General features: G+C 35.8%; 3 protein-coding genes across 9 annotated transcripts in view; 1 reads left to right on the top strand and 2 right to left on the bottom strand.

The window, feature by feature from the left end:
• Window positions 1-8,445, bottom strand: part of LOC145686057 (HEAT repeat-containing protein 5B) — a 356,761-nt gene extending 348,316 nt beyond the window's left edge. For all 5 annotated transcript variants that reach the window (XM_081758948.1, XM_081758949.1, XM_081758950.1 and 2 more), the window contains exons 1-2: window positions 8,310-8,445; window positions 216-284 (exon numbers count right to left, since the gene is read on the bottom strand). In XM_081758948.1, the coding sequence (XP_081615074.1) occupies window positions 216-241 (26 nt within the window). In that variant the 5' untranslated portion in view covers window positions 242-284; window positions 8,310-8,445. The remainder of the gene's footprint in view (window positions 1-215; window positions 285-8,309) is intronic.
• A 51,801-nt stretch (window positions 8,446-60,246) lies between these two features.
• On the bottom strand, window positions 60,247-139,083 carry LOC145686056 (cyclin-K-like). 3 transcript variants are annotated; one of them, XM_081758946.1, is made up of 8 exons: window positions 138,903-139,083; window positions 110,351-110,578; window positions 98,162-98,293; window positions 93,369-93,474; window positions 89,599-89,656; window positions 84,073-84,245; window positions 68,735-68,875; window positions 60,247-68,124 (listed from the first exon to the last, which is right to left on the bottom strand). In XM_081758946.1, the coding sequence occupies exons 2-7, from the start codon at window positions 110,567-110,569 to the stop codon at window positions 68,772-68,774; spliced, it is 792 nt and encodes a 263-aa protein (XP_081615072.1). In that variant the 5' UTR covers window positions 110,570-110,578; window positions 138,903-139,083; the 3' UTR covers window positions 60,247-68,124; window positions 68,735-68,771. The 3 variants fall into 3 exon arrangements, with proteins under 3 accessions (XP_081615072.1, XP_081615071.1, XP_081615073.1); XM_081758945.1 differs by having other exon boundaries at window positions 60,247-67,840; XM_081758947.1 differs by lacking the exon at window positions 138,903-139,083 and adding an exon at window positions 136,737-136,856 and having other exon boundaries at window positions 60,247-67,840.
• On the top strand, window positions 125,349-125,705 carry LOC145685220 (uncharacterized). The gene has a single exon (XM_081757580.1). The coding sequence runs from the start codon at window positions 125,349-125,351 to the stop codon at window positions 125,703-125,705; it is 357 nt and encodes a 118-aa protein (XP_081613706.1).
• Window positions 139,084-144,179: the final 5,096 nt, after the last annotated feature.

Genomic DNA, 144,179 nt, shown 5'->3' with positions numbered 1-144,179 from the left:
TGAGATTTCGCTACAGAAAATCCTAAATTTTAACTAACTCCTATTTTATTTAAAATAAACGAAATATTCTCCGTCTAAGCTTGGGGTTTAGCGTTCCGTTCTGCCGCGGAGCTAACGTGGACCTACGTGAGTTCCAAACCACATGAGCTCCCACAAGAAAACGAACTTTAATCTCTCAAACGAAGAATTATATAAAGAACATAAATAATACTTACATATGTTGAGGTATACATGTGTTCATTGACTATTTCCAGGAAGCTGTCACCTCCGTCACAGCAATAATTCTGAAACAGATAACACACTAATTGAAACAAGGTTATACATTACTGTATTTAACTATTATTGATACTTGACACTATATTTGGCTAACTCCCATCTCAACTTTATACTATTTAAAGTTTTCTACAATGTAATGGACGGACGCGGTAATGGCATAGAACAAGATACATAATGTGGCGACTACAGAACCACTACCACCACATAGCATATGGCAAAATATTAGAATGAAATACTGAACAGAAAATTCTGGTAGGGAAAATGAATCCCTTGGAGGGAAAAAAATAGTATTAAAAAACTACTAGTTTACTAGTAATAGGTGAAAAATGTATTTACAAAAAAAGAACAGAAAGTAAATATGGTGTGTTTCGTCACTTACAAGTCAGAGAGATTTTAGGAAGTTTTGACTGTTACGGCATAGAGAGGGTTTAAATGAAATGAAAGGATTGAAGAATCATCTAAGAGATAGAAAATAGAAGAGATCTCATACGAAAGTACAATTACCAGGTGACGCAGACCGGAATTTCACCTTTCATGTAATCCATTTAGAACAAGAATGAAGGAGGTTTAAATTAGGATGATTCTTACATGTGATAAATGAGGGAAATGGTGGATTTTATGTAACATTAAGTTTCTCTATACGTGCTTCTTGCGAAGTCTGAATCGAAAATCAACAAAAATTGAAATAACTTTAGCAAAAACTACAAAATTTTGATAATAAATAAATAACATGGACAACAGTAAATATACTGAAGCCTATCTAAGTTGGCCACCTTCGCATTATATAAAAAGTGACCAACTTACAGAAAATCTATTTTGAAGCAAGAAATTTATAGACTTCTAATAGATACGTACATATTTCTAATACAAAAACTTATTATCAACGTATTAATTAGTGCTTTATAGAATTCTTGGTACCGACGCTTATTATCTCTTAAATCTAGCAGTTCTCCAATGCTTCAATAACGAAACATTCTGTAACCCAACCGAAAAGTTTTGCCAGTACAATGCACACCGAAATCAGATGAGCCACGGTATCTTTAGACTAGTTTTTAAAAATATTGATTCGTATCACGGAAAACTTCTCTAATTATTACTATCTCTATATATGAAAAAGAGTTCTGAGCGAGTGACTGATTAGCTGACTGATCAACGTCCAAGTCAAGCCGCTTAAGCTAGAAACTTGAAATTTTGACAGTGCATCGGATTTGTGACATAAGGTACCACTAAGGAAGGATTTTTGGAAAATAGAGAAGGAAAATGAGGTGAGAATTATCATGGTAAAAACTCCATACTGTATCTCAAAACCTCTGAAGAGTAGAAACATTAAAATTGGTATATGGACTTTCCATTTTTAAAATGATTAGACACGTGTTCCAATTTTTCTATATTTCTCTAGTAGAGAGCAAAAATAGAAAAAAGAAAGAAAGAAAGGAAGAAAAAGGGTGAGGTTATAAAAGACTGATCATATCTCGAAATCTTTTAAGGTTAGAGACATGGAAATTGATATTTAGAATTTTCATTTAAAATAATTAAAGACGTGTTTCAGCTTCTGTGATGTTTCCACTAGAAACGAAGAAAAATGCGGAATGAAAAAAGGATGGGAGTAAATGAAAATGAAATGAAATCTTTCAGTTTAACGTCCTTCGATTATGCCCTTTAGGCTAAGAGCCGGATGATTAGGGCAAGTGAATGATGATGGAAGAATTGGTAGAATGAGAAAGTGGAAGGAAACGGGAGTACTCCGACAAAATCCATGGACAGAATGCTGTCCACCACAAGCTTACTTAACCGGGAATCGACCAAGGACCTCACGTACCAAAGGTAACCGCTCTACCATTAAGCCACCGAGTTCCCTCGAAGTCCCTTAAGATTAGAGATGTGTTAGGGATATGAAACTTGATATATAAACTTATTGAAAACAAGTGAGTATGTCACAGCATTTCTGGAAATTTCACTTTTAATGAGAAAACGGGAGGAGGCAATTTATATTTTTTTCCTAGTACCGTATATAAATGTAACTTCCCCGTTGTCAGTCTCATCATCAGGGGAAATGGGTGAATCATTTCAAATGAATTTTTTAATATAGTTACAACTTGGATAAAGATGGGTTCCTTTTATCATTTCAATTTGATCAAAATGTGTATTGTAAGAGGGAAATGGATTTAAATTTTTCGCAAAGAATAATGCTGCAAACGTATTCTTGCCGTGCAAAGCACGGAAGAAAAGACTGAAACATAATGTGCAATGCCGAAATCAATATGGAGGTCTGGGGGAGAAGTTCCCAACCAGCGAAGCCTAGTAAATCCGTGGCCCTATTATTATAATGTGTGAATCCAATTTCTAGTTTATTAGGTTACACTTACTCTTTTTTATTTACTGTGTTAGAAGCTTAATATACTATTAAATCTACTATACCGCTTTGGTACTCGTTATCATCTTGTGTAGTTCTGAATAATACATACGTACACTTCTCACAAGTGCAACTTACGTAGAATTACTAAGAAATGTAACAACTACTTCCGAAACGGTACACAGTGAAACTTCTCAATAACGGACACCAAAGGAATATGATTATTTGTCTGTAAATGAGAGGTGTCTGTTATAGAGAGGCTATAAAGTTAGAATATTTACAGTTCATATGAGTTAAATCAATGACAACACTAGGGGCCGCGGTGCCTCAGTGCTAGAGCGTTCATCTCAAATATTTCATTTCATTTCAATGACAACACTGAAGAAAACTGTTACTGTTATTTACGTTAAGTAACTCTAAAACGTCGCAAGATCGCATCACAACAAACCATACGATATATATATATAGGGTGACTCAAAAAGTCCCCTGACATAGGGTAAACTCGCTAACGTGTTTGATGGCCAACCTCCATTTCAAACATGCTCCTTAGTGTAAAAGACAGTAACTTCATTCACATATGTTGCGGGTCAAGGTACATAGCAACGTTGCATTTTCATTTAACAATGGAAGCATAAAGTGTGTACAGCCCAAACGGCTCGTCCGATTTTTAAAAAAAATCTTCACTTTAGAATGAAAACATTATATTTGGAGACGGTTTCCCCTCTTACATTTTGTTGTAACTCTGATAGTAACAGAGTAACCCTGTTAGGGGACTTTTGAGACACCCTGTATATACGTATACAAAAATAACTCTGTAACCTCAAGAAACAGGTTTACCACACAAAAAATCTCCAATGCCAAACAAAGAACTGAAATTACTACGATTTTAGAATTATGAATAGCAACAAATATTCTATCAGCGGCTTGACAGTTTTACTACGTACTTATGCATCTTACTAAAGCATTTGATTCAGTTCATCACGACTTACTCTTAGCTAAAGTGAAATACTATAACTTTTTTCCCAACACGAACCTGTGGGTCAGGTCATATCTTTCAGATAGATAACAGAGAGTGGTACTAAGAGATCCTAAACTTGCAGTATCAAACCGAATCAATCTTCAAAGAGAAGTGCAGCAGGAATTAATACTAGGACCCCTGCTATTTTGTCTATATATTAATACAGCAGATGTACTAAAGCTACACTCTGGAATACATTTGTATGCTGACGATACACAACTCTGCTTAGCCACGTCTCCAGAGCACGCCTTAATTACGCAGCCCTGATTAATGAGGATTTAGAAATATTTAGTGATTGGTGTTTGTCCAATTCATTGAAAATAAACGCAAGCAAATGTATATTTACAGTCATGGGGACAAGAGAAAATCTTAGAAAATTGGAAATTGAACAGATTAATATTTCCATTTGAGACACGCCATTAGATTCTCGGCGTGTAAACCTTCAGTAAAACATCTCGGATTAATACTAGATGATGAGCTAAACTGGAAGCGACTATACTGTATTTAATAAATCAATATCACTTCTCTGATGATTGTATAAATATAATGATTTTCTAAATCAGAATACAAAACTGTATTTAATGTACACGCTTATTTTTCCACTATTCGACTATGGACCAACCATTACAAAATCCTTAGTAATATCAATTCAAAAAGTTCAAAATGTCTGCATGAGATTTATCTATAACACGCGAAAACCTGAACATATAGTGACTTTACTAAAGCAAAACAATATTCTAACAATGACAAGGAGGTGTCTGTTTCACCTATACTGCAATATACATACACCCTCCATTCCAAAAGAAACCGAACGTTTTAAAAAAACAAAAAAGCAATGTACATTTTGGAACAAATCATTTTTATTAATCAATGTATTCCCCTTCTGCATCGATACACATATTTGCACGCTCCAACAAGTTGTCAAACGACTTCTCCATGTCCTTTATTGGAATGGTCTTTAGGACGGCGGTCGTCGCCTTCTCAATGGCAGCAATCGATGCGTGCCACTTTCCTTTCATCGCCAAATGCAGTTTCGGGAACAGATAGAAATCCCACGGAGCGAGATCTGGTGAATAGGGCGGATGATGCAATCGAATAATGTGATTTTTGACCAAAAATTCAGTTACAAGTCGCGAACGATGTGATGGTGCATTATCGTCCAAAAGAGTCCAACTGCCGATTTCGCGATATTCGGGCCGAATACGAAGAATTCTTGCCAGCAAACGCTTCATGACGCCCAAGTAAAACTCTCCAGTGACTGTCTGGCCGGGCTGAACAAATTTTTTGTGGATAATTCCTTTTGAATCGTAAAAACTAATCAGCATCACCTTAACTTTTGACTTCACCAAGCGACTTTTTTGGGTGTTCCTTCATCCGGCGCTCTCCATTCAGCACTTTGCCGCTTTGTTTCGGGCTCATATTCAAAACACCACGTCTCGTCACCAGTTACAATCGATTTCAAGAAGTTTCGATCCTGCCGAGCACTTTTAACGATGTCTTTGCAATGCGCAATTCGATCAACTTTTTGGTTTTCGGTGAGTTTGTGTGGTACAAACCGCGAATTAACCCTCTTAAGGCCCAAAACTTCGGTCAAAATGTGGTATGCGGTTGTTTGAGGAATGCCTAATTCATTTTCAATAACTTTCACCGACGATTTTTTGTTATGTTTGATGAATTCACGCACTTTTTCGATGTTTTCTTCCGATAATCCGGTTCTGGGACGGCCTGATCTTTCGTCATCATCCAGCGTCTCTCTACCCGATTTGAATCGCCTGAGCCACTCGTAAACTTGCGTACGAGATAGACACTCATCACCATATGCATTTTGTAGCATTTGGTGCAATTCACTAAAAGTTTTACCCAGTTTAACACAAAACTCAATTGCAGCTCGTTGTTTGAAACTCATTTTCCGACCGATGTACACAACACACTGACAGTTGAAACGCAATAACTTTGTTGCCGTGCATCCAAATGTCATGACATTTATACCAGTTGTCAATGAGAGACTACGCCATCTACCGGTAAAATATTACAACAGGTGGCACTAGTGGTACTATTTGTTTTCAAAAGTTCGGTTTCTTTTGGAATGGAGGGTGTACGGTCATACACAATAATGATCCCCTTTAACTTAAAAATAAGCTGACGTTCCGAAATGAAATCCACCCATACCAAACAAAATGTTGCCGTACACTTGACATCCCGCGGCATACACTAACAAAAGAAGCGAAATCTTTTCCTATTTCAGCTGTGAGAGCCTGGAATTCATTACTTCCAAGTGCAAAGGATTCTTGACCTTCAAACGTAGGGTAAAGAATCATCTTTTATATCAACAAACAAACTTAGCTCGAGTACCTACAACTTGAACTGCAGCAAGTAAACCAATTTTGTATGCATATTGTAATATAGGGGACAAGTATTACTGTATCTGAACAACTATTATATTCTTACCTCATATTGGTTTTAATCATATATATATATATATATATATATATATATATATATATATATATATATATATATATTTGTAGACAACTAAACGCTATATGATTATTGTCTTTATAGATGTATGTGTAAAATTTCTTTACATACTCCTATGTGACATTTCTGTATCATTTGTACTTTGTTAGGTAACGTGATAGAGCACATTATGACTGAACCTCGCCTAGGCATTTTCAATTCAATTCAATTCAAAAAGTTCCGATAATCGCCGTCGTGTCAAACCGATGTACTAAGTGAACATCAAACCTAATCTAACCTATTCGTAAGTCGTTATTTGCCATGTTGAAAAGCTGGTAGAGTTAACGGAAGTTATAACCAAAACAATAACGAACTGGAATAGTACATGCTGCTGCAAAGTAGTAGTGATTGAACAACAGAACATTTTCAGAATATATTTACCCTTTCATAGCTACACACCTAACAGCAAAACAAATAACACTCTATTTATTTAACACTTATTTCGTTATTTAAAACCATAACTTCAAAATACAGAGGTTATGGCACTAATTTAGTTACCTTTTGCCATACCGATACCAAGTACGGAGGCACATAGGGCCTACTTCAATTTTTCTGCTAAGTACAATTCAACATTTACTCCGTTAAGCCCCAGCAGCATCTCAACATGACAATAATTACTTATGGATAGGTTAGATTTCGTTTCGTTTGCTTACATAGTATACAGGTTCGGAGCAGTGGGGCTTATCAGAACTTACCCCTCACATTACCAACGGTACTATGTGACCACTCATTTTTCTTTAAATACTCTTTTAAATGTTTCTTTAAAATTATATATATCTTATAATGGATCTGGAGTCGGTATTGTGACTTATAGTGAGCCACTGCAAACGACCACTTTAAGTGTATACCCACTATCATTGACGAGCTTGCTCACTATGGACGGACCCCCTCGCGTTAGCCCGGACCCCTGCTACGCTCCTGCCCTGACTTGGTTAGATAGCATTCGTGCTTTCTACTGGCCATCTACAAGTGGTTTTGTGTTTCATGTACTGTAGTTTACATGCCATACGTCCACATTGCTCTACATGTTTAGCCAAACCATATTCCTTACAGTGGTGCAAATTCAATGATAGTGTGTCTCATAAATTTGTATTTTGAAGTTAATGGGCACAAAGTAACACCCAGTTGGTACGAGATGTGATTGATATTTACAAGTGTTACTACTAGATGGAAAGTATAATAAATAGCTGTTAGTCCTATTCCGTGTACTGTTCACTTTAGGTCGTGTAGATTTTTGTGAGAGTTTCTAAATTGTTTCTTTTGCAAGATATATTTAATCGGGTAAACTTTACAAGACACGCTCCAGCTGTGCATCGATAGGGCCCTTTTAAATGTATAGTAGAGTAGGATAGGATAGAGTAGAGTAAGATATAAATAAGTAGGGTAGGGGTTAGGAACGGGTTAACTTAAGGTTAAGTTTTGATACATTTTTATAAATTTATTAGTGTGTAACTCCTCGTTTCTGAGTGAGTATACCTGCTGGAGCGGGCGTTGTAAACTTAACCCATTTAATCTTAACAGGTTGGTACAAAATGACTCCCCCTCACTTGATAGTCCACGTTACAAAATAATACCTAGATAATGTGAGGGTTAATCGTACGGTTCTAGTAAGTGATTTATTTCGGACACAGAGAGAGAAGTGCTGGAGCCTCATCGAGCAAAGGAAACAAATAACAGAGAATCACGTCACACCAATGAGGTAGAGGCGGAAGCTACTTAAATTCATTGATTGAAAACACCTTCGGAAAGTGCACTAATGCATTGGAATAGTACATTGTGTGCAGTGTTTCTCTTACGTAAAATACATGGTAGTAATATTTCTACTATGTAAAATCCTTCCTACAACTTTCTAAATTTATATCCCATTATTATTGATCTCCATTAACTTTCATAAATTTGTTGTTTTCAATAGAATCTACTGTCATCAATACAATAAATACACAAATTCAATATTTCAATAAATCACTATGTAATACTTCTGATGCGAGTACGAATTGACAGCTCAGTTAATTGTCGACTGGTAGTCGCATCATTACATATGGAAAAAATGTAGTTTTCGTGACAAAACCTCACATATCAGTAGAAAATAACACTATCAGATATTAACAACTACAAGTATATTTTATAAAACGAATTTAAACAAACCTTTTCCTTCCACTTTCTAATGTCTACACATAAACACAGATTCCAACACTTCCCGTTTCATTAACTCTCTGACTCACTTTCTTCTTCTTCTTCCTCGAATGCTAAAGTGTAGCTAGTATTCTGTGTAGCTGACGAATTTTCCAAAGACGTATAACAAAAATGCGTAAAAAAAACGTAGTGCGTAAAAAAAGTAAAGCAAATCCTCTAAAGTAATCGATGCCTTAATGCCATGATGCAATAACACTGATCGACAAAATTCAACTTCAATTTTATTTTTTTATTTTTTTGCATGAAAGCAGGTGTTTTTTATAGTTTTCGAGCTGTTAAAAACCAATCTGAACTTAATTTTGGTCCTGCACCCTCAGATTTTGAAATAATGTCAGTTATATTGGATTTTGGTTAAAATTTTAAGGAAATTGCAGAACAGCAAGTTTGAAGCCTCTGTTCTCCTTCCCTAAATATCCTAGAATAAGAAATGATACATCGTTGGAAAGTGTATGGAACACAAATTCCAACGATAAACATGTAGGACCCATCGCGCTCAATTTGTAGAAGAAGACAAAAATATTGAAAAAACTAAGAAAAACGGGTTTTGAAGAAATTTAGAGAAGATTGCAACACTGACAGTCAAGCTACGCAAACATAAGCTCGGTAACTTATAGCCTACCCTATACATTTAAGTGTACTAGGCCTATATTTAAAAATCAGAGAGATAGGTCAAACACAAGAGGAGTAAAAGAATGTGGAAGTAATTTTTAAAAAACGGGAAAATTTAATATTTCAAGAAATTTTAAAAAGTTTGGAACATTTACACTTGCGATACTCATGCATAAACTCAGTAATACATATCCAATACATTCATTATATTAAAGAATTCATGAAGATTGCTCTATACTAGGTAAGAGAAAGTTGTTAACTCGAGTTAGCCAATAATATATGTATAATACGAATATTCACATTACGATATACACAGTGGTGCCCCCCCCCTCATATTCATGACGCACCCCCTCAATTGTCTATCCGTAGGTGTTCTTCCATGAAAAATAATCTTTCGATTAATTTTTACACCCCTCAAACATATTTATATAGATTTTTAACCCCCCTAATATTTCAATGACGCAGTTTGCGTCATAGCCCCCCTCTGTGGGCACTCCTGATATAGAAAATATATATGTGATTAAAGAACACTGTATATGATTTATCTACTGGGGCGGACTGCTCCACCCTGCACCCTGCAAATGCAGGGTGGGCCACCCAAACAAATGGGCCCCCTCCACCAATTTTAAAAAGATGTGCTCAATTAAACCTACCAGCATCTAAAATATGGCAGAGTAACTCCTGCAAACTTGTGTTTTGCATAAAAAAAGACGTAAAGTTAAACTTTCATGAACAGACCTTATTCTTCTTCACGTTTATCGACTTGAAAAGGTTCCGTCTATAAGGCAATCAGATCCTAAAACATTGCGGCGTTTGTGATATAGCAGCTGTTAAAAACGAGCACGTTAACTAATACTTTTTTTAAATATAAGAAACACAGGAGATTTCAGGCTGTTATTGGATTTGGATGCCATTGTCAACTCCGGTCCTTTCACAAGCCGGCGAGTGGCGATGTTTTTATACAAACAATAGTTTCGTAGATATTGTTTTTGTGTGAAAGTGGCGTGCAGCCGAAACGCTTTTGAACTGCATTGTCCTCAGACCAAGCTTTGAAGAAAGAAATCGAATCAGGCTTCGTTTTTTTTTTTTTTTTTTTTTAAGTGCGGTAAAGCGAAAAGAAATTAGTCACCACTATCAACGATTGTTTTATACAAACCTCAAACAATTACTATGAAGTTGCTATCGGCTCGTGTTTTATTTGTATATTACATCGAAGAGCAAATCCGATAGCAGCAATTCAATTATTGGAACACCAGTTACTTGTCATTTGTCGTGGAAGACAGATGTGGTTGTCTCAGTATGGATGGTAGGAGTGATTGTAAGATTACTGTAAAGAAAAAATATAAAAATGGTGCTAAAAAGCGAGAACACAAACGAAGATGTGATTTACAAAAAGCTGCATCTGACCCAAAACAAAGTAGGCTATTTGAATCTGTGAAGCCCCAAGAAACAAATGAGCGTGATGTGACCACATTCGAGTACTGCAGGGCCAAGGATGTTATAAATAGAGGATCTGCCCATATGTATCTTCATCCTATTAAATCGATGAAGCCAAAAAACAACCGAGCATCAGTACGTCTGATTGGCTACTCTCGTTTCTGCCATCGTCTGATTGGCTACTTTCGTTTCCGCCATGATTGTTGGCTCAAAACATTGCGATCCTATTGGGCGGAGCGGGCAAAGTAGGGGTGGCGAAACTGTGACGTGTGGCTTCAAGATTTTGTTGTAAGGGCAGATCCTCTATTTTATAAGATCCTTGTGCAGGGCAGTTGCTTTTTTTTTTTTTTTTTTTTTTAAACTGTCTACGATGTTTATAAATTATAATGAATACACCACGTCTTTGGATGATTTCAGTCAATTGTAGCTTATCTTTTATGGCAATTTTTACTTGAAACTACACAACTTTAACAGGCGAACACGAAATTAACTGAACTGTTTGCTGCCGTGTAGTGAGTTCAAACGGGTCAGATCAGGCTTTCATGGGTCAGGGGTCGAGTCAAGCCTGCTTGAGACACGGGTCGGGTCAGGTCACCTACGCTAGGGTCAGGGCTACTCTACCCACGGGTCGGCTTGGGTCAACTTTCTTATGCGCCGTTTCTGCTAAATCCTTCTCGGGTCGAGTTGAACGTCGACCCGACCCGACTCATGACCCGAATAGGGTTTAGCCGAAACGACGCATAAGAAAGTTGACCCGAGCCGACCCGTGGCTAGAGCAGCCCTGACCCGACCTGTGACCCAAGGAGGTTCGACTCGAGCCCTGACCCGATGAAGCCTGACCTGACCCGTTTGAGAACACTAGCTGCCGGCACTGGGCTCAGTAAGCGTTGGTGTAACTTCTAAAAGTGCTGAACACTTATGCTGTCAGTCAAATCAGTGTGTATATCGTGTAAATGTTAACTTCTCTTGAGTTATTTACAGTTAATTTAAAATAAAAGTGTAGTAAAATATAAATATTATTTGTGATGTGCAAAGTAGGTATTCATATGAAAAGAGAAGTTGGGGCCAGCCGAGGAATGGACGGACTACACTAGACGATAGACGATATCTAATCTTTCTGCGACATGAAGATATGATATTATGACTTACTTATGTCAAGGAAAATCTTGCGTTTCGAAATCTATCGCAAATTTACCTCCAATCGCATTCTTTGTGTAGCATTGAGGCCACAAAGTTACAGCTTTTTCAAATTTCCAATACTGACGCCATGTCTGTTGTCTCACCTGACACGCTTGGGAGTGGAGTTGTCTGCTAAGAGCGGGGCGTACTTCCTCGAGATTATATAGCAATATTTAGACGAGTTTGTGTATGTGGGATACAACATTTTCTTCTCGCCAAAAAGACAGGTACAGAGAGAGAGATTGCGGTACATTCGCGAGCAGACTCCCGACTGAAGTAAGTGGTATTTTTTATGCATCAAGGGGGAGGGGAGCCGCAGATCAGCTATGACAAAATACGGATCTTCGTTAAGTAGGGTGGTTGCAGGTTTGGTTACTTAAAAAAAAAAAGTTTCAGATATGTTATTTTACATGAAAACGCAATAAAAATTGCCTCAAAATTAATTAACGTTTCCCAAATGTCTATATCTCCTCTACTGCTTTTTTTTAATTTGATGGCATTTTCTGAAACATCAGTCTTTATTTTGGGATTTCCAGCAGACATGGGTAAAATCATGTCAAAATTAACTAGTTTATAATTTTAAAAAATCTGTTGTTCATTCTTCGCCGGCCCTGAATACATTTTTTACATTTTTATACAGTGGGCCCTCATTTCAGTTTAGCAGGGTGGGCCCTATGGTTGCCAATCCGCCCCTGTTTAGTTCATTGCTTTGATTTGACCTTGATCCTGTTGGTGTCTTCTGCGTCTCTAACCAATCCCTAACAATAGTCAGCAAGCATATTCGGTTTCCATCCACTTTGGTAACGTCTTTCCATTGCTGCTATTGTTTGATGAAACTTTTCGCCACGCTCATCACTTACGTCGCCGAGATTCGGTGGAAAGAAGTCTAGATTACTGTGTAGAAAGTGAATTTTCAGCGATATGTTGCATCCATGCGTTTTGTATTAGTGTCTGTGCATTTGTTTTGTAGTGGCGCTGCTGTTATGTTTATGTTTTGGCACTGGGCGAAAGGGGTGGTGGGCAAGGTTGCTTGAAATCACAGGTTGCCTCACACGGGATAAACATCGCGGCGTGACGTCACTGAAGGCCCGCTTTCTCCCTGCGAAGGCAGAAGTACAGGCAAAAATCAACCACTTTTGCCTACGAACGTTGCATTTTTATTGAAGTTATTAGCATTGTTATTCTTTATTGTAAAGTATTTCACTACTGTAAAATATTTATATTAGTACACATTGCTGTGTCTGATAAAGAAATTGAAAAAAATGAAATGTCGGGTAAAGAAATTGAAAAGAAAAAATGAAGTAGGCGACGAAATTTCTTCATTTTCTTCCTCATTCAACGCGTAAATACCCCTATAACGGAGGAAAGAAATGAAAAGGTTCGTAAATAATAATAATATTCAATTAAACTCAAGTATCATCCTAACATATTTATGAAGTAAATGAAATGCTCAGAAATGCAGGTTACGACCAATCAGCACTTCAGCATATATATAAACGCTTTTTGGTACACGATAGCGGTCGTGTTTATCAACTGAATCAAATCAAACTTCACACATAATTAGTATGGAGTAAAATATTGGTCACAGTCGAAGATAGGTCAAATCGTTGTAGGGGCTAGGAGTCTAGCCTCCTCCGCCTCCCCCCCCCAAAGCAGTTGTGTTAACTTAAGCTAGCAGCTGAGTTTTTGTCCGATTTAGGATTTAGATTTCTGGGCTCTCGGCATCTTATGGCCATTTAGCCCGTCACGTTTGAGGGATGACGTCCCTCGGCGAGCACACTATCTGGGAAAGGAAAGGAAGAAAGAAAGGATTGGGGAAGGAAGGAAGCGGCCTGGGAGTTATAAGTTATGGTGGTGAATGAGGAAAACCCAGGAAAACCTCATTCAAAGTCGCTAGGCTGAAAAACCTGTTACACTTTTTCGACCGAGTGCCCCCACCGGGAATCGAACCCGAGACCGCTCGCACCGAAGGCGAGAGCGTTAGTGACTACGCACGTTTTTATCCGAATCAAACAAACTTTGTATATACATTGGAAATTAATAAGTTTCTTTAAAATCTACAATACTTCGATATCTACCTACCGCGTACAGGCCCATGCCAGAATGGATTTCTTGTTTTTATAATTATTAGTTAATATAATTTATTAAGACCTTCAGGCATCTGTTGCGCATTTTGCGATTGAAGGACGTGGTAAGTGCCTATTTTTAAAGAGTACCATTCCCGTATATCCCGGTGAGATTGAGGAGAAATGCTGAATTTTTTTCAGAATTTCCATCAGTGGTGTTCGAACCTGTGACTTCAACAACAATAATAGGTCTATTATTATTATTATTATTATTATTATTATTATTATTATTATTATTATTATTATTATTATTATTATTATTATTATTATTATTATTATTATTATTAAAGACACAGATTTCCACACCACCTTAAAGTACTGTGTATGGCGCGTGACTTTTTTTTTAATGGAAGATTCCCCTGGAGGCCTGTGAACCATTTTGAAAAGTATGCGAACCACACTTTACCTAACTTTTTATGTCTTCGTTTTCAAAGATTTCTTTTTCTCATTCGATTTTTCATTAATATGTCTTCTACGAATGAGTATACGCTGCTTAGAGAAGTTTTCATGACACTTGAATCAATGCCCTCTCCATACAGCCTACGTGCCATTCTGTTGGAGATATTTATTACTATACCTTTGCCTTTCGGAATGCTCCCTCCAACAATTTCTAAAAATACTACTTCTATTTTCTTAACTTGCTTGAAGAAAGTATCAGTTGGAACAGTTAAATATCCGTGTGATAAATGTGAGACCCAGTCTGGTATAATGTAATCATGGCATGATGGTGTTTGGTCTCGTGTTCTTAGTCCCACATTTTGATATGTTTTCTTATGCTTCGTAGCTATCCATCCAGCAAGAAATTTCAAGCTGCCTTCAGAAGTATCACCTATCTGAAACTTTTGTTGGTGATCCAATCTTGCTAGCTGTGTCAGTATCACTACTTACAGTTAGATTAGAATCCATTGTAGTTATTCGCCTTCCATTTCATCTACGTTGTCTATGTCTTCCGCAAGAGTTTTTAGAGCGGATGAAGCAACAAATTCTTCATGTGTAACGTCAGTAGTACACATATTTGTCCTAAATATCTTTGGGCTTGTCCCTAAATCTACCATTCGAAGCCTGTATAGAGCATTTAAAAAGTGACGGATGGTCATCAAAACCTCCTCGATATCTTATTTGAGAAAATACTCATAAGCTTTCAAGTGCGTCCTGGTTAACTTTGGCTATGAGAATATACTTTAGGTCATAATCTCTCAAGTCTTGCAGGAGCATTTGTATTGCGTTATAGACATTAATATGCCTTTCTGAAATAGCACTTGTTTTGTTCTTCCTGTGCATTTCATAGAGCTCATAAACATAAAAATCTTGTAGTTTCTGTTTCTGTACGTCTTAGTGTCTACCAAAAGGGGATTTATATGGATTTATCGCTTCTTTATTGGATGAAACATTCAGTACATCGAACCAGTCGTTTACTAGTTTGATAAAATGTGCCGTCTTCATGGTTACTTCGTTGTTACTTCCTGGTTTATAATGTATTAGAGCTGTATCAACCGTGTGGGACAGCAACTGTGAAGCGAATTTCACATTTTGCCTTTGAGTACCCTTACATTCCATATGGAAATTGTTAATCTTAGGGCAAACATTTATTTCACTCGATGTCAATTCTATCCAGTGGCGGATCCAGGAGGCGATCGGTTCCCCCCCCACACAAAAGGAAACTTTGCTTAATTTTTTATATAAATAAAAAACATTCCGAAGTTTGGAGCTTTTAAAAGTAGCTCCTCTAAGTATAACTATTACAACCCACCGCCCCCCAGAAGTCCGTCCTGGATTCGCCCCTGATTCTATTAGAGCTTTTAGAGGCTCTTTATTAACAACTGACCCTTCTTCTCAATTTATTTTTTACTAACCCGCTCAATTGATCTTAAAAAACATCCAAAATCGCCGGAGAAAGTACGCTTCACACAAGCAACAGAATATTCGCGCGGGTCAACCGGCCTTCAGTGACGTCACGTGTGACGTTTGTTTGCCTCGTGTGAGGCAACCTGTCATTTCAAGCAACCTTGGTGGTGGGAGGGAAGGCAGGAATTGTTTTCTGGGAGTTCTTAAGTTGACATAACCACAGCAACAGGACATGACGTCACTTAATGTCGTCAGTACCCTGGAGCACTTCATGCGCAGTGTATCCATAAGCAAGGCAGCTCTGTTGACAGCATTACGGCTGAGATAATATGCCAAGGTGGATTATCATTTAAGACATACCTGGAATTTGTTCGTATACTGGTGCACAATAAAAAAACACATTATGTTGTTACAGCGGTTGTGTGAGTTGCGTTTTACATTCAACAAACGAACAAGATTATACACAAACAATACACTGAATAATGCGTAAATAATTGCGGTTTGTCCCATCAAAGGCGGGAAGAACGCCGGGATTTTTTAAAAAAATCTCATTTCGTGCTGCGCACTGATACGTGTATCGAGATTGAAATTTCAGGTTTCTTCAGTGATGTTCTATTTTATAAGTATATTAACATTCATGATATATCAATTTATTTTAGCACCAAATGAACTCTTGTAGGTTTAGTAAGTGTTTTGGAGTGGCAGAAACGGGATTAAGAATACGTGAACATTTTTAAAATTACAATTTACAGGTGAAAGGTGTTAATTCAGAACAAAAGACAAATGTTTAGGGAATTTATTTATGAAGGCGCAGAATATGTAAGTCATGTGTGAACATAGATACAGCAATAAGATGTTGCTTTAATTTCTATGAAACTCTCCATAAGGGCGTTATTCCAGGGCTGCAAACTAATGTACAAGGGGCTTGAAATATTACTATTTCGCTGCCTGAACCTATCCTAACCTAACCCGAACTACTGCTACTCTACTACTACTAGTATACTATTATTACTACTACTACTCAACTACTACCATTACTGCCTTACTATACTACAACTACTACTGCTACTAGCCTATTATTATACTATTATTGCTACTACCAGGGCCGAAACCAGCTACAAAGGTTGGGAGGACCGTGAATATGTTACGAGGGGCCAAGTCTTTAAAATTATCTTATAAATATCTAAATTGTGTTTTTTGTATTAATAATAAAATTTTGTATTGAAGTCTGGAGGGACCACAAAAAGTTTAGAGTGACCTGGCCCCCCTCTGGTTGCGGGCCTGGCTACTACTAAACTACAACTCTACTACTACTATACTATCATTACTATTATTACTACTAGTAAGTGTGCACCCATATTTTTTTTTTTTAATGTAATTTTTGAACAACTATCTCTTGTAGCGCCCCTGAATTTTACCTGCTCCTGGTGGATCGCTGGCATGCGCCAACACATGTACAGTCTAGAAGGCGTGATGACACTATTTTCATCGAGAAATGTGGGTTTCAAACTAATATGAATTTGTCCACGTATCATTGATCTGAACTGCGGAAACTGCTCTATCCCAATTTAAGGATGCACATTAACACTGATGTAATAAAGTAATTAGCAGCCTATACCTAAGCTACACGAGGTTTACGTTTACGCATCCACCGTTTAAACTTTTGAAGTATTTCGCTTTATTAGCTTATCTACGTCGACCATACCCTAGACGCCGCATGGACAAAGTCGCACATAGTAGGAACTATTCGCAAAATCAAAGTAGGCGAATCACTTATCGACAATTTTCGCATTTATTACTGCCTTAAAATGGAAAGGTCCTTAAGTGACATAAATTCTCGCCTATATCTGTGTGCGTTGTGGATTACACGCACAACATTTAATGGGTTTATCAAGAAATACTGAACCCACAGGTTCAGCACCCACATAACTGCATTACTTATGAACAAGGGCGCCCATCAAGGGGGGTAAGGTGGGGCACTCGCCCCTAAGAGGAAATTGTACTTGGGAATACTGAAAACCCAATAGAATTTTTACATTACTTACAGCAAAATTTGAAACTATATTTGGAACATCGCTTATACTTGCCCCCCTTGGAAACCACAACATGGGCGCCCTTGCTTATGAACTGCACACTAAGGAAAATCCGTTCTCCGGACAGCGGTATATTGTACAAATATACAAAATCCTCTTGCTTACTACAGAAATCAGTATGGAGCATATGCTACATACGCACTGCCCTTAGATGTTACATCATGCCTTTGCAGGATGTCTGACATCTAACAGTTTTCCGTATATCACCTATGTTACATTCTGCAGCTATATTCTATTCTACTATGGACATTCTGTGTCGATTTGTATGTGAGATCCTGACCGCCTATATTGTTTCATACGGAAAGTACGTATAGATGGAACACTTATACGGAAAGTAAGTATTATAAAACATGCGTTTTCAGTTATACGTTTGCTGTACGTTAAGTCCAAAAACTTCAGGAATTATTCATGTAACCAACCTACCGTTTTGAGTACGCTACCTACATTTTTTTTCTCAGTATGTGCTTTGAAAACTAGCCATATGTCGGATTACTGGGAGAAAGCATTTTTTTTGTTGAAAATCATTACTGTTTTCTTAAATGTTTTTGAGGTTAATCTACCTAAAGTCAAACATACCACTAACTAAAGAGTTTCAGACAGTATTGCTGAGCATGAGTAGTCGCTAATGCTCTCGCCTTTGGTCCTGGGCTCGATTTCCGGCAGGGTCAGTCGGTCGAAAAGGTGTAACAGCTTTTTCAGGCTAGCTATCCTAAATGAAATTTTCCTGGGATTTCCTCATTCACACCAGGTAAATGCCGGGATGGTATCTAATTTACAGGCCTCAGGCCGCTTCTTTTCTTATCCGTTCCTTATATCCCTCCCCCGTACTGTGATTGTGTGCTCGCCGAGGATGTCATCCCTCCAACCTGACGTGCTTAAGGCCATAGATGCCGGTAATGGCCATGACTTGTATCAATAAATAAATAAATAAATATTGACGAGCGAGCCCTAGCAAGCGAAGTCGGGTTAGAACGCCGCAATGCACGTTATATTTGTCCATTCTAATTAATAGCAAATAGTAATTGCAAAATTTTCCATTCAGCACACGACATTTCCAATCTACTCAGTTCACAAATTACTCGCATATCAATATCAATTATCTTTCCGCAACATGAACTCATTCCACCTATAAACATTGTGTTTTTATGTAGTTTTGATCCCCCATAATCCTACAGAACCCGAGAAATATATTACATACTTCTTTCGTAAATTTTGCAAATTCAAACTCATAAAATAGGACAGCACCATCGTTTTCTACGTACAGTAAACGTTATATAATTTTTAAAAATTAGTAGTACAGTCCTTTTTCACACGCAGTCATTCATTTTAATCATAAATTACTGTTTTTATGTTTATGTATTCTACACCTGCATCCATTTATCCAGCGCCGTAACTTAGATTGTTTTCTTGGGAGGGGGTAAGCATTAATACGTGTATTTGGTGCTCCTCGAAAAAAGTTGTTTCTCTAATCTTGGGCTCCCTCTTTCCATCTTTCTCTTACTCTTTATGGGCCCGGGTCGTTAGTTACACCTTTGATCCCGTTCCATACATGACAAATGAATAAAGGGGGCAATATTGACAAATATCAAAGCCACACAAATGAACATTACTTCTAGGGCCCCTAATAGAAACTTTTTTATTGAAATGGACCCATGACTCATTTTTGTTTTATTTACCTTTTATGTGTTATTTTGTTTATGTAATATACTGGACATATTCGATGCTTCATTTATAATTTCATGTTTGTATCGTATACGGAGTAAGAAAATGTTGTCTTAAAATGGGTCCCCTCGAACGGCGGGGAGCTTCCTTGGGGAAGCATTTGCCCCATCCCTCCTCAAGTTGCGGCCCTGTCACTTATCACATACTAGGCTGGTAGCCAGCATAAAAATCTAGGGGAAGCCCGGTAAAAGTTTGGGAGGGAGTCCCGATCCAAACGTATTGTAGTTAATCATCATACTATAGCTCAGCGTACAAATTTTCGACTAGAAATTGGCGACTAGAAATTTAGAGCTGGCGACCAGTGTTCAGTAGGAATGGTTTCTGCCTGAACTCACAGGGCAGCGCATTTTCTGTTTCGTAAGAAAATCATTGTCACTGAGTGAGAGAAAACACGGAATGTGAAGTCTTTCTTTGTCAAACCAAAGGCCGTTTGAGAGGGGGGGGCATCTCAATTGGTACGTGAGAGATACTGGCGACCATTATTTTTGGATTGGCGAGTGCGTCTGACTGAAATTTTGCACCCTGTTATAGTTCATTTGCAAGCGTAATGTGAAAATTTTAGGGGACCAGTACCGTAAAAATTTAGAGTGGCCCGCCCCTCTAGACCCCATGGATAAGGGCCTGTCACATATTAATATGATGTAGACCTATCATTAATTTTTATGTCAATCATATATTGTGGATCTCCAAATTTTTGTGGCAACAAATCTTTCGCGGTGCACATCATCAAATATCGCGTGTGGAAATGCTATGTTTTCATACAAATATACAAATATCTCTTTAAGTATATTACTTAATTAACAGATAATCATTTTTAAACATTTTCTTTACCGGTCTGTTACTCTAGTATAAAATTAATAAGTTGACACCAAATCAGTTGCAAACACTGCTCAACTTACTACCACATTTAGTGACGTCATATTGTGTGGTGCTCTGGTTTTGTCAACTTAAGATCTCCCATTGTTTTCTGTTTTATTTTACAGGGTTGCCAGGACGTCTTCCTACAAAGTAACAGGCCTTGTGCCTCAGCTAGATTTTCCGCCGTCAAACACCCCGTTTCCCTCATAGAGTATAACATGCATATCATTTCCTTATTTTATTCTCTTGCCGACCAAAGAGCAAATATCGTGTGTTTCAGCTTCTCTTCCGAAGTTCATGGCGGTCATGCCAGACTTGCCTCGAAGAGACAAAATGAGCGCTTTCGTTCGCTTCAAGAGTAAAAGGAAAAAACGAAATAGTGAAAGTACTCCGTAACTAAAAACAAGCTATCGCAAACAATGTGAATATATTTATGTGTTTATTTTTACTATACAAGAACATTATCGTTCAAAAAAGGACAAAATGGAAAGTTCATAAGAGTTGCACGTTTTGTATTAGTATACTAGTACACAATTGATCAAAATCAGTGCCGTAGCCAGGGGGAGGGTACGGAGGGTCTGGATTCTCCCTCGATATTATTAAAAGTTGTTAAAATAAAGGCTAAAATTGCACCCCAGTCTACATGTTGCCAAAACTTTTGCGGGGGAGGACCTGCGAAACCTCAAATGTGTAAGAATCGTTAAAATATAGCCTAAAACTGCGTTTCCAGTTCACATTGGCAAACATTTTCCGGGAAGAGTCCGGGACCCTCTCCAAAACGAAATCCCGGCTACGCCAGTGATCAAAATGTATGTGTTTCTTAAAATTAGAGAAATTGCTCCCTGCCCTCACCAAATGACGCTCCTGATTCAGTATACTCCAATTATGATCAACAAATCTTACAATGTTTGTTATAATTTATCACAAGAAGCAGGTATTGTACAGTCATGTTTAAAGACTTATTTCCCACACGCGCAAAAAAAAAAATGCGCGTATACTGTAACTCACGATTTTTCGCATTCATTTCATTTTCCTTACGTTTATGGGTAAAATTCAGTTTTTAGTATGTGGAGATAATAGAAAGCTATCCATCTAAGGAGATATTTCCAAGAATAATAATAATAAAATAATAAAAATATAAGCAAAAACAAAATTATACTGGGTTTTGTGTATACTGGTAATCATGATTTTTAGGGATTTTTTCAGTAGCAAAGCACGATTGCGGAGGGAAATTGACAATAGGCAGTGAACGAGCTGGCAAAAGGAGCTGGAAAGTGGAGTACAGTATTGAATTTATTGGTTTAAACCTAGTGTCTAGATGGTTTGCCAAATATAAATTAGCTTTTGTAACCAAGATGTCGTACGGAAATATAGAAACAAAGAGGAAATATCCTGTCTTGACGTTGGAAGTGACATGCGCCATGGATATTAGCAATTATTTGTTAAGAAAAAGAGAACAGGCAAAAAGTAGTTTCCGTAGTTAGGTGGGTAGCGTGGTGGATTAGTAGTTTTACACTATTTTGACACTAGATCGAATCCCATCCCATCCCACCCCTTTTTTACAAAACATTATAATTTTCATGTTAATAAGAACCGAAGCAATATAATAAGGACATAACTTATTGATATTTTGCTGTAATGACGTATTTATCCAGGATTAGAGTACTATTGGTAAAGGCTATTGTCTTCAGTTCATGCTGTTGTATAGCTTCTCTCATCCTGTTTTCTTGGGAAAAGAACAATTTTGTATCCAACAAAGTGTGAAGGATATATACGGACAGAAAAAGACATCTTAGTACCAAACGTGATTTATCGTGATGAAATGCACTAGTTTGCCATTATTTTTTTTAAAAAATTAAAGTAAAATATTGAAGTTGGCTTTCTTTAGCTTTTAGCTAAAAAATATTTTTTTGTTTATAAGACTATACTTTATAAAGCAAGGTGTGTGATCATACCCACAAATTTAGCTAGGGAATGAAAGATAATTGTTTATACAAACATTTTATAGGTTTACGTGCGTGAAATACCAATACACCATGGTCTTGCTTATCCGACCTTCATTTGTTCCACATACCGTATGATCCGACATATCATTACAGATAGCAACAATCGGCAAGAAGAACTGCGGTCTTAATCTATTTTTCATGCTCTGGAGTCTATCGCCTAGCGCGCCTGTCTACACCTTGACTCATATGTCTATCATTCAGTGCAGACACGTATCCAGGTTTTCTATTCGGAGGGGCCCAACACGAATCCTCGTAAGCACGTAATTCTAACGTTTTAAAAATATCAATAATAATAATAATAATAATAATAATAATAATAATAATAATAATAATAATAATAATAATAATAATAATAATAATAATAATAATAATAATAATAAGACTAGTAATGCAACAGTTTTGTATTTCTCTCAAACTTTCTTCTACTTTTCATTTATAAAGCGGTTTTCTTTGGAAACTGCATTATAGCACAAACAAAATGAAACATATTTTCGAGAGAAATGTAACTAAAGAAAACTGTCTGCTACGTATATTACATAACAAAAATAGCAAGAAGACATTGAGTGTATCGTTCTAATATATTAAAGTTAAAAATAGAACAGAAACGAAATGTTAATCCTATTTAAAACTGTTCTTTAATTCCACCTGGTATAATGGCATTATGGTAAGTTCTTAGAATTATAACAAGAGTTTCGGAAGGGGACAGCCCTCAGGCCCTCACGTTGGATACGTTTCTGATTCAGTGCAGTGCATTTATTTGTTATAAAACATGATTATTAGATGCGTAATATGTAAAATTATACCACAAGTTTTACTTTTAATAGCTCTTTTCTTAGGACACCCATATTATCCGGCGTTCTGCCTGCCTGTTTATGTCGGATATGCAAAACTCTACTGTATTTCCAAAGCTAGCATATACATGAACTAGAATTGTATCGTCCTAGAACAGACAATAGTGTAAAATGCTTATATTAAAAGGCTAAAATAAAAATTTAAAAAAGCATAAGTACAGTTTTGGTGGCGTGAGAACAAATTAAAAACGATTCAATATATTTCCTAGGTATCAGATTATCATCTTATTGTGTCGATGTGTATTAAATTACGAGAATCTTTGAAATTTTTAAAATTGAAAGAAGTGTTGAATACTAATTTGCTTTCCTCCATTAGATAGAGTTGTTCAAGTATTACGTTATCACATTTTTATTCATTTCACTAGACCTTCTTCCAAGGGGCCGCTTTCTCTGTAAATTTGGGGGGGCCATTCAAATACAGAAGATATATATATATATATGAGGATTTTAAGACAAATTGCACTCAAATTATACCAAATATTGTATATTTATAAATACAAAGGGGGCCTACATGAGTTTGGGGAGTGCCCGGCTCCCGGCACCCTTGCCTTCTTCCTAGTTAAGCAAACGTATCCACATAGATGTCGGATATCCACATCAAATTTTTATTTATACTGATATACAATATCAATTTTCAGGTGATACAAAAGCACCATTATTACATATAGCAACAATCTCTGATATTAAATACGGAAAAGTTCAAACAATTATTTTTGAAGATATTCATTATATGCCACTTGCAAAATTTTGTTTTAACGCAATCGAAATACTATTAAAAGATCATGCAGGGCAAAATTTACCATTTCGTTCTGGGACACTGACCATAACGCTACATTTTTAAACGCTCTCCCGCATCTGCTAAATAATAATAATAATAATAGTAGTAAAGATGAGAGCAAGACGTGTTACTTACCATCGTGGACGTGGAATACCATATATTTCAGGACCTGTATATCAAAGGTGACATGGGATAGGTAGTTTCTTTAAAGGGTTATTTCGTTTTGCTTTACCATTTCTTAAACAAGGTGTGAAAAGTGCAGGACGTCAGGCATTACAAACCGGTATGCAAGTTGCGGGTGATGTATTAGAAAATCGTCCATTTAAAGAATCTGTTCGTGCGCGTATAAAAAAAGCTGGTGACAGTTTAAAGACAAAAGCCACTAATAAAAGTTGGACAGTTGCTAATGGTAACAGCAAGAGACGGTCACGCACGAGGAAGGCTCTTGCAATTGTAAAGTTTGGACAAGCAACAAAACGTAAACATATACAAGACATATTCTCATAATGGTGCTCCTAAATTCAAATAGTTTTGAGTGTTGTACCAATGAATTTATTTTCTATATCAATGAAAACAGCTATTGAAGCAACTACAAATGCTTAATATCGTCCTATTTCTACATTAACCTCACAAGGATCTATTGAATTTGTTATTCCTGGAGAAACAGGGGAATTTATTCATCTTGCATATCTATATCTTTATGTACGTTGTAAAATTATAATATTATTTTTATTATATATTTACAATTTTTTATTTTTTATCATATATACATTTTTTAATTTTTCAATATTTTTTTAAAACTTACATCCCTGCATTTTATTTCAATTCGTAAGAAAAACATTACAATCTTGATAACGCATTAGTTAATGCTGTTGATCTCTCATATTTCTACCAATAATTGAACTGTTGTGCATTACGATATGCACATCCTGATTTTTACAATATTTGTGTGAAAAGTACAATATTCATCAAATATGTTTCCACATAATTCACTTAATGAAGGACAATGTTTTGTTTCTAAATCAACGACATTATCTAATGCAAATATTCTTTTAATCGAAAGAGATTTCTCTAAACAGTTACAATAAAAAGATGAATTCTTTTAACATAATTGATATACAAGGTTTCGTATGCATGATACAGTATATCCAGTTTTGCTATTTCATTTCAAAGCGTGTAAATTTAAAGTTAACCAATCAATTTGTTTTTGACAACCTAGTGATAATAAATTATAATCTATTCGTGATTATACCAAGCAATGTAAATTTACTGTATCATCGCATGCAGTTAAACAAAACTCACGAATGATAAATTCTTTATCAGATATTTTAAAACATAGAATATCGATAATATACTGATTTACACATGGTGAAATTTCATTTGTGTGATGAATGAAAAACGGAATAATCTGTCCAACAAATGTATTTTTTAAAAGATCACAAATTTTACGCATAAACCATATAAATGAAATTTCACTATGTTCTTGTTCAAAAACTTTCTTATGAAAATGTCCAGTAATTCCGGAAGATAGTCTGTATCACTTAATTCTGCATACGTTTCACACAATTTTTCTCTTGTTAATATTCCAATAATATGCGTGTTTGCATACAGGTAAAACACATCTTCAACACTAGGACTTGCTATAATACTCCAAGCACTGGTTTCCAATGACTTTGGATGTACATTAATACAATCATGAACAAAATCATAAAGAGATCCTTCTCTACATCCGTCGCATATTAATGTATCGTTGAAAACCCATTTTTCAATAGCCTTTTAGATTCACGATCCACCTTTTGACTATTACAACAACAATCTAAACTCCAAAATCGTGATGAGCTCCTCCGTGGCTAAGCGGTTAGCGTACGCGCCTTTGGCATGGGAGTCCCGGGTTCGATTCCCGGCGGGAGCTCATGTGGTTCGGATTCCACGTTAATCAGTAGGTCCACGTCTCATATAGCCTCGCTGCTGAACGGGACGTAAAACTCAAAATCAACTCAACTCAACTCCAAAATCGTGATGTTCTTGATAATACCACTGGAGATGGCGGTGGGGTTGGTGAAACTGTTGTTAGCACTGGTGATTCTATTGCATCAAAATCATATTCTTCATCTGACGATGATTAGTATATTTCTGTATCAGCATCAGATATTGCTTAAGTGTTAACCTCGTAGGGTTCCTCTTTCTGAAAGAGATGCATGATGTCTCTCTCTATATATTTCCCGCTATAGTCCGTATTTAAAGTGTTTTCTTACCCACAAGGTAATCACGTGTTCACCATTCGCGGTGCCAAACTTTTCTATTATCAATTAGCATGGGGGCATACAGAGGCGTCATTTAGGGGGGCAGGAGGGGGCAAATGTCCTCCCCAAAAGTTTGAGAAATACGTATGCTGTAATCGATTGTCTACTAATATACTAGTACAAAACTTGAAGCCTTATGTCGAGGGTGTTCTTGCCCCCCTCAAGCGAAGTCTGAAATGACGCCCCTGGGGGCAAGCTTCAACATGTTCACCTACCGCAACCTTGATCTTCTTTGTATTCTCCACCGACAATGTCTTGTGTTCACCTACCGCGGCGCCAACTTGTTTCTATTACTCTGTTGGCACTCTGTGATGTCTACCGGACACGGCGTCGGTTTTCTTTTGTATTTGTCTTCACGTTTTAACATGCACCTCTAAGGTCATTACCCGACAACGCCATATTTCACTTTCGCCCAACCAGTTTCCAAAAATCGCGCGAAAAGTTCAGTTCATGTCTTGAGTTCACCGGCGAAAGACGTACGAGAACCACGCTCTGTATACGTATTCTGTACACGAGCTTTTACCACACTCCCACAGTGTTCGAGTAATCATTACGAGAGAATAAAAGAAACGATCAGTCAAATTAAAAAGTCCCGCATGAATAAAGTTTACTCCCTCCCATCTTTAATATGATCACAGCATAGATGTTCTACAGAGTATGCTTTAGCATACTATCCAACACATATGCTGTGTTTTCTTTAATGTAATTGTTACCCAACCAATTAGAGTAATTAATATGATCACAATCAAATTTAACAACGGACTTTCTAGTATGGTCACACAGTGTTCGAGTAATCATTACGAGGGATTAAAAGATACGATCCAGCCCATATGCTGAGTTTTCTTTAATAAAACGAAGGAATAAAAAATAATTAATATGATCACAGCATTGCTGCTCTATGGAATTTGCTATGCATACGATTCAACACATATCCCGAGTTTTCTATAGAAACAACCCCTAAACATCACGTGATACAGGTCATTCAACTTTTTCTAGAAACTACACCATCCCTCCTAACACTCAACCATTTTCCAGGAACCCGTCTGACCACCTAACGGACAGGGTAATAAGTCTTCCCCTCCTAATGACCTCTCCAACCACACCTCTCCCCATAGACAAAGAAGTAGTCAAGTAACAGCTGTAATAGACCACCTACTGTTCTATTATTGACGACAATCCTAGACTCTCCTACTACTCCTGATCCCCGGAACTCAAGTAATGTCCTTATAATACCAATTCGTCAGGGAAAATAATATAAAATAATAACCGCATGCACATGACTGGCGATAGTTCGTGTTGGTCCCTTTGCGATTCTCCGTGACAAATCAAAGGAGCGCGGGTCAAAATCCATCCCTCGCCGTTACGATGTAGTAACTTCAATACCCTCGATTCTAGATATATGCTTCGACTCAACGAATCCCTGCCACTAGTGGCACACTAGCGGCAATCCTTCGACGCGTCGCTATATCGACGATCGTCATTTACCGGCAAGTGGGCCACTAGGTGTTGGCGACGTTTACGGCATGGGGAAGCTAATAAAGAAACAAACCAATAAATAAATCTAAAGCCTTACAAAAAAGTTTTCTCAAAATTTACATCTAGCAAAATCATTTGTTGGTATTCCAGAACTGTAAATTTATTTTTATTCATAAGTTACTTCTATCGTAGTTTTGATATGAAAATGATATGTTTGAAACTGTAGCACAGGTCATTAATACCTTTTCTTTTTTTCTTATTCTTTTTCTCTTTTTTGCTTTAGCCGTTTTACTTAACAGTCAGTCAATTTGGATCCGTGATTTCAGAGTTTTAGAGATTTCCTTAAATTTTTCGTTTCTACAACAGTTTGCAACTAACACCATTAACGTATCTCTTTCGATATTTCCATAGGTAATGGCTTGGTCACTCCCAGGTTATTTCAAAGAATAAACTATTTACGGTGTCTTACTCCATTAATCCGAACTACATTTAGTGTCCAACAACTCTGTACATTTTCCCTTAAATCTGCAAACTTTCTACTAGGTTAAAACTGAGCATTTTCTATTTTCTTCCTTTCTTGCTAAAACAAGTGTTCTTTAGACAACCTAGAAATGATGACTCTATACTACATCATACTGCATAGACCATTTTATGTAACATATCATTTGACAGTTGGACACTTTCTTCGTATATTGAAAGCAACAGGGATTAAGTCCTTCTACAGTTACATGAGAAGTAAACAAATTCTTTTTAATTCGCGGAATTGTGCCAATGCACTAGGTCTAGAGAGTTTTTAAGATTATTATTACTATTATTATTATTTTATTATTGTCTTAGGTTTTCCTGAATATTAAGCAATATTTCTCAAAAGCTGGTATTTTTAAACAAATGTGTTCGATATCAAGTTTTCATAAAATAGTCACTCTTCTATAAATAATTTCAGAGGGGCCGCGGTGGCTCAGTGATAAAGCGTTCACTTTTGGTGCATGGGATCCTTGGTTTGACCCCAGTTCGCACCAAGTGAATTTTGTGGTGGACAAACACCATGTGCATGGGTTTTCTCGAAGTTCTCCCGTTTTCTCCCACTCTTCATTCCACCATTTCATTAATTTCTCATCATCACAGTCTCCTTTAGCCTAGGCGGTATAAACGTAAGTCGTAAAACTTAAAGATTTGATTTCAAATAATTCCAACCCAAACAGTTGCAGGAAGTATGTCATTTCGAATAAAACAAACTACTCTATAAAATTCTGAGTATTATATTTTTTTATATCTACAATTCTAGCAGACCATATTTCTAAATCGAGGGGTAAGGAGACTAAATTCACTCTCTTATTATTATAGATTCTTTCAATTGAAGCAGTTAAAATAGTTGGGGAAAATTACAAAGCCATACTCTATATTCCAGTGTGCCACAACCGGATAACACGGCACACTGGCGTGCGCAGCAAAATGAACAGTGTGACGCAAACTTTTACCTATTATTTACAAGAATATTTATCGAGTTTATTTTATTTATCATTATCAACGATTCTTCCGCGGATCAGCAGTCTGTATACAGTTAAACAAACAAGTATCACATTGAGGGAATGAGTGTAATTATTTACTTTAATAGTAATAGAAAAGTATATTTTCTTGTATTTTCTAGCGGGAATATCTGCATCCGGTCTAGTAAGCTAGAACTAACAACAAAGGAACCTGATGTAGCCGGGAAGGAGCAAGGTCCCCAACTGCCCCCTGCAAACGGTCAAGGCTTTTTGCCTCATTCAAACCACTTTTGAAACCGTAAAGGATCATTGCCCGAAGATGTTCCCTTTCGAGCTCCATTCTAGACAGCCGAATATCAACAAACAAGTGAAGGCGATACGGCCACGCCGATAAGCGAGGCGAGTTGAAACTTGTTTCGCTTCTTCGCTCTGGATACCACTACCGAACGCAATTGTTGGAATTCAAATACTGTGCCACAACAATGCGTATCTCAAAACTTTCGTAGTGACCCTCGTATTTATGTATCGATATGTATAGGCTAAACAAAAACAATATCAAACATCATTTATTGAATACTATACTAATGGTGACATGGTTACTGCTATATTGTAAATTGTTTTGTTATATGAATAACATCAAGAGTCATTCTATCATATATCCGATCATGTAACAATCTATTCTAATAACGTGAAATACCAATAAATATCTTTCACATACGTTGAAAGTGTTTTACGCACAGCAATATAAACAAACCCCTTTTATATAGGTCCTAGTAGTTGAAGTTCATAGCATTTATAAAACATATATCATGAATTTATACAAAAGCTGAACACTCTTACAAGACTAAAGCTTAATAACAGATTTTATCAAGTATTAGAAATCCTCTAACTTTCGTGAATTTGATAAGTAATTAAACCATATCAAAGTCAATTTGGAAACTATGAGAAGGCGTCCATATTTTTTTCTTGCATAAAAACGTACTAGAATAATTTATACAATTTGTTTTTCTAATTTCGAAACCTTTGGCCTGAGGCGTGATAATTAACAGCATAACCAAACTTAAGAAAAATAAATAAAAAGTTAAATTACACTATTACTGAAAATTAGCAACAAACTAAAAAAATTTTAAATACATTTATTTTCGGCACCTCATAACAATTACAATATAACTTTCCGAACTTTTTGTGTGTAAAATCTCTGACAGTGACATCTATGTCAATGTCTTGAAGAATGTCGAACTCAATCGACATCGTGGCGAGTCTCCCGAGGTGCTCCTGACGCATTGTAGATCTCAAATATTTTTAGTTAATTTTAAATTTTGAGAGGTTCCTTTCACTTGAAGCCACAATGACAGGAAGAGTGGGGGAAATTCTGAGTGCAATTCGTACATTAGGGAAATTTTCAGTCAGCTGATTACTCGTCAAATATTTAAATACTTCAAGAGAACTTTTAGTATTTTTATCTGGTAGTAGGGTCAGTAAAACCAATACTTCCTGTTACTATGAAACTCTCTTCTTAAATGGGGGAATGGGAAAAGATGACGTAATTGACGCTGGTTTACAAGAATATAAATTTAAAAAGTCAGTAGAAAACACATTATAAAATTTACTTTTTGAGGCTCGTTTTGGCGCCCTCCTGGCTGTGGCGCACCGGGCAGTTGCCCGGCCCTTGGTTCGCCCCTGCACAAACTCTTGAATGATATCCAACACTGCAGTTCAAGAGGGCTAAGCGCTGCATCAAAGTCATGGTCCTGCATTAGATCTCTTATCTAAGGGCCGACGAACACACCAGAATTCACTTTTCTGGCGCTGAGATTCGGAAATTTACGTGTCGAATACTGAAATCCAGCTCCGCTCTTGTCCATTGCAGCCACAAAAGATTTCATAAGGCCAAGTTTTATATGGAGTGGAGGGAAATATATGTCTTCAGATTTAACTAGAAGGGGGTTTGCATTTGCCACATTCTTAACACCTATTTGCATTGTACTGCGTCGTGGCTGTTCTTTCCTCAGATAATGAGTATCTCAAGCTCGAGAGTCCCATTCGCATAAGAAACAGCAATGTTTCGTGTGTCCACTCTGTAGATCTATAGGTATGCCTAGAACTTTGAAATCGGCAACAATGTGCCACTTATGAACGTTGTACTGAACTTTTTCTAATATAAGTTTTATGATATGATATGTTTCATTCACCTGTGTGGCATAATTGTTACAGTTGGGGGGATATTACCATCGTGTATTAAAACAGCATTAAGACTGCTCTTTGAGGAGTCGATAAAAAGTCTCCACTCCTGGGCCACATGAGTCATGTCAAGAGCAGCAAACAAACCATTGACATCAGAAAAAAACAAAGTGTATCTTCCTTTAGAAAAAAATCTGAATGGGGTATGTTGTTTCTTGTATGAACAAACGATGGCACTTACGTCAAGTAAATTCCATTGTTTAAGTCTGGAGCTACGAATTTCAGCTTTCCACTTGGTTAGTTTCAAATCTCGCACAAGGTCATTTAAGTCACTTTGCGTTACAAAATGTGACTTGTTTCTCGTTTCAAGTTCAAAATCTGATGCTGAGCTCTCCGATTCTGAAGAAACTACGTTTGTTTTTTCCTCTTCCAGAAACCATGTTGCTGGAGATACAGGAACCAGAGTGTTATCACTGTGTTTGACAGGTCTTATTGCAGACAAAATATTATCAGGATAGTTATTTTTTCTGTCCTTCCCTTTCATGCCTTGAATGTTTACAGTACAGAAGTAGCAGTCACTTACGTGGTTGACTGGCTCGTGCAGGGCCAGATTTCCCAATAGGCCCGGTAGGCCCGGGCCTATGGGCGCAAGCTCCCAGGGGGCGAACGGCCGAGAGAAAAAAAATTAAAAAATATCTAGAAATAAAAATAAATAGCCATAACCTAACATAGTTTTTGAATTGATTTAAAAAATCAGGCTAATAAAGCATTCTGATTTTGAAGTTCATTGGAACAAATAATTGTTGGTAAAGTTAAACTATTTTTCAACATTATGCATCAACTTCGTTACAACATTGATCTCAAACACGGGAGAACTGGCTGTAGGGATGTCGTTGAGCGGTACGCATCGTTGAGCGGCAATCTCGTAATCGAACGGAAAAATGTAATTTTTTTATACTAGTACAATTTAATATTTTTACATACAAAATATCTAGTTTTACTTTTAAACACAGTTTTTGTGTCACGTTATGAAAGTACTTCATGTAAGCTATGTTTCTGATATTAAAACTATTTTATAATGTATTACAGAGTTTTTTTTATTTATTTATTTTCCCAAACGGCTAAATTGAACAAAACCAAAGTTATTCACCAATCTTTTGTTAATATATTAACGGTATTTTGCTAAGCCCAAAACCAAGCGAATTCCTCAAAAAACTTGCAATGATAAAATTTCATCGTGGAGGGGTGTTTAACCAATTAACATATAGGACTGATATAATTTTTTAATAAAGGTGTTTAGGAAAGTAACTTTAACCAGATTAGGGGGCGGAAAAATTATTGGGCCTAGGGGCGCCAAAATGCTAAATCCGGCCCTGGGCTCGTGCATTATCATCGGAACACCAAATGGCATTTTATCTTGATGTTTGTTTTTCAACCACGACCGGGGACGCGAAGCACAGTTATTACATATTGTATTAGGTACCCACTCCGTGTAACGTGGGTTCCTGTCACCACGGCATGGCGCGTCCTCAGGTTGCGGATCGAGGAGAAGGCCTCTAGATATAGAGGTTGGCTGCGAATAAACTGAATAAGCAGTCGCGGACAGCCGACTAGGAGTGGTCCTCCAGCTTGGGGGTTTGGGTAGGGCTAACAGCCTCATCCTGTAAAAAAAAAAAGCACTTGTTCAGAAATATTCACAAAAGCCTCGGACAAGGACTGATAACTTGGCACGACCTCAGCAAAAGAAAATGGACATGAGATTTGGAATATGCAATATTAAAAGTCTTTATAGGGCAGGCGCGTTAAAATCCGTAACGAGGGAGTTAGAGAAATACAGGATGGACGTAGTAGGAGTTCAGGAAGTTAGGTGGGAAAGAAATGGATCTGAGAATTCCGGAAATTTTACGTTCTTTTACGGGGAAGGAAATAAAAATCACCAGTTAGGAACGGGGTTTTTCGTTCAGAAACGAATATTACCAGCAATTAAACGGGTTGAATTTGTTACTGACAGACTTTCTTTTATTACTCTTAAGGGACGGTGGTGTGATATTATTGTTTTAAATGTACTACCATGAGCAAAATAAATGACGCGTCTCTTTATTTTGAAGTTTTTTGAAAATATCTCCGTTTTCTTTATATGTTCGAAATTTCGGAAGGTTTCCCCAGCAGGACAGGTTAATAACAAACCCGTTTTTAATATTTGTGTTAGATATTAGCTTAAAATAAAGAAATTAGAAGCAAAAAACATTAAATCGACAGAAATCTCGAGAATTACCAACTCTGCTAAAGTGGGAAATTTTCAAGAACACGAGGGAATTCTGCATTTCAACACGAAGCAGCGACATCTATGTCATTGAGAGAAATGTGGATTAAATCTACAAACTAAACTTTTAACGAATATTTCTAGTATGTCTTATTATATGCATTATCTGCAAACTCCAAATATATGAATATATGCTAAGTATTAACATAAAGATAGAGCAAATAGTGGAAATTATCTATGGAAAAGGACGAATTGGTATGACGATCGTAATGAAATATCGTCTTTACCGGAACAGGCTCAGTTCACGTAAAAAAACAAATAGCTCAGTTAGTTAAAGCAATGGGTCTGTATGCTGAAGGTAGCGGGTTCGATCCCACGGAAGTGCCGTTGTCATTTTTATCTCTACACTACGGTTATTTTATTTATTTTTTTATGTGGGAAAGAATTAAATTGTAACGTATGTGTAAAACTCATGACGATACCAAAAAAAGAAAAAAATGCCGTTGTCGCACTTGCATTAGCGTCCCTAATTTTGTTTGCAAACAGTTTCGTAATTATTTCCCCTGTGCTCACTGCTCACCATATGCTCGCTGGCGCATAACGAATGTTTCCCAGTAAATGTTAATTCTAATTTGGAGAATTTTATAAAGTTTCACAATATTTCTCACTAGATACTCTTCTATCTACGTGTTTGGATATTTTGATAACAGATGTCCCTATTAAATGTTTAATTTTCCCTAGATGTTTAATTACGGAAAAGTTTTACAATGTATTTGTATTGAATTGAAATTGTTTTGAATTTACTACATAAGGTAAGTAGACCGAAGGAGGAGAACTCAAGTAATTGATATTCTACGTAAAAGCAACCTATTGTAGAATGATGATGCTTCTTACCTTCAACACATAATCTTTACGTTAGAGAGTCAGACAGAGAAAAATCCTGGTTTTTCCTCCTCTATGACCACCCATCTTAAACCTCTACATATCACTGTTCGTCTCACAAAATTTCGGTGCTCCAAAAACATTCAAATAATAATAATAATAATAATAATAATAATAATAATAATAATAATAATAATAATAATCCTGAATATGCCATCCTTACATAATGTAAGGATATCTTAGTTTCCTAGTTTAAATCTTAAATATCTTAGTTTAAAATGATTTCTTTAGTACTTATTTGAGCAACCATGTAGGAGGGGGTACGACTTTTTATTTTGCCCCTCTCATTTCAGTACCCTTCCAACAGAAAGTAATTTTTGATAAGCAGGACAGACAAAATGAATAAGAAATATATTTACAGCATCCTCTCCCCTTTCATGATTGGAATATCACGTAATATTTTTTATTCTACGAAAGATGGCCCTGTGCGGTTAGGGGTAGGTAACTAAAAAAATACCTAATATATAGCGCCCCTTGATTGTAATATTACCGCTTCTTTATTTGTACGAGGGAGCCCCTACACAATCAAGGGTGACAAAAAGAATAGGAAGAGTGTCTATTGATTCCAGTGGTGGATCCAGCACGAACTCCTGGGGGAGGGGAGTTGAAGTGAAACATTCTTTTGATGATGTGAAGCTGTCACAAATTACCACTTAACTAAACTAAACAATAGTGGGGGGAACCGGAACCCAGTCAGTTTAAATTTATGTAAAAGTTTAATTTTTGGCTTCATATTAAAAGTTATGGTTTCAAATGAGAATTTCAGTCCAAGTGGTCAATCATCAAATCTCGTGGGGCTCTTCAGTGTAGGCTAATACGGCCCCCTTATGAGAAAAGGCAAAATTATTAACATGTTTATAACTTTCGAATTTTTCGTCTATTTTAAAGAAATATTTTGCTTCGTATTAAAGTGTTGGTTTGAAATGACAAATTCAGTCCGAGTGGACAATGATCAAATCTCCGGGGGGGGGGGGGCTCTTCAGTATAGGGGGCTACGGCTCCCTTATAAGAAAAGGCAAAAATATGAAAATGCTTATAAATTCCGAATTTTCCGTCTATTTTAAAGAAATTATTGGCTTCATATTAAAGCCTTGGCTTCAAATGACAATTTCAGTCCGTGTGGACAATGATCAAATCTCGGAGGGCTCTTCGGTGTAGGGGCTTCGGCTTCTTTATGGGACAAGATTCACGTAGTTGATATTGCAAAATTGTTTTGTATATATAAGTGGAAACTTGCACCATTTGGTTAATTTTACCTCGTATGTTTTGCAGATTCATATTCCAAGCAATAGTTACTTCGCAGTGCTAAAAGAAGGCACTTACTAGTTTCATTAAAATGAAATGTCTTTTATGAGAAGTTCTCATGGAGCCGACGAACGAATAGGCACCCAAACGTTGGTTAAGTCGAACGGTTGAAACCCGTTGAGCTCGCTACAATTATTATTATTATTATTATTATTATTATTATTATTATTATTATTAATAATAATAATAATAATAATAATAATAATAATAATAATAATAATAATAATAATAATAATAATAGAGCATTCACCTTTGGTGCATGGGGTCCGTGGCTCGATTCCACTTCGCGCCAAGTGAAATTTGAGGTGGACAAATACCGTGTGCATGGGTATGTGTTTTCTTGAGATTTTCCATTTTCCTCCCACTTTCTTCATTTCACCATTTCATTCATCATCATTCTCCCTTAGCGTAGGTGCATAATCGACCAACGTTAAACTAGATATTGCAATTTCAATAATAATAATAATAAAAATTAATTCAACTGAAAGGACTGTAATTTATGTGGACAGCAATTATCATAAATATGAAACCATTATAAAAAACAATGCTTTGAGTAGAAAGATAATCCTTTCCAAGTGTTAACGAATGCGCACGAGATAAGACATGTCTCGAGAAAGAGACAAGACGCGCTTTGTGACATCCAAGATAATACGAGGCAAATGTTTTGGATACGAGATAGCTTGTAAAATGTCTCGTCTTGTCTGGAATGTCTCGAAAACAAAAGTCTAAGTTTTAATATTACCTTTCAAGATCTATTCTCTCAGAAGTAGTTCTCTGCCTTAAAATTAATAACAACATTTGTGATTTAAAAAAAGATAAACAATGCCTAAAGTTAATAGTTAACTTTTCGAAAAGAAGCTTCATTAAGGGTGAACCTGAAAGATGTCCACAAACTTCGGGAGGTGATTCGTGACATCAAAAGGAGACAAATGGTCCTCTTGCAGTTTTCGAATTCAGCTTCGTTGTCGAGATACAGGGTTGCCAACTGGTCGTGTTTGAGAAACTCACTGAGAATAAATTCAAGTCCAAGAATAAACTACTACTCATATATTTTTCAGGTCAATTGACTTATACCATGTTGTAAGGTCAAATATTTATTTATGAAGTGTGTACAAAATTCGCCAGGGTCTTTTCTGAGAAAATCGTCGAGAAAAAGTCACCTCCAAGAATAAACTACCCCTTGTAAATTTTTCTAAGAGAAATATCTGATACTGCAATATAGGGTTGTTAATTAAATATTGATTAATGAAAAATAAACAAAATTGTTAAAACCATTTTTGAGAAAATAGCGTTTTTCGATTTTCGGCTGTTTGTAAACCACACTTATTTTAGGTGGTAGGAAAAAATGGAAAAGCTCCTGTAAGAATACTAAGTAAACCCTACGTTTAAAATTTGGTGTAGATAAGTTGAACGGTATGGCCTCTAGGCGAGTGCATATAAAAGTGTGCCGAACGGACGGACCGGAAGGACGGGTGTCGAAAAGTCACATTTTCGGTATGTAGACGCCATGAAACATGTAAATCCGTTGAAATCTGAATTTGATGTTATTTTCATAATCACTATATTTTCTTCTCTCTTTTGTCGCTCGAAAAAGAAAAGCCTGAGTTTACCACAAAAAGCTAGGGAGTTTCTCAAAAAATATTCAATTACAGGGCCACCGCACTAAACTTTTTCAATTCAATTTCTTAACTGTGTTAGGCCGCAATTGTTACTGAAGTGTGTATTTGGATAATACGAATAAAATTATCGTATTATTCAAATACATCGAATGTCAGATTATCGAATAAAAAACTTCGATTGAAGAAAATCCACACTACAAAACTAACTCACACTTTGAGCACATTTTCATTAGACATATAATAGACCAATTAATGCAATCATTGTTTATGAAATATGAAAAAAATCAAATGAGTCACTTTGGGAAAGTCGTTCAAAAAGAACACGTCAAGAGTAACCTACCTCTTGTGAATTGTTTCGAACAATGAGTTAAGATATACTTTTGGTTATTAATGAAATATTTATTTGCGAAATTTGAACAAAATCGCCTGTCGTTCGAGAAAATTGTCGGGGAAATAACCTTGACCCCAAAAATAAACTATCCGTTGTAATTGTTTTTCATAGAAATGACTTATACTAAAATATAGGGTTATTAATGAAATACTTATTTATGAATCATCAATAAAATTGTCCGAGTAATTTTTGAGAAAATCGTGAGGGAAAAATAAGTCCCCGAATAAACTATCTCTTGAGGATTCTTTCAGGGTAAGCGAGTTATTCCATATTACTAGGTTTTTAATGAAATATTTATTTCTGAGTACGAACAAAATTGCTTGACTCATTTTTGAGAAAACCGTGGAGAAAAAACACCCCCAAGAGTAAACTACCCCTCGCATATTTTTTCAGGACAAACGAGTTTTGCCATATTGTTCGGTTATTAATGAAATATTTATTTTTGAAATATGAATAAACTCTTTTGAGTCGTTTTTGAGAAAATCGCCCAGACAACACTCCACCAAGAATAAACTACCCCTCGCATTTTTTTTAGGACAAACGAGTTATGCCATATTGATAAGTTATTAATGAAATCTTTATTTATGAAATATGAACGAAAACATTTGAGTCCATTTTGAGAAAATCACTGAGAAAAAACTCACCCCCTTAGTATAAACTACCCCTTGTAGATTTTTCTCAGATAAATGCCTTATACCACAAAATAGGGTTGCTAATTAAATATTGATTTATAAAAAAAGAAAGAAAACAAGATTGTTAGAGCCAGTTATGAGAAAATATCTTTTTTCTATTTTCATCGTACAGGAAACTACCCTTGTTTTGGGAGTAGGAGGGAAATAAAAAAAACTATAGGAAATACTATGAAAATCTTAAACTAAAATTTGGTGCAGATAAGTTGAACGGTATGGCCTCTAGGCGAGTGCACAGAAAAGTGTAGCGAACGGACGGACGAACAGATAGACATGTATCGAAAAATAACTTTTTCGGTGTTAGGGGCTATAATACGTATAAATTCGTTGAAATCTCAAATTTGATTTTTTTTTCGAACACCATACTTTCTTCTCTCATTTGTCACTTCAAAGTAAAAGGAACTCAGAACTACAGATAAAAGACACCTACTTTTACACATAGACATTATTTATTGATTTAAAACTGTTTTAGTTTGTGTCATTTCACTTCCAATTGAAAGGTTTTACAATGATTAACGGCATACCAATGACGAGACGGAAGTTTTCAGGAAGTAAATGCATTCAGAAGTCTAGATTGCATTACAGCTATCAGCCTGTTTTTATTTCTGCAATTGTTAACAGCTGTAATTTCGTCCAAACGCTGCATGAAATAATTTTTGGTTGACGTCATTGTGTTACTATTTTAGTATTGTTCTCTTCAGACTTGGTTGAAGTTTTGTCTTAACGGTTATACATTTTTTTCTTATTTCATCGTTACACATAAGAATAAAATGTTGTGGTGACTGGATAGATTCGAACCTACGAACATTGAGTTTTTATTCTTCAAACAATTTACCAATGGACCAAGCTTTGTCCTCACGTTAACGTACGGTTACAGGGTTTATTACGATTTAAATAAAATGGCTGGCTGTTAGTTTCCTGCCCAAATATTTCGATAAAAAATTTTCATTGCTTCGTACTTTGTTTAGATACACATTTTAGGAGAGTGAATTTTGGTGTATATAATAATTTCATGCCAGATAAAAGCTGGATAAGTTTTAATAACATGTTTCATATGTAGTTCTCAATAATAGACTTGTTGTTCGGGATGACGTTCCAAGGTTTAGCATTGACTAGCAGTTTTTGCTATTAATATCCCTTCTAGCAATATTGGCAGTAGACAAAAGTTAGCCCGTGTTAAAGCTTTTTGCTCCTAATTTAGTTATTTTACTTTATTATTTAACGAATATATTGAAAATTGTCAGAGACACGTATGCAGTAATTTATTTCGGGAGGGGTCCGACTTCAATATTAGGATAAATTATAATAAAATTTTAAAAGATAATCCCCAAAATTAGGCTAAATTTACAGAAAAGTTGGGGTTTCAGAGGGGGTCCGGACCCCCTAGACCCACCCATAAATGCGTTCTTGTTTGTCAGTAACATTTCCTCATTTTGAAACCCTCAAAAACTTCGGATAGACTATATAAAGGAAAACGAGTTATTTTCGATGAAATATCACTTCAAGGAGACGCGTCAGTTTTATTGCACAGTGTGGTATCCCACGTTCACAATGGCAAGAGTTTCTTTCCTCTGATTCTCTGTCATTGTGCTCTATCGAAAGGTTAGGTTTGTAACATATTACTCCTACGAACAAGCATGACTGGCAGATAGGAATACTGAACACAACTCCAAAGAAATGCATGCTGGAACTTACGTTTATAGCTACGCTTTGGTGATTTGTCCTCAAGGTCAATCGAGTGGTAATTCAGTTCCGTCTCTGTTCTTAAGCCATGTTCGTATTACTTCGAACAGTTTTGATAATGAAAAGCATGCCTATTAATATAACAGACTTCTCTCACGTAAGAGTTGAGTTGATTTTAGTTTAGCGTCCCGTTCAGCAGCGAGGCTATATGAGACGTGGACCTACTGATTAACGTGGAATCCGAACCACATGAGCTCCCGCCGGGAATCGAACCCGGGTCTCCCCCTCTCACGTAAGAAATCGAAACTCAGTTGGTCAGAGCAACTAATCTGTACGAATTAGGTTGTTAGTTAGTTAGGAGCCCAGTACGAGTGAGGGTTTTTATTACTATTGTTTTTATCTTTTTTATGTGAGGAAAAATCAAATTGTGACATCGCGATATCAAATGTATTTGGTTAGGTAGCTTTGTCTTAGCTAAACTTTAAACATCAGTAACCGTCGAAATTATTTCACTAACCGATCACTTACTGAACATTTCAAACACGTCAAACCAGTGGCATAACATGAAGGTTAACCTCTCCTCCGCAGTCCTTAGTTATGCGTCCGTACTTTCAAGGGCGGACTAAGGGCCGGGCGACTGCCCGGGGTGCCAGAGAAAGAGGGGCACCAAAACGAGCCTCAAAAAGTAAATTTTACAATGTGCTTTCTACTGACGTTTTTGGTTTATATTCTTGTAAAGTAGTGGCAATTATATGATCTTTTTACATTTCACTATGGAAGAAGAGAGTTTCATAGTACTAAGGGGGCTGTATCGAAAAATTGAGAGATGGCATGTAGAATAAAGAGTGCCGGGAATTAAGTATTGTTTGTTTGTTTGCTTGAGTTTAGCGTTCCACGGTTATGCCTTAATGGGCAAGGGAGATGTGGATACTAATTATAGTGGAATCCGAACCACTTTTATCGTTCAACAGTAATCCACCGGGAATTGGACCCGGTACCACAGAGGGCAGGCGTGCTACCCACTAGACCAGAGGGGGTGGAGTTGGTATTGTTTATAGCGGGCCATATTCTTTGTGAAGTTTTCTTAGGTAATGGATTTCTTTTTGAAAATGGGTTTAAAACAGGGGCGTCATTTAGGGAGGGCAGGGAGGGGCATTTGCCCCCCCGAGTTTGAGATGTATATAGATTTTATCATTAGAATAGTAGTAAATCAGTGAAAAACGCGAAATTTTACTTATATCAAGAGGTCTTGCCCCCCCCCAAAGCAAAATCTGAAATGACGCTCCTGGTTTAAACTATTAAAAACACTATGATAAAATGTAAAATATAGGCTACTACTAGGGGAAGGGCGCCAAAAAGTCACTTTGCCCGTGTGAAAATTTGGCCTGCTCCGCCCCGGCGTACTTTCTGTATATTTTTTGGCCTTGCAGCTTGTGCGGTCCCCACCCCACATTGTTGCGGGGGCGCTATTTACGCCTACCTTTCGAACGTAATTCAATAACTGTTTAAGAAATTCTACCATCAGCGTGGAAACGGGAATATATTTTTCTAATAATCCCATAGAACTTTCACTCAGAACGCCAGATGCAATTTTTCAGAGTGGGCTCTGGCTCATATTCAGGAATAATAATAATAATAATAATAATAATAATAATAATAATAATAATAATAATAATAATAATAATAATAATAATAATAATAAATATGAATGTCTTTGGAGAGCCGAAATTATGTGACACGAATCATTATAGATAGAGCTTTAAGATGAGTGGTCATAGGGGAGGAAAAACCGGATTTTTCTCTCTCTGACTCTCTAACGTTAAGATTATGTGCTGAAGGTAAGAACCATCATCATTCTACAATAGGTTGCTTTTACATAGAATATCAATTACTTGAGTTCTCCTCCTTCGGGCAAATTTCCTTATGTAGTAAATTCAAAACAATTTCAATTTAAGACAAATATTTATAGAGAAAATTAAACATTTAATAGGGAAATCTGTTATCAAAATATCCAAACTTTTTTTTTTTGGTATCGTCATGAGTTTTACACATATGTTACATTTTGATTCTTTCCCAAATAAAAAATAAATAAAATAACCTTAGTGATAAAAATGACAACAGTACTTCCACGGGATTCAAACCGTCTACCTTCGGTATACAAACTCGTTGCTTTATCTAACTGAGCTATTTGCTTTGTTACGTAAGCTGAACCTGTTCTACAGTAAAGACGATTTTTCATTACGATTGGGCTAACAATTCGTCTTTTTCCATAGGTAATTTCCACTATTTGCACTATCTATACGTTAATACTTAGCATAGATTCATATATTTGGAGTTCGCTGATAATGCATATAATAAGACATACTAGAAATATTTCGTTAAAATTTTCGTTTGTAGATCTAATTCACGCTTCTCTCAATGACATAGATGTCGCTGCTTCGTGTTGAACTGCAGAATTCCCTCGCGTTCTTGAAAATTTCCCACTTTAGCAGAGTTGGTAATTCTCGAGATTTCTGTCGATTTAATGTTTTTTGCTTCTAATTTCTTTATTTTAAGCTAATATCTAACACAAATATTAAAAACGGGTTTGTTATTAACCTGTCCTGCTGGGGAAACCTTCCGAAATTTTGAACATATAAAGAAAACGGAGATATTTTCAAAAAACTTCAAAATAAAGAGACGCGTCATTTATTTTGCTCATAGTAGTACATGCCCCAACGGAAGATAAGAATGACGATATAAATGACAGTTTTTACGAAGAAGTGGAACGGATATTTGACCTACTCCCGCGATACCTTATGAAAATTCTATTAGGGGATTTCAATGCGAAGGTAGGACGAGAGGATATTTTCAAACCGATTATAGGGAACGAAAGTCTGCATAAGGAAAGTAATGACAACGGTGTTAGACTCGTGAACTTTGCAACATCCAAAAACCTAATCGTGAAGAGTACAAAATTCCCACATCGCGACGTTCATAAATACACTTGGACATCACCAGACGGAAAACACATAATCAAATTGATCACGTTTTAGTAGATAGAAGAAGGCAATCTAGCATAATTGATGTCCGGTCGATTAGAGGGGCTGATTGTGACACTGACCACTACCTGGTAGCAGCGATAATATGAGAGAGGTTATCGTTGAATAAAGGTAATATTCATTGTTCGAAAACGGAGAGATTCAATTTAAAGAAATTAGAAGAGAGCCAGGTAAGAGAGGAATACCAGATTGAAGTTTCGAATAGATTTTCGGCTTTAGAAGATTCGGAGTGCACTAGTGTTGAGGATACCTGGATTGAAATTAGAGATAGCATTAAAATTTCAGCAAAAGAAAAATTGGGACACGCGGAAATACGTAGGAACAAACCATGGTTCGACCAGGAATGCATAAAACTAGCAGAGAAGAGAAAACAGGCAAAATTACGCTGGCTACAAAATCCGAATGAAATGACTACACAAAATTTCGCAGATATCAGGCGGGAAACTTCCAAAACTTGTAGAACAAAAAAACGCGATTTTCTGAAAGCTAAAATGAAGGAACTTGAAGATAATAGTAAAAATAAAAACATCTGGGACATGCATAAGGGAATCAACGAATTTAAGAAAGGCTATCAACCTCGTGCTTATATATGAAAGAAATCTGACGGTACAATTCTCACTGACACGGATAGCATCTTAAATAGATGGAAAGATTTCTTTGACGATTTGCTTAACACGCAACCAAAAACTAGTGTTCGTGGAGGAAAGGAGATACACACCGCAGAACCGTATATTCCAGAGCCCAACCGAATAGAAGTAGAAACCGCTATAAAGAAATTAAAGAAACACAAATCACCGGGTGTAGATGAAATTCCGGCTGAGTTAATTTTAGCTGGAGGCGAAAAATTGTGGAACAAGATACACAAACTCATTCTCCTTATCTGGAACAAGGAAGAATTGCCTCAAGAGTGGAAAGAATCAATCATTGTTCCAATCCACAAGAAAGGCGACAAAACTGACTGTAATAATTATCCAGGCATTTCTCTTCTGTCAACATCCGATAAAATCCTTTCAAATATTCTGTTAGCAAGACTGACCCCATACGCAGATGAAATTATTGGAGATTATCAGTGCGGATTTAGACAGAATCGATCAACTATCGACCAAATATTTACCATTCGCCAAATACTCGAAAAAAAGTGAGAATACAATACCCCGGTACATCAACTATTTATTGATTTTAGAAAGGCGTACGACTCGGTTAGGAGAGAAACATTATACAACGTTCTTGCAGAACTTGGAATACCGAGAAAGCTAATTAGATTAATTAAGGTATGTTTAAATGAATCCCAAAGTAAAGTCCGGGTAGGAAAATTTTTGTCCACGAGCTTTCACGTCGAAAATGGTCTGAAACAAGGAGATGCGTTGTCGCAATTATTATTTAACTTCGTTTTGGAATACGCTATAAGGAAAATCAAATATAGCAACCAGGGCTAGAGTTGAACGGTATTCACCAGGTTATGGCATATGCTGATGATGTAAATTTAATAGGAGATGATAGGAGAACAATAGAAAGAAATGCAGAGATCTTATTAAACGCTTGCAGGGACATGGGTTTAGAAGTAAATGCAGAGAAAACTAAATACATGGAAGTGCGTCGGGACCGGAATACAGCAAATTATGGATGCGTTAAAATACTAAATAATACTTTTGATAAAGTGGATACTTTCAAATATCTAGGATCAATATTAACAGAGGAAAATCATATTCACGGAGAAATTAAATGTCGACTAAAAGCAAGGAATTCGTGTTACTATTCGGTTCAAAATCTCTTGTCGTCGCGAATTCTGTCGAGGAATTTGAAACTTAAAATATACAAAACGATAATCATGCCTGTAGTTCTGTATGGCTGCGAAACATGGTCACTTACTCTGAGGGAAGAACATAGACTGAAAGTATTTGAAAACAAGATCCTGAGACGAATATTCGGACCCAAGAGGAACGGGAATGGGGAATGGCGGAAACTTCATAACGAGGAACTACATAATTTATATGGTTTACCCAACATTGTTAGGGTCGTCAAGTCTAGGATGCTTAGATGGGCGGGTCATGTAGCTAGAATAGAAGAAAGTAGAGACGCTTTCAAAGTCTTGACTGGAAGACCAATCGGAAAACGACCATTAGGAAGACCTAGGCGCAGATGGGAGGACAATATTAAGATGGATCTCGCAGAGATTGGAATACAGAGTAGAAACTGGATGCAGTTAGCTAAGAATAGAAGTCAGTGGAGAGCTTTTGTGAACGCGGCATTGAACCTCCGGGTTCCATAGGCCATAGAGTTAGTTAGTTAGTTAAATAGGTACCCACTGCCTATCGTCATCAACTTTGCTGTCGAAGTATAGTTCGTAAGCCTTCTTCACCAAAGGTGTCCATTTCTTCCTCTTAGCTTTAACAATGTATTTCCACAGACATAACAAAAAATATCTGGGTAGTTAACACAATCTTGAGGCATTGTGACAGTCATAAAAACACTTACACGACAGAAAGAAGCTCATGAACTCCCTGCGCCACCCTCAAACCTGCAGACAACTGAGCAGCAGTAGAGGGGTGACTGGGATGGAGGAAAATATACAGTGTTGCCAGACTTCAATAGGCCACTTTTTTCTCACAAATTAGAATATTGACTGTAATTCAAGAATTGCTTACCATGTTTCTTTCCGCCATAAAAAGCTGAAATTTTACAAAACAGTCGTTGATAATTTACATACTGGTAACTTCATTTAGCAAAATTTTCTGAAGTTCTGTTCAGGTAACATCTGTGAGTATTTTACCTGAATGTATCAGGTGTTTGTTACTGAGCTTATGTGTGAGTGTTGCAAGTGCAAGAGTTGTAGACTTTTTCAATTTCTCCAAATATTAAATTTCCACGTTTTTTAAAAAATTACTTCCACACTCTTTTACTCCCCTTGTGTTTGAGCTATTTCTCTGATTTTTTAAATATAGTACACCTAAATGTATAAGGGTATAGGTTACTGGGCTTATGGTTGCGTAGCGTGACTATCAGTGTTGCAAGCTTGTTCTAAATTTCTTCAAAAACCCTGTTTTTTTGTTTTTTCAATATTTTTCTTCTAGAAATTGAGGGCGGTGGGTCCTACTGTTTACCGTTATAATTTGTGTTCCATACGCTTTCCAACGAAGTACCATTTGTTATTCTGGGATAATTAGGAAAGGAGCACAGAGGCTTCAAACCTGGAGTTCTAAAATTTCCTTAAAATTTTAACCAAAATCTACTATAACTGACATTATTCCAAAATCTGAGGGTGCAGGACCAAAATTAAGTTCAGATTCGTTTTCAGCAGCTCGAAAACTATAAAGAACACATGCTTTCATGCATAAAAATTTTTCACTGTTGACCAGTGTAATGCAACCTAAAACGTGCAGATTGACAAGAGGTCAACACTTTTTTTAAAAAAATATTTTCTATCACTTTTCTGGCTTTAACATCCTGTCACCACGGCATGGTGCGTCCTCAGGTTGCGGATCGAAGAGAAAGCCTCTAGATATAGAGGTAGCTGCGAATATACTTGAATAAGCAGTCGCGGACAGACGACAAGAAGTGGTCCTCCAACTTGGGGGTTTGGGTAAAGCTAACAACCTCATCCTCTAAAAAAAAGCACTTGTTCAGAAACATTCAAAAAAGCCTCGGACAAGCACTGATAACTTGGCATGACCTCAGCAAAAGAAAATGGACATGAGATTTGGAATATGCAATATTAAAAGTCTTTATAGGGCAAGCGCGTTAAAATCTATAAAGACGCAAGAAATTTTACGTTCTTTTATGGGGAATATGCAATATGCAATATGCAATATTAGGAATATGCAATATTAAAAGTCTTTATAGGACAAGCGCGTTAAAATCCGTAACGAGTGAGTTAAAGAAATGCAGGATGGATCTAGTAGGAGTTCATGAAGTTAGGTGGGAAGGAAATGGATTTGTGAATTCCGGAAATTTTACGTTCTTTTATGGGGAATCACCAATTAGGAACAGGGTTTTTCGTTCAGAAACGAATATTACCAGCAATTAAGCAGTTTGAATATGTTACTGACAGACTTTCTTTTACTACTCTTAAGGGTCGGTGATGTGATATTATTGTTTTAAATGTACATGTCCCAACAGAAGATAAGAATGACGATATAAATGACAGTTTTTACGAAGAAATGGAACGGATATTTGACAAACTACCGCGATACCTTATGAAAATTCTATTAGGGGATTTCAATGCGAAGGTAGGACGAGAGGATATTTTCAAACCGATTATAGGGAACGAAAGTCTGCATAAGGAAAGTAATGACAACGGTGTTAGACTCGTGAACTTTGCAACATTCAAAACCCTAATTGTGAAGAGTACAAAATTCCCACATCGCGACGTTCATAAATACACTTGGACCTTACCAGACGGAAAAACACATAATCAACTTGATCACGTTTTAGTAAATAGAAGAAGGCAATCTAGCATAATTGATGTCCGGTCGATTAGAGGGGCTCATTGTGACACTGATCACTACCTGGTAGCAGCGATAATAAGAGAGAGATTATCGTTGAATAGAGGAAATATTCAATGTCCGAAAAGAGAGAGATTTAATTTAAAGAAATTAGATGAGAACCAGGTAGGAGAGGAATACCAGATTGAAGTTTCGAATAGATTCTCGGCTTTAGAAGATTCGGAGTGCACCAGTGTTGAGGATACTTGGATTGAAATTAGAGATTGCATTAAAATTTCAGCAAAAGCAAAATTGGGACACACGGAAATACGTAGGAACAAACCATGGTTCGACCAGGAATGCATTAAACTAGCAGAGAAGAGAATACAGACAAAATTATGTGGCTACAAAATCCGAATGAAATAACTACACAAAATTTCGTAGACATCAGCCGGGAAACTTCCAAAACTTTTAGAACAAAGAAACGCGATTTTTGAAAGCTAAAATGAAGGAACTTGAAGATAATAGTAAAAATAAAAACATTCGGGACATGTATAAGATCAACAAATTTAAGGAAGGCTATCAACCTCGTGCTTATATATTAAAGAAAACTGACGGAACAGTTCTCACTGACATGGATAGCATCTTAAATAGATGGAAAGATTTCTTTGACGATTGGCTGAACACGCATTCAAAAACTAATACGCGTGGAGAAAAGGAGATACACACCGCAGAACCGTATATTCCAGAACCCAACCAAATAGAAGTAGAAACCGCTATAAAGAAATTAAAGAAACACAAATCTCCGAGTGAAGACGAAATTCCGGCTGAGTTAATTTTAGCTGGAGGAACGAGATACACAAACTTATTCTCCTTATCTGGAACAAGGAAGAATTGCCACAAGAGTGGAAAGAATCAATCACTGTTCCAATTCACAAGAAAGGCGACAAAACTGACTAATAATTATCGAGGCATTTTTCCTCTGTCAACATCCTATAAAATCCTTTCAAACATTCTATTAACAAGATTGGCCCCATGCGCAGATGAAATTATTGGAGATTATCAGTGCGGATTTAGAAGAAATCGATCAACCATCGATCAAATTTACCATTCGCCAAATACTCGAAAAGAAGTGGGAATACAATACCCCGGTACATCAACTATTTATTGATTTTAGAAAGGCTTACGACTCGGTTAGAAGAGAAACATTACACAACGTTCTTACAGAACTTGGAATACCGAGAAAGCTAATTAGATTAATTAAGGTATGTTTAAACGAATCCCAAAGTAAAATCCGGGTACGAAATTTTTTGTTCACGAGCTTGCACATCGAAGATGGCCTGAAACAAGGAAATGCGTTGTCACCATTATTATTCAACTTTGTTCTGGAATACGCTATAAGGAAAATCAAATATAGCAACCAGGGCTAGAGTTGAACGGTATTCACCAGGTTATGGCATATGCTGATGATGTAAATTTAATAGGAGATGATAGGAGAACAATAGAAAGAAATGCAGAGATCTTATTAAATGCTTGCAGGGACGTGGGCTTAGAAGTGAATGCAGAGAAAACTAAATACATGGAAGTGCGTCGGGACCGTAATACGGAAAATTATGGATGGGTTAAAATATTAAATAATACTTTTGATAAAGTGAATACTTTCAAATATCTAAAATCAATATTAACAGATGAAAATCATATTCACGGGGAAATTAAATGTCGACTAAAAGCAAGGAATTCGTGTAATTATTCAATTCAAATTCTCTTGTCGTCGCGAATTCTGTCGAGGAGTTTGAAGCTTAAAATATATAAAACGATAATCATGCCTGTTGTTCTATATGGTTGCGAAACAGGGTCGCTTACCCTGAGAGAACATAGACTGAAAGTATTTGAGAACAAGATCCTGAGACGAATATTCGGACCCAAGAGGAACAGGAATGGGGAATGGCGGAAACTTCATAACGAGAAACTACATAATTTATATAATTTATATGGTTTACCAAACATTGTTGGGGTCATCAAGTCTAGGAGGCTTAAGTGGGCGGGTCATGTAGCTTGGATGGAAGAAAGTAGAAACGCTTTCAAAGTCCTGACTGGAAGACCAATTGGAAAACGACCATTAGGCAGACCTAGGCGCAGATGGAAAGAGAATATTAAGATAGATCTCGCAGAGATAGAAACACAAAGTAGAAACTGGATCCAGTTGGCTAAGGATAGAAGTCAATGGAGAACTTTTGTAAACGCGGCATTGAACCTCCGGGTTCCATAAGCCATAGAGTTAGTTTTTTTCTTTTTTTGGGGGGGGGCTTTAAATGATTTATTAAGACATTTTGCACAGTTATGTTTTTGAGCATTGTGTACATATTGATAATATGCATAAGAATTGGTGTACTGTGAAAACGATTACTGATGTTAAAAAAAAAAGACACGAATATGTGCTACGGTATAGTAGAATAGAGTAAAGCAGAGTAGAATAAGGTACGCATGACGGTATAGAAGGGTAGGGTATGGTTAGTAAAGTAATTAGGTTAGTAGAAGAAGTTTGATCAGTAGAGCATTGTGTTGATAGAATATATTAGGTATGAATGTTCTATTTACGAGTACCTTATTATCAGTGTTGGGCAAATTTCAATTGAATTAACAATTAACAATTAATCTGTAAATTTAATTGTTAATTGCAATTAACAATTGAAATAAGTAATGGTTAATTGTTAATTGCAGTTGGCCATTAAAAAAGGAGAATCAATTGCAATTGATCAATTGATTGAAAGTAATTGCAGTGGAAAGTAATTGCAATTGAATTCTGTAATTCAATTGCAATTGAAATTAATTGGCAATTGATTCAATTGCAATTGATTTCCACAGCAATTACTTTCAATTGATTGATCAATTGCAATTGATTTTTACTTATTAATTTTCAACACTGTAGTTCAGAGAGGGCGTGGGGCAATGAAAACTTTAGCCACGACTAATTGACTCACGACCCACCGTGACCCACTCTGACCCACCACCCACCATAAACCACTCTTACCCACTGTGACCCACAGACCCACGAAAACCCATTGTCATCAACTCTGACCCATGATTCACGCCCTCATCTCTACTGACTAAAGAGTTTAAACTTGTAATAAAACAAGCCTATAAAATTATCACTCATCGGAGTTTGAATTTTTACGATCAATAGCTCAAGCACCGCACTAATACAATAACGGCGGATCTGACCTTTCTAATATAAATAAAATAGAGTTTGTTCATGTGTCTATCTGTCTACCTTTGTGCGACCTGTGGACGAGACGAGTGGACCGAAACTTTTCAAAATTTGGTCACGGGTAGCTTGGTCTAGGCCCCAGACCAAGACGAAGAGTTTTTTTTTTAATTCCTTACTAGGGGTCTCCAGGGGACGTTTACCGGGACCGGCCTGGGGACCAGACAAGTCGACCGAGAGTTACCAAATTTTGGTCAAAGATACCTTGGTCCAGCTCCCACACCAAGGCAAAGCTTTTTCGAAAAAATTCGAACCAGGGGGTCTCAGGGGGGCGTTTACGGGACATGTAAAAGTAGTAGAAAATGACCGATATCAGTGTCGATTTCATAGTTTTCGCGGTCGCTGAGATCAATGGTGAAACTCCGATCGCATTAACTTCCCAATTCACCGTATTCGGCTACGGGCCGTGGGTCAACGGGGGAAGGGGGGGAATGCCGAAACGTACAAGTAATCCAAAATGCCGATATTAGTGTCAAATCCATAGTTTTCGCGGTTGGTGATATCAATGGACACTACCATTAGCGATGACTTTCAAATTCATCCACCGTTGTATGCGGGCCTTGGGTCACCAGAGGGGGAAATTCCGAGACATGTAAAAAAATAATCCACAATGACCGATGTCAAATCCGTAGTTTTCGCGGAGGCTGAGATCAATGGTGATACTTTCATTAGCGATGATTTTCAAATTTAGCCACCATTGTATGCGGGCCGGGAGTCACCGGGGGTGGGGAATTGCGAGACATGTAAAAATAATGGAAAGTTACCGATATTAGTGTCAAATCCATAGTTTTCGCTGTCGCTGAGATGAATGGTGATACTTCCACAGGCGTTGACTTCCAAATACAGCCCCCATCGGCTGCGGGCCAGAGGCATTGTTTTTTTTTTTTTTTTTTTTTCAAAATTGGAACCAGAGGATTATAGGGACTTTTACCGGCATATGTAAAAAGTAGTAGAAAATGGCAGATGTTAGTGTCACATTCATAGTTTTCGCGGTATTAGTTGGGGGTTGGTGGGGGCCAGAGGAGATTTTTTCACAATACGAACCAAGGGGGTCTGAGGGGGCGTTCACCGGGACATGTAAAAGTACTAGAATTTGTGTCGAATCCATATTTATCGGGGTTGCTCAGACCTATAGTGAAACCCCCGATAGTGTTTACGTTCAAATTCAGCCCCCATCGGCCTTCCCAATGAAAACACATATACGTTGTTGGATATATATTCACACAAAATATATCCAATGTTAGAAATGTTTCTTAATTGTTCTCCCGTTGTTCAGTTTGTTTACATTGATATTTTATCTGATCCGTTCGAATAACGGGCATAACAGCTAGTACGAAATGGTAAAGTGTTTGTTATGGACCAAATTACAATGAATTCAATTATATAGATAATTATTATAATTATAACTAATAATTATTTCGTTGTTTAATTATAGAGCTCCTCCGTGGCTAAGTGGTTAGCGTACGCGCCTTTGGCGTGGAAGACCCGGGTTCGATTCCCGGCGGGAGCTCATGTGGTTCGGATTCCACGTTAATCAGTAGGTCCATGTCTCATATAGCCTCGCTGCTGACCGGGACATTAAACCCCAAAATCAACTCAAAATCAAATCAACTTGTTGAATTATACATACTTTTCAGTGGAAAAATGAATAAAATTTAAAAGTCCCAAATCAACGTAAAAGAAAAATGTATAAAATTTTCCATATAATTAAGCTTACAAACTTAAAATTTCCATGTAATTAAGCTAAATTTCCATTTTTGTGTCGTTTTGTGCGCCTATTTCCTCGTTTTCTGCGTCACCGGAAATGGGTCAATGTTATCCTACAAATATGGCGGAACAAGTTAATGCTGTTCCGTCAGGAACGATTTCGAGGTAGTTTCCTTCACATCGTCTTGTGCGTGTTTTCTACCGTTTTGTAAGCCTATTTCCACGTTTTGGGATTCAATGGTAGTGGGTCAAAATGGGCATTCAATGTGGGAAGAAAACTGATCCACTCTCCCACCAGTATCGAATTTCAAGGTCGTTTTTTTCGCATTGTTTAGTGCATATTTATACCGTTTCTGCGCATACTTTCACGTTTTGTAGGCCAACGAAAGTGGGTCAAAGGCGACCTACAAATATGGCAGAGAAAGACATATTCATTCCACTTTCAAGGTCCATTTTGACCCTCTCCCACTGATGCACAAAGCGACACAAATCATGTAAAAAAATGTGAAGGAAACGACCTCATTTGATGGTGACGGAACAGCATTAAGTTATTCCGCTATACTTGTAGGCCATTTTGAACCATTTTTGTTGTCGCACTAAAGTGGAAATAGAAGCACTAAAGTGGAAATAGGAGCACAAAACGGTACAAAGCAGGCACTGTACGATACGAAAGAAACGACCCCCCAAATTCGATAGTGGCGGAACAATGGCTCTATTTTCTCACACATTGATGGACCATTTTGACGCATTTCTGGTGATGCTCAAAACGTGGAAGTAGGCGAACAGAACGGTACAAAATACACACTAAATGATGCGAAAGAACCAACCCCGAATAGTGGTGGCGGAATAGTGAGCCATTTAACTCCCACTTTAAAGGCCCGTTTAACTCACTTCCGGTGACGCACAAGACGAGGAAGTAGGCACAGAAAACTTTTTAAAAAATAATCACTAAACGATGCGAAAGAAACGACCTAGTAATTCGACAGTGTCGGAACAATGGGTCATTTTGGTCACACTTTGGAGGTCCATTTTCACACACTTCTGATGACGCGCAAAACGCGAAAATAAGGGCACGAAACATTCACTAGTCGACGCGAAAGGAAGGACCACGAAATTCGGTAGGTATAGTGGCGGAGCAGTGGGTCATTTTCGTCCCACCTTCGAGGCCCATTTTGACCGTCTTCCAGTGACGCACAAAACGTCGAAATACGCGCACAAAAGGGTATGCAACATGAAATTAACGACCTCGAAATTCGATAGTAGCGGAACTCTTTGTCATTTTCGTCCCATCTTGGAAGCCCATTTTGACCCACTTCAGGTGACGCATAAAACGTGAAAATAAGGGCACGAAACGGCACGAAAATCCACTAGTCGATGCAAAAGGAAGGATATCGAAATTCAGTAGTGGCGGAACTCTTGGTCATTTTCATCCCACTTTCGAGGCCCATTTTGACCGTCTTCCAGTGACGCACAAAACGTCGAAATAGGCGCACAAAAGGGTACGCGATGTGAAATTAACGACCTCGAAATTCGATAGTGGCGGAACAGTGGGTCATTTTCGTCCTATCTTGGAAGCCAATTTTGACCCACTTCTGGTGACGCACGAAACGTGGAAATGGGGGCACGAAACTTCAGTAGTCGATACAAAAGGAAGGACTTCGAAATTCGGTAGTGGCGGAGCAGTGGGTCATTTTCGTCCCACCTTCGAGGCCCATTTTGACCATCTTCCAGTGACGCACAAAACGTCGAAATAGACGTACAAAAGGGTACGCGATGTGAAATTAACGACCTCGAGATTTAATAGTGGCGGAACTCTTGATCGTTTTCGTCCCACCTTGGAGACTCATTTTAACCAACATCCCACGACGTACAAAACGGTAAAACGATGTGAAGGAAACGATCTCGAAATTCATTGGTGGCGGAAGAGCAATAATGTGTTCCGCCATATTTGTAGGCCCATTTTGACCCACTTCCGGTGATGCACAAAATGTGGGAATAGGCGCATAAAGCGACACAAAACACGCACAAAAGATGCAAAACAAAGTACCTTGAAATTCGTTGGTGGCGGAACAAGTTAATGACGCCGTGAGCACCAATATAAGTATATACTGTAGTTCTTACCAGTTGGCGCGGTGGGTCAGTGGTAGAGCGTTCACCTCCGGTGCTTGAGGTTCCTGGTTCGATCCCAGCTCGCGCAGTTTGTACTTTGTGGTGGACAAACACCGTGCTCGTGGATTTTCTCGGGGTTCTCCCGTTTCCTCCCACTTTTTTCATTTCATTCATTTCCTATCATCACCGTCTCCTTTAGCCTAACCGGCATAATCGTGGGACGTAAAACTAAAGATTTCATATCATTTTTTGTAATTCTTACCATCAAGGCTGAGAACTGCACGGTCCAATTTTTTAGCCAAAGTAGAAGCCCAACCGGAATAGTGATGTCAACCGACTCGGATCAGTTCAACTGAGCGTACAGCTTGAACTGGCTTGGTTGGGATTACCCATCGACTGGGCTCAATTGAGCCAATGGCTTGAACCGGCTCCGTTGAAACGAGTCCATAGGCTGGGTTCGAGTCAGCTTAACTGAGCCGATGGCTCGAACCGGCTCGGTTGGGGTAAGCAATCAGCTCGGTTCGTGTGAGCCATCGGCTCGAGCTGGCTCGGTTGGATGAGCTGTTGGCTCGGCTCACTTCTCGGTTCGGCTCGATAAGTGAATAAGCTGTGAGCGAGCCGCTTGAGCTGTTGACAACCCTAAACCCGGGTCGAGCAGTTTTGAACATGTTTGGCTGGAGTCCCATAACTTTTAATAATTTTTGGCTCGAGCCCGAATACTTGCTCCTCCTGAACTCAAACCAAGAACTTCGTGACCGATGTCCTTGCCTCCTGAAGATTTCTTGACGACCGAGATCGACAGTCAACTAATTTTTAGTATTCCGATACAAACCGCCTATATTCCATGTTTATACAGGTACACGGTGTTATAATGATAATTAATTATAGTAGTAGTAGTAGTATCATTGATAATTATATTGTCTATGTAGGATACTTGAAGATAGTAGTACTTGGAACTACACAAAGAATTTAGCTCGAATTGGCTCGACTCGACTGGAAACTCGATCCGAATTCGAGTCGAGTTGGGGGAAATTTTTCGAGCCGAGATCTCAAGTCGAGCTCAAAGATGTCTGCTTTGAGTCGAGTCGAGTTTCAAAGAAAACTCGCTCGAACTCGTTGGTGCCCATTCCTATTGTATGCATGACGGGCATATAGAGTTCTTTCGAGGGGGATAGAACCATAAACATAATATATTTTAAAAAAATACTTAGCTTCCCGGCTTTCTTCCCATGGGGGGGGGAAGGGATGGTAGGTATCCAGCATTTCTTATAAGTACCTTATTTGAAATATGTAAAACAGTAACAAGTGGACAACACAATACACACACATCTTCTTATCTTCAGTTTTAATTGCTGATTTCAATTGCAATTAACAATTAAAAGTTTCAATTGTCAATTGCAATTAACAATTAAATGTTTCAATTGCACCCTTTGCAATTGACAATTAACAATTAAAAGTTTCAATTGCCTGGTGACCAATTAACAATTAACAATTGACGAAAATTTAATTGCAAATTTTATGATTGAATTCAATTGCAATTGAAATTAATTGTCAATTACAAATTGAAATCAATTGCAATTGAAATCAATTGCAATTGATTTTCAGAGCAATTACTTTCAATTGATTGATCAATTGCAATTGATTTCAATTGATTTTGCCCAACACTGCTTATTGACTTTCGCAATGAAATGAGTTTCTATAGTATTTGTAATGGATTCACAGTAGTAACGTTACACTTGTAAAACAAAATACAGCTTACCTATGCTGTGCAGAATTACTCCGCGGGTGGAATATATATAGTTTTCTTTCAAATGCACCCATTCATTTTAATCGTCCTATAACTCTTGTTATAAGACTAGTAACCCTTCACTTGTAAACATAAAATACAATTTAAAAACACTGTGCAGAATACCCTACCAGCAGAAATTAATATCTGCTACTGTTATTTTTCATATGCAGTCACTCATTTTAAGGTAAAATTATCATTTTAAGATGAAACATTATTAATCTGCACTACGCAAAATTTTAGATGAAACAGTCGACATAGCAGTTATAATTATTTGTTGCATTATTTTCGTAGCGTTGAAATCCGCAAACGGTGCCGTACTCCCGTGTTTAAACGATATCACAAAATGTACAGACGAGTTTTACATAAGGTCATAAAACAAGCAAAAATGTTAGAGAATGATAGTTACATTGGGAAAGCTTCCAATAAAATGAAAGCTACATGGTAAATTATTCGGAAAGAATCTGGGGAACGAAAACCCTCCTCTAAGATAACTAGCGTTTCTTGTCAAAATAAAATTATTAAAAATCCGACTGAAATTGCAAATGCTTTTAACGATTACCTCACGAATGAAGTGGAAAAGCTTATCACTAATAAAGTGAACAATAAACTATCTAGCAAACAATACGTTAGTAGACATAACGATATTTTCGAAAAATCATTGTTCTTGCACCCAGTAACTAGTCAGGAAATCTTAAATACTACACTGAAAATGACAAATAAGAGTTCTTCAGGATATGATGAAGTTCCTGATAAAATTCTAAAGCAATGCTGTTATGAAATTGCTGATACCTTATGCTTCATAGTAAATAACTCATTTAGTAGTGGTGTTTTTCCTGAGGCATTGAAGCTAGCAGTTGTTAACCCCTTATATAAAAGTGGCAAGAAAGATCTTACATCGAACTATAGACCAATATCATGTCTGTCTACCTTCTCTAAACTTTTTGAAAAACTTATGTATATAAGACTAGTTAGCTTTCTAAATAATTTTAACTTAATATCTCCTGCTCAAAATGGCTTTAGATCAAATAAGTCTACTGAAACTGCTCTTTACTCCTTTCTCTATTCTGCTTTAAATTCAATAAACGCTAAGAAATATACAACCTTCATATTTCTTGATCTTAGCAAAGCTTTCGATACAATTGATCATCAAATTTTACTTAAAAATTGCAAGATTATGGTATTAGGGGAAATGCTTCTGAGTGGTTTAAATCGTATATATCCAACAGAAGGCAAACTGTCGAGTTGCGAGCATTTTCCGTTAAGTATTGTCAAAGATATACAGCTGATATTACGTTAAAATGATAATAATAAAGCGTGTCCAGCAGCTACACATATCTGATTTTATCCCTTCTGCCTAACAAACAATACATTCGTTTTTCTCTCTCGTATATAATTTTTAATTTTTACTTTTTTTTTTTTTTTTTTTTTAAGGCGCAGTGACGGATATCCCTCTTTGTAAAACCTTCGTACCTCAATGTAATAGGAGTGAATGACAACAAATAATAAGTTTCAAAACTATGTGATATACAGGGTGTCAATTAATATGTGACCACGTTTACATTGCAAGTTTTATGGTGGTATTATTATTATTATTATTAAGATATAGACTAAAATTTACTGGTGTAACAGGGAAAGGGGGAGTACCGAGAGCGAGTTACAATAGTGGAATTTTATTTCGCTAGCAATTACTCAGTTAGCACTGCCCAAAGAAGGTTTGTGCTAGGTTTGGTGTGTGTACAGCTCTTTCTCAGAAATGAATTCTGCGATATGTTGAACCCCATAGAAACAGAGGCAGTGTAATGGATGGAAACGTACCGTTGGAGAAACCGTTGAAAGGATGAAATAAAATTGTATTACTGTAACTGTTAATGACGATTGTTACAGACAATGCTTAGAGTTTGTATTTATTTATTTATTCCTGAGTTACAGCGTCGGAACACCAATGTTAGGGACATGCTCTTTCAGTACAACAGTGCAAGTCACACAGTTCTTGAAACAAAGCAATTGCTGGAAGGCATTTCCCAATCGTATAATTCCTCGTTTTAGTTACATTGAATGACCTCCCCGTTCCCCAGTCTTAACTGCTCCAAATTTGTTTATGGGTCTAAAAGTCTATGAATAAACCAAACAACGTAGAGGATCTGAAAGCTGCCATCATAAGAAATGAAATGAACTTGATAACAAGAAAACACATGCAAAAGTTATGAACAACGTGTTAGTTCGTTGTCAGAAATGCATATGATTCAAGGGAGGATACTTAAAAGTGTAATTTTCAAAACATAGGCAGTATTTGTTAATCATCTGTATTTTCGTATATCATACTGCTTAGTACTTCAATTTTGTAGCTGAAAGTTTCACACGAATTTAATTGTACTAAATATAAATGTGGTCATTAATTAATTGTAACCCTGTACAACAAAAATACACGCTGATATTTATAGTGTGAGCCGTCGTGTGATTATTGATTCTGCACGATCTTCAATCAGATATCAGAACTTGCCTACTATGTATAAGATGACTTCGAGGAGGATTTGTCCTGTTTCCATCATTAATTTCATTTTCTTCTTTTTCCTTCCCAACCTTAAAAGGATCTTCAACATAAGTGTGAAGATTTTCAAGCTTTTTAGAGCAGATAGATATATACACGCTTAAATTTTGCTACATGTAAACAATTACGATTTTTATCGAACTTTAACTTATTCTTTTCCATCTGGCATTCTTGTGTGACAACATCACATATTGTTTCCCAATTTGACTAGAATGAAACGAATACGGCCGCTAAAATGTTACATCATAGGAAGTCATGGACTAAACATACATTGAAGCATTAAAGTTCAGCTCATTTAAATATTGAGAAATCATTTTCATACTTCAGTTGAAGAAAAGAATATATCCAATGCATTACCTTAAACTTTAGTTTTAAATCGAAGTCCATCATTATAAGACCAAGAATATTTATAAATTGAAATATCACCATAGAGTAAGTTTGTATTGTGGTGACAAAACAAATTATACAGCCTCTGCTATATAGAATACTACAATTGAGAACATTTCTGCATCAACATCCGAAAGTGACAACGAATCACACAGTTTAAGAGTTAAATAGGAGATGTTTCATTTTACATAGCAATAGGTAAAAACAGGAGCAGATTAATATTTTGCGGCGAACAGATTTTCCTACTAGCTGAATCTTTTTACTGTCTTTCCGAGGTTCGTAGAAAAGGCTCGTTTAAGTTGATTTTATTACTTGCTGAAAATTACAAAATGTAAAGAGAAGGCTGTGCCCATTGTTCGTCTTTTGGTCGTTAGTTTATGAGGGGCAGACTCCACCTCTCATTCGAAATGTGTTAAGATGTTCCAACAGACCCAAAAGAAAAACATCAAAAACGTTTTGTTGAATTTAACGTTCCTTTTCTCACCTGGTATAGGTATAGACTGAAAGACGTTATTCTATCAGGGATTCAGAACCAAAATAACGCTTAGCAAAAGCAAAACAACAAGGAGAGTCACGAATTCTGATCTCATTTTCGTATATGAGGAGAATGGTGTAAAAGAAGAGTTGAGTTGAATGTGAGGGTAGAATTTTTGCTTTAATACAGCACAACATAATAAATTCTTTGTAGCTGCCATCATGGTTTTATCAATGAAATATTCTTGATTTTTGGAATGATATTTAAATTAAGAGAAAAATCACTGAGAAAGTAGACATTAATAGATGATTTGAAAATAATTTTATTGAATACTTTGAATACTGTACAAAGTAGTCTAGCTGACTTGTACGAATTATTATACACACAATATTTAACTTAATTTGTACCATTTGACAAATTCAATTTCAGCAGATAATACTTTCGGAACAAAAAATATTAAATAAATAAATTTAGAAAAAAAAAAAAAAACATGAACAAAACATTAAGAATAAATCTTTAGATCATTTATATATACATTACATGCCTTTCTTGTTTAGTACTAATTTGCAACACATTTTCTTGTAGTACATAATTTATTATTATGATAAGTCACATAACATCGATCTTAAATGAAGTGTTTATAGAAGTTAAAATATAGAAGAATTACCAACTCTTCACGCTAGATCAATTTAATTTATTTTTTCAATTATTATGTCTCTGCCCTTTCTCATTCAGATGCATAATAAAAGATTACTACAGCCAGAAATCAAGTAAGATTTTCACAATAGTAAATACATTTGTCGTTCGAAATAGCATCAATTTACTCACCACACTTTTAACGTCGAAAAGAAAATATTTAAATGTTATAATCCAATATTTACCCAATATTGACACATTATTGTCCAATGGTAGGTAATGGACATCATGTTAAAACTACGGAATTTGTTACGATAAATACATTATATGGAACTCAATGATGAAGATCAGTTAGTAAGCTTTGACTTTTTTTTATTTATTTGTTAAACTAACTTCTATAAACTAAAACTGCTCAATAAACTCCTTAAAGGTGAAAGGTGACGTTGTAAGACTGCTTAATGGTCCTTAAAATCTACAATTAAAATATAAGAGTGAGTTTACGACAGGAAAATGAGAAAAACAACTAGATTATCTTGTTATATATGCGAATTTCTATGGGGAGTTTGGAAGAAGTTAAATTACAACCCAACTTTTTAATCATGCATGTAAATAAAATATTAGATCATATTTTATAAATCAATAAATTAGATTTCACCTTTTCAACAGCTGATATCCAAATATTATAGTACGAAATGGAGACAAAATATAAAAAGAAAATATCCTTTCTTGCTATAGTATTAAGAAAAAAAATCATGGAATACTTAAGATACACAAATCTTTACAGGAAGCCAGCCTTTACAGGAAGATTTGTATTTAAGAGCTGGGTTGAATCATATCATAACCTAGCTTAGAGAAATACATGTACCACCGTAAACATTGTATTGTATTTGTTTTCGTTCTTTTTTCATACATTTGCACTGTATTACAGTGCATCTGAAGTGGACACATTATCACACATGGGCACTACCGTATATAGACTACCCTCAAACTAGAATATGTAATTTGTTGTCTGTTTTCCTGCGAATATTTAAAGTGGTGTAAATATATTAATAAAGCAACAACCAAAACAATGAAATGAAATAATAAAGGACACACTACAAAAGTTTTGTAACAAAAGAAGGAAAAATTAGCACATATATCACACAGATTTCTTTAGACGTGCAGTAGAATTTCAATAGTTTAAGGATACTCTAGAATTAGTTTCCTAACTAAAATCGCAAATCAAATTAAGAGGCATATTACGAAAATAACTAAACATCTGTGACAAGATTCCTTGAAAGGGAAACCATTCTTCTTAAAGATCTAATAATATAAATCAAGTCTCAATACATATCCAATTGACACTTGACAGAAAAAATAAAATAAATGTTGCTGAAAGCGATTGATAAGTACCAGTATCTTGCAATACTTTCAATTTGTCCTTACACTTTCATTTAATTATCATACAGATAAAGAATAATGTAAACTTGAAAGTTTGCGAACTGTTGTTGGTAGTTACCATATGTATTAGTAAAATTAAAGATGTTATCTTACTGTACGGACAAAAAGTTGGAATAAATGTTAAGATAAAAATGGCAATATGCCATTAGAAAATACTTAAATTTTATTCATAGAATACTGTTAGTGTTGACATTTAAATAAAATAAAATTGTTCATGAAATATAATTAAGGAAGACTGAAGAACTTAATCTTTCAAAACTACCTCACATAGGTATAGTTAGGATAAAGAACTTGGCTGAAAAAATTTCGAGAAATCATTATTTGACTAGTATTTCAGAATAATATATTTTGTAATGATGATCTATACTTTTTCCCACAGAGTACAAAACACGACTACACTGAATGAACTGCTATCTACAGAGTCAAATGGCTGATTGACAAAAGTAACTACATTCTAGAATTAACGTTACAAAAGCTGCCGGTTTATCGTCCTGGAAGATCGACATTTGGAGAAAGATTATAGAAAAATTAATGTTGTAATAGAAACAGCAACTTTAAAAATAAGGCCCACAGAAGAATATTCCTGAAATGAAGCAATGAGAGCATAAGTATAATAAAGGACAACATACAACACAATAAAAATTTGATGATAATGTGTGTACGATATAACAACGTGATTATACGTATTGTAAAAATAGGCTATCCACGAAGAAAGGAAGGAAGGAAAAAGCTGAGAACTTCAAGGTGAAAGAAATATTAAAGTAAAAAGTAGATTTTTTTCATAAAAGATGATGTATAAAATGAGTTTAGATTTGATATAATGATATTAAAATACATATATATATATATACGAGGTGTGGCAATTAAATAACGAGACTGTCCACCTCCTGTCGCGCTGGATCGTGGTGGGGAGGTAACTAATGATGTGTTGTTGATCTTGAACCTTCATGAGCAGCCACTGTTTGTTTCATGATTCTCAAAGCTTTTCTTTTCTTTGCAGGTTTGCATGAAGAGGACAGTATTCTGCAGTAGTGCCGGAATCATGGTGAACAGTAAAGTTCAGCAGTGCATTAACATCAAATTTCTGGTGAAATTAAACAAAACACCGACGGAATGTTGTGCAATGTTAAAAGAGGTGTATGGTGATAATGCTATGTCACATGCGCGAGTTTTCGAATAGCACAAACAATTTTCAGAAGGTAAGGAGGAGGTTGAAGATGATGTATGACCCGGCCACCCTTTGAGTTCAAGAACGGATGAAAATGTTCAAAAAATTAATGAACTTGTCCGGAAAGATAGACGTCTGAGCATTCGGATGATCATAGGCATGACGAACATTAACAAAGAGACAGTAAAACAAATTTTGCATGACAATTTAAACATGATAAAAGTTTGTGCAAAAATTGTCCCGAGAAACCTCTCTCAGGATAAAAAACACATTCGAAAGACCACTTGCTGTGACATCATGGAACGACTCATAGCAGAACCAGACTTGCTAACACGTGTCATCACATATGATGAAACATGGATTTTCCAGTATGACCCTGAGACTAAGCGTCAATTTATGCACTGGAAGACTCCCACATCGCCAAGAATGAAAAAAAGCACGAATGAGCAAGTCCAAAGTGAAGGCAATGCTCATAGGTTTTTCCGATATCAGGGGTATCATCATGACTGAATGGGTGCCTCAGGGTCAAACGGTGAGTCAGACCTACTACAAAGAAGTCCTAATCAAGCTGAGAGAAAGAATAAGGAAGAAGAGACTGGATTTGTGGAAGAACGATACGTGGATCCTCCACCAAGACAATGTACCTGCCCATAATGTCCTTTCTGTGAAGCAGTTTTTAGAAGCCAAGCGCATTCCTGTGCTCGACCATCCTCAGTGTTCCTCAGACCTGGCTCCCTGTGACTTTTATCTATTCCCAAAGGTGAAAAGTGCATTGAAGGAAACACATTTTCAGTCTGTGGAAGAGGTGAAACGAAAAACGGCAGAGTTGTTGAACAGGGTGACATCTGATGACCTATAACATTGCTTTGAACAATGGAAGGCACGTATGCAGTGGTGTATAGATAGGGGAGGGGAGTATATTGAAGGGGATAACAGTCAATTGTAACTTTCTTTGCAATACATCACATTTATGATACCAGTCTCGTTATTTAATTGCCACACCTCGTATATATATTTTCACTTGGAGAAAGAGGAAGTTGCAAGGCTGGAAAACAATTTTAGATTAACCGAGTACCATATTCATGAAAGAAAAATAAGTAATTGTTTCTGGACACAATTTTTAGTATTTTGCAAAGGACACACTAATTCTATATAAAAAAACGTTCACGAAATATACTTTAGAAAGATAGAATAATTCGCCTCTTCACTACTTTTTTACACTGATGAAAATATACCTAAATCAACAGAAAATTAAATTTATGTATATTTACAACTATGGCTAATAATACTGCTATACAAGTACAGTTGTACCAATTCTATAAAAAGAAAACATACACAAATTATTTGTCTTAACACTGTGAAGTGTGTTTTTTTGAACTATATTGTTTTTATGGACTCAACATGTAAATTCGTTGGCAATATTACTTCTTTCTGTATATAAAACAATCTCAAAGGTTATTACATAAGAATACAACATACAAAAAGGTTTCAAAGTCAGACTACTTAAAACTTCGTTGACAACGTTTGACAATGGCATAAGAAAACTGGCTCTGCAAGTTTCTTAACAATTACAATTACAAATTAATACAGACACAGAGTTTTATGACAATTTCTACCTAACCATATGTTAAAAAAAAACATTTCAATGCAAAATAAATCAATAGCACATGTTCATACGTGTACAAAATTGTTTATCAGTTATATTTATAACTATGTTAGACTAATTGTTTTACTGTATTATTATTGTTTATCATTTTATTATTCTAACAAGTTATTTTCTTGCAGGACTAAGCACAAATAATCAAGATTACGTTAGGAATATAATTTTTGGAGCTACAATGGAGGTGTGGCAGCCACCAGTAATAGCGCAGAGATGGTAGAAACCGGGAAAAGAGAGCGGCGAATGGATATCGAAACAACAAAGACAATTCATACAAATTTGATCACTAGTATCGGATTCAAGCAATCACCAGAAAGACGCCAAATATTTAAAGATTATTCCCACACAGAAGCTTAAACTGCCGCTACCGCATCGTTTGTGAAAATTCCCCGAAAATTCCTGCATCAATACCAGATGGAATCCGCCTTTTCGTACAATTTGGTCCAACAGATTCTGAAGACATTCAGTGATGGTCATTGAAATAACCTGTCCCACTCTGACATTGAACTGATTGTAACAGAATGGAGTTTGCTGAATATGCTACTGTAGATTAAACTGAATATTTTGAGTATATTCTGTGATCAGACGAAGCCGTGTTCTATACGTTCATGGGTCCGTTACTTGTCATAGCTGGGGCTCTACATGAAGAAATTCTGGATGTTACGATTGAACAAATACAGTCTAAACCATGCTCATCTATGGTCCGCTATTTGTGATGATACTTTCGTTAGTTCATACATTTTCCGCGATACGTGATTTATGAATTTGCATATACGCTAGAAACTTTGTCTAGCTCATTATTGTAATCCGTGACGATGTTTAATTTAGTTTCCATTGAGAAGACTCGAAGCGAGTTTGAGTTATGCAAGCTCAGAGTATCTCCCTAGGTTGACCGTAGCTTTATGATCCCACTGCTACCCATTTGAAGATAGTGGGTATTCAGAATATGTCTAATTCGCGGACGACTGACATTCTCCTATCAGTCAATTACTAGATAAATAAAAATAAAATAAAATAACGTGTTTACGCCAGAAAACTGTGTGATTTATACATTGAAAACTGTAATTAGGGACAAAAGCATGCTATTAACACTTGTGCTCACAGAGCCACTTTGAAATAAAAAGTAGCAACATAAATGATTTTTTTAAGTTTTACGTCCCACAGTTATGCCCCGTAGGCTAAATGAGACGGGTAATTCTTCAAAGTGGATGATTATGAAGGAACTAATAAAATGAGAATGGAATAACTCCGAAAAACAAATGAACACGACAGTGTCCACCAGAAACTCAACTGAGCTGGGATCAAAAACCAGGACCAACCGCATCAAAAGTGAGAATTCTTCCATTAGGTCACCGTGCCTTCTAAATAAAAAAAGTAGGGTACAATTATGGATTACTATACACTTAATCTTATTCTAAGTAGCAAAAGATTTGGTTTCATGTATTTCATTACTTGTTTCGATTATACTTGCACAAAAATTACCTTGTGACCACGAAAAATGACAAGTATATAATGTCCAATAATGCCGCTTCAAATTGCTTTGTGTGCTATTCATAAGGTATCATTAGTTTGTTCTTGTACGTTCTGCTTTGTCATATAATATGTATTTTATTGTTCTAAATGTTCCAGATAATTATGTTTCTTTTCTGAAGGAATATTCTTTACTACATAGCAGCCCCTAACATTAAAGACAGCTGAGTACTTGCATATAATCCCACAGAAACTAACAAGTGGGAAAAACAGTTTTCAGAAGTCCAGTACCTTGCCTGCGTCATTTTTATTCAGGAGTAATCACTTCGAGAAAGGCTTGTCTTGTCTTCGTTAAAATCAAAGATATAGAGGTGATGTGAATCGTACAACTGTGTCTTAGAATTTGTTATATTTTGGCATGCTAACGTTTTCCAGATGAGCCCTAGATTTTCCAGCATATCCCAGCGCTCATTCATCACACAAACGTTAATCCGTGGACCGACAGCTTCCTTTTCATTAGATTTCAGCCCTCTGGATTTGGATTTTTCATTTGAAAAACTCTGTCTCGTGCCCGTCATGCTTCTACTGAAATTTCAACACGTTTCTGATTAAATTAATGATGAAAGATTACGCTTCTGGTTGAATAGTTTTTAGGGCGTTCCAGAGTTAATGATATTTTCGTTAATTTTATATTCTCTAAATGAGTCGCTCTGACGCAATCTTTAAAAATTTATTATCATAAATACATTACCATATAACATCACCATCATAGCTCCCTTTAATCATATCTACACATTTGATGCACATACAGTAATTCATACATATATTTTACCTATTGAAATATTGTATTTTTTATAACAATGCACAAGGGTTTCTTTACAACTGGAAGAATTTCCAATCGTGAAAAGTTTTAATACTTGAAAATATGCTCATACATAAGATTTACCAACACTGACATAACTTTCTCTTCCTGTTACCTGCTGAAATCACTTATATGAAGAGATTCCGAAGATGAGAATGGAATTTAAAGATAGAAATTTGTATTATTTTTTTTTTTTCTTTTCATCTTCAGTTACTTAATATGAATATCTTGTTAAATTTCATTTGGTAGTGTTCTTCATAGTGATAAGCAGCTTTTAATTACTAGAGCACACGAAGTGTCTTGTTTATTGTCATTTTACGCGTAATCAATAAAGAACGAACAGTTATTGCTCTTCAGGGTTTCTAGACACAGAGGGAGAGAGGATTATTTTGTTTACGATGATAGCACTAATATATTGGCTCTGGCAGCTAACGTATATATAATTAAGAAGTTATTTACATAAAACTCCCTCATCGACACGAAGTTCGTACTATATTTTCGAGTTCGGTTTCTTTAAGGTGCATCTTCCGATTTTTTTTTCTATGGTCTTCAAATTCTTGTGAGAGGTATAGAAACTTAATTCACGTTATTGTATTATATCGTTGATGTTAAACTTGTCTTCCTGTGTAAGCATCTTACATTCATAGTAGTTCATAGCAGTACTGACAAAAGAAATACATAAATTAGTTATCAGAAAATAGTACTAACATTATTGTTTAACACTAACAAAGGTGTACATATTTATTAGGGGGAAGTTTATTGAGAGAGTAAACTACAAATCTATTTTAGAATTATACTGTCCTCACAAAACTTTCTTTAGGAAACTAATGCCCACCGAATAATTCCCAACCCAACCTGAGGGAGAACTCACTTATTTGAAATGCTGATTACAATCTTCTTGGAAGTTTGTTGTCTTGTTGAAAGTTGAGAGATTGGAAAGAACTCACTGTAACAAAGCAGAGAAAGATGATGTTGGATATTCCTTAAAACAATGACAATGAAATAATGTATAAAAGTACAGTTTTCTCTTCTTCCTTTCTTGGTCATTAAAATAAAATACAGATGTTAAGAGAAGCTTGACTACCAGGTAGCAAATTTTGACCTAAAATCGGGTTTCAGGTTCAGAGAGAATTGCTAGCAAACTGTCACAGATAACTCATGGATGCCTATAGTGTTACTTTTGCATGCTTCTAGTGTAGGCTTTCAAAAAAGAAACTAATTAGCGTATTCTATAATACAAACAATAAAAAAATGTATATGTTACTATAAAAAAAACGAACAAAGAAAATAGAAAAAGAAAAAGGAACTATATAAAACATTCACGAACATGACGATAAAATTATATATACAATTCTTTTAGTCCTGATCTTATGACTATATTATTAATAAAAGTCACTTTTTTCGAAAATTTACCATGTAATCTCTTCATCCATACATTTGTGTTCTCTACACTGTAATGCTATTTATTAACACCACAGAATTATTTAAGAAATACTTCCGTTAACTACAAAAAGCTTTCCTGACACTAATTACTTGCAAGTTAATGCACATCTAACCTGCTATTCCTATTCCCATCTCCTTCTTTTTATCGCTTCAACAGGTAGGAGCTGGGATAATCTTTCGCGTTACTGGTGGTGAATCCGGACAGGAAGAGCTCACTGGTTGAGAATACAGATCCAACACTTGATGACAAATATCTGAAAAAAATAAACAAACAAAGGCATAAATAAATTGTTTCTTAGCACAAAAGATTAAAAAAAATCATCTTTGTAGTTTAGTTTGGTTTGCAATTACATGCCAACGTGTGTTCTTTCTCCTTTCCAAGTTGACATGTTGAAATCTGCTGTAACAGAAGCACAAACACACAAAGCAATCGCAAGAAGACAAAAATTACAAATATAAAATCAAACCTATATAACGTTTTACAATAAAAGAGAATCTTCAAATACATTTAGAGGTTGTATAGAGACGTTCCTACAGAACAGAGGTAAATAACTGACAAAAACATACAAAAAATTCGAATGATGTACATTCAAATTACTAGCATGGGATAATAGTTTCTCTTACATCAATATTTAAATAAGAGTTGTATACCTGTATACTATCAATCAATAAATGCTAAACCACCAGGGCCGGCGCTAGAAGTTTTGCCGCCCTGGGCGGTTCTTTCACATGCTGCCCCTTTATTGTTTTCTTTCTCAAATTTTGCCGCCCCTGTATTCTTTTCTTTTTTCAAATTTTGCCGCCCATCAGACTTGCCGCCCTGGGCGGTGGCACGGCTCGACCCCCCCTCGCGCCGGCCCTAAAACCACATACGTATTCCAGCAGTCTCAATCGTTCATACTATGAAATGTTTCGAATCAGAAGTTCATTTTCAAAAATATCAAAGCGAAATTTAGTGAGAGATACTTTACACACTATTACCTACTTACATTGAAGGTTGTCTACTGTTGTCTACATTAACGGCGTCTAAAAGATCTACTGTATTACTGAAAAAAATAAACACAAATGATATGAAACCATACTCAAACGAATAAATAAATAAATAAATAAAAACGAGTAAGGTCACGGGAATACTCTGAAAACCACAGATACAATGTTATAATTGACAGTACTGAATTCCAATGAACATAGAACAAGCACACAGATAATTTCAGGTTACTCGTGAGTTATGTAAGAATACATCTGGAAACTTTAATATATCATAAAACCGTTTACCAAATAGATTTAATCCCAAATTTGTAAAAATAACATAAATTGTAATTTTTCAAATTTTACAGAAAAGAAAATGAAACTGATCGAAAAAATAAAAACGGGAACAACTATCTTGTACCATACGTACACAATATTGAATCATGTCTATTTTTCTAATCAATTTTTGCACTCGACATTAACTTTTCTATATATAAAAGACAAGGGTTAAAGTCAATTTGCTTAACAGCTTCTAAACGCGTTATACATTTTATTTCTCTCTTGGAAACAAACCCAAACTGAATAGGCAAAAATGAGGCCAAGAATGTGGTTGCTTTCCAATTCATCGTCCTGAGTACCATCCCAAGAGATCATTATCAAGCTCAGAAGCGTCTATTGATTAACAAAACCATCTAATAGAGGAAAAGCAAGAACAGAATCGCGTCTTCGATATTCAGAGTAACATCAAAAGGATCAAACTGTTGTTCTGTCTATTCAAGTGATCGTGTACTTAACTTTGGTACTAGACACAAACTATTTTCAGGATGAAGACTGAATCACGCTTTCAGCTCTGATATTTATATCGAGAAGATCGCTCCGTTCTCTTAATCATTCAAGTAAATTTGTGTTTCATTTTATGAATTCTGTTCCAATCGCAAACTAGTTCCAAGATGTATTTTGTGTAACGTTATTCTGGAAAACTGACGACGAACGGTCTTGCTTTGGTGCATTAAGATGGAATTACAGTATTAGAGAGAAGGGAACTTCAGGTTCGACGCCCGACTCATTTGGTCCACCGTTCTCTCTCTTTCGGCTCTCCGTAGTGCTTTCTGCATAGACTATCGTTGCTAGGTTTTGGACCAACGGAACGTCGCAGACTGCCTTCATACTCCAAGGGATGCGGAACTCGTTCACGCACATTAGAACTAAAGCAGAGGATTCTCTTCTCTATAGGTACAAATGGACATCATTATATCCTTCATTCAATTGGAAATTTAAACTAAGTAAAGAGTGTGCGTATCTGTTCTCATTGCTAAGCTTGGAATGTTTTCTAAGAAGAAATTTTGATAAATTGTGTAAATAGACACATTTTTATGTCTCTTTTCCAAAGCTAATTGTTGTGACACAACTTGTCACTGAAGATCTTCACGTAAGTCTCAGTTTGATTTTTCTGAAAGAAATAAAATTTTCCGTTTATTTGGTCCGATTTTAACAAAAACCAATTTATATCGTATCACACAATTAATTTTGTTATCATGGATATTTTTTTCTCATTTTTATTCAAAATTATGTATGAATTTTATTTAGATCTAAGTAGAAGTTCAAATGGTTACCAAATCTCTCTCAAAACCATCCCATACTTAAAGAGAGGATTTTTAGACAACCCTTCACCTGCAGCGAAAAATTGTGAGGCTGCTCAGGATCAAATTTGACAGAGGACATTTTTACCAATTTCGAAAAGATAAGGTAGGTTGACGATATTTTATACGAAGAATTTGCAGAAAAGTAATGTTTTAAATAACTGACGAGGAGAACATAAATCCCATATTATTATTCCGTTCATATTGTCAAGACCATAGATAATTATTAATTATTGGTTTAATTTGTTTAGTTTAATTGTAGTACGGTCTTGAGTTTCAGGAGACCTAATTTACTCTTGTTTATCTCTAAAGAGATATGTGCAAAGAATACAGTATGTGTATACTTCAAATTGTATGAATTCTAGTCTATCAACAAGAGCTTGTAATGTTATGTAATAAATTTGTTAACATCCACACTTTTCTTCGGACAATGAGGACATCAAGAAAGTGACATTGTTTCGTGTCATCATGATTGAATTGAGGTTATGAGAATTTGGTTGAATAAGATCTTTTTAGATCTGGGACGCACGTGGACGAAAATCGGCCCGAGTGCTGAAACCGTATTACTGGATCGTCAGCAGTTTGAGTTGTATAAAAACCTTTTATTTTATTCAATGACATGATTATCAGAGTAGCATTATCAGAGGATCAATATTAGAGAAGTAGCATTTAAAGTTCTACAATTCGTCAAGTTAAAACATTATTAACTTCAAATACTAAGAGAACAGTTTAAGAAGTTCAACGTTGAAATACAACCGACTGCTGTTACTGGTATACGATCATTCAGTGCTTGGTTCGACAAATCATCAATAACAGGTATGTGTCACAACCAAATTCTGTGCTAACCCAATTCGTTATACATGAGTTACACATTAAATTACACTTTCTTAAGTCTTCATTACACAAACAACACTTCACACATAAATGATTACTAGTTCTGTTAAAATACACATGTTTAAGTAGACATTGTTGTTATCATTTTAATAGGGCTCTGGTTGGCCCTCAATCAATGCAACCAGTGGTGGAGTATCCCCAAACTTACCTCTCATATAAATGCGAGTAGATATAGATTTGCTTCATGCAAATTAGATCAATCTGGGGGAGCTCAGAGTGCTCTACATATTCAAGTTTTACTAAATTTTATCAAGAGCAACCCAGGTTGGCATGGTGGAGATGCTGTGAGGTCAGTTTGACTATTGTAACGATTCCAGTAGTAATTTAGGCATAGTGGAGATGCTGTGAGGTCAGTTTGACTATTGTAACGATTCCAGTAGTAATTTAAGGCATGGTTGTTTACATCCCGCATTCTTGCTTGATAGTTGCTAAACCCTCCCGCCCACCCTCGCGAAATGTGTAAAACAGTGATGAAGTTAAATAATAATAATAATAATGACTAATTTTTCCATTTGGTAACAATAATTATGTGTGTAGTTAATAAGTTAGAAGTAAACATAAGAATACCTTATGAATTATTAAGAAATGGTTGTGTTATAAAGGTATATTTGCCTTATTACATGATTAATACAAAAGGTGTTTGTGTACAAGCTTATACGAAGGGTTTAGAACTATATAATGTGTGTATACATATTTTAGAATAAGTATAGTTTAATGACGGAAAGACGAATTATAACTAGAGCACAGAAAGCATTAGAAGGTGTAGACGTAGGAGTCGATAAGTTAGTACGTTTATTAACACCACCGCGGGGACGCAAGAAGTTAAACGAGGACTGTGTAGTAGATCAGACAATAGGAACACCAAGTTTTAGACCGGGTCCAGTTTCAAATTTTCCAGGTAGTCCTGTATCGGTAAAAACGTTTGATTTCCCACGTGAATTTGAAGAAATAAATCCAGATATAAAAGAAGAAAGACAAGTAAAAATAAATAAGGAACAGGAAGAACCTAAAATAGGATTAGAAAATAAAGATATGGCGACATCAGATAGAAGAGTAGCAATATTTACGGATATGAGTAGATTACCAAAGTTTGACTTAATAAAGGATCAAGACATAGTTGCGTTCTTTGATGAGTTCGATGACGCTTGCGAAATAGCAGGGTACGATGAAGATAAAAGGAAAACACTGCTAACCACAGTTTTCAAAGGTGTAGGTAGACAATGGGTAAAGCTATTTTTGAAAAGAAAAAATGTAGCTGACATTTCCTATAAAGATCTACAAAAAGATTTGATAGAAGAATTTACAAATTCTAATTTTAACCTAGATTTAGAAGACAGGATTAGAGACAGGTTACAGAGAGAAGATGAACCTGTGATAAATTTCGCGTATGATATTCTTACATTAGCAGATAGAATAGACGAGAAAATGAACGATACAAAGAAAATAGGATTAATAGCAGCAGGACTTTTGCCATATTTTATGGAAAAAGTAGGAACAAAAACTTTTGTATCATTAGAAGAATTCTTAGAGGAATTACAAAAAGTAGAGAAAAATAAGTGTAAAATAGAAAGGAGACAGAAGAGAGATAATAAAGATAGGAAAGTAACGGTGAAAGATTTATTAAAGAAAATGAAAGAACAAGTAGAAAGTGATGATAGTGATATAGAAATAGATAAGCTATTAATCAGAAAGAAAGAAGACAAAGAAATTAAGAAAGAGCCAGTTAGTGTTGCGCAAATTTCAAAATTAGAAAAGAAAATTGAGGATTTACAAGTAGCATTAACGAATGCATCACAGTTCAATCATAATAAGGATCAAGGTCAGGAGTCAAACGGTAGTCAGGATCAAGGCCAAAATAGAGAACATAGGTCAGATCGAGGAAAAGGATTTAGAGGAAGAAATTTTAGAAATCAGAAATTTCGGGGAAACAATAGAAACTATGACAATAATCAGTCGTATAATGGCAAATATAATAATGGAAATAATAGAGGTCGTGGAAACAATTACAGATCCGGTAACGGAATAGGACAAAGAAATTTCAGGAGAAATTGGCGCGGAAGAGGTTTTCAAAATAATTTCCCGAATAATTATCAATATAATCCGCAATTTCAGCCTAATTTTCCGCCGCAATATTATCAACAGATACCAATGGTATCTCAACAACCTCCACAGTCTCAGTCTGCGGTACCAACAATGGTTCCACAACAATTAAATGGAGTGACATATTATAATCCAACTACTCAGTCTTTAAACTGAAACAAACTGTAAATGAACGAGGCACATTTACAGGAAATAGAGTTAGGAAGATTAGAGAAATAGTAGCCTCAATAGATTGTGACAATGAAATGGTATTTTTCACCAGTTTACATAGCAAACCGAAGAATAAGATCGACAATTGATACGGGATCACAATTGTCAATAATAAGTGATAAATTATTACCGACAAACGCAATAGTCATTCCGGAGAAAACCCAAATTAGAGGCATCACGCAAAATTCATTGACAATTGATAAAGTAGCAATTGTTCAATTTACAATAAATGGTAGCAATTTTCACCATAGATTTAGAGTTATTAAGGATTTCCCTAATCAAATTTTAATTGGTAATGACTTTTTACACCCGCACAATTGTCAAATTCATTACGGCAAGAGACAGATTATTTTACAAAGATTTGGTCGACCTCCAAACAAAAATAGGAATAATAATAATCCACTAAATGTTTCTGAAAGAATATCGCATATTCTAAGGGTATGCATGGTTCCGAAATTTGTTGTAGCAAAGAAAACATTTTTAGCTCCCAGAAGTAGAGTAATTGTTCCATTAAAATTAGTAAATTCGTGGACAAATCAAGAATATTTATTGGAACCTAATAGAGAAACGGAACAGAGGAAAAATATTTTTATTCCTAGGGCACTATTAGCACCAAATCAAACGTTGTTGGAAATAGTAAATCCTACTCAGAAACGGGTATGGTTAACTCGTAATACAGAGATCGGAAAAGCAGAAGATTATGTTGAAGATCAGGAGTTGATAGATCAGGGTTTGACACAGCAAGAGATTGACGAAGTGATACAATCTAGAAAAGAGTTTGATAAAACAAAGTTAAACATAGGTGAAAAAACGGAAGATAGGATAAGACAAAAATTGGAAACTTTATGTCGAGCATATTCAGATGTATTTGCCTGGAGAAAAGAGAGTATAGGGAAAATTAAAAACTACAGCCATCACATAGAGTTAAAGACAAAAGTTCCGTTTAGGCGCGCACAATATCCAGTACCAGTAGCTTTAAAAGACAAAGTTAGAGAGCACATAAATGTTCTTCTAAAACAGGATATTATAGAAGAGGCTGCAAGCCCTTATAACAGCCCTATGCTATTCATTAAGAAGCCAGACGGGAGTCTCAGAAGTGTATTAGATGCGAGACAATTAAATAAACACGCAGAATTTTTCACGGTGTCTTTACCGCCTATACATTCGATTTTATCATGTATGGGAGGTCATAAATGGTACTCTGTGTTGGATATAAAATCTGCTTATTTTCAAGTGCCAATCACAGAAGAATCACGTGATTGCACTGGATTCAATATTCCGGGTCTAGGAAGTTATAGATTCACTAGACTAATTCAAGGTTACTTGAGCGCACCGGCGGTATACTCTAGAATAATGGCTATGGCGTTGGCGAACATATCGGTTGAGTCTGTATCCTATTATATGGATGATATTTTCCTATTTACTAATGAGCAGGAGAAAATGTTAGAAGTTTTAGAGAATGTCTTCAAAAGATTAAGAAAATTTGGAATGAAACTGTCAGTAGAGAAATGTCAATTTATGAAGGAAAAGGTTTTAGCGTTAGGCCATCTAGTAAGCGAGAGTGGATACGAGATAAGTGAGAAAATAATGAAGGCAATTAAGGTGTTTAAACCACCAAAATCACCAAAGGAATTAAAATCATTCCTAGGACTGACAAATTATGTAAGAAGATTTTGTAAGGATTATGCGAATCTAACATCAGACTTACAGAAAATTTTGAAAAAGGGACAAAAGTTCGTGTGGAATGAAAACCACCAAAAAGCATTCGAGGAATTAAAAGCTGCTCTATTATCTGCTCCATTGTTATGTCCATATGTTCAGGGAAGACCTTTACGGTTATGCACGGATGCATGTTCAAAATCCGTAGGCGCAGTGTTGCTACAGCAACAAGAAAATGGTGACTGGACACCATTAGGATACTATAGTAGGCTATTAAGACCAAATGAACAATCAAGACATATTGTGGAACAGGAATTACTTAGTATCTTAGCAGCATGCAAAGCATTCAATTTTTATTTATATGCGAATGAATTTGAATTGTACACGGATTGTCGTGCCCTTACGTATTTAAAAACATGTCCTAAACTATCACCAAAACTTTTACGTTGGTCTTTAGAACTCGAAGAATACAGGTACATCCCGGTTCATTGTGAAGGAAGTAAAAATCCATCTGACGTATTGAGCAGAAACACAACAATAACTCCCGATAAAAATGATTTCGATTTAGATACACTCGATACATTTCTAACGTTTGAAGAGAATATAGATGTAGCCGAATTACAGAGAAAAGACAAAATATTCGGACCGTTGATTAATGCAATAGAACATCCAGATGAATGTACACCGGAACTCGAAAAACAAGCTCGAATATATGAAATACGAGAAGGAAGACTGTATAGGATACATAGGTTTGCGAATGCAAAGAAATATCTACTGTGTATTCCATTTTCGTTGCGTGAATACGTATTTAGACAATTACATGTAGAACAATACGGAGGAGGACATTTCTCCTATAGCAAGTGTTATGCACGAGCAGTTAGGAAAATTTATTTTCCTAATATGAAGAAATTTTTTCACGATAAGTGCGCATCCTGTATAAGTTGTCAAGTGAACAAGAGGAAGACTGGACGTATTCCGTTACATCCACAGACGTACCCACAGTACCAACCGTGGGATAGCGTAGTGATAGATGAGGCTGGACCATTTCCGATATCAAGCACTCATAGGCATAAATATATCTTAGTTATAGTAGACCAAGCTACTAGATATTTGATAGCGAAATCCATTCCAAATGTGTCTGCAGAAACGATATGTCAAACTATATATGAAGAACTAATATTATAGTATGGCATCCCAAAGCAGATTCTGCTAGATCGGTTGTCCTCACATCGGGGGAAACTAATGGAAGAAATGGCCGAGCGGTTTGGAATTCATCTAAACTTTGCTAACACAGGAGCCCACTATAAAATCGGTCAAGCGGAAAGAATGAATTTAACTCTACAAACAGTAATGAGACACTACTGTGATAAGAAACTTAATTCATGGGACGTTGTATTACCAAGTATTGTATTTACTTTAAATACACAAATACATGACGGAATGAAATATAGTCCATATTATTTGTTATTCGGTAAAGAGGCTAGAACCCCTCTTGAAAATTCTTTAGACATTCCATGCGAACACGAAGATAACGAGTTACGTATTGCCGCATTAAAAGAAGCTAGAAATTTAGCATATAAGAACTTGCAAAAACGGTTCAAATCTCAAAAGAAATATATGGAAAAGAAATTTGATCAACCAACTTTTGAAATTGGCCAAAAGGTTCTAGTGCGTCAGATGCCAACACCAGGGACACCAGCATGTTTCGCAGAAAAATATAATATTAGAGCGGAAATAATTGAAAAGTTAAATAATAATTCCTATAAGGTGAAATATTATAATAATAAAGGACAGGTGAAATATGACTCTGTCGAAATTCGTAGATTAAAGCCATATATTGAGGATGAATTAGAAGAAGAAACGCTAGGTGACTGAAAAAAAAAAAACATGAACTTTATTTTGCTTATAAGTATGAGCACTGACCTAGGTCGAGTCAGCCCGACCTAGTTGGGTAGTGAACTTAGTGTTCACATAATATCCCAAAGAACCAAAGGCTAACGCATTGACGGACAGGAAATGGTCTCGTCTCTTACAGTGTCATATGCTTATAAGGAAAATAAAGAGAAATAAATAAGTAAAGTAAAATAATATTTAATATTGAAGCTAATTGTAAATGTCTGAAATAATCATAAACACGGCAAAATAATAAATAAATAAATAAATAAGAGGTAAATTTTCCATAAATTACAGATTGTGGAAGAAAAAAAAATCCGTCACATCATGTTTGGAATATTAATATTAATCGGCATCGCAGTTGTAACAGCAGCAGAACATCAGCAATACACTTTGGAGAAATTAGGAATTGCAGTTTCCGAAGATTCGTTCGCAGTACATACGGTAAATGAGGTATATACCACCGTTAAATTACACCTAAACTTTCATGAATCAGTTCCAATTCATGAAGTTTGTTCGGAAGTGCCAGATATTTCCGAAGAATTTCGAAAACAAGAATTAGAATTTCGCACAAATATTTTAAATTCCATCCCATGTACATTTTTATACAAGGATGGTATAGCACAATGCATGAATAACAATAGGAGAAGGAGATCTATTTTCTCATGGATTCTAGGATTTTCTTCCATTGGACTATCAGCTTATAACTTAGTGCATGGACAACAAATGTCAGCGTCAATAAATAAATTAACCGAACACGAAAATATATTAACAAATGAGGTCAGAAGATTAAAACAATCTGTGAATGGTCAAATTAGTATAGTTCATGGTGTAATTGTTAAGGTCAAGCACATATTGGATGATTTTCGGTCAAAATTACAAGAACTTTACTGTTATATGCACCAAGCTCATCGGAAAATTTTAACAAATTTATTTTTGCATATGGCGAAACAACGTGTTTCCGAAATTTTGAAAAATATTTTATCTAACGAATTAACATATCATATTTTGAGTAATCAAGAAGTTTTGGATTTCATAAATTCTCATGATGTATTAAAACACACAGTATATTCTCAAGACATTGGATTATTTTATAGAATATCGAGTGTTCATTTGTTAAAATTTTATTATAATGAAAATAATGTTGATTTATTATTACGCACACCAGTTGTCTATGAAACTAGCATATCGAAAATGTATGAGGTAATATCAATGGGATTTCTCATTGACAATCGACGATATTATTATAAATTACCGGAAATGGTATATTTTACTGGAGGAAAATTCTATAGCCTAGAAAAAGATGAATGTACTTTTAAAAGTTTTTTGTATTTCTGTAACAATGTAAATTTAAATACGGAGTCCAAATGTTTGAATAATTTAATATTCAAAAATTCGGTAGAACACTGTCAATTAAAATCAGAGAAATATCAGTCAAACATATCATATTCTTACACTCATGCTGGAGTGTTATATTCAGCGTTAGAACCAGGCTATATAACGAAATTAGGTGAGCAACAAGAAGTACATTCGGAAAAAATTCAATTTGGAAGTAATAGATCATATTTCATTTCATATGAAAAATTTGATAATCTCATTTTTGGAGACATTGTAATTCCGACGAAGAAAATTTTACAAGTCTCAAACGAAATGATAAATTTAGTAGGGAACTGCTCAGACGAACACTTAAATGTTACAGCTAATACGCAAGAACTAGATGTCTTGGCTGAAAAATTGTTAAAATTAAAATTAAATTCTGTAGTTCCAAATCTTCAACTAAAAAATGACTATATGATGTATGCAATTATTGGACTTTTAGGAGTATTATCTATTATTATTATATTATCAATTTTTATTTATGTTAAAGTATCTAAACTCATTTCAAAATATGAAATAAAGCATGATAAACCGTAAAAGGGAAACATGTATCCAAAATTTTGAACATAGATTTCAAATAATTAATGATAAGTATAAATAAAGCTTGAACAACATTTTAATAGAGTGCTAAGGTTATTTAAAATTGAACTTAAACTGCATAGGCAAAATCTATTTTCACTAATGAGTACAAGTGTATTTTGCTTGTATTGAATCTACATAATGTTTTAGCACTAAGTGGGAAATTCAGTTTAAATTGAAATATTTCAATTATGAAATTTTGAAATGAGTAGAGAAAAATAAAATAAATAAATAAAAGTTGAAAATTTGGAAATATAGAAGTGTTCTGCAAATGTAATAAATAAGGAAAACAAACATTAAATTAACAATTAAAAAAAAAAAAAAAAAAAATGGCAAACAAGAAAACATGCATGGTACGTTACCGAACGGCTATATAAAACTGAAAGAAATCGCGAACCGCGGAAAACGGGAAAGGAAAAGAAGTAGATATAGGTTAGGTTAAGTTATACATTAATAAGCTACAATGAATAGAGTACAAATATGTTTTTCGTCAAGCTAAAATAAGTATTAAAGTAAGAATGTTATTTGGTAATGGATTGTAAAAAAAAAAAAAAAAAAAAAAGTAATCAATAAATCAATAAGTAATCAATAAATCAATAAGTAATCAATAAATACCTAATCAATCAATCAATCAATCAATAATTATTGATAATTAGTATCACCTATCAATCAATTGATGATTTATTATTTATTAGTATAGGCCTGATATTTATGAATGTAATTTTATAGGTGATAGAAAAGAATTTATATGTATTAGATGTTTAAGGTATCTTATTTGTACTAATAACGGCAATTACTATTTATTTTACCGTTATATTATATTAGTATTTAATGATAAGTATTGACTATTATGTGTAATATGAAGAATAAATATGAAATATGAATAAAAAAAAAAAAAAAGAAGAAAATATTACGTAGACAATAGATGAGGTATTAGCCTATCAAAAGTAACTACGTTAAAGTCTGAAATCAAAATAGATATTATTCTAATAAATCAATTTTGAGGTTGATTCAGTATATAATATCGAAACAGAACCTACATGTAAATTAGCTCAATGCATGATCTCGTGAGACGCGAGATTCAGTAGCTAATAAAAGCCAGATTTAAGTACATGAATATGTCAATAAATATATTAGTTTTAAAAGTATTAAGTATTTAGAATTTAGCAATATATATATTTAGGGATATAACAAGCCTGACGAAAACATATTTTGTCTTTATTACAGAAAAGAAAAATGGAAAAATTAGTAATTATTTTCTTGGCAGCAATCGCTATAACCTCCCTCCTAGGCATTATGTTAGTAGCGATAGGCATATTACTTTTTAAGAAAGCAACTAGAAAAGCGGAGAAGGTAATTTCCTGTGAGACGTCTATTCCACATATTTTTATAGTGGACTCACCACAAAGCAAAGAGCGAAATAGCATAAGCTCTACAACACACAAGAATGATGATGACATCATTTCTTTCAAGAATCTTTTTAACAGTAACACTGAACACTGCGACACTGAAAAGGGATCTACCTCATTTATGAACACAAATAAGGGGGAACATTCAGACACGCACATAACTATGCACAATGACGAGTCACTAATGCACAATACAGCCATCTTGAACGAACAGAACAATATTTCAAATTCATTTCCACCACCCCCCTCTCCTCTTACTCAAGCAAAATTAGACAGTCTTCATTTCCTGTATACACTTAACTCTGAAAACACAAAATTTATAAAAAGCACAGAAGTGACACACGATGAAAGCACTAGGAGCACAGCACAAGCAAAGAAGTTGAGCAAGAACACTGTCCCCGAGCTGATTTCCACGCCCGAACTGGACTTAGTGGAGAAGTGTGTTTCGAGAAACACCCCGAAATATGTAAAATTTTACAATAACGTAATTCAAAGGGAACTTCTCCAGTTACAACACGGAAGTGCGATAATCCCGTGCAATATACTATTAATATAGTCCAGTTATTCTACAAAAAACGCTAAAAATCAGACTTTCGAGTAGCATGGAGTCTATAACGGAAGAAGCCCCATGTTGAAGTGACGCTTCCGAAGTATTTCATCATCCAGAGTGACCGGATGTGAACTAGTGTTGCTAAATATGATGAGAGTTAATGTTATTACAGGGGGACAATGAGCGAAAATAAACTAGTGTTTTCAGCCACCCTGTATAGCTTATTATATTCATTATAGTGAAGAATAATATGTACTATATTTTGTTTCTGTGTAGTGTACCTAGTTACGTTAAAAATAGAAGAAGAGGGAAAAGTGAAATTTTATTTCCCACTGTGTTCATTTGTGTCTAAACGTAGTGAAAAATAAACGAGCTTTCTACTCTGGTGGAGTTATAGCATGAGATCCCTTAGTCAGCAGTAACTCAGTCAGACCACATCGGTACAAAGTGCAAAACCACACCTATGTTATCAGAGACTTTGTCGGATCTCTTGTTCTTCATTGCACTTGTTTTCCCTTTCATCAGCAAGAAGAGTAACTGAGATATCTACACATCTTTGTCTCTCTTGCATAAAATGCATTTCTTTCTTTCTTTTAAGAGGAAGAATTAACAGCAACAAGTGTGATATGTGTGAGTTATTGTTCAACGAACATAATACGAGAAAAAATCAACAGATGGCTCAAGCTTATTCTTTAAAAGACTTGGTTTTAAATCAAATGAGAGAGCCATGGATGGAAAAGATGTTTCAATGCATTTAATAAACTGTTTATTTTTCAACATATTATATGATATATATATATATATACTAAATGTTATGTATTGGTTATTGGTTTCCAACCTTTTCACGCAGATACTTAGCAGTACTGCAAAATTTATGTAAATATAGTAACAATAGTATTTTTTTTAGAAATCAAGTAATGATTTGATTTTCATTGTAGATTTTATACAGTAAAATCTCAATATTTATACACTTTTGATAAATTTTGACTTAATTTTGAGGTTATGGGTTTTATCTTACGCAATATTGTATTTTAGTAACTTATTTTCAATTTTATATTCATTAATACCGTTTTACATATATCTTAAAGATTTGATGTTTCATATATAGCTCTTGGCGTCCACTTGCGACGGCAAGCTGGAGTCTTGTCGGCGGGGGTGTCAAGACCATAGATAATTATTAATTATTGGTTTAATTTGTTTAGTTTAATTGTAGTACGGTCTTGAGTTTCAGGAGACCTAATTTACTCTTGTTTATCTCTAAAGAGATATGTGCAAAGAATACAGTATGTGTATACTTCAAATTGTATGAATTCTAGTCTATCAACAAGAGCTTGTAATGTTATGTAATAAATTTGTTAACATCCACACTTTTCTTCGGACAATGAGGACATCAAGAAAGTGACATTGTTTCGTGTCATCATGATTGAATTGAGGTTATGAGAATTTGGTTGAATAAGATCTTTTTAGATCTGGGACGCACGTGGACGAAAATCGGCCCGAGTGCTGAAACCGTATTACTGGATCGTCAGCAGTTTGAGTTGTATAAAAACCTTTTATTTTATTCAATGACATGATTATCAGAGTAGCATTATCAGAGGATCAATATTAGAGAAGTAGCATTTAAAGTTCTACAATTCGTCAAGTTAAAACATTATTAACTTCAAATACTAAGAGAACAGTTTAAGAAGTTCAACGTTGAAATACAACCGACTGCTGTTACTGGTATACGATCATTCAGTGCTTGGTTCGACAAATCATCAATAACAGGTATGTGTCACAACCAAATTCTGTGCTAACCCAATTCGTTATACATGAGTTACACATTAAATTACACTTTCTTAAGTCTTCATTACACAAACAACACTTCACACATAAATGATTACTAGTTCTGTTAAAATACACATGTTTAAGTAGACATTGTTGTTATCATTTTAATAGGGCTCTGGTTGGCCCTCAATCAATGCAACCAGTGGTGGAGTATCCCCAAACTTACCTCTCATATAAATGCGAGTAGATATAGATTTGCTTCATGCAAATTAGATCAATCTGGGGGAGCTCAGAGTGCTCTACATATTCAAGTTTTACTAAATTTTATCAAGAGCAACCCAGGTTGGCAATATTATCTATACCTATATAGACTAGTAACTTACAGTTCCATATTTAACTCTTACCTTCAAGTAATTCTAAGTTAACTCCAGTAACAAACATATCCCACCATTTTTGGTGTTTTGATTTCCTGCCAACCCAATCTTTTACTTCAAATTTGCTCAGTTTTCCAGCAAGATATATTAACGCAACTGCAGTAATTTCAGGTTCCCATTGCAGACAAATAGTTGTACACAAACTGTAATATGTAAATGGCACAAGGTATAATACAAAAATACGAGCACACCAACAATGTATGAACTCTACGTACCGATTTCAAACATGATATCTCAATAACATATTCAAAAGACTATATTTCTTACTTAAATTTGCTACATAGGTCAAATATCAATATACTGTAAAAAATATAATATAAAATAAAATAAATTAAAGAGCAGTAATTTAGATGGTAGAGCTTATTGTTAAAAATATCTAAATCCGCATTCAAATAACTCATTCTCATTCTTGAAATATCATGAATGTCTTATTAGGAATAAAATCGATTGGTATGCAAGGCACAGAATAATCCGTCTTGAAGACAGATCGGATCAGGGAAGATTACAAAAATCATTTTCAGTAAGCAATATTCTGAAATACTGATTTTCACTGCCTATTATATCTGAGAAAAATGAGATATAAGTAACATTGTCTTTTGCATATAGCCCGCTTAAGTCCACCACACAGGTATCGGCTGAGTTGGGTATCACACCAACATCCTTGTGCTCTCTCACCAAAAAAATTGAGTTTAAAACCATTTGTTCCAGACTTTGCTACATCTAACAGAGAATGATGCAACTGCAGAGGTCATGCCGAATAAGATTCACTGCACAATTTCTTGACGAGATGTTAAGTCGGATTAGGTTTCTTTCAAATTGTTAGATCACGTCCACAGGCATAACTACGTTTACTGGTACGATGAAAATTTCCGTTCGAGACTAACAACTGAGGCCGCAGTATTTTTTATACTGTAGTAGAACACATCAGACGTAGCAATAGCAGAAATGATTATCGCACATTACACCTCGCAAACAAGTTAAGGTTGCAAACATTGATGTAATACATGATATTTCATGCAGTAACTATCACAACAAATAAAATACGCAGCTTCCAGTTAAAATAATGAGGTTATGTATAATAACTAATTGCGATTAAAGTTATTCAATGATAAGATGGTGAATTCAAACTTTAAGAAACTGTTAGGTAGGGATAATTTTTCTAGGTAAATAAATAAAAATAACAGTCCGATATGTATGAAACATATATAGGGTATGCAGAAAAGAGGAGAGAGACGAAAGACGAAAATGAAATGAAATTTTTGAGTTTTACGTCCCAAAGACAAAGAGCAAGGAAGAGAAAAGGATAGAGAAACAAAGAAAATAAAAGAGAGAAACAAAGGAAGAAAGTAGAACGAAAGAAGGGAACGGAAAACAAAGGAAAAAGACTGAAAGAAACTGGAAGCAGGAGAAAGAAAAATCTTTTAAGTTTTACGTCCCACGATTATGCCGGCTAGGCTAAAGGAGACGACGATGATGAGAAATGAATGAAAATGGTGGAATGAAGAAAGTGGGAGGAAACGGGAGAACTCCGAAAAAACCCACGCACACGATGTTTGTCCACCACAAAACTCACTTGGCGCGAGTTGGGGTCGAACCAAGGACCCCAAGCACCAGACATGAACGCTCTACCACTGAGCCACTGCAGCCCCGTAGTAGGAGAAAGAGGATCAGAAAGAAGAGAAAGAGAAATGTTAAACCGTAAGTATCATATTTCCTCCTTTTTTTTTAATCTTTCTTGGTCTATTCAATCTTTTAAAAAGAAAAACAATCTTTTAAAAAGAAAAACAATCTTTTAAAAAATAAAAAAAGAACAAAACACAGAGTAAAACGGAAAAATAGTGATAAGAAACTCCTTTCTCGTGGTAAATTCTAGCTCAATTCGCTTCCCTTATTTCTCCGATATGAGGAAAGAAAAAAAGGAGAGAAAGCTCTTCTCATTTTTTCTTTCTTTCTGTTGTTCTCCCTTTTATAGGTACAAAGAGAGAAAGAGGTAAGAAGGCACACACACCGAAATGAAGAATAGAACACGGAAAATACTTTTTCTTCACAGAAAGAGCAGAGAAAGGAAGAAAACAAAAACACTGTAAGAGGATAGAATAGAGAATGAGGGGGAATAGGGAATCAGAAATATTATACATAAATAAGCGAAATTTCATTCCTTGTACTTGGTTCTACTGGTTCTCGTGCGCAAATTCAGACATTTTCATATTCTGAACATTGTAATCTTTAGAGCCCATTTACTGGGTTGGCACAAAGTCATTCTCCAATACATGAAGAAATAAAATAAAAAGAAGCTAGCTGACGTGACAAATACTATGTTGAAAGCAAAAGGTACATCTCTTCAGCGCTGATTTGCAAATATCATGACACAACCCAGGATTAGCATCTAATCTCTTTGTACGATTATTCGTTCAGCTGTTTTCAGTGACCTAAATCTTGTGGTTGCCGGGAAAATACTTCGTCTCTGACAATACCTTGGACAAATCGAATAGTGTGAGGTTGCATGAACGCGTTGGCCAATCTGTCGTACTATGACAGGGTGTAGGGTGTCTACTAAAATTCCAAAATTAAATTTCGTGACTTTTTCATGACCTTTTCTTTACCAAACCATACAATTTTGTAACATTCTCAACAGCGAATTTGGGTGCGAATTAGGCCGAATTTTCATGCACGCGATAGAAGCGTGCTTTGTTTAGGATTTGGTAGCGTCAAAAGCCGACCAAAGACATTTTTGGTGGTGAATTTTGACGTTTTACAAAACAAAATTTGTTAGTCTGTACTCATGTTGACTGTAATCCTGACCCAAAAGCTAAATTTCGTGACTTTTTCTTGACTTTCATGACCGTTTTCTGATTTTTGTGACTTTTTCATGACTTTCGTGACCGATAGACACCCTGTATGACACCCAATTCATTCATCGAAATGTTGATCCAAGAAATCCCTCACAACAACACCAAAATTAGGCGATGCTCTATAGCGTTGCTACGTAGACTGAATATTTTCGTAACGAGGGTTATTTGGAAGTTCTAGAATGAAAACTTCCTCTACCATCTAAAAGTGTGTGTCACTCGTAACAGTTCTTTCAAAAAAGAATGCTCCTATGACAACACCACACCAAATATGTGTATATGGTTTCCTCCCTGAGTTAAAATAAGCCTATTTATTACGAAAAGAAATATATGAATATACATTTGCTATAAAATTTGTTCTTTTAGTCACTACAGATTACAGTGCAAGTAATAACAGAAATCCCAGTTGTATTTTCAGATAACCACCTATCACAGCATTCATTTTGAACAATTTTGAGAAAAGTTCCCTAACTTGGGAGTTACGGAACAATTTTTAAGAAAGAAGTTCGTCAAGCATTAAATGCGGTATTCTGATAACTACATTATATTATTACTGTTATGGTAAAATTTCTTAAGTAAGTATGTTTGAGAATCAATACTTTCGAGCAATATGAGAAAATTATTATTTTTTTTTCACCCAGCCTAACATAATATATACTTTTCTTGTTTTTGACTTAAGAAATACCAGAAAATAAAGAAGTCATGGTGTAAATGAAAAAATATAATATATTTTTATTTGTTTAATGATACACGTGTCGCCAGGACATCTTGTGCACGTACATACAAACACATGAAGACCAATTTTAATACATGAATATACAGGGTGACTGGTAATTCGATGTATTCCTTGCAAGAGGATATTCTACAGTACTTTGGAACATTTTCATCTATATGAACCGAGGGTCGCAAAACAATAGTTTCAGAGTTATTTTCCACATGAGTGATTTCTTTGAAATTTACCGACTGACGAGATTTGCGCGAGAAAGTTTCACCTTGACCCACTTCTACATACCGTAGACCGCTGAAATTTTGCACGTGTAATCCTGCATATTTATGTAGATCATGTAATAATGTACAGCCTATAACTTCACCGTTGCTGTGTTATAGTTCCGAACGTAAAGTAAGGTGTATTAGTCCAAAATCCATTACTGCACCTCAGAAAGTAGCCTGACAAATATCGCAGAAGTGCTTGCCCCTAGGAAATGACTGCATGGTTGGGAAGAGGCGAAATGAAGGTAGTGTGAGGTCAAGAGAAAACTCGAACTATGACGAATTTCATACCCAGGTTCGTGCACTTGTCTGGCCAACATTCGAGCAGTGAACGGGTGCCTTGTTTTCCAGGAAGTGAACACCTTTTGTCAGCATGCCACGCTCTGGGATTTCACAGAATCCAGCAACGCACGCAGCACTGAGGCATAGTATATCTTGGTAACTGTGGTACCCTTTGCCTGGAACACAAGTAGTAATACCCAATGCTGATCCCAAATAAACGTGGTCATCACTTTGGTCGCTCAGAGTTGAACACGGATTTCCTTTGGTGGTGGTACGTCGGTGTATTCGATTGCTATTTCTTTCTTTCTTTCTTTGTGTATTTATACAAGGGAATGACTCAAGGAACGGCGGACCTCCAACGCCGGGGTCACATCGGTCTTCTAGGTGCGTTTAGGATTTGGGATGGCATGGCCCTGGCCTTCTAGAAGGTACCATCCCGGTATTCGCCTGGTGGGAGTGAAGAAAACCAGGGAAAACCGAGTCAAACCAATGACGGTGTGCCAACCACCAAAAGAAGTCCGTGTTCAACTCTGAGCAACCAAAGTGATGATCACGTTTACTGGGATCAGCATGGGGTATTACTACTTGCTTTCCAGACAAAAAGTACCACAATCACCAGGATATAATATGACTCGCTGCTACGTGCGTTGCAGGATTCTGTGAAATCCCAGAGCGTGGCATGCTGACAAAAAGTGTTCACCTCCTGGAAAACTAACGCACTCGTTCATTGGTCGAATGTTGGACAGACAGATGCACGAATCTGGGTATGAAATTCGCCATATTTCGCGTTTTCTCTTGACCGCACACAATATTCATTCCACCTCTTTCCAACCATGCAGTCATTTCCTACGGACAAGCACTTCTACAATGCTGCCAGGCTACTTTCTGAGGTGTAGTAATGGATTTTGAACCGATACACGTTCGGACCTATAACAGAGCAACGGTGAGGAGTTATGAGCTGTGCATTATTACATGACCTACATAGGTATGCAGGATTACACACGCAAAACTTCAGCGCTCTACGATATGCAGAAGTGGGTCAGGGTGAAACTTTTTCGCGCACTCTCGTTAGCCGATAAATTTCAAAAAAATCACACATATGCAAATTACTCTGAAACTATTGATTTTTGAACCCCGGTTCACATAGGTAAAATGATCCAAAGTACTTGTAGACTCTCTCCTTGCAAGGAATGCATCGATTTACCAGTCACCCCGTATAACAAGGATATGAAATTGATTACAAAAATCTCTTTTTACGCTCTGACGATGATCTAATAGTGCCTGAAACATATAGTATAATTTGATTTTTTTGTGTCTTATATTTAAAATAACCGTATAAATTCTTTGCTTATTCTACAAAAACTGAAACCTCTACCTGTCATTTACGAAAGTCCATGCCATTTGAACCATTTCCTGAAGTTTATTTTTATCTCCTGAAAAAAAGGAAAAAGCATGCGTTAAAGAAAATAAAGGAAGAATTACGTATAAAGTTACATAAATAAACGGAAATAGTAGCGCAGTAAAAAATTATGAACATGATTTACAAATGTAATTATACTAGTTTTGAAAACATTATTCTGCTTCAATATCAATCTGCTTTCTTTGCTTTCACCTATGATAGTAATTGTATTCTGAATTCATGACAGATTTGGGTTACTTTTAACAATTCTAAATAATTCAATAATATTGCTGAGAACTTCACACAATTTAAGTCTTAAGATTGCACAATTGACAAAATGCTACATACAACCTAGAATCAAAATCTGAGGTTATTGTTAGGAGTAGGAAATTAGTTTATAGGAATAGGTTATAAGTGTTGAGAAAATAATAAAGCACTATTCAAAAAGAAGAAAAAAATGTTTATGTTGTCAGGGACAGTTTAGGTTGTTGATTTGTAAAATGGAGTAAAGTTAGATTTGATTCAAGAACAGACCTATTGACATCTGAGTTTGATAGAATTGAGAAATGTTGTTAATTGTAAAGTATGATGGTAAGGGACAGTGGCGTATTTAGGGGGGGGCTTCCGGGCTTAAGCCCCCCCCCCCCGAAATCTTACTTACTATAGTAAAGTATATGAAATATCTTGCAGAATTTTCATATTTTCAGGCAAAGCCCCCCCCGAAAGTTAGCAAAGCCCCTCCCGAAACAAAATCGTAAATACGCCACTGGTAAGGGAGAATTTTAAGTGTACCAGTTAAGCGATAATAAAAGAGTAACAAAAGTTTATAAGTATATTGGATCAGTTGTTGTTAGTTAGTAGCTTATGGGTTAGAATTTTTGAAGATCAACCTAAAAGAGTTTTGAAAGCGAACAGAATCTAACCTAACAGATTTGGGGAACAGAACTTAAACTAATAGAATTAGCTTAATTAAACCTTGATATTTTATACTAACATTATCGTACCAACTTCATTTTACAAATATTTTCTCAACACTTATAACCTATTCCTATAAATTAATTTCCTACTCCTAACAGTTATGTCATTTCAGGTGCAACTATAATTAGCATATGTATGAAAGTAATTACACTAAGTATTGAGGGATAAACACGTGAACTGTTGTCAAAGAGGAAACATTAAGATGGTACTTAGAAGCACCGTAAGCAATCTCGCTTAAGAATCAACTACTGTAAGCTTAGAAAGCTTCTAAAAACAACTATGTAAGAATACAGAAAAGAAATATGCAACGTTCTTTATTAGGTGCTCATTAAATGAATATGATGCAAATTTTAAACATTTAAAGCTCCAGATATATTTCACATTGCAGAAAACATACACTGAACCAATAAAACTCATACCTATTTCTGAGTGCTTAATTAATTCATTTGGAAAGTCTTTCTTTAACTACTAAAATGATCGGTACACACACGGATTGTCTTATAGAATTTTTATTGTTTATTCCCCGAATCCGAAGGAAAACTTTTACATCAAAAAAGCAATCCCCATGTTCTAACATGAGAACGAAATTAAATACATTACTTTGATTAAAACAATAAAACCAACAATAATAAAATAAACATATTATTTTTCCCAAAAAAGAAGTAAAAAACTGAAGTGATTTAGTGAAACTATCTGGTGCCTATTGTAGACCCCGCCACTATGCCAAGTGTGTTTTTAATGCTTAATGTATACCATATACGAAGATTTCTCGAAGTATTTCGACTTTGTTATCCACTAATTACAGCTTAATCTGTTTTGTTAATGTTACCATTATTTTCAAGTAGAATATTTGGAAATATTGAATAAAAGGGCATCTCATCACTGATCCATATTATTAAAGTGTGATCTTTTCTTTCAATACTTGTTCACTTTACTCCCTCTAGACTTTTCCTACCTGCATTTGGTATTGGAAAGCGAGTAATTTTATCGATAAATTCTACAATATTATTAGCGTTTAATGGGAAAGTAAATGAGACATATACCAAAATCAATAGATCTCATTGAGTTGAGCAAAATGGGATGGTTGAGTGAAAATTCTCATGCATAGTCTTCGAGATTTTTTATTTATTTATTTATTTGGTAAACGTAAAAGTTGATGTACAATGATCATGCAACTTACTAAAATTGAACTAACATTGAAGTATACCCTTATCAAGCTTTTGTTTAAGACACTAGCAAGACAACAATATACAGTATGGTTAGTGAGGTACAACCAAAAATTGTGACTAACTCTCGAACTTTAATTTTTGTTTAACTACAATACTACCTAAAGATAAGACTCACAAAAACCGAGAGATCAAATCGATCTGAACCAAATTATATACTTGAGGGTAAATTCTGATAGATAGTTTTTAAGATAAAAAATATATATATATATAGCAATAAAAAGCATGTCATTCCTTGCCAATCTGATGTACGAGGTGCATTCAAGTTATAACACCATTTTTCTTTTTCGTCAGGACTGGTAAACAGATAGAAACATGCTGTTTGTTTTAAAATACGTAAGCACTTGTTGTCAATGTATGACAGAAATAGCAACATCGTACGGCACCGTACGGAACTCTAGCGGAAGCGGTGAGAGTAATGACTGTTACTTGTTTGATACTTAAGATACTCGTAAAGTGTCAACGTAAGAACAGCGTGTAATCATTCGTTTTTTTCCATCTGCTTAGTGTAACACTGCTTGAAATTCATCGTCAGTTGAATGAGACATGTGATGATGGTGTCATGGATGTGTCTAATATGCGTTCGTGGGTGTGAAAGTTCAAAGAAGCCAAAAAGCGTGTCACAACAAACCAAGATAGTTTCGTCCTCGCACAAGCCGGTCTGATGACAGTGTGCACACATCCCACAGAAATGCTAACTTTGAAGGTGATCCTCCAAAACAACTTCCTCCACTCGTTCGATCATGTTGTCAGATTGGTTTGTGCGAAGCCGAAATTGTCTTGGTTTGTTATGACACGACGTTCTGCCTCCTTTAACCTGTCGCATCCACGAACACATATTAGACACATCGATAACACTATCATCACATGTCTCACTCAACTGACGAACTTCAAGCAGTGTCACACCACGCAAATGGAGAAAACAAGTATTATAAGTATTAAAAACAATCACATTCTCACCGCAGCCGTTAGAGATCTGTGTGCCGTACGGTGTTGCCATTTCAGTCACACATTGACAATGAGTGATGGCGTATTTTAAAACAAAAAGTACGTTTTTATCTATTGCCAGTCCTGAGAAAAAAATTGAGGCGTTTTAACTAGAATGCACTTCCCAGTTGATAGTATATTCTGTCAGCACAGATTTTATTTATTTATTTATTTCACGAAGTAGAAGATTCCAATTACTGTTGTTTATTTTTTTCTAACAGTGATACCAAATCTCTTTAACACTAACGTACTTACTACTTGTAAATCAATGGATGGCTTTACTTTACCAAAGAAATCTTGTAGAACTTAAGACCAAAGAAATAGGAAATAAATGAGCAAAAGAGGCCAAAAAAAGAAAATTAGGACACATTGATCTATAGAGGCGTTGAACAAGAAACTAAAACACTAATTAATCTTACGATAATTGCACATTCAATTCGAAATGAAAGCAATTTTTAGAATGAATATTAATTCATAATAATTTAGGCATGCATACCTTCGGCCAACTACCACATGCATTGCAATAACAAATATACAAAGATGCATTTAATTCACCTTTCAAACATTTGGCATATTTAATAAGATAACTATACGGATGTTCTACTTGCAAATCAAACTTAATGGTCTGCAATAAAATCCTTTCTAGTGTCATCACTTCTTCCTGCAAAAAAAGGATTATAAACCATAAGTTTCAACTATAAAGAAATAAAGATTATATATATCTAGGTACTTTAGATTACTGTTTCTTGTATGCGTTAATTTTAAAATTTTGCAATGATTTTATACGTAAGATATATGGCATTTTATTGCATTAGTCCTCAGTAGACCTTTATTTTAGAATATCCTCAGTAGATCTTTATTTTAGAATATCTACCTTGTCCACGAATCGTGATAAATTTTCTGTGTATTTTGCACATGGTGCACTTTAAACATAAAAAGTATTATGTTTTTTATCTCTCTAAAAGAACTTATTTTTAGACTATTGAATTAGCATGTTCTATAAACTGTTCACCAATTTTAAAATTTCAAAATTTACTTAATTTTAGTTTTTAGTAGCATGAAAAATATTTAATCTGCTTGCACCTGGTAATCAATAAAAACTAGAGGACTAAAGCCAACGGTGTGTGTAGATTCTGCACAAATCTCTGGAAGAAACAACTTATTTCAATTGTTGTGGTGATTCAAATGGAACAAAATTTCCTGAAGTCTTTCATCATCCCATGATGTGATTATGTCCAAGTAGCTTTCTATAGTATGAGTTGTTAATGAATTTAATAGAACAATGAAACAAAATGATGAAGCTTACAAGTACTACATCGTAAGTTTCACAGAGGCTAACAAACTGTTTACTATCAGCAGTATGAAAATTAAATAGTATTGCCAACCTTGACTAGAGTATAACAGGCCAACAATGTATCACTAATTAAAGGTAGGGACGCGCTCAAGCTCCACCCTGACGTTGCAAGTTGTAAAGTGTTGTATTTTAGCTTACAATATGATATGTTTCAAACACATAATTCATTTGATAGTTTTTTTTTTTTTCCTTTGTCACTTGTCTACAAGGAATAATAATAATAAAAATTTGAGTCAAGTACTGTTAAGTGGAAAAAATCGTAACTATAATGTGGAAGTAGACTGCTGGAGGTTGTCAAGTGACTGCAACAACTTACAGGGTTTGAAAAAACCCGGGTATTTTTGAAAAAACCCAACCCACCTGGGCCCATGTGGGTTTTTTCGGGTATTTTCGGGTTTTTTCGGGTTTAATTGGGTTTTTTCGAAATATTTCAATCTCTTTGGGGTAAAAATGTTAAATTATGATTTACATTTTATGAGTGTCATTGTCACAACTTGCAACAACTTTCTATTCACTGCTGTTTTGAAAAAAATTGCCGCTATTTTGAAATTTTATATTGGATCGCCGAAAAAATCTATATAGCAAATTTAGAGGGTCTTGTGCTTCTACCGTCAAAATATCAACTTAGAAAGTCCGAAAATTGCACCTTGTAGCATGGATACCCGCTATTTTGAAATTTTATGCCGCCAAAATATATACAGCTAATTTAGTCTCTCGTGCTTCTACTTTGAAAATTTCAACTTGAAAGACCTAAAATTGCGCTTTGTAGCGTGGATATCAGCAGCGGCGCAAATTTGTCTTCAACATTGGGGGGACGGGTAAGACGGTATATATATATATATATATATATATATATATTGCGATGTACAAAATATTTATGAAGGCGAAAAACAATGCTGGGGAAGATTACCCATGTCGGTCCCGGCGTCCTCCACAGGGAACATAAAATGAAGGATAAGGGGAAAAAACAAGGAATGTCCATGTATGTGCTTTATCGGGTGCTTTGTCCTATCTGTTGGTGACTCTTGGTATTATTTGACTGTATATGCCATGCATACGTAGATGAAAAATGTACATATAAAAAGGGGCAAAATATGTAATTAACCTTATTCTTCTTAGGCAATTTTCAATATTAAATCGCAGTTTTCTAGAAAATGCAATTTTGTGACATTCCTTCTTTTTTTCCCTTACCCTTCAAATATGACAACATTATTATTGCTTTATAACTTTAAAACCCGACTGGCAACATTGAAAACTGTTTACAAGGGATGATCCAAATATGATCATTCCCTGTAAACAGTTTTCAATGTTGCCAGTCTGATTTTAAAGTTGTAAAGTAATAATACTATCGTCATATGTTATGTCCCCTGTGTAGGAATCCGGGACAACATGGGTAGGGGAGCAGAGTTGTCTTCAACATTGGGAGGTGATCAGATTTGAGGCTTATTCTGGGAGGTATCAATTTCATCTCACTGTCCTTTGTGACAGTTGGACACAAATCATCACATTTCTTCCTAAAAGACACATTTCCAATCGGATTATTGAGGGGGGACAGTTCCAAGATTGTAAGAGATATGTCCCCATCATACCCCCGGGATTTTCGCCAGTGGATATCAGCTATTTTTTTAAAAAAAAAGCGCGCCACTTTCTAATTTTACGTTGGTATGCTGCCAAAATCTAAACAGAAAATTTAGAGTGTCTCTGGTTTGTATCCTGAAAATTTAAAAGACCGAAAGTTGAACACTGTGTGGTAAAGGCAGACAAACGAACAAATGTAGATAGAGTCATCCTAGGAGCCTCAGTGACGTTCGTCAAATATGAATACCAAATAGCTATATTAATTTAAAACAAAGACATAATTAATCAAAATGTCTTAAATATTTTTCAACGTAAAATAAATTGTCTTATTGTTGAAGTTCACTTTCGATGCTTTGTGCATTCAATTACGGGAATTAACCGAGCACTTGTTGCAAGACCGTTCTTTTCCGAAAATTAATTTAAAACAAAGATAGGCCTATAATTCATACTTTATAAAGTAAATGTTTCAAAATGTCTAAAATGAAATGAAATACTATCCTCCAGCGTAAAATAAATAGTTTTATTGTTGAAGTATTCACTTTCGATGCTTTGTAGGTTCAATTGCGGGAATTTCCCGAACACTTCTTTCACGATGGTTTTTCCCTGAAAATGCAGCTTGCTTTACTGTACATCGAAACTTCCATTAATACTGAAGTTTGAATGCAGCACTTAAAATAGTAAGCGTTACGTAGTCTTCGGAGCTCCGTGCATTAAGCTTCTTAATTTTGACAAGCATTTTTACGTTATTGCTAGTGTTGATTCTACAGAATGCTTATTTGAAGGCTAGCAACAAATGACTGAACTTAACTGTTGTTGTTGGAAAATCAAATTTTACTGAATACTTTTGTTACCATCAAAGGGAAGAAATAATACTAATAGTTTTACTAATATATTTACATATTTACTGTTAGTACCGGCACCTATGACCTTAAACCCGTCAACGTATGAGGGATAACGTCCCTCGGCGGTGCCGAGTCAGGAAACATACTATTCATGGAAAGTATTTTCTAAAATATACAATCGCTTACTTTACTTCAAATAGGCTATAAGCAGAATCCACACATTAATTTGTTCTACAATTATCCCAAGCTAAGGCGAGGGTTTTATTTATTTATTTATTTATTCAGTGCATTTAGAGCTTTATAAAGGTCTTATGTTGAATATTGTTGTCTATTCAGTGCATTTAGAGCTTTATAAAGGTCTTATGTTGAATATTGTTGTCTATCTTAACATGAAAGCATATAATTCGCCCAAAGAAAGTTTAAAATCTGATAAAAATAACTTTCAATGTGATCACCTTAGTTATACCAATAATACACTAACAAAAAAGTCAAAAACCCAGGTGGGTTTTAAGATGGGTTTTTCAGGTGGGTCCAACCCTGACAACTTATCGACAATACGAAAATATAGGAGTGATGCAGCTATAAAGGGTCTTTCCTAGTAAGATAGTGAAATCGGCCCTTGATCCAAATTGGGTCGTTATTTAAAAATGAAATGAAATCTTTGAGTTTTACGTCCCGCGCTTATGCCGGTTAGGCTAAAGGAGACAGTGATGATGAGTAATGAATGAAATGGTGGAATGAAGAAAGTGGGAGGAAACGGGAGAACCCTGAGGAAACCCACGCACACGATGTTTGTCCACCACGGGGTCGTTATTTACCCAAAATGTTAGTTCTGACCTAACCCCCCCCCCAAAAAAAAAAGTTTCGTTGTAGATAGTTCTCTACAGAAAGGAAGAACTCATTTATAAGTGTCCAAGTTAGATACTGAAAAAGATGCCACAGAGCATCGAAACTGAATGGATTTTTTCTACCCGAATAAAACGTCTTTTTATCGATTATTTAATTACTCTTGTTTTGGAAATCGAAATGGTTTATTATGAAACACACCAAGTTATGTGTAGTTGTGAATATTATCATACAATGTGTTCTCTACCATCAAACTGAAGGCACTTCAAGGTAGAAGAAAATAAACTAAATTTTCACAACTATAGCAGTGTTCTTTTACAACAGCCAATTTAATTATATTAATCCAAACTTAATCCTGTAAAATAAAAGAAAGTATTGTACAGGATAATACAAATAGGTATTGAAAACACGGAGTGTAGACAAGATTCATCCTAAACAACTAACGAAAGAAAACATTCTTCTTAGAAACTCTACCCTGCAAGCAGTTTACTTTACAATACTTTACAATTGATACATGAACAGCGGAAAAATATTACAAAATAAGAAGTTAATGTGCTTTTCTTTTTTTCATGACAAAACAGAACAACAGTAGTTAATTTTTTTGGTTGTCTCATTTTCTATACCCTTCTATTAGTTTATTAAAAATAAATATGCCGTGCAAATGCACATGTTAACCATAAAATGAGTGAGGGTAGTGAGACCGAGACGTAATATTATTTATGATGTACCTTCGGATCCTCTCCAAACTGCAGGAATTTGTTGTCACTTAATAGACTTCTTGCAGTTTTTATTATGTCTTTACACTTCTTCGGCGTTTCCTCTACCTTTCCCGCTAAGAAGAGACAACAGCACGCTGTAACCTAAAATCAGAAATAATAAATCACATCATTTTCTACATATAATAACAATTGTTTTTCTTGCGCGAGGTTCAAAAAACGAGGAACAAACTTCGATGCAATTTGTCGCATATTAAGTTCATCAGCCAGAATGCGTTGGCATGTCATGTACAACAGTCTAAGTTTATTAGAAACGTAATAGATTGTTTCTCTTCTGTCCTGAAAGGATCACTTCATGCACTTTAGCGATAGTTTCAAGAATTGTATATGATGATGGTGGACCGACCCAAATGTTTGTCATCCTCCAGAGATTCCGGCCATTTTTGAAATTAAGCCACTCACATATTTTTGCTTGGCTTAAAGCTTGCTCACCGAAGGCCTCGTTCAGCTTCGGTGGGATTTAGCTGCTGCAGTTTTGTTTCTATTGAAACAGAACTTATTGCAGATCCTTTGCTCCTTCATGTCAGTCATTTCGAAGTTTGCAGACACAGCAGAACATAGTGTAACGAAACCAGCAAAAGCTAAGAAACGCATACACTCACAACAAAGCCACTTGGCAGTCTGTTAGTTGAATTCCACATCAAAAGGCAACCAGCGATGCTAGGTTATATGCTACTGGTTTGGGTGGAATAATAAAATTCTTGCAAAATCTTGGGTAGCACTTCGTTACTAAGGATATTACTTTTTATTTTATTATAATAGTAATACATTTAATTTTGCTTCCGTGTTTTCGAACCATGGTTCAGCATGTTATCATAATTTTCGGTTTGTGACATAGATCCAGTTAAAAAAGAATGAATAATAATAATAGCTACAAGACATGAATAGCACTAATATTTCACTGATTATAATGAAACTTCTGGATGACCACTACCCATTATGGCCGATTTTTACTGGGAAAGAATTATGCAAGTTCCATGGAACTCCTAATAGATTTTCCAACTCCTTTTATACAGACCAACTTCCCTCCTGACAACTATTTTATTCTCCCTAAGGCGATCACTTTATTACGAACATGTCTTTCATCAACTAAGTTATTTGCCGACTTAACTAACAAATACCAAGTAAAGTTACTGACCTGAGATAATGAAGCTAGCGAACGAACCTTGGGAGGTCCGTTCGGGAAAGTCGAGTTTGGGAAAGAAGCATGCATTTCTGTATGAAGATTTCAACGCGATGGTTCTAAGCAACATTTCAAATTCCACTTTTTATGAGTGAAACTTCTTTTGTCAAGGCATGAAGCGGAATGGCTAATATATAAATATATAACATAAATAAAATAAAGAGTTTGTGTGTCTGTCTATGTCTGTACGCGGCCTGGAGACCAGACGAGGTATCTTGATCCAGGCCCTAGACCAAGATGAAGTTTTTTTTCTTTTTAATTCGAACCAGTGGGGGATCTCAGAGGGCGTTTACCGAGACATGTAAAAGTAGTAGAAAATGACTGATATTAGCGTCGAATTCATAGTTTTCGCAGTCTCTGAGACCAGCATTAACTTTCAAATTCAACCCATTCAGCTGTGGTCCGGGAAATGACCGATATTAGTGTCAAATTCATAGTTTTCGCGGTTGCTGAAATGAATGGTGATACTCTCACAGGCGTTGACTTCCAAATACAGCCCCCATCGGCTAGGAACCAGACGTTTTATTTTTAATTTCGAACCAAGGGGTCTCAGGGGGTGGGGGAGACGTTTACCGGAATATGTAAAAGTAGTAGAAAACGACCGATATTTTTTTTTTCTTTTCGTTGTTCAGCTAGTTACATAGATATTTTATCTGACCCATGCGAAGATTGGGTATTTCAGCTAGTGAGGAATTCTCAGAAACTAAGTGAGACACACAGTCCTATACGAGAACCAACAGCAGTGATAGCTTTTTCTCTATGAATGATTTGGTTTTTTTTCTTTATTGTATTGTTCTCATTCTGGCAGAGTTTGTGGAGTACTCTGTGGGACTGAGAGCTATTGAAAGCTAAAAAAACAATTACTATGTGCTTTAGAATGTTTTATCTTCTTCCTTTATGATTCGAAGATTAAATAATACAAACTTATGAATTTGTTAATAAACTACACCTAGTAGTACATCCTATTCCAAAAAGGTTGACCGCACTGATTAGGCTGTTTTAGCTGAAAATTCGCTTAAAAAAGTCCAACTTCGGGTATCTTCGGAAGCAGTAAAGCAAAGATGCCGAGTTCGGGTCCTCATGCCAACCTTCAAAAATGTTTGCTCATGTTTTTTTTTTTTTTTTTTTTTTTTTTTTTTTAAAGGTAATAAGACATGTTGAAATGTTAACTATAGAAATAAGTAACTTTCATTGAAATAAATAATGATACAGTATTTGAAACTATGTATACGTTGTGCATGTGCTGGTGATGTCACCTACATTTCCATACGTAAAAGAACATTTCCAATGACAAGAAAGACAGTGACATATTACCCATAGTAAATGAAAAAGACAAAGGAGAAAAGAAACAGCATTTGTACTGGATATGAATGCCAATGTCTTGAAAATTCAGCTATATTTCTTCACGAGCTCGCAGGACTGGTCATATTAGCTCAGTGATAAACCGTGTGACTTCTAATTGTAAGGTCGTGAATTCCATTGGTAGTTGGGTCAATTTTGGGGTATGTAATGATATATTCCTCATATATAATGAATAATTAGATAAAATAATTACATTAAAATAAATCAGTTGTATATACATTCATACAAGCTGATTTTTTTTTTTTTTTTTTTTTTTTAATTCACGTATTTCATTTAGGCCTAGAATTTCTAATAGAAGTCCGATGCGGTTTGTGGCAAATGATCAAGGAAGGATGGGAGATTTATGGGACCATGTTTACTGGTTTAAACTCATCCGGGGTAATATCGGCCACGCCTCAAGAAAAACCGCAAATATTTGCCAGTGTACCTTACAATTTGAATCAAGTGCGGTGCGGTGTGAAGATTTGAGTTTTCTTCGTACATGGAAACCTCACCAAGATCAATAAGAATAAGAAATAGGAAACTGGGTCCTTGTATTGTGAATTGCGCTGTACAATTCTGTGTTACTGTGTGAATATAATCAGGACACAGTGAGAATAGTGTACTCTTTGGAGCAACATGAGTTTATCGTTAAAGTTTTTCGTAAACGGAATCTGTTATTGCTTCGCGAAGGTCATTTAGAAACAAATTTGCCTCACGTTCTGCCCCAGATAGTAACATAATATACCTATGGTCGCTAGTGAATACATTTGGAAGAAACAAGATCGCTTCTGAGTGAGACAGGGAAGCATCGGACCCTGTAGGCAGCTCTTGTAGAAAATGTCATTTATCGACTCCTTAGGTCGACCAAGAAATCTCTCCGTTGTTTGTCACAAGAAATCGGTTGTAGCTACTCAACATGGGGATTTTTGGGTGTTACCATTAACACTTAATTTGTATTCTCACTAACACTTAATTTGTATTCTGCAATTTCGCTTCAAAAATCCAAAACCTCATTCCAATTGCAAGGTACACTGGTGAATATTTGCTTTTCTTCTTGAAGCGTGACCGATATTACCCCGGATGAATTTAAACCAGTGACCGATATTACCCCGGATAAATTTAAACCAGTAAACATAGTCCCATAAATCTCCCATCCTTACTTGATCATTTGCCACAAACCGCATGAAAATTGGACCTCAGTTAGAAATTCTAGACCCAAATGAAATCCGTAAGTTTTAAAAGAATCACTCTGTACAATCATTTCAGGACATAAGTAATTATGTTTAAAATATAATATCTGAGGTGTGGTAGGTGTTGACAAAATGTCATTATATATATGAATGTCAAATACAAATTACGTAAATCGTGTAATAGCAATAAATAAGTATATGTAGTACATTTGTCTGTATCTATATGTCAAACGGAGATTACTCCTCAATATTTTCATTACAGTATGGGGTTTATGTTCTTGAAATATAATCAGAAGTGTAAAAAGAACATGCAGGTATAAACAAAGAATATCCAAAATCAGATCGTGGGTCCAAACAGCAAGTTCACTATCTCCAAAACCATGTCCATAACAAGTTCACGACTAACTGGTTCATACTAGCTTTTTCTATATTGAATAACTTATACTAAAAATACAAATTGCTGAGCAAAGCAACGTTTATTTATAAAATAATAAATGTGTGGCAGTTTCGCCATGAACATATTGGCTTCATCAGATGAAGCCAAAATGTTCAGTTAGTTGGCGAAACTGTCTATATATATGTAACTGGAACGTCTAGAGCAATTTTAACCAAACTTGGTACATATATTACTTCAGTCTGGAAAAGAGTACTGTTGGGGTAAGATCGCCCGGCACACTTAGTGGTCAGAGGAAGGCATATATAAAATCGAAAATGACCTCTATTAGTGTCGAATCCATAATTTTCGGAGTTCATGAGCTAACTGGTGGCAGTCCCCGTGCCCCTAAAGTCCAAGTTCAGCCCCCAATGAAGGTTTAAGACCCCCCTAGCACGCCTAGGGGAATGACATAAAAATGATCGAAAAGGCCCGATATAAGTGTCGACCCTCATGAAAACTTTTGAGAAAACAGGCAATGTACAGTGTCTGTTTTTGCATGTTTTGCTCATGTGCTACAGGTGTTACGTGTGAAGTAAATGGTTTGGAACAGAAACAGGCACTTATCCGGGAAATAACACCTGTTTTTGAATGTAATAATTCTTGTCCTGACATGAAATCACATATGTGCACTGTACATTGACTGATCAGTACCTGTGCGACGCGCATGTACATACAGTGTTCAGAAGAAAATGTTGCGGGCTGCAGACATGTGCAGATCAGCGAATGTAACTTCATGTGTAGCACGTGGTATTTAGTGAAAACGTGTCTGCGTATGTAACGGTACCAACACATACACTGTACTCCACCGATATTGTAAACATGTACATTAGGGCGGAGCGAAAAATCACTTTTTTATATATCGAAGACGCAATAGTGCGGAAAAGTTGTCAATTGATATTGATAAAATACTGTAAAAATTTCGTCTCTAAAACCAAATATTTTCCGGTGGCGAATCGCCAAAAAAGATTTTGTGTCTTTATAGAGTATGCAAACCCGCCGTACACATCACTTTTTTGTGTTTCTACAATAAATGAACAAATTATTACCTATATTTCTTAACGTAAGCAGTCTATAAAATTGAATAAATAATTTCTAGATGATTTAGGCAGATTTGGAACCATAAAATAGCCCATTTTAGCAAACCAAAGTATTGCATATCATATACTGTACTTGTGGTTTCTTATAAGGTTCTAGCATTAAATTAATATGCCGATAAATGTGTTCATTGTTCTTTATAATTTTTCCTTCAACACTCTTTTTCCTTTTAAAAATTTTCGTACTGCTTTATAGAATTTAACTTCCTCCCCTGAATATGAATTCAATTTGGACTAGTCCAATTGATAGTAGCAGTATTAAAAAGAAACAACGATAGTATTCGATAACTTTGTTCGAGTGTGGAAGATGATCTTTTCAAGATAATTTTACGGTGTTAACATTGCGTTTCAATGTTTACTTCGTTGTGCGTAGTTGGTACGTGTATAAACAGTTTGTTTTTGTACTGTAAATTAAACTTTATGTAATGTGTGTGAGATCTGTATTTTATATCAATATTGAAACTCTAACCATGTCGAAGATAAGAACAAGATTAAGAACGACTCACCCCGTGCTTGGACATTCAGCTGAACTTTCAGGTGTGTAGTTGCCCACAAAATTAGATGTAATGAAGCATTATTTTCAATTGGTAGAGCTGGAAAAATGTGAGAAAGGGTATGATCGATCTGTAAAGAAGTTGGCGAGAGACGTTGCTCAATGTGTGAAATCTGTTTAGGGCAAAGCTTCCATCCCTACTTTGTCGTTAGAACGTGTAGTTTAGTTTCTACTTGCTTTGCACGGAAAGTATATAAGAAGTTTGTTAAAGCTGAGAAGAAAACGAAAGCTTCTGCTAGCTTCCAGAAAAACTGGATATATCAAAACAAGATTACACGAAGTCTTTTGATATATGTTCCTGAACTTTCCATGTGCTCATGTGAATTAAGAAAGAAAATACCTAGGAAGGAGTGGACATTTCTGCAAGATCAGAGAACAACACGAGTAGCCAGAATAGAGGGAGTTGACTACGAGGAGACTTTAAAACTAATCATACTCACTAAAAGTAAATCACGAGAGACCACTTGCCAACAGTCTTCTTACACATCACAAACGAGTACTTCTAATGAACTCCAGACATCATCTTCTGATGGCGATGAGTCAGGTGTTAATGATTACTTTGCAAAACAACAGAATATTAGAGAGAAAAGAAGCAAGCAGCAACGACATGTCCTTAGACTTCTCGGTGAGCTGGTAGACCGATTTCGAACATCTGATCGTGCAACTGCTTTGATAGCAACAGCTACATTGCAATCTTTTGGAATAATTGATCCACAAAATGCTGGCTAGATGAAAGACTGCCCAAAAGTCCGGCAAGAAAGGGAAAATATAGGACAAAAGGAAGTGCTAATGGCAAAAGGAAAGGATCTTAGAGGCTTGTACTTTGATGGTCTTAAAGATCAAACTCTATGCAGGTAAGAGACTGGAAGTCGCTGATTTTCAGTAAAGAGATACGCTACTTGTAAAGATGGAGCTAAACACGCGTGGTTAATGAAAACTTCTTCAAGGTACATACCACAAAAGGAGAGGCAATTGGTTCAAGAAGTGCGTAATCCAAAATAACTGCTATTTCGCACATCCGGAGAATATATTGCCTTCTATGGTTGACGATGAAAGACTTCACGTCAGAAAAGAGGCATAGAGAAAAATAGTCAACGTAATGGAAAAAGCTAGGAATGAGAAGAGTAGATATTATGACAGTAGTATCAGTAGGAAGACGAAACGAGGAAGACCAGATAAAGAAGACAATGAGTCACATAAAAAATGTTGCTACCAAAGCTCAATTTCAATGCAAACGATTACACAGACCTTATTAATTGGGAATCAGTTGAAGTGAGGCATCCTCCAGCGTTGTCTTGTTTTCCAACAAAGAAGTTGAAATATACAATAATAACCGTGAACATCCAGTCATAAAAAGAGCTTTAAAACATTCCTGTCACATTACGAGTACACCTGCGTGAAACTTGTAACATAAGCATCTGCAGTAGTTTGTGGCAGAGATGGTTTTATCAGACTTAAACTAAAAATACCGATTTGTAAACACAAAAGTATAGAAACAAAGGCAAACTATGATCTGCAAATAACCAAAGATCTAATTTTGAACATACGTGTATGGATGGTAGGATGGGCATGGGAGGGACCTGTCCGGCACCCACGTGCTCGTCGTGGGTCCTGGGTCGTTTCGCTGAAACAAGCAGAGAGGTGCAGGAAAAAAAATGTATTTTGTATTAAGTAGATTGTTATTTTGATCAAATTGACTAGTGTGTGATCCAAAATGTGCCTAAATCATGCAGAAAATATTTCTTAAATTTTATATATTACCTAACTTAAGAAATGTAGATTATACTTTTGTTCATTTACCGTAGAAACGCAAAAGAGTGATGTGTACAGCGGGTTTGCATACCCTATAAAGACACAAAATCTTTTTTGGCGATTCGCCACCCGAAGATATTCGATTTCAGCGACGAAATTTTTACAGTATTTTATCAATATCAATTGGCAACTTTTCCGCACTATTGCGTTTTCGATATATAAAAAAGTGATTTTTCGCTCCGCCCTAATGTACATTTGCGTTCCAGGCCAGCCGGTTTTAAATGTTGAACGAAAATTTTCTGCACAATACATATAATGTGTTCCGTTTTTTAACGTGATTTTCAGCTATGCTGAGTTTCAAAAGAAATCTGCAGTGAACATGAGCTGCTTTTCCCTTGTACTGCCGAATGTTCATGCAAGCTCCAGAGAATTGTTCATCTAGCAGGAGTTTGTCGTTTACATGTCTGGTATATGGTATGTTTTTAATACGAAAAATAGGATTTCCAGGTGGTTTGTTTTAGCAGAAAAGGGTTGTATAAACATGAACTGTACATGGTATGTAGTGACAGCATGTATTTGCAGGTTACAGAGAAACAGTACACTGTCTGAAATATAAAAGAAACATGTCCGGTAGACAGAATGTTTTAAATCCGAGAAAAGGCCATTTTCAGATGGGTTTCTCATAAAAAAAAAAAGGAAGCTGTTTTGTTATTAGGTGTATGTTGCTTGTATCAACATCATGTACATGCAGTGTCCTGCTACGTGTTGCTTTCGAATGAATTCTTGAATTTCCAGCAAAACAGACTAATCTCGACAATATTGGAAGGCTCACTGTGTGGGTAGAAAATTGCAGGTGCGAATTTATATTTTCCTGGACCAGCAGCAGATACTGGTATGTTTAGAAACACTGTGTTGCTGGAAATTCAGTCTTGATTGTTATTCCTTCAGCAAAATTTCGAACTCAAGTTTCATTCAACAGTGTACACATTTTATAATTACCACAAAATGGAAAATAGCTAGTAGGTCTAAAAACCAGGGGCAGGTTAAAAAAACCGAAAATTGTGCCCTATAGTGTAGATGCCCGCTAGTTTGAAATAATGGCTGCCATCTTGAAATTTTAAGTCGGATAGCCACCAAAAACTATACAGCAAATTTCGGGTGTCTCGTGATTTTACCCTCAAAGATAAAGACCAAAAACTGCGCCCTGTAGCGTAGATGCTTGCCATTTTGAAATAATAGCCGCCATCTTGAAATTTGATGCTGAATGGCCGCCAAAATCTATACAGCAAAATTCCAGTGTCTCGTTCTTCTACCCTCAGAAATGTAAGTTAAATGTAGTGTTCGTATCGTCTGAACCGCGTATTTCCAGTTCCCCTTTCACTGCATGTTTGCGATCCCTGTACATTGCATGTTCAGTGCTCTCGACCAATACTAGAATAGCACTGGTCTTCCTCCTTTTACATGCAATGTTCAGCGGATGATTAGCTGCTGTTGAAGAGAAAACACGTTAAGATCAGTTGCAAAACATGCAGTCCACAGATGTTGCGTTCGGTTATAGGTACAAAACATGTGTTTTCCAGGTACAAACCAGGTGTTCACTTCTTCCTTGTTTACCTGTGTTTTCCCGTTTCCAGGGACTGAACACGCAATGTTTTTAAAAAACATGAGCACATGATCAGGCGTAAAACAGTGTTCCAATTTCAAGGGTTTTCCAGGCGCATGTTGTACATGCGCATGTACGGTACGTGTTTTTTTTCTGCTGGGGAATCAGTAGTTTTCGAAGTCATTGAGATGAAAAGATGAACAGTGACGCTTCCGATGCCGTTCAAATCTAAATTCAGCTTCTTAGTCTTCCTGAGGGAGCGGGGGATGTGATATGTAAAAATTAATTTAAAAATAATCTATATTAGTGATGAATTCATCGTTTTCGGTGTCCCTAAGTTGATTGGTGAAAGTTTTGGTGCCCCCTAAGTCCAAAGTCTGCTCCCAGTTAGAACAAGACCCGCCGTAGCATGCTAACGGAAAGGGAGGGGTATATACGAAAATAACTGAAAGCGACCCAGATTAGTATCGAATCCATAGTTTTTGGGGTCGCTAGATAAATAGTGACACATGTGATGCCGTATAAGTCCGACTTAACCCCCCATTGGTACCCGACGGAGTGAAATGGTGACATGTAAAAATATCAAAATCGGTCGATATTAGTGTCGAATCATTAGTTTTCAGCGTCAGGAAGTAATTGATGGCATTTAAGTCCAAGTTCAGCCCCCAGTGGTGGCAAGATTTCCCTAGCCCTCCTAGAGGGAGTGGGTGAAGCAGATATATATTTTTTTAAAACAAATGACCGATATTTGTGTCGACTCCATAGTTTTCCGAGTCGCTCAGATAAAGAGTGACACTCTAGATGCCACTGAAATTCAACTTCAGACCCCATTAGCATTCTAGAGGGATAGAAGTGAAATTGTAACATGTAAAAATAATTGAAAATAACAAAGTTCTTCTGAAGAAATAAGTGAAAGAAAGCACAACAAAACCTATAATTCAGTTACAAAACCCTTCGCCCCTTATTTGAGTTTTACTTCCTCGTTTGAAAATCCTTGGTAGATCAATGAGTTTTCTTTTAGACAACTTCTCACCCATATAACTGAATTTAGTTCAATATGCTATATACAATTTTTGAAAACAACAAAATGAAACCACAAGTTTTTATATTTTCACAGCTTCAAATTTTACATGCTGATGAAAAAGAATGAAACATACGAACACCAAAATGAGTACATTCATATGCAAAAATGACTCGCACAAATACATTTGCTGTTATATTAGTTCTTTGAGGTCTTGTTTCTTAACAATGGTAATTAATATTTTTTTCCTTATTTCCGTTTTGAGTTTTATCGTCCTTGTACCTTTCAAATAAAGTTTTAATTAACTCAGTGTTGTTTACCTTTACTCCCAATTCTACTGTCTGATCTGATGACGTGAACACATTTGAAATCACTAAACAGAAAAAGTCAAGTCCGTGCCAAATAACATTTTCGCAGAGATTTGGAAGCAATGAATTTATTCGAAACCAAAAGATTACAGCATTCGGATTTTTATGTCAATGAGATTATAGCGTATGAATGTTATATACTCTATAATTTTGTTTCATTAGAATCCTGAAGAAAGAGATCCTATACCATTTTTGTTCATAATACTGTACTTTCTATTTTATTATAACAGTAATACATTTAATTGTGTTCCCGTGTTACCGAATGAGTGAAATAGTAGTTCAGTGCTTCATTTCTCTGGGGAGACAGAATTTTTAGTATTGACCCACTGCTTGCAATCAGGGACTACAAGCTGACACACATCACTAAATTAAAGCCGATTGTGGTCTTCATAGGACGCTGCGATATGTAATTTAATTTAATTTAATACTTTTAATACACTCTTTATATAATTACCATTCTCTAGTTGTCCTGTAAAATCCTGCAGACTTCTTCAACAGTATTGCAAAAGGGAAGATTAAATATTATGTTAAGTTGCAAACGGAAACAATTTACACACAAATTAACAAGATAACGTGAAACAAATTTACACTACTGACAACTATCACTGTTTCTTCATTTGTCACTGCGTTATAGTTCCATGCTGCAGTTATCACTGCCTCAACAATTCATTTCACAAGGCAGACTGATTATTCTTTAAAAAATAATAGATTCGTGAAATATTCTCTATTGACATATGCTTAGATGACAAGGAATTCAAATTTGGTGGCAGATATTAAAAGGTTATATATTACACAATAATAACTTAAATAAATCACAATAAAATAGCCAATCACAATACATTTTAAAATACAAAATATACTAGTAAAATTTATTTATTTGTAACATCAGTCTAAGTTGACAAATCATTAACCACCTATGTTAGTTTATTTTCAAGTAATATCATATCCATATATTTTATGTATGTAGAAAATGTATTCAAACTCTTTTTACCATCGTTTCTCAAACTCTGGTCCTCTTACATTGAACGTAAGTACAAAGAATGACAGAAAAAAGTGAAATTCAAATGAATTGTGTATCACATGCTATAGTTGAGAATTTGAAATATTTATCGGTTCTACAAATTCTAGCAGCATACACAAATGTATTAATACAAAATATTCTTGATAACTTAGTTATTAAAAAGTAATATGAATTTTCCTCTATTATTACTAATTACGGTAATTTTAATTAAAAATATTTTGAAAGATATGTATACTGGTATAACCTCCAAACATTCCACACATGTATGTTCTCGAAGGGAACAAGAGCAAGGTGGTCCGTATAAGATTTTAACTCATACAAAAAAAAAAAAAAAAAAAAAAGTTTGAAAATGCTGCACTATACAATAACAATTCATTCCACTATTTCCTGGAAGTCATTCAGGGATTAGTTTATTAAACGAGCAATCCTCCCAACAAAAATACCACTACACAACCACAGTTTCGTACAGTATTAACACAATATATCATTGTTCTTTGATGGCTTTATAATCAAACTCAAATATTAATGCCATATGCGAATAACTCACAAAAAATGAAGTAAAAAATATCTACTTACGTAGCGAGGAAACTGTTTGAAAGAGTGGAACATATAAAACCGATGAAAATATACAACTCCTGTAGCCATTGTATTGTGACCTAGATCCATCTTGGTTCCCGATTCAATTATGAAACGAGCACCTTCTTTTCTGTACCGACATTCAGTTTCATAATCCAAACCATCCTGAATCGACGGAGTATTCCTTAAGTCTTTCTTGTCATAATACCAACACGGCATTTTGTTGTTCTGAAAAGAAAAATATATTTGTATTACTTTGGCGATTGTACTTGCTTTTCTGGCGTATGTAAGCAATGCAACTCACCAAATACTTACACTTACTATTCATTCATTCATTTTAACTTCTCTGCACGGTTACAAACTGGACTAAACTGTTACAAATCAAACTCTTGCTTACCAATCTACTGACTGGCACAACAGTGCAAATACCCAAATATATATAATACCCAAACCTACATTTTTCTACTTGAAATTAAATTTGATTACATGTTTATGCTTCAAATGATACAAAAAGAAGCTCTCACATGAACATGCTCAATGTAACAAACAGATTCCTATTTGTGAGAGCAGCACATTATGTTTCTCAAAAAAAAAAAAAAAAAAAAATCATGTAGTAAATGAATCAGGAAATATGTAAAAGCAGTAGCAATATTTAAATAATAAAATTGGTATACATTCTCGATGGGCTAATGCTGTAGATGCATGTCTCACATAGCCCTCATTGTTGAAAGAAACATCGAATTTTATTATTATTATTATTATTTTTTTTTTTTTACTTATACATATTTCTTGGTATTACCAGTATACAGTCTATCACGTATGAGGGATGATGTTCCTCCGCGGGCACACTCGCCGGGAAGGAGAGAAGTGGCCTGGGATGTGTGTGTTAGGTACCATTCCGGCTTTTGCCTAGTGTGAATAAGGAAAACCCAGGAGAAATCTCACCCAGGATGGTTGGCCTGGAAAAGTTGTCACATCTTTTTGACCAAGGTCTCCATCGGGAAAGGAACACAGAAACAGTAAAGTTAACAGTACATTTAATATCGAACGCAGTAACTGAAAGAGTAATTTTACAAATTATTTAATGAAGCAACTGTTAGGATATCACTCTGCTCATCAGAATGCCTACATATATGTAAATAAACTCAATCTGCGCCAAATAAACTTTGTGGTGAACAAACATCGTGTGCGTGGATTTTCTTCTGTTTCCTCCCACTTCCTTCATCCCACCATTATCAATCATTTCAACATCACCGTATTCCTTAGCTTCGGTGCATAATCGTGGGGCGAATAATAATATACCCCTAATAATAATGAAAGAGACGATTTAATATTTATACACCAACGCTATTTCCTTTGTTGAAACGAAACTAAACTCCCAGATGTTACAACTACCAAAGGCTACGACCAGCTAAACCGCTTTTAGCTAGATGATATGTGGTCAACACATCGGTTTCACTGCCTTTATTTCTTAATTTCTACATCAGTCTTAAGAAATTTATACATGAACGAACAAGTAAGTGTTAGGATAGAGGAAGAGCTGACAGAAGAGATTGCAACTGGAAGGGGAGTTCGACAAGGATGCTGCCTCTCGCCAACACTATTTAATGTCTATCTAGAAGAGATACTGAAAAAGAGCGTATATGATGATGACGGCATTTCGGTAGGAGCTACAATGATTACATGCATAAGATTTGCAGATGATATGGCGCTTGTTGCAGAATCTGAAAAAAAAAATCAATAAAATGTTAGAAAACCTGAGGATGGGCTTTGAAGAATATGGGATGAAAAGAAATGTTAGAAAGACAAAAGCCATGGTGATTGGAACGAAAAGGTCTGTGTCAAATATAAAAGTGGGAGGAGAGAAAATAGAACAAGTGAATAGTTTTCGATATCTAGGTAGTATTCTTAGCAGGGTTGGCAAAAATCATGGTTTTTATTTAAAAAAACCAAAAAAACCGGTTTTTTTGGTTTAAACCAGGTTTTTATGGTTTAAATAATTTGCTCTATATATTCATATCATATATGGACAGAAATAAGTTTGTTTCGCCTTGATGTTATTATGCAACAACCGGGTTATGCTGGAAGGGGTCACATAAGCTTAAAGCGGAATAAAAACCGCTTCTCGAGTTACATCCGAGAGAAATTGTCCTCCATTTGAACTCGGAACCAGGACTAATTGGCCACAAATGCGATATGTCTGCCGACTCACTCACGAAGGAATCCTGATAAAAGGATACGTTGTACTGATCTTTACATGCTTCTTAATATAACTGTCAAGAGTCATTTCAGAAGGACAAAAAGATAAACAGTTGCACAAGTGAAACCATTACACAGAATTACATATGAAGAATTTCAAAGTACTACGGAGTACAGAAGAACTAATTTAGTTCAAGTTAGTTAACAACGACTTTTATTGGTCCAAATTAAAGAAATACACCGACTTAATCTGCATATAAATAAGAAAAGTGAATAAAGATACGAATTATTTGAGTCCACTTTGGCTCAGACTCATTTATACATAAATAGATACCAAAGATACTTATTTCACTAAATGCCTCTCGTGGGGTCTGTATGACCCCCACACACAAAAAAAGTACGGCATTTTCGATGTATTTTATCAATAGTAAACATTGAAACGAAACAATATTTAGAATTTTTCTTCGATTGCAATTACATAACAATAATAACAACTACAAAAAATCACAAAATAAACATTTATAAACTTATAAAAAAAAGTTGCTTTTGTATGTATAATCTTTTTGAGTAATGAATGGGGAATTTAGGTCTGAATATAATACGAATAATATGCGGGAGTGAAACGTGATAACCCAAAAATGTGTGTTCATCAAGATTTTACAAACACTTACACTTTTACGAACATTTTTATGTTTTTTGGTTTAAACCAGTTGTTTTTTTTGAAAAAACCAGCTGGTTTAAAACTTGGTTTAAACCACCTTGGTTTAAACCAGCCAACCCTGATTCTTAGTAATGACATGAAGTGCGAACGTGAAATAAAAGCAAGGATAGGAATGGCGAAAGAAGCATTTAGGAGGAAGAAAAGTCTGTTTTATGGGACCTTGAATAAAGAGTTGAGAAAAAAACTCATAAAATGCTTCGTGTGGAGTGTTTTACTGTATGGGGCGGAAACGTGGACATTATGTAAAAGTGATGAAAAACGACTGGAAGCCTTCGAAATGTGGGTGTGGAGAAGAATTAGTTGGGTTGAGCGGAAAACGACTGAGAGGGTGTTAGAAATGGTGGGGGAGAAAATAACATTTTTAGATATTGTTAAGAAGAGGAAGAAAAACTGGTTGGGACACTGCCCAAGAAGAAATTGTATCATGAGGGACGTCCTAGAGGGTATGGTGGCGGGAAAGAGAGGGAGGGGGCGAAGGAGACTACAATTAATGGATGATATAAAAACAGAAAGATCATATGTGAAGACGAAAAGGTTAGCGGAGGATCGTGGAGCATGGAAGCTTCTCAGTTGCTGCAAGTGACCTGCCAGTAAGGCACCATAGGTAATCTGCCTATGATGATGATGAGATCAGTCTTAGCAACGTTTTAGCTCAAATAACTCCCCAACTGCTTTACAATGTTATATCAACACCCAGCATTGTACATCCCCACTAAAATTAAACTTGGGATAACATGGATTAAAGGCACGAGTGTAAGCCATATTGGCTACACGATATATTCTGTTCTTATTGATTTCAGGACTAATTCGTTAACTAAATGAATTCAACTTCCCAGTATTAAGAATGCAAAATTCATTAATTTTGGTGGCTGTCATAATTGTCCTTAAGTTGTTTTGGATTAGATATTAGATTGTCCTAAGAACTTGCTAGGAAATAAATAAATAAATTTAAAAATCAAACTAAGTTTAAAAAAAAATGAGAAATTTTACATTAATATCTATTTTTATTTTTTGTGATAACTATAAATGAGGTTATATAGGTACACTATGTGATCAAAAGTATCTGGACACTCCCCAAAACATACGTTTTTCATATTAGCTGCATTGTGCTGCCACCTACTGCCAGGTACTCATTATCAGCGACCTCAATAGTCATTAGACATCGTGAGAAAGCAGAATGGGGCGCTCCGCGGAACTCACGGACTTCGAACGTGGTCAGGTGATTGGTTGTCATTTGTGTCAGAAGTCTGTACGCGAGATTTCCACACTCCTTAAACATCCCTAGGTCCACTGTGTCTGATGTGATAGTGAAGTGTAAACGGGAAGAGACACGTACAGGCCGACCTCGTCTGTTGACTGACAGAAAAAGCCGACAGTTGAAGAGGGTTGTAAAGTGTAATAGGCACACATCTATCCAGACCATCACATAGGAATTCCAAACTGCATCAGGATCCACTCCAAATACTATGACAGTTAGGCGTGAGGTGAGAAAACTTGGATTTTATGGTCGAGAGGCCTGCTGATAAGCCACACATCACGCAGGTAAATGCCAAACGACGCCTCGCTTGGTGTAAGGAGCGGAAACACTGGACGATTGAACAGTGGAAAAATGTTATTTGGAGTGACGAATCACGGTACACAATGTGGCGATCTGATAGCAGGGTGTGGGTATGGCGAATGCCCCGTGAAGGTCATCTGTCAGCGTGTGTAGTGTCAACAGTAAAATTCGGAGGTGGTGGTGTTATGGTGTGGTCGTGTTTTTCTTGGATGAAGCTTGCATCCCTTGTTGTTTTGCGTGCCACTCTCACAGCGCAGGCCTACATTGATGTTTTAAGCACCTTCTTGCTTCCCATTCTTGAAGAGCAATTCGGAGATGGCGATTGCATCTTTCAACACGATCGAGCACCTGTTCATACTGCATGGCCTGTGGCGGAGTGGTTACACGACCATAGCATCCCTGTAATGGATTGGCCTGCACAAAGTCCTGACTTAAATCCTATAGAACACCTTTGGGATGTTTTGGAACGCCGACTTCGTGCCAAGCCTCTCCGACCTACATCGATACCTCTCCTCAGTTCAGCACTCCGTGAAGAATGGGCTGCCATTCCCCAAGAAACCTTCCATCACCTGATTGAAAGTATGCTTGCGAGACTGGAAGCTATCATCAAGGCTAAGGGTGGGTCAACACCATATTGAATTCCATCAGTACTGATGGAGGACGCCACGAACTTGTAAGCTATATGCGTGACACTAACTCAGAATTATTAGCATATTTTATAGTAGCTAGAAATTGATTGTAATCTTATGGTCTAGTTTACACAATAGGCATACCCTTAATATTTTTCCTCGACCCAATTTCATGTATAATTCTTCTTTGGATTTACACTGAAAAATTTCTCAGACCTTCAACAGCTTTGCAATTTTCCTTGCCTCAGTCGAGAAAGCTATTTTCCTCAGTGTAGACTTAACGGTATTACAGAAACATTTTTTCACATCACATTTATCTAATCTTAAGAAACTCCACTCCAACAAAGCTTCCAATCAAAACTACATCCATCATCAAATTCTACCATGCCTTACATATCCTTAACATTAAGGATCAAAGAACTGTACATATCCTTAATCATGTTTTGGAAATAAAATGAAATTATACCATTAATTTAACATTCTATTGCTATGTCCTGTGGATAAGAAAGTCGGACGAAAAAAAAGAAATCTTTGAGTTTTACGTCCCACGAATATGCCGGTTAGGCTAAAGAAGACGATGATAATGATGAGAAATGAATGAAATGTTGGAATAAAGAAAGTGGGAGGAAACGGGAGAACCCCAAGGAAACCCACGCACACGGTGTTTGTCCACCACAAAGTTCACTTGGCGCGAACTGGATTGAACCAGGGACCCCAGGCACCTGAGGTGAACGTTCTATCCTGAGCCACCCTGGATGAACATGTAGAGGAATGATTATGCACCAATTGGTGAAATGAAAATTAGGGAGAAAAAGTTATGTCTACCATAAATTTAACAGAACAGAGATCGAACCCGTTCCACCAGAAATGACAACTACCATTGAACCAGTATACCCCAATACTTAATTTATTAACTATGTCCAAATTAACCTCCACCTGACGACAAAAATCATGGGAAATTAATTTTTACTCCCTTTTAACATATTTCACAACAGTTTCATATGTAATTCCATCTTGTTTGAGTCTGGTAATATTTACTGGAATTAAAGAATTTCCCGGCGTGTTTGTGTTTGTCAGTATTTAATACAACTTTTTCAATTAAATTTCCAAGCATTAAAGAAAAATAATCTTGTCTGAAAAATGAAAGGAAAAGGTAGAATAACTTGGACCCCGTGGGAACGCAGAACAGAAAATACATACTTCTAAGCCAAGGCGCAATGCGTGTGATTTGCAGAGACAAAAGTGTTCTTGAAGTTCAACGAAACTTTCGACGGCTTACCACAAGGATCCTCCATCACGCAACATTTTCAGACGTGGAAGGATCAATTTTTATCAATGGGGAGTATAGTGAACCAACACAGCGGTGGTAAATCGCGTGTGCCAGAAGAAAATGTGGAAACAATAAGAGAGTGTTTCTCACGAGGAAATCAATTCGCGCAGCGAGCAGGCAATTGGCAATTCTAAAGTCAACAGTGCACGATGTGGTACACAAACGATTACGTTTGCGCGCGTATAAGGTGCAATTGTTGCAAGAAATTAAGCCCAACGATAATCCAGAGAGAGCAGCATTTGCTACTGAAATTCTGGACGGGATTGATTAAGACCATAATTTCCTATTGAACGTTGTTTTCTCTGATGAGGCAACTTTTCTCTTGTCTAGCTGTGTTAGGATATAGGGATATGATAATCCGCATGCGGACATAGAACATTCTAGAGACAGTCCCAAATTGAATGTTTGGAGTGCTTTAACACATAATGCAGTTGTAGGCCCCTTCTTTTTCAAAGAGCAAACCATAACAGGAAATATGTTCTTAGATATGTTTCAACACTTTGCTGTTCCCCAGTTACAACATTTGCAACCTCAAGTGATATTCCAATTGGATGGTGCCTCGCTACATTGGAGTCTTCAAGTGAGGGAGTACCTTGATACTGAATTTCCTGGCCGTTGGATAGGCCGTGATGGGCCAATTAGGTGGCCTCCACGCTCTCCTGGACTTCTTTCTGTGGGAGTATGTGAAAGATCTTGCGTATTCCGGTGAAAAGGTGCATAACCTTGATGAACTGAAGAACCGTATTAGAAATGTGATTGCTTCAGTAACACCTCAGATGTTACAGAATACGTGGAGAGACACTGAGTTCAGGCTAGATATTGTAATAGTTACAAATGGAGCTCACGTGGAGTTACACTGAGTTAGAATAACTTGTAAGACCAAATAAACTTTTTGAGTTCTCCTTTAAAACGCATGTTTTTTTTTTCTTCTGTATCTCTGATCATATTAAAACTATATACTTTTGAAAACCGTCAGTCCCATTCCGGACACCCTGTATATAAGTTAACATTTTATGAAACATAATGACGTAAAAGTGCTGTTTATGAGACCGAATAATAGGTTATCTCACACGGAAATTACTTCTAATTCAGAGATAAACTTTTAAGAGAGGAAGGAACTGCTCATTATTATCCTCTCTCGTTAAAACAGCGAAGTGTATATATATAGGAGTTTTCATTCTATAATATATAATAAAGTATGGGTTGATGCTTTGGGTAAGTATCCCCAAAAGTCTTGCCCTCTTCAAACTACAGAAAAAAATGGCACGGATACTAGACGTAAAATGGGACTTACATGCAGAAATATTTTTAAAGAACTTGAAATCATGACTCTTCCTTTGATGTATTTGTTTGAAATATTAACATTTTAAAAGTAATAGCGAATTATATTCAACAAAGGTATACACAGTTACAATACAAGAAGTAACGATATTCACTTGCATACACACAGAACGTATATATATAATAAATCAGTCACACATAAAGGTACTCCATTATATAATTTGCTTCCACCATGTATAAAGAACCAGGTTTCTGTTAATAACTTTAAAATCAAACTTAAAAGATATTTGATACAACAATGCTTTTACTTGATCGAAGAATATATTCAAACTAATTCGTATATACAAAAATAAATTATATAAGAACATATATATGTGAATTCAAAGCATCCTAAATGTAATAGATGCATATATGTTTACATATATATTCCAAATTGACATGTCCAATTTCGTTGTATGACGAATGCAAAAAAATGAATGAACGAATTCAATTGAATTTTGCTCACTTTGTTATTTCACACTCATTCCTTTATTTTTCTGCTTATAACGTTCACTTTCATGTCAACTATAGTTTCTTCTTCCTGTTCTCTCGTATCTTTATATTCTGTTCATGTCAATTATACCGGTATATCTATCTGTTCACTAGCCTGCTTTTATATTATTTCCCCTTCCCTACATCTACATTCCAGCCATTATTTGCAAAGAGACCTTAAACGAAGTCTATAGGACATATATCTAACGATAAGATGATTTGTATGTACTTCGTGAAGGCTATTATATAAAAATAGAAGTTTTAGATCCCAAAAATTTGGGAACTTCATCATAAAGCAGACCACTTTTCCCATGTTTTTACGATCTCAATTTTTTGGAAATCCAACCTTCGAAAGGGTAGGGAAAATTTTACTACTATCATATGTTGTTTGGATTAGGATTTAGATTTATGGGCTTTCGACACCTATGGCCATGCTATCCTGTCATGTATAAGGGATGATGTCACTCTGTGATCATACTATCCGGGAAAATGGAGAGGAAGAAAGCATTGGGGGAATGAATATGGCGGCCTAGTACATTATGTTAGGTACCATCCCGGCATTTGCCTGGTGCGAATGAGGAAATCCCAGAAAAAACTCACTAAAGATGGCTGGCTGACCTGAAAAGCTGTTACACTTTTTCCGAATGTCCCCATCAGGAATCGAACCCGGGACTGCTCGCTACCAGGCCCGAAACCAGCCACAGAGTTTTTAAGGTCCATGAATATGTTAGGGGGCCAAGTCATCAAAAATTCTCTTACAAATATTTAAATTGTGTTTTTATGTTGAGGTCTGGAAGAGACACGAAAAGTTTAGGAGGGGGGCAAGCCCCCCTCTAGTTGCGGGCATGCTCGCACCAAAGGTGAAAGCATTAATGACTACGCTACGCGGAGCCACATGTATTATTTGTGAACTGCTAGATGTAAAACTACGAGAATTGGAATGTGGTACTTCCCGACACAGAGAAAACGAATACGACAGTCTTTTGAGCGAATACATTACAGAGGAAGAGGACTAAGGAAGAGGGTAAGGAAGGGATTTTTAATATTTCGTAAATTGCACTTTTATGCAAAAACTGCTCTTTGGAGTTTTAAATTTTTTAAATATATAATCATATAAAAAACAGGCATGGCATTTTTTTTCATAATATCATGTTAAAAGACAAGGACGGTTTACAACTTTACATCATACAGAAAACTCAATTCATATAAAAAATAGTGGGAGTAAAAATTGATTATACGGATATGAAAATAACTTCCCAATCATGGAAAATCTACTTTGGTAAACATATCAGGTTTTATCTTTCAAGACTTACATATTCTACTTCAAATGGAGAATATTTCAGTATTAAGTAAGATTATGATCTACTTTACAATACATGCTCCAGATTGTCTTCATTGCATCGAAAAGTAAGACTCATTTACATATACTTTACGACAGATGGCGTTGTGGTACTGTATGTTACTTTTTGATGTAGCTGATGGTTACATTTGTAGCATGTAGGAATGTAAAAGTGATGGCTTTTAGTTGGAACGGAGTTTATATATACACCTAGGTGTATATAAGGAAGAAAAACCGACAGTTTCGATTTTTTGACTTTTTGTTATTTTCTTACTCAAGTGCCAGTTTTATTTCCCTGCAGTGAATTCTACAATTAAGAAAATACGTTTTTAGCATTAAAAACTTGCGAGTGTATGTTCTCTCGGGGCTGGCTACCATAAGTGCCGTATTGATTTCCTAACGATTTTACCTAGTGCCTGGAAATCATAATCTATATAAATAAAAATAAATGTAACGATGTTAGCTCGCTAACTCCTCCAGGACCTCTGTACCGACTTTTGGTACATGGATGGACCCCGGCCTAATTTAGGTTTCTAGCATATTTTCAGCAAGAAGGGGAGAAGGGGTGAGGGAATGGCTTATAAAAATATATATGACGCCTAACTACGGTAGACCGCTGCACCGATTTTGATTATCTATGGTACATGAGTGGACCTTCGCCTAACAGCACACTTTCGACAAGGCAAAGGGAGAAGAGGTGATACGTTAAAATAGTCGAAAACTACCAATGTTAGTGCCCAATTCATAGTTGATGGAGTCGCTGAAATGAATAGTGACACTACCGATGCTGTTTAAGTTCAGTCCACATCCGTATGGGCGGTAAAGGATGAGGATGGAAAGGGGAATGACGTAAAAATAATCGAAAACGACCGAATTAGTGTCCAATCTATAGCTTTTGGGGTCGCTGAGGTGAAAATTGACACTCCCAATGCCGTTTAAATTCAAATTTATCCCCGATTCGTATCCTAAGGAAGGAAGGAGGGATTCAAATATTTTCCATTAGTCTATTCTTCTCGTTTAAGGAACTGGTATTTTATCTCTTCAAATACTCTCCATTAATCTATTCTCCTCGTTCGAAGAACCGGTATTTTAGCTAGTTTCTCCTCGTTCGAAGAACTGATATTTTTAGCTAGTTTTATATCTCTTTTAGTAGTTACCTAAAATCAAACTCGTAAGCAGGAAAACAGAAACTGTAAACCAAGGAACAGATAATACAGAACCACTTTTGTTTTGACATAAAATTTTGCTTACATTTCGCTTGTTCGGGAAACACTTTATTCTTAGCTCCAGATATTCTGTTAGAACCTAATATGAATTCTGATTACAAAATTAAAACCATAAACAATTACTTTGTGTTTGATATTAGTTTAACACAGCAGTAAAATCTCATTATTCACAAAATTCCTACGTTACTGTTCTATTGTATCAAAATGTTTAAAATACGAAACTTTTAGGTAATGTGTTTAATTTTATCGAATTAATTTCTATCGGTCTGAATAAATGTTGGTGGGATTTTAGTTTATTCATACATAATTCACGATTCTTTCTTTCTCCCTCTCTCTCTCTGTCTCTCCCTATCTATCTATCTATCTGAGTTTAAAGATCACCCGGGTCTCCCGCGCCACAGACGCATACGCTAATCATACAGTCGCAAGAGTGCTACTGTGAAATTATCGAAGATAGAGTAAAATATTTGTTTCATTGTAATTTGAGGATCAATAGGCGAAATGTTCGAGGAATTTTGGCTAGTGTTAAGATCTGTGAAATCAGAACCATTTGTATGGTGATGATGTGGTTAATAAACACACAATAATAGATAGCCGTGATAAATAATATTGTGTATTTCATAAAATACTTAAATTTGTTAAATAGTGTATTATTTAAGTTTTGTTTTTATATTAAATATGGTAGAATATAAATTCACTTCCACAATCTCTGGATATTTCACTCCAGAGAAGGGGAGGAGGAAATTATTCTATTATCGTCGTATGTTCCCTTTAAACTGTTGTACATGTGATATGTTTGAGGCTTGTCTCCGACAATATGAGTTATGTAGCTCACTTGTACAAATTCATCATGAAGGACGCAAAATACTGCTTGGAACAGAATTTGAGGTAATTTGTTATTATACCTATAATAAATTATTCCCTTCTTTATTAGATTACGTCATCTTAATTATGATAATGGATTGTCCTTTTTATTAATTATCCTAGGGATGCATTTCATTTTATTCCTGTAAAAGGTTCTTTCGTTTACTTTATTCTCTGTTACATCTTCCAGTTTTACTTTTATCTCCATTCTTTTTTCATTTAATAGTTCTTCCCCTTTATTCCTAGTTTTTCTCACGACTTTTTTCCTTCTGCTTTCTTCAGAATTTCTTTCCACTCCTAGATTGTTATTGTTATTAATTCAACATTCTTTCTTCTTAACACATAAAGAGTGAAAAATTAAATGACTGTATTGGAACCCGAACACGGGATCTCCGGCATATCGTGCCTATGCGTTAACCACTAGGTCACCCAGTCCGCTTCTCACAACAGCCACACTCACTTTCGCTCCTGAAGTTGGAGCTATCCACCTAATGACGTAGTGGTTAATGCATAAGCATGGTATGCCGAAGATCCCGGGTTCGCGTCCCGGTCCAGTCATTCACTTTTTCACTCTTTGTGTGTTATTGAATTCGCACCAACCGAGGATCTGATATGTAAAAATAAGTTTAAATCGATTATTTCCTCCTTTCATTAATACATATTCTTTGTTCTTATCTCTTTCAGTATATCTCTAGTGCCCTGCTTTCTTCTATATGCTATGTTTTATAAGTGTTTACATATAACATTGCTTCTCCGTAACAATCTAACAATTATCTTCAAGCTGCTGCATTTTCTTTATTCACCTACATATATAATTTAGCGTACAGCGTTGTCGTCGTCTATTCCTCTTCTTTCCTTTCTTTATTATAATCACTATAGCCTCTCGCTACTTAAAGTTAAAAGACTAATTGTTGTCTACTTTCCTGTATTCTTACTTAGGAAATATTAGATGCTAGTTTGTAGTATGTACAACCTTGGCTCATCCTTATCTTCGAAAAAATATACAAAGCAGATTTATTTCCATTCGTTTACTACCTAAAGGGCCCAGGAAGAATAGGTTTATAGAAAACACCTGGCCCCCCTTTTTTTTCGTCATTAGAATACTATCTGAATCAAAACGAAATTATAAAAACCCTGCTCGTTCAAATGTTCGAAGATTTATCTGAAGTGGTTTAGTCACTTCGTAAAACTTCAACCTCCTCTTTCCCTTAGGATAGGTATTTTAATCAAAGTGATCTGATAGAAACCTAGCTCATCTCAAGTGTTAGCAATACTCTAAAATTCGTTTGAAACGATTCGGTCGTTTTCTTGACGGTTGATTGATTTGGTGTTTAGCGTCCCGTAGTCGTTTTCTCATGATGATGAAACAAACAACATGCATTTGCGGATTTATATGAAACAAACATACAAAGCAACATTCATTTTATATATGTAGTTAATACTTTCAAATTAGGGAGAAAACCCCCGACAGAAAATCCTGATCCTCCAGGTTGGGAATTGGCATCAAGTGGGCAGCCGATTGTAAAAACATTTGCCAAATCAAACATGGATCGAGAAAGAAATGTGAGTGAGAAAAAGGCTAGGACGTATCCCAGAAGCGATGCAGGGACCTATCGCTTTAAGGCCGTGAGAAGTGAGCAAGGTCTACTCTTTAACAATGGACGGAAGAAGCTAAAGAAGTAAGTCCAGAAACAACAGAAGAGCAAAATAGGAATGTGGAACGTTGGAACGTTGACAAGTAGGAGCTATGAGTTATCGGAGACACTGGCGAGAAAAAGAGTGAGCATAGCATGCATCCAAGAGACTAAATGGAAGGGTTGAAGATCAAAGCAAATAAGAAATGGATAGAAGCTTCTATATACGGGAAACAACAGAAAGAATGGCGTTGGGATTGTCTTGGATAAGAATATAAAGGAGAAATTGGTGGACGTAAAGAGAGTAAACGACAGAATTACTATAGTCAAGATACTGTCAGGAGAAGGAGAAATCATGAATATAATCAGCGCTTATGCCCCGCAGGGTGGGTGTGATGAAAAGACACAGCAAGAATTCTGGATTGAACTAGATTGTACTTTCCAGAATTGTTCATTACATGAGAGGCTTATTCTAGCGAATCTAAATGGGCATGCAGGGCGGTCAAGATTAAGATATGAAAGAATACATGGAGGATATGGTTTGGAAAACAAAAGTAACTTAGGAGAGATCATACTACAAGTAGCACAAGTATACGATCTGGCTATCCTGAATACCTTCTACGAGAAGCTGAGATAGACTCCATCTTATGGAGAAAACAAAATCTACATGATGCAAAGGGCTGCAAAGTAATACGAGGTGAGAGTCTAACGGAGCAACACCGTTTTGTAGTAACCGACATCTTCATCAAAGAAAAAGTGACAAGAAAACGACACAATATTTCTGTTCGAACGAAATGGTGGAAATTAGATGCGATAAATGCTGAAAAGATTCGAAAGGATATCACCACTTTCCAAGTATTACAAATAAAGGAAAAAGAGTTGCTCGTGGAAGAGGAGTGAGCCAGAGTATCAGTAACACTCGTGAAGAAAAAGGAACGATACAAAATATGGCAGAACTCTCGCAATCAACTAGATATGATCGATTACAAAGAAGCGAAGAAGAACGCTAAGAAGGCAGTTACTGTAGCAAAAGGCAAGGTTTATGATGAGTTGTACAACAATTTGAAAACAAAGCAGAGAGAAAAATGATATAAAAGCTTTCGAAGGTAAGAGAGAGGCAAAAGAAAGATATTTCGCATGTACGCTGCATCAACTCAGGAGAAGATAAAGAAGAGATGGAAGGATTATTTCCAGGAACTTTTCAATGAGAAAACAGGAGAGAAACGTGCGAAAATCTATCAATCAATCAATCAGGAACTGGTTAGGCCTGTGGTCACGGTAGAGCTAGAAAATGTCATGAAAAAGATTACAAGTGCTAAAGCTCCAGGATCGGATAATTTCCCTATCAAAGCATAGAAACGTTTAGGTAAAGAAGGAATGCAGTGCTTTACTTGACTTTTAAATAGGATATTGGAAACGGGAAATATGCAAAGAAACGAATGGAGAAGCAGCTACATTGTACCGCTTTTTAAAAAAAGAGATATGCAAGAATGTGGCAACTACAGAGGAATAAAACTTATGAGCCATGCAATGAAGCTCTGGGAGAAAGTAATAGAAGCAAGATTGAGAGAAGAGACCGAAATTACAGAGAACCAATTTGGTTTCATGCCACGGCAATCGAAAACGGACACGATATTTGCACTTAGGATGATAATCAAAAATTACAGAGAATAGCACGACCTTCATATGGTTTTCATCGAGCTAAAGAAAGCGTATGACAGAGTGCCAAGAAATCTTATTTGGTGGGCACTGAAGAAGTGTGTTCCGAACACATACAACTGTGTAATTCAAGATATGTATAATGGACGTAGGACAGGAGTAAAAAGCGCGTGCGGAATTACAGAAGAGTTCGCAGTTACAGTGGTACTTCATCAAGGATCTAGTCTTAGCTCATGCCTTTTAGCAATTGTGATGGACGAACTTACAAAGGATATTCAAGAGTTAGCATCTTGGAATACGCTATTTGCGTATGACATCGTGCTGGTGAGTGAGACCAAGGCAGCTCTGCAACAGAAATTAGATGCCTCGAGAGGAGTATTGTAAAACAAAAGGCTTAGAATTAATAGAACCAAGACAGAATATTCACATTGTCCGGAAAAATATAATCGAGAATACAAGAATACAACTTGACGAAAAAGGGGTGGAAAGAACGAAGAAGTACTTGGGATCAATTCTGGAGGAAAATGCAGGAATATTACAGAAGTAAGCAGCAGAATTTGCAGCGGTTAGATGAAGTGGATAGAAGCGGCAGGAGTGTTGTGACCGTAGTGTACCAATACGCCTTAAAGGAAAAGTTTATACGCCTTAAACAGTAGCGAGGCCCGCCTTTTATACGGAGCGGAATGTTGGATGGTGCATGTTGCGGAGATGAAGATGCTGCGGTGGATATGTGAAGTGACGCGGAAGGACAAAATTAAGAATGAAGTGATCCGGAGAACAGTAAAGATGAGAAAAGTAGTAGAAAAACTGCAAGAAAGTAGACTAAGATGGTTTGGACATGTTAAGAAGACGACCTTTGGCTTGCGTAGCTCACGGAGTACATGCTATAGAAGTGAATGGGATACGAGCCCAAGGCCGGCCAAAGAAGAAGTGTGAAGATAGGGTTAATAACGATATGGTGTAGTGCTGTGTCATAGCGGATACGACACACGATAGAAACAAGTGGACGAGAGTGATCCGAAAAGCCGACCCCATCTAACTGGGAAAAAGGCTTACAAGAAGAAGGACCCACGAGTTACGAACTCAATCCGTTCCGTAACACTGTTCGTAAACCTATATGCCAATAAATTGAAATTATTTTTCCTGTTAAATTAATGTAAATACTATTAATCCATTCTAGTCACAGAAGCATGATATTGTATATACTTTATACATTTTAAACTGTTTTTCTGTGATGAAGAATATAGAATTAAAATATTATCTATTTTGAAGACAAATAAGTAAAACTGAATTAAACAAAACAATATGAGGGCTAACAAGCATAAAAAGTGAAAAAAAAAAAAACCACAGAACTCTGACAAAAAATGATTAAGGCAAACGCGCGAGCACTCCTAGTAGTAGAGAATTGTCGGTACCGGAGAGTGTGTGTGTGTTCGTATACCAAATGTTGTACGTCAAGTCGAGGGAAAAATTATTCACAAAATTGGAAGAAATATTATTTAGATCTGTATTTAATTACTTATTATACCAGCCATACACTGACGTATTTTTCAGCCGTAGCCATAAAATTTCATGCGCTAGTCTTGTTAGCAGCTGTCAATACGTTAGTGTATGGGACCTGGCGTACGTTTACGTACCGAATTTTTATACGCTTGAAAAGTCTGGCTGCTTTTAACTTCGAGCGTAAATACGGCGCGTAAAAACGGCTCAGATGAAAGGGTTTTCGAGCAGCAGGTGGTCTCTTGCCCTTTCCACGGCCTTCTCCCTGGTCTGGTCTTATTGTTTTCAGAAGAGAAAACCTGTTCTTGTGTTGTCCTCGTGAATCGTTGCTGAGGTTTGCTGGTAGACTCACCAGAAATCATCATTCCAATCTAGTTTCAGCCTTTCCATACAAGATACGATTTCGGCTAAACTAATATTTCCTATTGCACAAAACGAGACATTATTTCCTAATTAAAATTCATAATTAATTTTGAGTGCACAGAGAAAAAGGTATTTAAATCCAATACTTCCTAATCTGAATTTGCAAATTGTGAGAGCTCCTCCGTGGCTATATAGTCAGCGTACTCGTCCTCGGTGCGGGGCGCCCTGTTCGATTCTAGGCGGGAGCTCATGCGGTTCGGGTTCTACTTCTCATATAGGCTCGCTAAACTTATCGAACCTGATGCCTTTCGACTAGGAATTTAAGATTTAATTTAATATTTGGACATTAGTTTTTTTTTTTTTTTTTCTCACACAGGTAAAGGCGCATATAAAGATGAAGTTACACCTTCAGAGTTACTCATGTTGTGATACTGAAATGAAATCTTCTGAGTTTAACTTCCCACGATTATGCCATTTAGACTAAAGAATACAATAATTAAGGCAAGTGAATGATGATGAGAGAATTGGTGGAATGAAATGTAGGAGGAACCGAGAGCACCCTGAGAAAACCTACGGACACGATGTTGCCCACACGAACTTATTTGCACGGGGATTGAACCAGGGACCCCACGCACCAGAGATAAGTGCTTTAGCACTGAGCCGCTGTGGCCCTCTGTTGTGATATATTTTTTTAAAAAAAGTATGACTGTCAATAGCATTTGACCAATTCTTGCCGAATTGAAAATTATCTATAAATCATATGTTGCTCCCACTATTGAGAATTGTTCTCCTATCTGGCCTATGGCCTGCCCTACTCATTTAAAAAATTAAATTCCGTAATTAATTTCTTTTTAGCCATTGTATCCTACCGAGTATCTCACCTCCGAACACTTCCAAAAAAATAACGTTTTAAAATCCCTCAATATAAACCTCCCCTAGTGAGAAACAAAATTTCTGACCTAATATTTTTGCAAAAAATTGTAAATGGCCACATATCATATGAACAGTTGGTAAGTCAGATCAATTTTCGCGTACCCGCTAGAACAACACGTTCTAGTGATCACTAAGTCATTTAAATAATTTATTTCACGAACAACTCAATGTTCGTAAGTAGTATAGACATCATTATTAGGAGAATTGACATAATTGACGCAATCAGCTACTTAATAGTGTATATTTTTCATAGACATTACATATTGAACATAGTAGAAACTCATCTTCAAGACTGCTTCGTGTGGATGTTTCCATATTTCAGGCTATTAATTAAACATTTATTTATGAAATATGAACTATCACCTAAGGCGTTTTTCAGAAATTCGAAAAAAAATCTCCCTCAAGAGTAAACTACCCGTTGTGGATCTTTTCAGGAAAAATTAGTTATGTCATATTGTCTGGTTATTAATAAACTATTTATTTATCAATTACGAACAAAATTAACTGACTCGTGTTTGAGAAAACATCTCGAAAAATCTCACAGGCAAGAGTAAACTAACTTTTTTGTATTTTTACCACAGAAATAACTTATACCAGATAATAAAAGTGGTAATGAAATATTGATGTACGAGCAGAATCGTTAGTCATTTTCGATAAAATCGCGTTTGTCTTCTTATTTTCATCTATCAGTGAACTTCCTTTATTTTGGGGGATAGGAAGAAAATTCGAAAACCTTCCCTTGGAAATCTGATAAAAGTATTAAGTTTAGAAACTTATCACTCGAATTTAAAGAAAATTATCCGATGTTGAGTTCGCCCTTACTACTACTCAATTGATCTGTATGCATATGTGGAAACCCTCAAGTTCGGGTGGATTTTACCCTCATGTCACATACCCGACAGCAAGAACGAAGAAAAAAGTCATTAAGTGTTTAAAACATTTTTAAATACAGTAAATTACTAAAGACTACATTTAAAGAAAACATGAAAATAGTGATAAACTGGCAATAAACGAAAACCAGAGTAGAACTGAATTTAACCTGACCCCGCATGCTAACACCGGGGGGCGGTAATTTTGTCACCGGTAATTTTGTCACCAAAATATTACCATATAGGTAATTTCGTCACCGAAAATAATGTCACGATAATATCAACACCAGTGTCTTTTAGAACATAATACAAGTACAATGAATGAACTCGAAAACGTTTTTGAAATTATTTTCTTTAATCTTCGACTGAAGCAAAATTATGCAGCATAATCAACATAGATTATTATTATTAAATAAAGAGTTACATATTTTAGATATCGTATTTGAGACAAGAGATAAAAGTTTCCAGTAATTCTATCACAGAGATATTGTCATACAGGAAATTTTGTCACGGTTATTGCATCACCTTTGTTGAATTAAATAGAGACAAAGCAAACGATCAAACAGCTTACGTTATTTTAATAAAATTTAGAAAACTATTCAGTTGGTGTTGAACTCTGCAAAATTGAAGTTTTTGGTGCTCGACGCAAGAACAAGCACCAGTAGAAGAAAATAATGTCTGCTTGAGGAAATGTTAGAAGCACAGGCAACATGGGGCACTAATGGGTTCATTATTTACTATTTAGAAATATTAAATTACGCGAATATCAAAATTTCAGAACAGAAAAGAGCAAACAAAAATGGGAAGATATGCCAAGCTGTTAATTTTCCCGCAGAATAGACGAAAATTTTCATCGTTCTAGTGCCGTTCTGTGAGCCCAAACTGTTGGACCTTCCAAGTTAACAGAGTCATTTGAAAAGAGTGACTTTTTTTTTTTAGGAGCTATTAAAAGAATTATATTATATTTCAACTCTGAGTAAACATTGGCAAATTGTTATTGGATATATGTGAAGAGAACAAATTTCTATAAAGGAAGAAAAACGTATAAATATTTCTGAATGTTTTCTATAAATATAGCCTTATGAAGCTATTAAAAAGTGAAACATGGATGGTGAACGCCAACTTTTCAATGGCTCCAAAAAAAAAAAAAAAAAAAAAAAGGTGTTACTTGAGGTGAGACTTCCTTTACTAGGTATACGCCCTATTGTAGACCAAGGCAAAATTCATATGAAGAACTGTTTCGTGCGGTGGTGCATCAGTGCAGTGAATTTAGTGAATATCCGGACCTGTAACTATGGTAATGGATTTTGATATAGTGTAAATGCTGACTGTAAATGCAACTTTTGGAGATTCAACTCGTTTATAGCGTTACTTTTTTCACCTGACTCAGTCAACATGGAGGAAGGTCCAAGAGCTTGGACTCTTTTAGAATGGTACAAGAGCAATGAAAATGTTCGTCTATTTTGCGAGAAAATAAACAGATTTGCATTTCTTTCAATAGCAGATGTGCATCGATTAATACAAGTGACTTCGGAGGAAGAGCTGGAACTTCTGGACTATGTTGATAGCACTTACGTGTCAAACACGTATCGCCGTGTTACAGTTCGGTCGGGGAATATTTGTTTGCATAATGTGCCCCGTCTATATGCCCCAGACAATTGGAATGTTCACCAAGCTACCTTTAACAGCAATTCTAGGATAAATAATATTTGTGAATTGTGGAACTAGAAGTTTCATCTAGTAGGAATGTCCCACGCAACTATTTGGAAGCTTATTCATGAAATTCAACAAGTTGAAGCAACGATTTCAGCTGTGCTTCATCAAGATGCTGTGAGGCAACCACCCAAATAGCAAACTAGAAGAGTGTTTCAAATTTTTCAGAAACGACTCTAGTCTTTGTGCTTAACGTATAACACTGGAACTAAATGTTTGAAAAAATTTTTGCTTTTTGTTTCCTATAATGTTATGAATAGTAGAAAATGAACATGTAAACCATTTATTGCATTAATACAAGTTATATTTTATTTGCTAATTTTCTGTTCTGAAATTTTAATATTGCCAAAACTTAATATTTGTAAATAGTGATAAATAAATCTATTACTGTCCCCTTTTGCCTGTGCTTTTAACATTTACTGAAACTGACATTATGTTATTTTACTGCTGTTTGTTCTTGCTTCGAGTATCCGAAATTTTGATTTTCCAGAGTCGAACACAAACTGAATTGTTTTCCAACTTTGATTAAGATAAGGTCAGTTGTTTCGGTCGTTTACTTCGGTCGTTTGTCTCTACTTAGTTCAACAAAAATGAAAAAATGACCATGACAAAATTTCCTGCATGCTAATATTTTGATGACAAAATTACAAGTGACGAAATTACTATGTCGAAATTTCCGGTGACAAAATAACCTATATGCTAATATTTTGGTGACAAAATTACCGGTGATGAAATTACCTAAGTCCGCTAACACCCAACCTTTCAATAAATAAATATTTAAATGATTTTTAACAACTAGATAAAAACTAAATGGCAAGATACACTTTGAAATAAAAAAGGAAGGTGGAAGCAGCGGGGAGGATCCCTTCAACTTACAAAAACCGAGGTAACAAGGATCAAACTATTTCTAAAGAATGGGGCTGGAGACAGTTGTATAAATCTTGTTTTTCCTTTCTGGCCTATTTTTGAGCTGAGGATAAGGTAGTAAAAATTGGTATCCCGTGAGGGGATCATTTATTCTATTTGTTACTACTATATTCTTCGTTAATTTTGTAAGAAAGAAAAAAAACGAAAGCTGCAACCATTAATAAATCATATTTTCTTTAAATTGAATTTATCATTCAGTAGCCCACTTTTTAACGACCAAAGTCAACAGTCTAAAACATTGTATAACAACAACAACAACAACAAAAATCAATCAATTATTCAACTATCGGAACACTCCTTTACTCCCTTATTCTTTGTAAACTGCAGTTCCAAACAATAGGCTTATTTCGGAAGGTAAGAGGAAATCACACTGCAAGCTCGTTCAGATTGTATTAAATCATCATTGTGTCTGTTTAGAAATTTAAATGTTTGCAATCTACATGGTAAAAAATTGAATATAACTTTTTTCCCTGTCCTGTGTCCTCCTCCTTCGAAGTACGATTTATATAAATATTTAGTGATCTCAGATCACTAAGTACAATGATCTAAGATTGTACCAAAAATAGGCCAAATAAATTAAGCTGTTTGGACGTAATATAGATAAATGTGAATTTTTAATCCTCTTCGGTGTGGCTCCCAGTCTGTTTCTTCTATGCTCTCTTTTTATTCTTTTACTTAACGACACAATGTTTATAGCACCTGCACTTAAAACCATGGCCTCAAATAGATCCATCTTGTTCAAGGAACTTGAGTAAACTGGAAAACGATCATGTGTTCAAACAATAGGCAAGAGGAAGAGCGAGAAATGACCGCTTCTTTTTCTTCTTTTACGCGCCTATTTTTACGCTAGGTGTATGGGCCAACTTACGGACCGAAATTTACGACATGATTTTACGGACCGAAAATGCGCGCTGAAAATACGCTAGTGTATGTTGGCCTTTACAATCTATTCCATACGCTCAGTGAGTAATAATAACTGATAGTTCCAGAGCGAAAATGAAATGAAATCTTTAAGGTTTACGTCCCACGGATATGCCGGCTAGGCTAAAGGAAACGGTGATGATGAGAAATGATTGAAATAATGGAATGAAGAATGTAGAAGGAAAAGGGACAACTCTGAGAAAACCCACGCATGAGATGTTTGTCTACCACAAAGTTCGCTTGGCGCGAGCAGGAATCGAACCCAGGACCCCACGCACCAGAGGTGAACGCTTTACCACTGAGCCACCGCAGTCCCCTAGTTCCAGAACGATTCGTTCGAAAGGAAGAAACCTTTCACTGGAATGAATCAACTGTGTTTCTCCAAGGAATCAAATTGATCTAAGCAAAATTAGAGTGGATTGAGGATCAGCTCTAGTTGACGAACCAAAAATCAGTACATTTGCTAATAGAATACTTTAGCAAATACCACAATACTTGCAAAGGGTTCAGCTGGTAACGGATTGAATGGATAAGACCGAAAAAACAGCTTGTCAGCCTGTCCAGAACCATAATGCGTGATTACGTATTATGCGTGATTACGTGCTATGCGTGATTACGTATTATTGTTTCGAGTGGATCGAACTTTCCCATACATAATATGTCAATTCGTTTACTGCAAAGGCATGATTTTTCCCAGAAGTGTGGGGGATCAGACTAGAAGACAAATGAAATTTAAGCATACAATAATCCAGAGGAACCGACGATTGGATTCAGTGTAAAGAATCCTTGACTGGAATCGTTCAAACCGAATAAAATCCGGTAAAGATTTCCATTACTAGTGCAAAAACTGATCTGATTCATAGTCCTTATAAATGTTGTGCAGTAATTGACACATACGACAACAAAGTAAAACTTAACATTACCTATTGACAATCTTGGATTTTGTCCGAGATACTGACAATTTGAGAAATTTGGTTACCATAAGAATATATACAAAGCTAGTAAATTTGATTATAATGTTAATCTAAAAAATGTTCTTGTATCTAACGATCTAATAAAAAGTAATTGTTGACTCACTTTATTTTCATTTGGTATTTTATTTCCTCACCTACGAACAATATTAACGAAAACCATCAAGGGTTATCAAGCACTCAATTATTAACCAACGAATATAGGTGTTTCTGGGTACATTTGGTACATATTTCTTTTCTTTTCTTTCTTTCTTTTTTTTTTTTTTTTATCCTTGCTACAAATAACCTTTACAATTACAATTCTATGTTGATGTTCGTCTCGTTAAAAGGGGGACGCGGCAGAAGTCCTAAAAATCATTTCGCGGCACAAGTCCTAAACTGCAGAAGTCCTAAAAATCTCTTGTGGCGCTACCATCGCGTCCGTAAGAAGAATACTGTTAATCTGTTAGTCAAAGTTTTAGATATACTGTTTCAAATTACAGAACCTTAGTTCTTACAAGTTATTTGTATAAATACATATTCTATCGTTCTGAAATAATAAATAAATAAATGAAGCCTATTGTCCTTTCTTGCTCTTTCCATGATATATTTCTATGTTGACAAAATTTTAACAAATTTTAACTTCCTACCAAATGTAATTCCCAGATCTTTCATAATGTCTGTTTTTCTCTATTTCCACACCATTGACCTCATATTAGTAACATAATATTGAGTTTTAGTTATGTACGTCATAAAATTTGCTTTCCTTGTGTTGTTTTGAAACACATATATTTCTTGTACAGAAGTCTTTCTGTAGCAAATAATTGTCACGCTCGTAATTAACTACTCCTTACTCGTCATCATTATTAATAATAATTTTAGTGTTTTTAGTGTTACTAGCATAGTTGTTACCGTTGGAATTAAATACGTTCATATTGGTATTGTGGCAACTACTTACTACTGAAATGTCTAGTGAGCTTTTGTCCTAATTAAGTAAACTTTGGTGGATTTTTGTTCTACTCTTAATAAAATACGCTCCGCATAGTATATATTGCAATTCTGAATGTTTGCTTGGTTTCGGAAGTCTGGTAAAATATGCTTTTTAAACATTTTTTTTTTTTAATTTTTGTTTTAGGAATTTGTCTTGGGATTCTCGTATCTCCATTCGAAAGAAACTAATTTCTTAACTAATTATGTAATTAATTCTTAGAATGAAATAGGTTGTATTATGTAACTCGTGTATAAGTGCAGAACAGATAGTGATAATAATAATCTTACTAGTACAAATATAGCTGTTACTGTTGGAATTAGCTACGTTCGTAACATTATTGCCAACTAGTTGCTGCATCGTCCCAATTTCGTGTGGTGGTGGCGAATTTAAGAACTAAAGCAAGTGAATGAAAAAGGCAGAAGTCCTAAAAATCATATCGCGGCACAAGTCCTAAAATTTAGGTCTAGTGCCTATATTTTTAGGACTTCTGCCGTTTAGGACTTCTGGATGTCACCAGTTAAAAGAGGATCCTAAATGCGATAAATGTTTGAGTTCAATGGTTTCAAGTGTTGTAAACTAAATTGTTTATTTAAACACCCTCTTTAAACGCCGAAAGAATATTAGGCGTTGGTTCGTTGAATGATTGTTTTATTCGCATCTTTCGGCATTAAGTATTAAACATGACCTACAGCTTTAAATGAGATCCAAACCACATGAATCCCCTCTAGGAATCGAACCTAAGTTTCAAAGAAAGGCGAAAAAGCAATTTAGCCAGCAGTGTTCGCTAAAAAATTCCATTCATAGAATTGATGTATAGAAGCTAGGGTGGGTAACCTTTCGTTTCAGCTGAAACAGCACTGCAATTATTGTCCATTTTTTTTGATTTCACAACGAGTCGGATGGGCCAAACCGTCATTAATTTCAGCATTGTTCCCAGTGAGTTCCAAACAAGACTTAATTATACGGAGATTACAATGGTTATGTCTTTTATCCGAGGAAGAAGAAAAAAAGATAAGAAAATAAGGTATCTCACGTTAGAGACTAAATTAATCAAGTTGACTACGTACGGAACCACAACTGCATGGAAAAAATATGTAACATAATGGTGGTCTATAATTCTCGTACAGAGCAATCAAGTTCTTCGGAATCATAGATAAACGGTTTGAAATCACACATTTCTGCTAACATCGAAAGTGAAGACATTACTTAATTCATTCAAACATTATATTTATTGATATGCATATGATTCTAATTCAACTGTTACCGGTATATAAAATGCAGGGCAGTTGAAAAAAAAAAAAGTTAGTTCAATGTTAGTTTTGATTTCCATTTTACTCTATTGCTCTCGTTATCATTTTGGGAGATCGTATTAATCTTGGTGCATATCCACAATATATAGCTACTCTCTTGTGGTAGCAGCATATTGTATACATTGGGGAGAACGTGTTAGGAAATTTTCTCTAGCATTATAAGCCAGGCCAATCTGTTGTTTGTTGGAAGACTATCGCAATACTACCTTTGCTTACTCCCATGCCTTTCACTTTTAATGTGGTTTCTATTCGAAGTTTATAGGGATGTCACACTGCTTTTGAAGAACCTCACTACAGCAATGATAATTATCTTAATTTTCCTGTTATTTTCCCACCATTTTGCAACTCATAAATTTTGTATATTTTTGTAAAATCAGTATTGGTGTAAAATAGTCAGTCATAAAAATCGTGATTTTACGACTAAATTCAGTCAGTATGCATATAAAAGAGGAATCTCAAGGATATTAATTTCCAGTTTCGGAGCATTTTTGATTATAGGAAATCAATATTTTATGATTACAAGTGTAATATTACTAGTATCATACTACTGCAAGAGCTACACTAGGGTTAAAATGAGTGAGTGCACATTAAAGATGATTATCTAACATAACCAATTTCCACCTGCGGAATACTTCTGCACCATGTAGGAGACATGTATTTTTTGTTTACGAATTACTAGTGTGAAACCATTGCAGGTGATCTAACGAATATGATTTTATGCGAGATACTGATTAGGAATCGTCCATCACAAAAATGTAATTTTAGAACGAGTGAATGCATATGAAAGAGGATCGTGTAAGATATTATATTCCACTGGCAGAACTTCTCAAATTGTGGGAAAACAGTATTAAATGTTCCACCGGCGGTGTATTTCTTCACAATGTAGGGAAAGTAGTGTATACGTTTAGAAGTGTTAAAACCATTACAAGTACACTGACCTAAGTGATTTTATGCGATATCAAGAGCATTTCGCACTTTCCTCGTTCTCCGCATACCCTCCGTCGCTGACGTACCTACTCCCAGTGAACACCGCACGCGTCACCCTGCTGCGCTCCAGTCCTAACGCGGCTAGACAGCATTTTCGTTTTAGTGCCCACCTAGCAGAAGTTTGCTTTTGCAGTCGTTTTTATGGTAAATTGCAAATGCGTACTTATACCCGTAAAGGAAGTCCTAGTAAAGTGAATCTGCACCCATGAACACTACGAGTGAATTCCATGATGAAAGAATTGCATATAAGGCCTATAAGATAGCGCGTAGTCATTTTCAGGTCACATCAGTTTGCACCGATATTATCAATTTGTACGCAATTATTTGACCAGAGACCTAGATAACAACAGTTCAGATCATCTTAGAGCAGTACTCCTCAAAGTGTGGGTCGCAGAACGATTTTTCATGGGTTGCTAGAAGTTTTTCCCTTTAATTATGAAAATTTTATTTTGATGCAGAAATATTTGTTGTTAAGTACTATTGAGAAAATAAAAATTGGGAGGTGAAGAGTAGGCTAAGTGGTTACTCAGAGCCCTCCTGTTGTACAGTCAGTAGGAATGCTGGGCTACGATGGAAAGAGTGGGTGACTGAAAACCTATCACGAGGTAGGGGATTGCGTCACGAGTAGTGTTACCTTTTGTTACTCTTCCATGGAAACACTTCATACTCTTTTATGGAAACACGTCAATCATTTTTGTGCATACGTACAATTTCATATTATGATACAGTTATTGAGAAAGAAATTTACATTATTTGCTCGATCGTCACCGACCGCGCCATTATATTCATAATTCTACATTATAATTTAGTTTGAAAGTGAGATATTTACAATAGGCCGAAAAGAAACCAACTAAATTTTGATTTATTAAAATTTAAGCATTTAGCTCTACTTTGTAACATCCGTGGTCTCTCGGGCGTTCCAACATCCCCAAATAAATTATATATCAATCATTTCTTTATTGAAGGAACTGGAATTAAATATGATTTACAAAATTTAATTGCTTCGAAATACACCACCATGACGTAGAATGTCAATGTGTATTTGAATAAAAGCAGGTGGGCCACAAAATATTTTTTATTTAATGTGGGTCGCAGTAACAACAAGTTTGAGAACCAATGCCTTAGAGAATGATTTAAAGCAGAAAAGTGAAAGAAACATGCTTTCTTAAATTTAACGCATTCTTGTTAATCTGCGCCATAATGAGATTTTTTTTGTTTAACTTCTTTTGAAAGCGCACACCCTTCGTCCAAGAGGCACCCACTGCCTGACTCGAGTTAGATAGGATTCTCACTTTTAGTGGCCACCTTGCATTAGATGTTTTATGCTTTTTGCATAGTTTTCATGCCGTACGTTAGTGCGCGTATTCATACTCGATGGAGAAGCACATAAGTTTGCATGCATATTACCAATCTGTATGTAATTATTTGGGCATGCGTAAATGTTCTTAATTTTTTTTATTTATTTGACGGGCTATTCTGTACCTACATTGTGATATCTATTACGATAAATTATCACGACAAACATTTGTTATGTTTTCAGTCCTGTAGCAGAACAATTGAGCTTTTCATTTCATATACATGAAATTTTGAAACGAACATAGGATATGACTGGAATTGTAACTAGACGTCTAATTTTTCTCTCTTTCAGTAGTGAGCAAATCCCCTCCCCCCAAAGCCAACTGGTAACAGAAAATTAATTCTGCTTGTGCTTAATGTTTAATATTGTTGATACAGTTCTGCTTAATGTGACATGTTCGCATAAATTATAATTATTTTAAATTGGACCATATTAGGGTTCCCTTCTGATTAAAAAAAAAAAAAAAAAAAAAACCGCTAGTGAGAAAACATCTGCAGGAAGTTGAACGTCTTTTATTTTGGGCATTTACAGCTTGCCTCGTCTGATCAAATTGCAGGGTTGCGCCTAGCTATTTCCTCGTTTCAGTTACTTCTTGCATACAAAAGTACAATAACGATATTGGCTCACCCAACAAAAACTACTGAAAATACATTCACGTTTTTATCTACTAAAGTTCTCTTCTGACTTGCCCTAATTGTCGAGTTCTTAATAAAAATGTCTTACAGACGTACAGTGCGTAGGTTTGATGCTTTTATCTCACCTTATTCTAAAGTCGTAAAGTTCTTTAAATGATTAATACATTTTATTATTGGATGAATAAAAATATTCAACACTATTGTGAAATAGATATATAAAAAATGAAATATTCTTAATCCCTAGAAATCGAATCACGCGTTAATACTGCTGCTTGATATTTCCTACACGATGCGTCGCGTCGCCATTATAGCAGTCATACCAGATACATAGTCCCTCCATAGTTTCCTTCGTCAAAACAAAATTTCCACATTACTTTGATTTTTTCCCCACACCCCAAATAGTTTTCTAAGATTTAATTGAAATAAAATTTACCATTTAGTTTAGAAATTCTGTAAGACCACCGCAAGGAACCTTCTTTAATAAAATCATAGGGGAAAAAATAAACCAATAACTTCTTTAAGCTTCGCCTACAAATTGATTGCGATTGCGAACGAGAATTCCCGAAACGAGTGCCTTCAGTAGATCCGAACTGCGAATTTCGAAGACCGTCGAAAAGTTGCGAATGCGAATGGTACCAAGAAATTGATATTCTTCATACGACCTCACGGAATGCAGTATCGTCCGCAGCCAAAGTGATTCAGTTTTCAGCGCGAGAAATGCATGTAGAAGCTGCATTTAAGGAAAATTACAACTATATCCAAGGGCGCCCACCAGCGGGGGCAAGGTGGGGCGCTTGCTTCCCCTAAGAGGAAATCGTACTTGGGTGTATCGAAAGCCCAATAGAATTTTTACATTAGTTATAGCAAAATTTGAAACTATATTTGAAACCTCGCTTATATTTGCCCCCCTTGGAAACCACAAGATGGGGGTCCTTGACAATATCAAGTAAAATTATATATTTTAGAATCAAAAAAAGAACAATACAAACGAGAATTTGTATTTTCTTGTGTCTATTTATTATTCAAAATATTTCAGCCTGAATAAAACATTGTTCCAATTAATGAAGACAGATCTCAGTTGAAGATCAAACTTATTTCTACGTAGACCTATATATGCGTAACCATTCTTTTTATTAACCCATTAGCGCCGTGCGTGATCATATGATCACAGCGGTTAGTACTTATCAAAAGAAGTCTTGTGTAACTTGCTGTCAGTTTTTTTCTTTACATGATACGCTTTGCCTACTAGGGGAAGGTTCTGGAAACACTATTCAAACAAAACAAGTTCCATATTGCGGCTTCAATGCAATCTGGAGGCACAGTTATCGACAGTGCACCAAAAATAGAATAAAAACGGCATCGTCCTCACACCAGGTATTAAAAGATATTCTTATATTTTATCCTTTCAAATTATTTTGTGCTTGGTTATATTTTAGAGATGTCAAAGGTTGTAACAGATTACATTTCACTAATCTGAAAATATTTGGGGCATGCTTATTCAAGTTTTTCAACAGTGTGATCGTATGAACACGCAAGGCGTTTAAGTAGATTTTTTTTTTATCTTACGTATGTACGTAAAAATGTCGATAGTACAGTAAACTTTTGCAGATAATTTAGAAAAGTGTGTACATGCTTTCATTTCACTTGTTTTAGTCTTTCCACTTCATTATTATTATTATTATTATTATTATTATTATTATTATTATTATTATTATTATTATTATTATTATTATTATTATTATTATTATATAACTTTTGCTACTACTGTTGCTTTTTTGTGTGTGTGCTTTCATTGGAGACGTCTTTCACTTCTACAAATCCTTAATATTTTGGAGTTGAATGACATGCAAGACATAGAAATCATACATCCTGAACCCCCGAAACCTAACATCTTTTCGGATGAAGATTCAGGAGAAGACGATTGCAATTATTCAGGAGGAAGATTCAGGATAATCGATAACCTTACAGGGCGCCAATTTACCAATCACGCTGAAGTTGTTTTCACAGATAATACTCGACTTGGTGAAGATGGTGTGACAAGAATGTGGCCACAACAGCGCCTATATGTCACGGGCTCAGGCTGTTTCTAATGTTGAACGATATTCTCAGAGTGAAAAGCAGAAAACACGTGTAACTCATCCATATTTACTAGGAGAATACAACAAGCACATGGAAGATATACTGATCAAATAGACAAGATTGGAAAGAAATCGCATTGGAATCCGGTCCAAATAGTGGTGATGGGCGCTTTTCTTATGGATGATTGATGTACGGGTGCGAAACACATGGCTTCTGTTAAGCAAAAACAGGATACACATCTGACACTTGTAATTTCTAACATACTGGCAGAAATATAAAGCCATTCCATTAGGTGCAGGGCTTCCAGTTATTTCTAAGTTCAGCAGTGAACAATAACGTGTAAGTGGTTACGTTCATCTTGGTGAGAGAGTCCACTTGGAGGTTCGCTCTAATCGTAAACGTTGTGCATTTATGCTGTGTTCAAGCAGTTCTTTCGAAATGTTTCAAATGTAATGAGGGCTTGCACGTACACTGACATTTTTCTTTAAATTCCATAAAGTCCATGTACGCCCGAAGGTGGGGCAGGGTGGGGCCCGGCCCCTCCTGGCTCACTCAAATATATACGTAATATAGCAAACCACTTATATTGAATACCAGAGGTAATATAGCGATCATGGTATATCCCTCATTTAATTTTTTTCTGCTCCCTGATAAAGTTCAATTGATAATGGGCTTCATAACCTACAACTCCATAATCACAATACCGTGCTTATTTTGTCTTCCAGGTTGTAACAGTTTCTAAGACAATAAATGCTTTTTTCTTTTACATATGTGTGAATAATTTAACAGGGCATTCATATACTCATGCTATCTTAAAGTGCTTACTTAAACGCCTAGCGTGTTCATATGATCACGGGGTATCCCAACGAAACCGCTTACGTCACGAACTCAAAATTTCTCATGCGTGGTCTTCACACCTAAATAAGCAAAAATTACCAATTTCACCAAAATTGAAAACAAAAAATTATTCCGGCGTTAATGGGTTAAAAGACCCAAGTCTTAGTTATATTTTCATTTTAAATGTTCATTTTGGGAGCAAGAAAATTCGGTGTACGGAAAACTCGGTGTGGGGAATGTTAGGTCTAAAGAAAGATTGGTTGGAGGATGTCTCCTAGAATTTTCTACTTCCAAAAAAAAAAAAAAAAAAAAAGTACTGGACGGGTAAAGTTGAAAATTGTAGATTTTTCAAAAATGTTCTGACGATTTTATGTCTATTTTATAAATAAATATTTAAAACTTACCTCTTCAAAAATGACAGTTTATTTATGTTCTGAAAGGTGTAAAAATAAATGCCTCAACTAAAGTATCTACGCCTGATTGGAGGATAAGTCAATAAGGAGTCAATAGGGTTAGGGACTTAAGGCAAACAAATTAAAGTGTCTGATTGTAGGAGAAGTCAACTATTTGTACTACTATTGTCTGATAAAACAATCATGCTTTATATTGCCCTTTCCACTAAGACTTTTTTTTTTATCAATATATCCTTGTATCTTACATATGTATATACAGAGTGATTCTTTCAAAACTCACGGATTCCATTTGGCTCTAGAATTCCTAACTGAAGCCCGATTTTCATGCGGTTTGTTGCAAATCATCAAGGAAGGATGGGAGATTTATGGGACTATGTTTACTGGTTTAAATTCATCCGGGGCAATATCGAGCTGGCCGCAAGAAGAACAGAAAATATTCGCCATTATACGTTACAGTTCGAATGAGATATTGGATATTTCAAGCCAAATTGCAGAATACAAATTAAGTGTTATTGAGAATACAAATTAAGTGTTAGTGGTACCACGCATAAATCACGTGTTGAATAGAGATTTCTTGGGTGACTTAGAATCGGTAACTGACATCTTCCACAACATCCGCCAGCGGGATCCGATGCTTTCCTGTCTTACTCAGAAGCGATCTTGTTTCCTGCAATTTATTCACTAACGACCATATTATGTTCCTGTCTGGGGCAGAACGTGAGGCAAAGTTGCGTGTAAATGCCTTTTGCGTAGCAACAACAGATCTCGTTCTCCAAAAACTTTTTAACGATAAAATCACGTTGCCCCACAGAGTATAGTATTGTAACTGTGTCCTCATCATATTGATACAGTAGCACAGTATAATTCTCAATACAACAGCCCAGTTTCCTTTGATTGACCGTCGCGAGGTTGCCATCTAACGAAGAAAATCAAATCTCCACACCGCACCTCACCAAATTCCAATTCGGTACAGTGGCGAATATTTGCTGTTTTTCTAGAGGCGTGGCCAATATTACCTCAAATAAATTTAAACCTGTAAACATAATTCCATTTCCTTGATCATTTACAACAAACCACATGAAAATCGGACTTTAGTTAGAAATTCTAGACCCAAATTAATCCGTGAGTTTTAAAAGAATCACCTTGTATATGTTCTATGATGTACTATAGGGAAGGTGTTTTTAGTTGTTCCTATAACTATTCTCTGAACTTATAGTTGTAGGGCCATTCCATCGTCACGGGCAGGACATTTACACTACATTTTTGATGCTTTAAAGTTGTATATTTCTAAAAATACAACATAAATTCTGCTAATTGTATGATACATGAGCAGTACAGACTTAGGAGTATATGTAACTGATGTTTTCGGTATTTTTTTTCTGTTTAGAGTAGAAAATATTAATTCCTAAACGTCTGTCACGGGCGGGGACAAAAAAGAGAAGTGACTTTCGATACACCAAGTGAATGTTATAAAACTCTGTGAATTCTTAGCTCAAAATGTTTTTATTGAAACGGAAATGTATAAATGATGAAATTTTTTACCAAATTTCACTTAAGAGAAATTTGCCAAATATTTAAATTAATAAAAAAACTCAACTTTACTGTGTCACGGGCGGGACACATGGTTGTCACGGGCAGGACATCGTGTGAATCAACACACAAAATCTCAATAAGAATGATTTGAAAACTGAAATAAAATCGAAAATAAGTCAATTTCTGCTGTTCTGTTATATCATTGTACACAAACAATTCCATTTACTTTACTTGGGACTCGCTTTTATCACATAAAATAAAAATATATAGTACACTTATTTCTAACCACCTACACTTTAGGAAATGGTTTTATTTGCCCATTTACACCCACCTTGTTTGGGAACTTCGTACAAAACACTGTCTAACAGTATATAAAATAGGCGCTGGTATCCAGTGCCCGTGCCGTGGAATATCAGCGCCCGGGGCGAGAGTATACGACGGCGCCCCCGTAAATATGAGTAACATCGACAGACCAGCCGCAAAGCGTCACATGGCTGGCGCCATGCGTAAGAAAATTTTCAAAAATAAACCCTGCTTTTC

The sequence above is a fragment of the Thermobia domestica genome, chromosome 5 (assembly GCF_964235325.1).
Source record: "Thermobia domestica chromosome 5, izTheDome1.hap1.1, whole genome shotgun sequence".
NCBI classification, from domain to species: domain Eukaryota; kingdom Metazoa; phylum Arthropoda; class Insecta; order Zygentoma; family Lepismatidae; genus Thermobia; species Thermobia domestica.
Note: the sequence above shows the minus strand (reverse complement) of the source record. Positions and strands in the feature narration are given on the sequence as shown.

What these genes read in the sequence shown, in the direction of transcription:
- LOC145686056 (XM_081758946.1), bottom strand. Translation starts at nt 110,569, where the DNA reads ATGCCGTGTTGGTATTATGACAAGAAAGACTTAAGGAATACTCCGTCG. An exon ending in ATATGCCAAATGTTTGAAAG is followed by an intron (nt 89,657 to 93,368) that starts GTGAATTAAATG and finishes CCTTTTTTTCAG; the next exon opens with GAGATAAAAATAAACTTCAG. An exon ending in TAACTTAGAATTACTTGAAG is followed by an intron (nt 68,876 to 84,072) that starts GTAAGAGTTAAA and finishes TATTTTTTTCAG; the next exon opens with ATATTTGTCATCAAGTGTTG.
- LOC145685220 (XM_081757580.1), top strand. Translation starts at nt 125,349, where the DNA reads ATGGTTTTCATCGAGCTAAAGAAAGCGTATGACAGAGTGCCAAGAAAT.